The 144179-nt window shown below is 39.9% G+C and overlaps 1 protein-coding gene across 2 annotated transcripts; it reads left to right on the top strand.

Moving 5' to 3' along the window:
* The first annotated feature begins 92199 nt into the window (after positions 1 to 92199).
* On the top strand, positions 92200 to 132167 carry LOC124794651. 2 transcript variants are annotated; one of them, XM_047258187.1, is made up of 4 exons: positions 92200 to 92341; positions 92688 to 92849; positions 92938 to 93150; positions 130911 to 132165. In XM_047258187.1, the coding sequence occupies exons 2-4, from the start codon at positions 92688 to 92690 to the stop codon at positions 132009 to 132011; spliced, it is 1476 nt and encodes a 491-aa protein (XP_047114143.1). In that variant the 5' UTR covers positions 92200 to 92341; the 3' UTR covers positions 132012 to 132165. The 2 variants fall into 2 exon arrangements, with proteins under 2 accessions (XP_047114143.1, XP_047114135.1); XM_047258179.1 differs by lacking the exon at positions 92200 to 92341 and adding an exon at positions 92452 to 92549 and having other exon boundaries at positions 130911 to 132167.
* Positions 132168 to 144179: the final 12012 nt, after the last annotated feature.

Below are 144179 nucleotides of genomic sequence, written 5' to 3'. Positions count from 1 at the left end.
ATATCGCTGACAACGCTCTGCGCCCTCGGCAAGAGACTCTGTGGTTGGACGGACTAGCAGTTAGCGAGTGGATAGAGAAGTGTATGGACATGTTTTTCTTAGTGGAGACTCCGTGTTGGTAGGACATGCATTGGAATGTGAGATGCAAGAAAATGCGGATGTATGTTGTTGGTAATGTTTGGGTAGTGGAATTATTACCAACTATATAAATTTTGGAACTGGATGTCACAAGAACAAGGTAAAATTTTCTAAATACGTTGTTTGCTCTTCAACAAAATCTTTCTTTCGCTAACCATATGCCTCCTAGTAGTTAGAATCTATCGTAGTTAGTGTTATGAAGATTTTCTGTGAGGTAAGTGACTCCTAAAAAAGAAATAGGGGGTTCGTGATTGAAATTAATTTAGGCACTTAACAGAGCTGGAGATAGTTTCATATTTCTTTAATTTCATATTTTTTGGGCATTTATTATTGTTAGCATTTCTTGCAATTCAGGGCCATTCTTTTGTGTTCATTATTGGAAGTCATGTTGTCACTGTATAGCTGTCAGATTGAGTTGGGCTTGTATATTATGGGTAATAAATGAATAAGTTAAGTTTCAGTTGTCTCTGTCAGGGAAAATTCTGTAGATCAGTGTTTAAATGATAAAAATAAGTAAAGACATTGTTTCAAAATGAGCTCTGTGTGGTCTCGGTTTAACTGTCTGTTCCTTCGCGTTTACTCTTTACAGTCACCAACAGGGGCCTTGGGCATCTTTAGAAGGTGATATCCAATGACTAGTTGCACGTTCGAAGTCACTGAGCTCTCCTGCTGTTACTGCTTTGCTCCTGACAACAAACCTGTGGCACATCAATGGGCACCCACACGGCACCATCCTATGGCAACCTAACCATCCAGAAATCCCAAACCCACCACATGGTTCAGATCCATTGGCGACATCTTCATTATCTAGACCAAAGTTAAAGATACCATATCTAAATTCCTGCTGAATATCAACGCCTTCTCTACCTTTTACTTCACCTGGTTCTCTTCAGCGCAATATGCCGCCTTCCTCAAAGTCGGCCACCACCTCAAGGATGGCTACATCGTTACCTGTTGTGGTGTCACCGCCAGACACCACACTTGCTAGGTGGTAGCTTTTAAATCGGCCGCGGTCCGGTAGTATACGACAGACCCGCATGCCGCCACTGTCAGTAATTGCAGACCGAGCGCCGCCACACGGCAGGTCTAGAGAGACTTACTAGCACTCGCCCCAGTTGTACAGCCGACGTAGCTAGCAACACACACTGACGAAGACTCTCTCATTTGCCAAGACGATAGTTAGCATAGCCTTCAGCTAAGTCAATTGCTACGACCTAGCAAGGCGCCATTAGCATTATATTGCATTTATCTAGAGAGAGTCTCAGTATCATCAAGAACGCTGTATACAAATGATGGATTAAAGTTAAGTATTCCAGCAGCTACGTACTTTTCTTTATAGCATTCATTACGTATCCTGTTTCAGACCTAACGCCCGCCTGCGTGAGTTAGCGCGTGCATCTTGGCCGCCTCTTTCAATTAGTGTGCGTAGTGTTGGCAAGTCTGCCGGCACTACACCTGTTTCCACATCAGTCCTACCAACCACCAACAATACCTTCACTTCAACAGCTGCCATCCATTAAACACCAAGAACATCCTTCCATGCAGCCTAGCCACCTGTGGTCATTACATCTGTAGTGACAATCAGCCATTTTCCAAACATGCTAAGGGTCTTGCTAAGGACTTCACAGACTGAAATTATCCTCCCTATCTCGTCCAGAAACAGATCATCTGTGCTTTTGTCTCCCCAGTTACATATCATCCCCCACATTTCACACTGCACATCCACAAAGGAGCACCATCTTGTGACTCAGTATGACCCAGGACTTGAGCAACTGAGTTACATTCTCCACAGCACTTTTGACTAACTCTTGTCGTATCCTGAAATAAGCATTAACTTCCCCACTAACCTTCCTACCCCGCCCATGGTGGTATTCCAGCACTGACCCAACCTTGAGATTGTCTTTTCTGTCCTTATCCCACCCCTCCTCCCAATTCCTTGCCCTATGGCCCACACCCTTACTGCTCCCGTTATATTGGTGTGTCCGCCTCGTGTGACACCTCGTGGCCCATTCCGCACTGTATAGTGGTGTCCGGATACTTTTGATGAGGTAACGTAATACGAAAACACACATTTGTATCAGATGCTCCAATACTCGCGCTGTCTCTCGCAAAGACGAAGTTGAGGCATTGAAATGTAACAGCTAGGACTTTTTCCACTTCTTTAAAGTTTTTTTGCCACCAGTTTCTCGATCACATTTGGTTAATTGAAAATCTAATAACATGTCAACAGTAATCCTAAACATAGGCAAGTATGGGCATTATAGGTAATACTGTCCTTTTGGATCTGGTATGATGAAATAAGCGTGTACAGTGTATTCCGTATGCTTCAGGCAGACACTGTAATTCTTAGCAATGTGTGAAACCATACTATTTACTTACAGTCAGTAAAAGACTGTTATGAACTTTGTCTGCGACACATACACTCCTGGAAATTGAAATAAGAACACCGTGCATTCATTGTCCCATTCCTGGGGTCAGATACATCACATGATCACACTGACAGAACCACAGGAACATAGACACAGGCAACAGAGCATGCACAATGTCGGCATTAGTACAGTGTATATCCACCTTTCGCAGCAATGCAGGCTGCTATTCTCCCATGGAGACGATCGTAGAGATGCTGGATGTAGTCCTGTGGAACGGCTTGCCATGCCATTTCCACCTGCCGCCTCAGTTGGACCAGCGTTCGTGCTGGACGTGCAGACCGCGTGAGACGACGCTTCATCCAGTCCCAAACATGCTCAATGGGGGACAGATCCGGAGATCTTGCTGGCCAGGGTAGTTGACTTACACCTTCTAGAGCACGTTGGGTGGCACGGGATACATGCGGACGTGCATTGTCCTGTTGGAACAGCAAGTTCCCTTGCCGGTCTAGGAATGGTAGAACGATGGGTTCGATGACGGTTTGGATGTACCGTGCACTATTCAGTGTCCCCTCGACGATCACCAGTGGTGTACGGCCAGTGTAGGAGATCGCTCCCCACACCATGATGCCGGGTGTTGGCCCTGTGTGCCTCGGTCGTATGCAGTCCTGATTGTGGCGCTCACCTGCACGGCGCCAAACACGCATACGACCATCATTGGCACCAAGGCAGAAGCGACTCTCATCGCTGAAGACGACACGTCTCCATACGTCCCTCCATTCACGCCTGTCGCGACGCCACTGGAGGCGGGCTGCACGATGTTGGGGCGTGAGCGGAAGACCGCCTAACGGTGTGCGGGACCGTAGCCCAGCTTCATGGAGACGGTTGCGAATGGTCCTCGCCGATACCCCAGGAGCAACAGTGTCCCTAATTTGCTGGGAAGTGGCGGTGCGGTCCCCTACGGCACTGCGTAGGATCCTACGGTCTTGGCGTGCATCCGTGCGTCGCTGCGGTCCGGTCCCAGGTCGACGGGCACGTGCACCTTCCGCCGACCACTGGCGACAACATCGATGTACTGTGGACACCTCACGCCCCACGTGTTGAGCAATTCGGCGGTACGTCCACCCGGCCTCCCGCATGCCCACTATACACCCTCGCTCAAAGTCCGTCAACTGCACATACGGTTCACGTCCACGCTGTCGCGGCATGCTACCAGTGTTAAAGACTGCGATGGAGCTCCGTATGCCACGGCAAACTGGCTGACACTGACGGCGGCGGTGCACAAATGCTGCGCAGCTAGCGCCATTCGACGGCCAACACCGCGGTTCCTGGTGTGTCCGCTGTGCCGTGCGTGTGATCATTGCTTGTACAGCCCTCTCACAGTGTCCGGAGCAAGTATGGTGGGTCTGACACACCGGTGTCAATGTGTTCTTTTTTCCATTTCCTGGAGTGTATTTTAAATCCGATATTATTTGTAGCTAAAGAGCCCAATTAAATCATAATACGAGTCTTTCTATGTACTTCCAAAGCATTCGCCTCTGTGCGTAAAATGTAATCACTGTGTTGTTAGCAAAAATGCTAGTTACAACACCTAAACAAACTACTTTAAGGAACCTCCAGAATGTTTTCCGAAAAACTGTTATTACTGAAATGAAGTATATTTCTCCTGATCTAGGGAACATGCTACGAAGAAATTATATTCGGTATTTTTCGTATAATCCATTAAAATGTAATGTGAATTGTCATATATGCATATCTATTTTCATTATGAATCAAACTGTTCTGTACCAAGATTCATTTACTGCCTAATGACATTTTACTTTATAATCCATACTATGTCATTTTCCACTCGGGTATATGTAGAATTCCAGTTGTATTTCGTTAATTTTCTGGTCTTAATAGTCACCGATATTGTAGCTAAATGTGTGTAACACCCATGCGGGCCCTCTGTTGTATGCCAGCTTTGCACGAACTTTCGACGTGGCCACTGTACCGGTCCGGTTTGTAAATACGTAACGATTCTTCAAGGCACCCACTGTACCAATTCAGCTAAATTCAACCACTGCTTGATCGATATCTGGATGACTTCAAAACGGAAATACATTACCTGAAAATACAAAAATACGTGTGGCACTAATTAATAATTAATGTGAGTAAATTACTCACTCTGGTTAGTTATTGTTATAGTCGGATTCTTTACTTTCATTTTCTACAGCAACAGCGGCAGATCGTCTTTTCGACACAGATTACTCAACCTAAGAATTTGTTCAACAGGGCCCCCCACCGCTTCACTTTTTGCAGATACTGATATTTACCTGGATAACTTCAAGAAACTTTATTTCAGCATTATATCAACGTAATTCAGTGTCGTTATAAAGCTCAGTGCATTATTTGACTTTCAAATGTTTGATCCCTGCCAGCTTCAGTTACTTTAAAGGCAGTAGGAACATTTTTTTGTGGTTACGGAAACTTTTCAGTATTCAGACGCTGTCCTTGGAAACGGCAGTGCGAAGAATACGCGGCAACAAGTGGAGACGTCAGAAGCGCTCACCAGATGGCCGCCTTTCCGCCCGCGAGTGATTTGGCTCGGTTCGGACCCCCGAGTCGGGAATTACAGTCTTTACGCAGTGGCCGGTCATCAGAATATAAGTGGCGGTCCCGGCGCCGCCAGCAAGGGGCATAAATCAGGGGATCTGTGACAGGAGGCCAGGTGGTGTTCTCCCGCAAAGCAGGCGCTGCTGCTCGCCTGTTAACACACCCGTCGAGACACAACAGCTGACCACGTCCTTCTCCTCCTCCAAACTGAACCAACGGAGCTCTCGCCTCTCTCTTCCCATATCCCAGAGACCTTTGTGTGCGTAAAGCATTCCATTTAGAGTACAATCTAAAACTTTTCCTGCTTATATACTGTTCCTTGAAATTCAGGGTGAACTCGTTGTTGTGAGTAACTTGTTGTAAGATTTTGAGGAGTCAGCATTCAACTCAGCGTTTTCAAAACCAACAGTACTTGGCGATATGTTGGTAATACTTTAATGGTTGGCCTCATTTTTTTAGGTCAGTAATCGTTAAACTGCGGTCCGCATGCGGCCCGAATCAAGTGGTTTCAGGAGGTGTGCGGCACACTCAAGTCTTACCGTCAGCTCTTACCAACTGAAATCTGGACTTGTCTGACTCGGCCACGATTTTCCAGTCGTCTAGGGTCCAACTGATATGGTCACGAGCTCAGGAGAAGTGCTGCAGGCGATGTCGTGCTGTTACCGAAGGCAATCAAGTCGGTCGTTTGCTGCCTCAGCTCATCAACGCCAAATTTCGCTACACTGTCATAACGGATAAGTTCGCCGTGCGTCCCATATTGATTACTGCGCCGCACGGGATTAGCCGAGCGGTCTCCAGCGCTGCAGTCATGTACTGTGCGGCTGGTCCCGGCGGAGGTTCGAGTCCTCCCTCGGGCATGGGTGTGTGTGTTTGTCCTTAGGATAGTTTAGGTTTCGTAGTGTGTAAGCTTAGGGACTGATGACCTTAGTAGTTAAGTCTCATAAGATTTCACACACATTTGAAAATTTTTTTGATTACTGCGATGGTATGTCACGCAGTGTTGGTTGCTGTTAGCGCTGTCCACTCTACGAAAACGCTGCTGCTCTTAGTCGTTAAGTGAAGTCCGTCGGCAACTGCGTTGTCCGTAGCGAGAGGTAATGCCTGAAATTGGTATTCTCGGTATACTCTTGACACTGTGGATCTCGGAGTATTAAATTCCCTAACGATTTCAGAAAAGGAATGTCCCATGCGTCTATCTCCAACTACAATTCCGCGTTCAAAGTATGTTAATTCCCATACTGCAGCCATAATCACGTCTGAAACCTTTTTACCTCACTCTCCTGAGTACAAATGACAGCTCCGCCAGTGCACTGCCCTTTTACATCTCGATGCTACCGCCACCTGCGTTCGACAATGTCGCCATTTCATGACTTATCACCTCGTACATCTAGCAACCTACAGCCGAATTCAAAGACATCAACTACCGTTTAGAGCTTCTTAAAAGTATGGCTTCCCTGACCAATAGCAAACAAAGAAACTTAAAGACAAAGTAATATTTTAAGATGCGGTTGATTTTAATTGACGTTCTCCAACGTCTGCCGCTTACTTCAGGGGCACAGGGGTAAGCAGCGTGGCCAGTGCCTGTTAGAGAACCTTAGAGGGGGACTGTTTTATTTGTTTGTCTTCCAGTATCAAAGACACACGGGTGTGAGCTGCAATAGTATTAATTTCAGATTGAAATTACATGGATTCGTGAATGCAGATTACACAGACGGTCGTCTTCAGATGTGGTGCATACAAGGTGATTCCGTTATGATGTTGCAGACTTCCAGGGACGATGGAGAAGAGTAACTGTATCAGTATGACGTAAGGGACCCCAGTCCGACAACGACCGAGACGAAAGCTGTAAGCAAAAATCGTTCTAATCCTTCTGACAGTGGAATACTCGTATAGGTACAGTTGTTGATAAGATTTTAGGGTATGCAACATACACAGGTGGTAGTAGGGCCAAAACAAGAAAAAATGTCCTGCAAACATGGGTTCTAAAATGTAAGAGCTATGAGCACTTGTGTTTTCCTTTTCGATAACATCTTTTCTACTGAAAGATATTTGGTTTCCATATTTTTAGAAAACGTAGTGTAGACTAAACCAAGAAAAAAATTGTACAGTAAATATGGGCTCTAAAATGCATACCCTAAGAGCTATGGGCAATAGTTTAAAAGAAGAGACGTGTATCACAGAAGCGAAGATGAACAAGTGCTCCCAGCTCTTAAGATATGCACTTTAGAGACCATGTTTGCCGAATATTTTTCCTTCTTGTACTCCCTACCACTTCCTTTGAAAGTGACTACTATACAGTCTTAGCAAATACTGTACCGGTACATGTATTCAACTATCAGAAACTTCAGAACAATTTTCGCTTATAAATTTCGGCTCTGTCCTTTCCGGATCAGCGTCCTTAACTCAGAATGATACATTTACCCTTCTGTATCATCCTTGGAAATTTGTAATATCATCACACAGTGACCCTGTATTTGCAGCAGGGAATATAAAATTAAATTAAGTGTGTCGTAATACGACATAATAAGAAGAAACTTGGCACGCAAAACATTTAGTAATAATTTGTGATTTGTATTGGATAACGAAGTCAAATATATTTACTGTTATTAATGAATTAATCATTCTCTCACACGGACCACACAACACTTCGTCAGCCCATTATACCTTGACAACTTTGAGGTCGCTGAGGGTGAAACAAAAACTATAACAGAACAATCGACACGAAGTGTTCCGAATGGTGACGACTTTTAACGATCGAAACTTGGGGCCCGGTGGCTAACTTACCACGCTGTTACCACAGCTAATCTATTGGGGGCTCATAACATAGTAATTTATGTACGTGACCAATTAAAAATAAGATCAGTACCTATGCGATCCGCGGTGCAACCCACCAATGTCAGTATTGTCTCTTTAAGAAAATTGTTTGACGACATCTGGTTTAGACAATCTCTGAGATCTCTTACAACATATTAACTCCGTATATGGAAACACAGAATGTCGTAGGGAGAAGGAGAAAGAAGGTTGTTCGTAGTTTATTAGGCGTGTTAATAGCTGCGATGGTATACTTGGACATTCGGTATTTTGAAAGCTCACTCTTCCATCCCTGTATTTACAGTTCACTAGTTGGAAATACTGCAAAATGAATATACATCTCAGCAGATAATGAGAGCGCTGCATACGTAGAACCGGCAGAATAAGTAAGGTGACGATGTCTTTAAGACGAGAGCGCACCATCCATATATTGCAAATGTTTGCGCGAAAGAAGGCAGAGTAATAACAAAACATAACGTCAAAGTGATCTCTACTCCTCCATAGAAAATCTGGTCGCTTCTGGAATCGATCAAAGACAAATTAAAGCTGTGAAAGACAGGTATGAATCTGGCGAGAGCGCCAAATCTTACAAAGGACATACGACACGCACTACTTGGGACCGCATCGTGGAACACCAGCGACATACTCGCCTCATCGAAGCCAGATAGCGCGCTGTCGCCCAACACTGTATTTTTTCCGGCTATCCGATGAAATACAATGAAAGGAACGTTTCACCTATAGTTCAAACATCTGGAACCCCACTGTCAATGAAGCAGAGAAAATCACTCTGTCTGAACCGAGACGGAGGTTTCGTTAGATATTGCATGGAATCTTGTCATAGAAAAACTCGTGTTCTTCGTAGCCTGCTTTGTTCATCCAAGCACAGCGCATGCGCTCAGACACGGCCAGTGGCAACTGGGTACACAATGCAGGCGGTAGCGCATGGCCGTGTTTAGGTTACGTGAGGAAGGGAGGAGGCAAGGGGTTCCGTCTACATTTTATAATAACACAATATTGGAAATTTGGAACTTTGTGGTAAGGTCTTATGGGACCAGACTGCTGAGGTCATCGGTCCTTAGGCTTATACACTACATAATCTAACTTAAACTAACTTACACTAAGGACGACACACACACACCCATGTCCGAGGGAGGACTCGGACCTCCGACTGGGGCAGTCGCGCGGACCGTGACAAGGCGCCTCAAACTGCGCGGCTATCCCCAAGCGGTAACACAATATTCAGGGCTTAATAAAAGCACAAAAATTTATCGATCTCAATCTAACAGTCGAACACCTTTACCAAATATTTATCCGTCGTGACAGTTTGGAAAAGTAATTTACTATCTCCTCTGGATCAAGTGGAACGCTGTGATACACAGAGAGGAGAGCAATACTGCTAAGTCTGTTTTGATCTGTACTGTTAGGTAGGTTTTTCAAGATTTAAAAGTCAAAAATGTCCTTCCTGGCGTTGCTGGATGAAAGTGGAAGGATGAACAGAATTTGCAACTGTGCTCTAATATTGGGAAAGAATTTTGAATTGATGTCTCTGACGCTACGAATGCGTTTTTCTGGCTTTGTACTTGGTTCTTCGTTAAGCCATTTTTATTTCCAGGCTGAAAATTCTCCACGGTATTCGTGTTAGTCGATTTACTGAAACCACGGAAAACGCAAATATGGATGGGCGGGTAGGGAACTGAAGCCCACTTCCGAATGCGAGTCCAGTACCTGAATAACAAATCCACCTCGTTCGGTGCGCCGGCCGTTGCGACACTGTCGAGAGTTCAGTCTCGTAAGTTGAAAGGTGGCTGTGTCATCGGTAACCTTTCACTATCGCAAAATGGATCCTCTAAAGCTGCTGTGCAGTAGACGATTATTCGCGCGACTACTGCACATATGGACATATCTTTGTTACTCTGCCTTCCTGAAGCAGACTGCCGCTATATGCACACATAGTATCGCAGAAAGAATGCTCAGTATTTAGTGATATGACAGGAAATATTAATCGAAGCAAAAAAGTATGGCAAACGTGGGCACTAAAGTGCATTCCTACAGAGCTATGAGAATTTCCTTACTGCGAAAAAGATCTCTTCCACTGCAACCTCTTTGCTTTCCATATTTTTGGAGGAAATAACATGGACCAAAACATGAAAAAATGTCCAATAAAGATGGGCTTTGAAGAGCTATGAGCACTCGTTCATCTTCGCTAAGGCATGCATTTTAGAGCCCATGTACACAAAATAATTCTTTCGCGTGTTGATCCATACTATCTAGTCACAAAATACGGAAAGCAAAGAGCTTACATTAGAAGAGATTTGTTCCACAGTATCGAAGATGCAAAAGTGCTCATACCTCTTAAGGTACTCACTTTAGAGCCCATTTTTACTAAATTTTTTGCTTCGAATGATCGTTCCTGTCATGTCCCTGAATACTGGCCATTTCTCCTTCGACACCCTGTATATACCACAGAATTCCCTTGTTAACTGCTTCGTTCTGATCTTTCGATCAGACTCGTCGTAAGGATGGTATGCATAATATTTGTTAGATATAGACTAGTTATGTTAGCCTTCACATCACACGGTTATCGACATAATTCGGTTAACACTTGTATGCCTGGTTAACTTGCCTTTCCGGTTAACTGACCACACGTTTTTCAAATACTTTTTGATCAATTTTATTAGTATGTAATGCTTTTAATTGAAAATATATCACCGGAAGTTATACGTTTTCGCATGACAGTGAGCAGAGGAAACTGTCTATCCAAATATTCGACACTTATACATCCGTTATTTCGTAACTTTTCTTTAACTTACTGCCATATTTGTGATTGTTATAGACTGCACGTCAACTAACTACTATGTGTCCTAGAATTATCTGATTTTGCTGGTACATTCAGTGGTATACGTACCTGTAATTGTCTGCTAAATGTGTTGCGAATAACGTTAGTAGTAATAAATTGAAATTCCCTCTTGATGCTGCAGTTTTATTGCTTGAACAGCGAATATATAATAAGTCATACTTTTTTCCTTTCATCGTTTCGTGAGGGATCTGTATCAACGAGAAAAATTGTCATGAAGGAATCAAATAATATGTGAAGTGGAGTCATTCTCAAATACTACACTACTGGCCATTAAAATTGCTACACCACGAAGATGACGTGCTACAGGCGTGAAATTTAACCGGCAGGATAAAGATGCTGTGATATGCAAATGATTAGCTTTTCAGAGCATTCACACAAGGCTGGCGCCGGTGGCGACACCTACAACGTGCTGACATGAGGAAAGTTTCCAACCGATTTCTCATACACAAACAGCAGTTGACCGGCGTTGCTTGGTGAAATGTTGCTGTGATGCCTCGTGTAAGTAGGGAAAATGCGTACCATCACGTTTCCGACTTTGATAGAGGTCGGATTGTAGCCTATCACGATTGCGGTTTATCGTATCGCGACATTGCTGCTGGCGTTGGTCGAGATCCAATGACTGTTAGCAGAATATGGAATCGGTGGGTTCAGGAGGGTAATATGGAACGCCGTGCTGGATCCAAACGGCCTCGTATCACTAGCAGTCGAGATGACAGGCATCTTATCCGCATGGCTGTAACGGATCGTGCAGCCACGTCTCGATCCCTGAGTCAACAGATGGCGACGTTTGCAAGACAACAACCATCTGCACGAACAGTTCGACGACGTTTGCAGCAGCATGGACTATCAGCTCGGAGACCATGGCTGTGGTTACCCTTGACGCTGCATCACAGACGGGAGCGCCTGTGATGGTGCACTCAATGACGAGCCTGGGTGTACGAATGGCAAAACGTCATTTTTTCAGATGATTCCAGTTTCTGTTTACAGCATCATGATGGTCGCATCCGTGTTTGGCAACATCACGGTGAACGTACAATGGAAGCATGTATTCGTCATCGCCATACTGGTGCATCACCCGGCGTGATGATATGGGGTGCCATTGGTTACACGTTTCGGTCACCTCTTGTTCGCATTGACGGCACTTTGAACAGTGGACGTTACATTTCAGATGTGTTACGACCCGTAGCTCTACCCTTCATTCGATCCCTGCGAAACCCTACATTTCAGCAGGTCCTGTACGGGCCTTTCTGGATCCAGAAAATGTTCGACTGCTGCCCTGGCCAGCACATTCTCCAGATATCTCACCAATTGAAAACGTCTGGTCAATGGTGACCGAGCAACTGGCTCGTCACAATACACCAGTCACTACTCTTGATGAACTGTGGTGTCGTGTTGAAGCTGCATGGGCAGCGGTACCTGTACACGCCATTTAAGCTCTGTTTGACTCAATGCCCAGGCCTCGTCACAATACGCCAGTCACTACTCTTGATGAACTGTGGTGTCGTGTTGAAGCTGCATGGGCAGCGGTACCTGTACACGCCATTTAAGCTCTGTTTGACTCAATGCCCAGGCGTATCAAGGCCGGAGGTGGTTGTTCTGGGATCTATGCACCCAAATTGCGTGAAAATGTAATCACATGTCAGTTCTAGTATAATATATTTGTCCAATGAATACCTGATTATCATTTGCATTTCATCCTGGTGTAGCAATTTTAATGGCCAAGTAGTGTATTTCAATAGTGTCTGGGCGTTACGCTGCCGATAGACATATACGTGCATAGTTTCTAACTGTAATACTGGACTTAATGTGTTAAACCTTTAACATAAGATTACAGCTGTGAATGAGTAGGTTATGTCAGCATTTCAAATTTTTAAATTCGATCAATAACTGCATAAATTTTTTTGTTGGCCCCGAAGCCATGAAATCGTCCACTGCAACTGGGGGCATGGCCCGGGTTACCCATTTAGCGACACTGATCTATATCTACATCTGAGTCTACGTAAATACTCTGCGAGTCACCATATGGTGCATGGCGGAGATATCCTCTGATACTACTAGTCATTTCCTTTCCTGTTCCACTCGCAAATGGAGCGAGGAAGAAACGGTTGTCTATATGTCTCCGTTCGAGCCCTAATTTCTCGTATCTTATCTTCACAGACCTTACGCGAAATGTGCGTTGGCAGCAGGAGAATCATTCTGCAGTCAGCTTCAGCTCCCGGTTCTCTTAAATTTTATTTTTGTTCCTCGAAGAAACAGTCGCCTTCCCTGCAGGGATTCCCATTTGACTTCCCGAAGCATCTCCGCAATACTTGGGTGCTGATCGAACCTTCCGGTAACAAATCTAGCATCTCGCCTTTGAATTGCTTCGATGGCTTCCTTCAGTTCGACCTGGTGCAGATCTCAAACACTCGAGCATTACTAAAGAATGCGTCGCACTAGCATCCTACATGCAGTCTCCTTTACAGGTGAACCACACTTTCCTAAAATGTTACGACGTGTGGAGCCAACTGCCACAGAACAAAGACGCAGATAAACGCGTTGCGCAATTTTTTGCGCCTAAACTAGCACATCAGTCAGCTTATTTTATTATAATATTTATACCTTGGTGTTCGTTAAAGCTAGTATGGGCTTCACCCTTAGTCTTGATAGTGTGTATAGTGTACGGTAGCTCTGGGCAATTTTATGACTTAGTTTTTTTAATACACTGTATTCGGGTCAACATTCCACGTATAGCTCAGCTGCAGCGTGTTCTTCCATAGAGTTCTCGTTAGTGACGAAAGATGCCATCACGTCCATCCCACTTGAGCTGGTTACAAAGCCATTTTGTTTCGAAGTGGAAAACTGGATTTGTTGATTTCTCAGAAATTTTCTGCTACTATCGACAAATCTGAAGAGCTGACAAACTGAAGGTATATAAACAAGATATATGTGCAGTCCAGTTTGTGTAAGAGTTAAATGTTAGAAAAAAATTTCTTCGGCTACTCAAAAGCAAAGAAAAGTTATTTCCGTAGATTACAATGGTAATTTTGTGACAACACACATACCTGCAGAAACAACTGCAACAATTCAACAATTGAAATTATAGGAAATAAGTCCCATTAACAACGTAAGGGACTTTTGTGAGTGATTTAGTAAAGAAGACAGCGTTTCATCTCATACCACTAAATTTGTAAGCAAGTGTTTAACAGTTTGAACTAATTACCTTGCTTAAAGGACACTGTATGAAATGTGTCATAACCTGGTTTATCTCATATGGCTCCAATGAAATCGCATAAATAACTCCGTAAAAGTTTTGATTAATTGCCTTATGCAGTTTTGTTTATTATTATTTTGTTTCAGTAAAGACAGAAGTACCATTATTTGGTTTTTAAGAATATTAGAAGAACAAATCTCACTAAAGTGGCAAACTTTGTGACAAAAGTTTGCTTAGTACTGATAAAACAAAATTCATAAAACATTAAATATGTCACAAAGGTATAACTGTATGTCGTAAAGAAACAGTAATTCACCCCATCTTTGTGGCAAATTATTTTAACTCTACTTCTCTATCTTAGATTTCATGTCACAGAGTTATTGTCCTGAAACATTATAAAATTTCGCATGTGTAAATTAAACGTCGCAGTACACATTTATATACGATTATGTTACAAAAGGTGTTGCGAATATCGTAAGTAGTAAAGAAGTAATAAATTGAAATTCCTGCTTGACGCTGCAGTTTTATTGCTTGAACAGCGAATATATAATAAACCCAGTATTACTCTAAATGAAATAATTTACAAAAAATAGTTTGGTCTTGGGGTGCCAGTGTACATGATTGAGTGGCACACACCACATGCACGTGCCAATTTTAGAGCTATTATCAGGGAACATAGAGAAATAAAGGCGGGCAGCTTGCAAAGTCTTCGTGGTGTCTCAGGGATGGAGGGAATGTGGCACTGTAACGGTGATCCGTCCTTCGGGTCTTCACCAGATTTCGCATACTCTTTTTTCTATCATCGTCAGTAACAGCACTAACACAACCCTTTTTTTTAGAAACTCAGAAGCGTCACGTACGCGATAATGTGATCGTCAAGGCTCAGTTACAACGTTTGGGAAGGAAAGATGGACAGTGAGAGTAAAACATGAAAACCTTTAAAATTAGGCTAGTGAACTCTCAAGAGCTTTTTCAGTCAATATTAGCTCACAGCATCTTCCCCGTGTAAACGACAACAGCCGCGTGGGATTAGCCGAGCGGTCTGGGGCGCTGCAGTCGTGGACTGTGCGGCTGATCCCGACGGAGGTTCGAGTCCTCCCTCGGGCATGGGTGTGTGTGTTTGTTCTTAGGATAATTTAAGTTGAGTAGTGTGTCAGCTTAGGGACTGATGACCTTAGCAGTTAAGTCCCATAAGATTTCACACACATTTGAACATTTTAAACGACAGCAAAATAACTTAACTCTGGAGGAGTTTCGGGTATGAATTCCTCTTCGTAGCAGACCAACAGTTTCCGAAGCGGCAGACTCTCAAATGAAAGAGAAGAAAAAAAGCTAGAGTATAACATCCATCGACGACGAGGGTATTAGAGGCACAGCACTAACACGGAAACGAAATTCGCCGTAATCTCTTCAAAGGAACCACACTGGCATCTGACTTGAGGAATTTAGCGAAATCACAGAAACTCTAAATCTCATGGCCGAAATGGTATATGAACCGTTGACCTTCTCAACAAGGGTTCAGGGCAGAATCGTTATCACCACACCATCTCGGTCAGTCTTTACAGGAATGAGAATGCTTCCTGGCCACAGCCCTACGACGATCACAATCCATGAATAAATATAATAGAGCAATCACCTGTGTTTTTGGATGCACAAATGTGTTCTCAGTTCACGAATGTTGATCATTTGCACATAGTCAATAAACTGGTAGACCTTTCAAAATACAAGTAACAAACCTGAAACTGTCAGACATACTGCAACTGCGAATAGGACTTGTACTCGAGTCGGGATATCTATCTTCTAGTGCAAGACTCACCTGTCAACAAAATTCAAGTCTTCGGAGCATCAAAGCCGCAACTTTACGAAAGCTGAATCTGCCATTGCTTCTACTTTCTAAACCTTCAGATGGTCTCCGCCGCACACCTTGCCGTGTTATCACGCACGTGATGATTAACAGAATGCGAAACCCATAGCGCAGAGGATTTCCCCAGAATGACTTTTTCATTGTGCAACGTCACGTGAAATACATCGTGAGCAACTGCCCAACTGCAGCTTTTGATCGAGTCGTGAGCGGATTGATCAGCGGTTAGTGCGTCCCCCATGAAAGGCACACAACATGGCCGAAGTCGCGGCCATGCAAAAATTTTTAAACTCCAAGTATTTTCAGTACAGCGAGCACACCACTGCAGAGGGCAACATTCATGGTGGCTAGAGAATCTGAATGTAACTCCTTCACCAAGAGATATATTTGTCAGTTACAAGAGCAGCTGCTGAAGCTAACCGCTTAATGCAAACGGGTAGATATCCTGAAGCAGTGTGCCGATCTATGTTTGCACTGGGCAGCCCGCTTGATTCACTAGCGGAAATTGACGCAGGAAGAAACTACTTTCCACCCTTGCCAAACACTCCTGCGAAACACACATGGCAGCTAAAAGAGATAGATAAAAGAAACAGAAATTCAAAATGGATCTCATACTTGAACGTAACACGGATATAGAAACCGCACAATCAGAATAGCCTTAAATATATTGCATGGTTCTTTCAAAACAGATAAGTATTATTTCCGTAAAGTAAACTTGTATGAGCAAATTCTGTACATGTTTCATCATTATACGCAAGCAAAAGGTACTGGATTCACGGCTCCCACATTCCCATTAAAATGTAAATATTTTAAGCGAACAGTTGGCTGGGGTTACACGTTGCAGAACAAAAGTCATGGTTACAGCAACGAGAAACTTCGCTTTATGCGACTAGAGGTATTAGTTTCTATAGTGTACACAACAGAACAAGTTTGAATGCAACCTGTGTGCAGGAAGATCATGAATGTTTTACTAGTCACTTACTTTACCCGGCAAAAAATTCTCCCTTGAATATTTCAGGTTCCGCTTCTTCGTACCGCCTACAATGCCCGTACAGGACCTTTCAAACCTTGAGTTGGTCTCGAGCTTCTTCTCCCTTCTTCCACTTAACGAAGTACATGGTGATCAGTCACAAACGTTGCGGATACAACATCAAAATAATGCTAGGCAACAGCATTCGTCGGCCCGGACGATATTGCATTGTTGGAGCGTCTTCTCAAACAGATGTTAAAACGGCTCATCTTATTTCCTCAGAGTACTCAAAATTGTTTTACTTACCATATGTTATAACCGTTCTTCTATTGTGGTCGTGCATAATAATAATACGAATAAGAAAAATGATGCAATGGGTGGCTCAAGCTATAATTTCTGTTTCTGAACAAGTATCTGTAGAATTTAAATCTCGCTTACCAGGTATCCCATTTACATACTATGTAACAAAACAATTTCTTTCCTCTAGGCACCACCGCGTCTGACACCATTAAAAATATCAGTGCCAAAAACATAATACAGGGTCGTGTTATCAAAACAGTTTTGTTTGGATTAGGAACGTAATGTGTGGGATCTGTATGATAGCGCAAATGTGCAGATTTGCTCCATCTGCTGTTTTTATTTTCTTTTATTACTGCGACACACTGCCTGGCAAGTTAATAGTCATTACTATTAGGTTACTTGTGCACTCAACATTGAATGTTTTACAGAACCTGTAGTTACAACGAGTGTACCCCAAGAAGGAAACTACGGCTCTTAATTTATGTAATTGTAAATGATATCTCTGATAAGGTTGCCATTGTTCCACATTGTTCGCTTACAGTGCTGTTGTCTACAGAGAAGTATATTCCCAGGGTGGAATTGCTAGGGTATTATGTGCTCTTGTTGTAGTGAACGACAGCAGTCATTGTATGGTGTTTAATCGTCATAAAATAGAAAAGGAAACGAACAGTTTCTAGTTACACTATTGGTGGTAACATTCTGGTGCTATCATGTCGTAATCGTAATGGAATTACACGAAGTTTGTAATCCATGGTATACAAGACGATGAAGGCTTATTATTTGTTCGGAGGCTTTTTGAAAAATGCTGTACTGCCGGTAAAAAGACTGCGTTCAAGACTCAGGTGTTCGGAAAATGAGAGTAATGTCTCAGTGCCTGTGATCCTCATCAAGTAAACCCGACGGAAGTAATTTACCAGAGTGCATATTATATACAGAGCAATGGGCTACATAAATGAAAGCACACATGAAGTACCTGGGCAACGGTAAGTACCGGCAGATCCTTCCACACACAGAGATACGACAAAACGACGTGTATTCAGAATCTAAAATGAAGAAAAGGCCCTTTTCAGAGCCGTGTTTGAGAGTCATATCTCTCAACACTGAGGGCACATCAACTGAAAAAGAAGAACCTATATCCAACACACGTAAACTTCACTCCTGCGACGTCCTGTGCCTCCAGGAGACACATAGAGGGCCATCACAACGCTGTCCAAATATTCCTGGGATGACCTTGGTGAAGGAGTGCCTTCACGACCAATATGGAAGTGCTCTATTTATTCGGCCTGGACATTCAAGTTAACACCGTTAACAACACGGAAATCATTTCTCAAAAAATGTTCAAATGTGTGTGAAATCTTACGGGACTTAACTGCTAAGGTCATCAGTCCCTAATCTTACACACTACTTAACCTAAATTATCCTAAGGACAAACACACACACCCATGCCCGAGGGAGGACTCGAACCTCCTCGGGGACCAGCCGCACAGTCCATGACTGCAGCACCTTAGATCGCTCGGCTAATCCCACGCGGCGGAAATAATTTCTGTTATCATCGGAAGCATTACCATGTCATCAATATATAAACCACCAGGGGAAAGGTTTGCTTTCAGCCGACATGTTTGTCACCCACAGCTAATAATGGGAGACTTTCACTGTCACAGTTGAGTGTGGGGCTACCAAGACACAAATAAGGACGAAGAATTACTGGAAAGCTGGACAGAACAACACAAGCTGAATCTCATCCATGATCAGAAACAGCCTGCGTCATTCAGCAGTGCAAGATGGAAGAGAGGGTATAACCCAGACCTCAAATTTGTTTCCAAAAGCCGCCCGGGGTGGCCGAGCGGTTTTAGGCGCTGCAGTCTGAAACCGTGCGACCGCTGCGGTCGCAGGTTCGAATCCTGCCTCGGGCATGGATGTGTGTGATGTCCTTAGGTTAGTTAGGTTTAAGTAGTTCTAAGTTCTAGGGGACTGATGACCTCAGAAGTTAAGTCCCATAGTGCTCAGAGCCATTTGAACCATTTTTTTTTTGTTTCCAAAACCTTGTCTGGGTCATTCAATAAATTTTTTCTTAACCCTATCCCAAAGACCCAACACAGACCAATCATGCTAAAGTTTAGACCTGTAATAAGACACTAAAAATACCCGTTAACTTCGAAAGGGCTAACTGGAAAAAATTTGCGGACACCTTAGATACGGAAATCTTAAATTTACCATCAAACATTGAAAACCACGGAAAGTTCGTTCAAGCTGCTAAAAGATCAGCAAGACTCAGCATACCCTGAGGCTGCAGAACACTCTACATTCCTGGAGTTTCCAACGGCATGAAACAAATATATAACGAATACCTGGAGCGGTGTAGCCAGAACCCTTTCAGTGAAGAAATCATAAAACTTGGGGATCAGCTGATTGAAACTAGAAGCAAAGACCGAGAAGAGTCCTGGAAACATAATATGGAGAGTCTTGACATGAAGCACAGTAGCAGAAGAGCTTGGAACCTCATAAAACGATTGTCTAGCGACCCTGCAGACCCCAAGGATCAGGTTTCCGTGACAGCTAATCAGATCGCACTTCAGCTCCTTTTGAATGGTAAACCAACCAGGAACAGCAAGATTGCCACCTCATATAAGAGGCCAAAAGTGACTGAGATACCACCTGAGCCATATTTCACTTCAACAGAATTGGAAGCTACTATCAGTTTCTTGAAACCCAAGAAGGCCGCGGGTCCCCATGGCGTCGTTAATGAATTTATACAGAACATGGGGCCCATAGCTAAGGAATGGCTCTTACAACTCTACAATTTCTGCTGGTCTAGCAAGACGGTACCTAAGCTATGGTTGAAGGCCAAGGTAGTATCTATCCCAAAGCCAGGTAAGTCAAGAGATGATGATCGTCCAATATCGTTGCATTGTTGCCTTTTCAAACTATATGAACGTCTTATCTGGAATAAAATAGGACCACAACTAGAAAGCCAAATCATTCCACAACAAGCAGGATTCAGACCTGATAAGTCTTGCACTGGCCGGGTCCTCTGCCTAACACAATGCATAGAGGACGGTTTTGAGAAGGGAGAAAAAACTGGTGTGGTGTTTGTCGACTTATCAGCAGCATACGACTCGATAAACCGCAAAATCCTCCTGGGAAAAATTTTCAAAACGACGGGAAACCTCCATCTTACTGAAGTTGTGAGATTACTGATCTCCAACAGAAGATACTATGTGGAATTTCAAGAGCAAAGAAGTCGCTGGAGGAACCAGAAGAATGGGCTCCCACAAGGTAGTGTTTTGTCCCCTCTACTTTGCAATCTGTATACAAATCACCAACCAGCTGGATCAACGACAAGAAGTTTTATCTATGCTGATGATGAAGGCATTGCTTGACAATCCAGATCAGTCAAACATATTGAGAGAAACCTAACAGATGCCTTAGAAGTACTAACTGAATATTAGAACGGGAACCAGCTCCGACCGAATCCAGCAAAGACACACACTTGTTTATTTCATCTAAACAATAAGGAAAAAACCGGGAATTACAATTGCAATGGAACTCAGTTAAACTTAAATACTGCCCAAATCCAGTTTATCGTGGAGTTACGTTGGATAGAAAATTGTCTTACAAGAAACATGTAGAAAAAACTAGAGCGAAAGTCAACAGACGGAACTGTGTAATCAGCAAACTTACCAACTCACGCTGGGGAGCAAATCCTGAAATTCTCCATGCATCATCCATGGCGTTGTGCTTTGCTCCAGCTGAATACACATTCCCCGTATGGAGAAGGTCGACACATGCCCAGAAGCTAGATGCAACACTGAGTGACTCATATCGATTAATTACAGCATGCCTGAAGACTACAAACCGTTATCTCCTTTGTATGCGTTCTGTAATAGCCCCCCCCCCCCCCCCGAGATCAGATGGCAAATTTTGGCGATGGCCGATCGAAGCAGGCAGTGCGAAGATAGAAGACAATCCCTGTATGCATGTCAGCCAGCGGTGGCAAGACTTAAATCTAAGAAAGATTTCATAAAAGTAGAACGTCCACTAAATGAAAGTCAATCTAAAACCAGAAAATCAACGTGGAAACAGAAACTGCAAAAAGGCAGCGTGAAAAGTTGGAACATTAAAGAAAAAGTTCCTGCTGGATCACAATTGGAATGAAGAATCTGGAATAGCCTAAATAGACTTAGGTGTCAAATGGGAAGATCAAAGGATAACCTGTTCAAGTGGGAATACATCGAAGGAGAGCCCTGCCAATGTGGAGGAAAACTAACGACGACACACATGTTGATCTGTCCATCCTTGCTGGCCCCATGCACTTTCCAAGACCTGTGGTTGGCCAATGACGTTGCAGTGAAGTGTGCCGAACACTGGAGAGAGATATGAGCCTTGCTATAGACTATAATGATATGTGAAAATCATGTATGTATAACTATTATTTAGTCGTAATCGTAACCTAGTATATATAGCCTATTAATTAATTGCAGATGTAGCTCAGACACGATTAAATAAATAAATAAACAGCTGCTTTAGAGCCGTGACGAGACGTTGCCATAGACACATTTACAAAAACGCGTTACAGACTCGCAAAGCATCTGTGCCGAGCCTACAGAACTGTTCAGGATCATCTCACACCGAGTCTACTGCGTAATTTCGAAGGTGTTTTCACGAATGCATGGAAATGAAATTTTTTGGTATTAAAGCAGTTCATGTTTTGTTTTCGCATCCAATAGAAAATTGGCGAAATGAATATCTGGGTAATGTCGGGTTTGTGAGCTAGTATATAATATAGAAAAGAGGCCATCTAGGTATTCTCCAACAGAACAAGGGTACATCCATATCTGAATCTACATCTACATTCCACAATTCATTGTGTAGTGCATGGTAGGTGGTATTTCCCATTGAACTGTTTATTAGGTTCCCTTCTAGCTCGATACACGTGTGGAGCGCGGAAAGAATGATTGCTTAAACGCCTCTATCCGCTCTGTAACTAATATCATTATATCTTCGAGTCCACAACGGGAGCGATATGTTACGAGCTGTAGCATATTCCTAGGTTTATCTCTTACCATAAGTTTAGGAAAATATGTAAGCAGGCTTTCACTGGATAATTTGCGTTTATTTTCGAGATTCTGCCGGTGCAATTGTTCCAGCAAATCCTTGACATCCTTCCATGGCCAAACAAATCTGTGACATATAATAAAATGAATGAAGTAAATTCTGACTCGGCTGCAACTACGCTCTGAGGCACTGAAATAATTTCAATGGCGACAAGTGAAATTTTATGGCGGATTGGGACTCGAATCCGTATTTCCCTCTTCCATGTAATGTATTCTTCTCCACTGCCGTATTATCACCTCCTCTTCTTCGCTCAAGACAGATGAGCTATTTGCTCCTTTCTCTGCAACACTTTTAGCGCTTTTCTATATTGATTCTCCTTTCTTCCTGACTCTGAAGGAACCACCACTTTGACTGTAAAAAAAAAATAATATCTGCACCACTTCAGGCGTTGGCCCCTAACTACATCTACATCTACGTGATTACTCCGCTATTCACAATAAAGTGCCTGGCAGAGGGTTCAATGAACCACTTTCAAGCTGTCTCTCTACCGTTCCACTCTCGAACGACGAGCGGGAAAAACGAGCACTTAAATTTTTCTGAACGAGCCCTGATTTCTCTTATTTTATCGTGATGATTATTTCTCCCTATGTAGGTGGGTGCCAACAGAATGTTTCCGTAATCGGAGGAGAAAACTGGTGACTGAAATTTCATGAGAAGATCCCGTCGCAACGAAAAACGCCTTTCTTTTAGTGATTGCCACTCCAATTCACGTATCATGTCTGTGTCACTATCTCCTCTATTTCGCGATAGTACAAAATGAGCCACACTTCTTTGTACTTTTTTCGATGTCCTCTGTCAGTCCCACCTGATGCGGATCCCACACCGCACAGCAATACTCCAGAATAGGGCGGACAAGCGTGGTGTAAGCAGTCCCTTTAGAAGAGCTGTTGCACTTTCTAACAAGGGAACCTCCCCATCGCACCCCCCTCAGATTTAGTTATAAGTTGGCACAGTGGATAGGCCTTGAAAAACTGAACACAGATCAATCGAAAAAACAGGAAGAAGTTGTGTGGAACTATGAAAAAAATAAGCAAAATATATCAAATGAGTAGTCCATGTTCAAGATAGGCAACATCAAGGGTAGCCAGGAGCGCCGTGGTCTCGTGGTTAGCGTAAGCAGCTGCGGAACGAGAGGTCATTGGTTCAAGTCTTACCTCGAGTGAAAAGTTTGATTTTTTATTTTACAACTATTATCTGTCCGTCCGTCCGATGCGAGGTAACTGCGCCGTAGTATGGGGACGCTACACCTAAACAAACATCGAAACTCACGACGTCAGTCGACTATAGCGCACGGAAGAGAGAGTATTCCTGCTAACGAGGCTCCCTGGCTGGCAGTTGACTGTTCGCTACTTTGGACGAGAGTGCATTAAATACGTGAGATGTATTCCTTGGGCAATATGAATCCAGCAAATATAGCTCGCGACTTCAATAACAAGGTCAATGAATATTTTCCGAAGTGTAAGGAATCGGAAAGTTCTTTAAGGGATCGAACGATTGTCGAACATTTGTATGATTATTTCCTACATTTGTTGATAAACAGTACTTGTGGTGATGACGATACCTTGCTGATTGCTGCGGGGCTGTATGTACCAGATGATGAGATTGTTGACGATACGTACGGAGAACACGAAGAGGAAATACTGCGACCTCAATCTGATGGTATTTCTTTGGGTTACATGAAGGAAGTGCTCCAATATAGGTTACTGTCCAAACCAATTAAAAGACGCTAATATAGATTATGGAATGAAGTACCAAATAAATTTAAGAAATTTAAAGGGATGGAGGAAAAAAGCACAATTAAATATTGCAAAGAAGTCGTGGAACGAGGTGGAACCCGAAGACAGAAGTTCAGTGAACTAAAAAACCATGTATACCGACAATTTATTAAAGCCAGAAATGAATTAAGTGCAGTGCATGATACAGACCTACATATTCCGGGATTGCATTACGCTAAACAAATCGGCCTGGACTGCAAAGCTTCATCTCATTGGCTTGTCACGTTCAAAAGAAAATACAAAATTACGAGCAGGAAGATTACGAAATTTGTAAGCAAGAACTACGCGAATAAACTGGAAGAACTTTTAGAGCGTTCCAAGACGTTTGTTACAGAAACTAACGTCAGATTCCAGCAGTAGCATATATTATCAACACAGATCAGTCCGGTTTTAACTATGAAATGAAATCGACCCGCACGTTATCGTTAGTTAGAGAAGGCGACACGGAATGTACTGTAGACCAGCTGCATGCCACTTCACATAGTTATACCATACAATATGCTCTGAACAAAGCAGAATTTCTTTTACCTACATTTTATTTATGTTTTCAGGAAAATAGTATATTTGGACTGCAAGTTTAGCAACAGGTGAGTAGGATACTTGCGCAAACGCCGAATGTCATTGTCAATTGCAGTGTGTCAGAAAAAATGGAGAAAAGACTAGTGAAAGACTTTAATGAACGTGTGACTGCTCCTTACGCGGACAAAGATTTTGCCTTACTCCTTGACAGCTATACAGGACAGAAGGATCAGGCATTGTACAATTTTAGTGTGGGAGTAGACGTGATTACCATTCGTCCACGTTGTACACCTCTTGTGCAACCGTTAAATGTGTTTGATTTTCGGCAAGTGAAATACTTTGTGATAAGATTCTATGATTTTGCGAAGCTGCACAGGTACACAGAGCAGTATTGTTTACGTGATCGTGTGTCAATTATCAAAGTTCAGGCACTCACACATAATCAACTTCGCACTCCAAAATTCCAGGACATGTTCAGATTTGCTTGGACATATGCAGAATTTGACGATCTACACACGGAAAAATTTGAAAACGTTAAAAAACATGTTTTGACAGAGTACAGGGAAAACTGTGCGACTGTGAAACTGTTGCATTCATTTGTTGCAGTTTATGTGACAAACTCTTATGTTTTCATCACTTTTTGGGAGTGATTATCACATCCACAAGAAAACCTAAATCGGGCAAGGTAGAAGAATCGCCAAGTGTACAAGTTAGGTGGGTCGACAACATATTCCTGTCATGTGACGCACATGCCGTCACCAGTGTCGTATAGAATATATTAGACGTGTTTTCCTGTGGAGGAATCGGTTGACCAATGACCTTGCGATCAAATGTTTTCGGTTCTCATTGGAGAGGCACGTCCTTTCGTCTACTAGTCGCACGGTTTTGCGGTGCAGTCGCAAAACACAGACACTAAACTTATTACAGTGAACAGAGACGTCAACGAGCGTAAATTTTTCACGCGAGGGAAAACTTGAACCAATGACCTCTCGTTCCGCAGCTGCTCACGCTAACCACGGGACCACGGCGCTCCTGACCTTACACTATCCTTGATGTTGCCTATCTTGCGCATGGACTACTCATTTTGTGTATTTTGCTTATTTTTTTCATAGTTCCACACAACTTCTTCCTGTTTTCTCGATTGATCTGTGTTCAGTTTTTCAAGGCCTATCCACTGTGCCAACTTATAACTAAATCTGAGGGTGCTGCGATGGGGAGGTTCCCTTGTAAGTGTTCTGCCAATGAATCGCAGTCTTTGGTTTGCTCTACCCACAACATTATCGATGGGATCGTCCCAATTTAGGTTATTTGTAATTGTAATCCCTAAGTATTTAGTTGAATTTACAGCCTTCAGATTTGTGTGACTTACCACGTAATCGAAATTTAGTGGATTTCTTTTAGTACTCATGTGAATAACTTTACACTTTTCTTTATTCAATGTCAATTGCTACTTTTCGCACCATACAAATATCTTATCTAAATCATTTTGCAATTCGTTTTGGTCATCTGATGACTTTACAAGACGGTAAATGACAGCATCATCTGCAAACAATCTAAGACGGCTACTCAGATTGTCTCCTATGTCCTTAATATAGATCAGGAACAATAGAGGGCCTGTAACACTTCCTTGGGGAACGCCGGATATTACTTCTGTTTTACTCGATGACTTTCCGTCTATTACTACGAACTGTGACCTTTCTGGCAGGAAATCACGAATCCAGTCGCATAACTGAGGCAATATTCCATAGGCACGTAGTTTGGTTAGAAGACCCTTGTAAGGAACGGTGTCCAAAGCCCTCCGGAAATCTAAAAATATGGAATCAATTTGACGTTCGCTATCGATAGCACTCATTACTTCATGAGTACAAATAGCTAGTTGTGTTTCGCAAGAACGATATTTCCTGAATCCGTGCTGACTGTGTGTCAATAAATAGTTTTCTTCGAGGTAATTCATGATGTCCGAATACAGTATATGTTCCAAAACCCTAGTGCAAATCGACGTTAGTTATATGGGCCTGTAATTCAACGGATTACGCCTACTTCCATTTTTAGTTATTGGTGTGACATGAATAATTTTCCAGTCTTTAGGTTAGGATCTTTCTGTGAGCGAACGGTTGTATACAATTGCTAAATATGGAGCTATTGTATCAGCGTACTCTGAGACGAACATGACCGGTATACATTCTGGACCGGAAGCCTTGCCTTTATTAAGTGATTTAAGCTACTTTACACCGGGGACATCTACTTCTATATTTCTCATCTTGGCATTTGTTCTTGATTGGAATTCAGTAATATTTACTTCGTCTTCTTTGGTGGAGAAGTTTCGGAAAACCGTGTTTAATAACTGCTTTAGTTTCACTGTCATCAGTGACTTCGCCGTTGTTATCACGCAGTGAGGGTATAGATTGCGTCTTTCCACTAGTGTGCTTTATGAGTGACCAGAATTTCTTTTGGTTTGCTGTCAGATTTCGAGAGTTTCGTTGTGGAAATTATTAAAAGCATCCCACAGTGAAGTAGGTGCTATATTTCAAACTTCTGTAAAACTTTGCGAGTCCTGGGGATTTTGAATTCTTTTAAATTTGGCATGCATTTTTCGCTGCTTCTACAACAGCGATCTGACCCATTTTGTGTACCATGGGGGATCAGTACCATCATTTATTGATTTATGTGGTATGTTTCTCTCAATTGTTGTCGATACTGTCTCTTTGAAATCATTTCACAACTTTTCTACGCTTACATGAAGATTGTCTGTTAAAACGGCGTTAAGCACGTTTTAATCAGCTTTTTTAAATAGATATATTTCACGTTTCTTTTTGATGGTTGTAGGTGTTACGGCATTCAGCCTAGCAGCAACTGCCTTGTGGTCGCTAATCCCTGTATTCGTCACTATTTGTCCGGGATTATTTGTTGCTAAGAGGTCAAGTATGCTTTCGCAACCATTTACGCTTTCAGCGGGCTCTTATACTAATTGTTCGAAGTAATTCTCTGAGAAAGCATTCAGTACAATTTCGGGTGACGTTTCATGCCTGCCGCCGGTTTTAAACGTATAATTTTTCCAGAATATCGGGGGTAGATTGAAGTCACCACTATAATGGTATGAGTGGGGTACCTGTTTGAAAGGAGACTTAAGTTTTCTTTGAACTGTTCAGCAACTATATCGGTAAAACGATCCAATTGATAGTTTAGTCCAATTGTCAAGTATAACCTCTACCAATACTATTTGGCAGGAACTATCTACTTCAAATTCACTACAAGGCAAACTACTTCTGACAGCAATAAATGCTCCACCACCAATTGTATTTAATCTATCTATTCTGAACACTGTTAGATCGTTTGAAAATATTTCGGCTGAACTTATTTCCGGCTTTAGCCAGCTTTCTGTACCTATAACTATTTGAGCTTCAGTGCTTTCTATTAAGGCTTGGAGCTCTGGTTCTTTCCCGACACAGCTACGACAATTTACAACTACAATACCGATCGTTTCTACAACTAACTTACTGTGTTTTAGCTGTTCTCTTTTAGATGGACGCCCTTTCTGTGGTTCCCTGAGACCCTCTAACCTAAAAAGCCTCCCAGTCCCTTCCACACAGCCCCGCTACCCATGTATCGCTTCTTGTGTGTAGTGGTCTCCTGACATATTAAGCGGAACCCGGAAACCCACCACCCGCTGGCGCAAGTCAAGGAATCTGCAGCCTACACGGTCACAGAACCCTCCACTCGGCTCTGCACCAAAGGACCACAGTCGTTTCTATCGATAATGCTGCAGATAGCGAGTTCCGCCTTAATCTCGCAAAAAAGACTGGCAGCTAGCCGCCCGAAACTAGAGACATGCCTATCCCATTAATTTTGGCTAAATCTCCTTTCGGAGGAAAGGGTTTTTTCTGTTTTTCTCTTCCAGTTTTTTTCACCTCTGCTATCCGGGCGCGACTCCGGCCCATATTCCTATCTTGTCTACTGACGTAGCGCCCCCTGTCATAGCTGCAGGATCATGAATAGTGTCTGTTCTTTCGAACATGTCCGAAAGAACAGACGTCGCACGTATTTAAACCTGTGACAGTTCGTGTTGTCCTGGTTTGAATATGTTCGATATCCATCGCTAGGCCTGTTTGGGACGGTTATTACAAATTTGAGCAATATTCTAGGTTGGATGACATGTTTTGTAAGGAATTTCGTTTGTAAACTGATTGAATTCTCATATTATGCTACCAATTAAGCTGTTCTGTTTCTCAACGTCACTAACATACTTTCGTCCGCAAAACCCAAGGCCTAAAGTTAACTTTCGCATAATGTGTCACTGCGATGGAACATGCTCGATGAACCTTACACCATGGACAAAAAGAACTGCTACAGCGAAGTGCAGAAGCCAACTGAAAGAAATATGCAATGAGACGAACAGAAACGACACTTTCATACAAACACAATAATTAAACTAAAGCCACCGCAATTCATAGTTGTTGTTGCTGTGGTCTTCAGGCCAGAGACTGGCTTGATGCAGCTCTCCGTGCTACTCTATCCTGTGCAAGCTTCTTCATCTCCAAGTAACTACTACACTCTACATCCTTCTGAATCCGCTAAGTGTATTCATCCCTTGGGCTCCCTCTGCTTTCTTTGGGATTGGAATTATTACATTCTTCTTGAAGTCTGAGCGTATTTCACCTGTCTCATACATCTTGCTCATTAGATGGTAGAGCTTTGTCAGGGCTAGCTCTCCCAAGGCTACCAGTAGTTCTGATGGAATGTTGTCTATTCCCGGGGCCTTGTTTCAACTTAGGTCTTCGTACAGTATAATATCTCCCGTTTCATCTTCACCTACGTCCTCTTCCATTTCCATAATTATCTCCTGAAAATCACAAAAGGCACGATTTGATTTTTAATGGTGGCTGTGATCACCACGGGCGGCAATGTATGCTCTGCAATGTGCTCCGATGCTGCCCACAAGGCTGGTAAGCACTTCTTGGGGTACGGCGTTCCATTCCTCCACCAATACAGTTGACACCTGATGGATGGTCGTTGGTGTATGTGGACGTGCCACAATGCGTCTCCCCAACACATCTCACACTTGCTCTATGGGATTTAAGTAACACTTTTCATTCTACATTTCTCTATTTGTGGCTCTATGCTTTGTTTTACATCTTTCATGTAATACACTCTGGTTTTTAGAAGCTTCTTTATAATCGCATGACGTGCATAGTACTACTAGGCACATAAGCGAATACAAGAATATACGGTAGGGATCACGGGGCGTATGCACAGTAACAAGACCCACTCCTGACGTTAGATTGCAGCCCACAGTTACTACACTACTGGCCATTAAAATTGCTTCACCTTGAAGAAATGCAGATGATAAACGGGTATTCATTGGACAAATATATTATACTAGAACTGACATGTGATTACATTTACACGCAATTTGGGTGCATAGATCCTGAGAAACCAGTACCCAGAACAACCACCTCTGGCCGTAATAACGGCTTTGATACGCCTGGGGATTGAGTCAAACAGAGGTTGGATGGCGTGTACAGGTACAGCTGCCCATGCTGCTTCAACACGATGCCACGGTTCATCAAGAGTAGTGACTGGCGTATTGTGACGAGCCAGTTGCTCGACCACCATTGACCAGACGTTTTCAATTGGTGAGAGATCTGGAGAATGTGCTGGCCAGGGCAGCAGTCGAACATTTTCTGTATCCAGAAAGGCCCATACAGGACCTGCAACACGCGGCAGTGCATTATCCTGCTGAAATGTAGAGTTTTCGCAGGGATCGAATGAAGGGTAGAGCCACGGGTCGTAACACTTCTGAAATGTAACGTCCACTGTTCAAAGTGCCGTCAATGCGAACAAGAGGTGACCGAGACGTGTAACCAATAGCACCCCATATCATCAAGCCAGGTGATACGCCAGTATGGCGATGACGAATACACGCTTCCAATGTGCGTTCACCGCGATGTCGCCAGACACGGATACGACCATCATGATGCTTTAAACAGAACCTGGATTCATCCGAAAAAATGACATTTTGCCATTCGTGCACCCAGGTTCGCTCCTGTCTGTGATGCAGCGTCAAGGGTAACCACAGCCATGGTCTCCGAGCTGATAGTCTATGGTGCTGCAAACGTCGTCGAACTGTTCGTGCAGATGGTTGTTGTCTTGCAAACGTCCCCATCTGGTGACTCACGGCTAGAGACGTGGCTGCACGATCCGTTACAGCCATGCGGATAAGATGCCTGTCATCTCGACTGCTTGTGATTCGAGGCCGTTGGGATCCAGCACGGCGTTCCGTATTACCCTCCTGAACCCACCGATTCCATATTCTGCTAACAGTCGTTGGATCTCAAAAACGCGAGCAGCAATGTCGCGATACGATAAACCGCAATCGCGATAGGCTACAATCCGACCTTTATCAACGTCGAAAACGTGATGGTACGCATTTCTCCTCCTTACACGAGGCATCACAACAACCTTTCTCCAGGCAACGCCGGTCAACTGCTGTTTGTGTGTGAGAAATCGGTTGGAAACTTTCCTCATGTCTGCACGTTGTATGTGTCGCCACCGGCGCTAACCTTGTGTGAATACTCTGGAAAGCTAATCATTTGCATATCACAGCATCTTCTTGCTGTCGGTTAAATTTCGCGTCTGTAGCACGTCATCTTTGTGATGTAGCAATTTTAATGGCCAGTAGTGTATAACGTATTGTGTTGTAATTTCGTTTACGACTGAAATCAATGTTGTTAACGGTAGCGTCAAATTTTGTTAAAGTTTTGAAATTAAAAGTTATGATTTGCTGTGCGATCGACGGTTGTACCAACCACAGCATACAACTAACATGGGAAACTCCCCATCCCACCCCCTTCAGATTTAGTGGAGAAATGGTCCAGTCCCTCAAAAACTGAACCCATTCAAGTACGAAAACAGGAAGAAGGTATACTAAACTGGCTAAAAAGAAGTAAAATAAAAACACTGAACGGTCTTAAGGTCAAGATGTGCAACATCGAGTGAGTGTTCGGGAGCACGACCTCTTGGTTATGTGGTCACAGTGTTAGACTACAAAGCAGGACACCTCTGTTCAAATCTCTCTCATGCCTTTCTTTTTTTTTTTCCACAAAATTATGAACTTTCCGTATGGCCTTTGACGCGTCTGTTCTTATGTAGTCTGGCAATTGTCGTTCTGTACATTGGTTGTAGAATATGAGTCATGTGGTAAGAATATATTACAGTCGCTAGTAAATGTGATAAATAATGAAATGAAGTTAGACGCCGCATAGACCTCTCACAGAAAGGAAAACAACAAATAAACAATCAAAATATCCACGGGTCTACTGCCGGTCTACAGTGTCCAACGGGCACAATATTTCGGCGATCATACATGTCACCATAATCAGGTGAACTGACGGACTGAGCTCCTGTGAACGTGCCGGCATGGAGATCCGTACGCTATGGCTGCTCAGAGGGAACTGGGTTCGGTCGCGGCGGTGGCCGATTTAAATACCCTCCGCCCGCGGCGCGCTCCCTCCGCCGTCCGCGCAGTGGAACAGATTGCGACGGCGTCTGAGATGACGTCGGTGTGGTGGCTCTGTCCGCCGTGGTTGTCACAACTATACGTTTGCTCGATTTACTCTTGATTAACTCAATCGCTGGTTCAAAAATGGTTAAAATGTCTCTGAGCACTATGCGACTTAACTTCTGAGGTCATCAGTCGCCTAGAACTTAGAACTAATTAAACCTAACTAACCTAAGGACATCACACACATCCATGCCCGAGGCAGGATTTGAACCTGCGACCGTAGCGGTCACGCGGTTCCGGACTGAAGCGCCTAGAACCGCACGGCCACACTGACCGGCAATCGCTGGTTCCCAGGCCTTGCTAAGATTATAGCCACAGTCACGGTTTATGAGGTCGGCATTGGCGCGAATTTCGATGGGCCTCTCTAACAACGCTGTCCCAGTATCTCGACGTCTGTGCCAGAATCCTCGTGCGTTCATACTCTAGGGTGATTTTCCGACAAACAATGTTCAGCAGTCGCCGACTTGCTCGGATACATCAGTCGAGTGTGCCTCTGGTGTTCACGGCATCGTCTGACCAATATACGACTTGCCACATTGACATGGAATCTGGTACACGCCGGCCTTCCCCAAACCGAGGTCATCTTTGGCGCTAATATTAAATCTTGTAAGCGTACATATTCGTTTTCGGTTGAAAATGCTCGCGTCTGCTCAGCACGTTTTACTGATTTGGATTACGAAAGGAATTTTAAAAGTGAACTGTTGAGTACCGGTATTCCTACGAAACGCAAGTTGAAAACAGATGCAGTTCCAACTCTGAATCTGCCTCTGGTGCTTATTTAAGCTTAGCAATGAGCCTAATTATGAGAGAAATATAAGGTCATAAAAACGAAGCAAGAAGTAGAAGATATTTTACAGGTAAGTATATTACCAACTGACGAAGAAATTACTACTAGACAAAACATTAACGATGAAAGTAAACACTGCATGCGACAATGCACGCTTACGTCAACAGTTAAAAATCATGGAAGTAGAAGTAAAAGACCTTCGCCGAAAGAATGCAGGTTGACAGGATCTCGATGAAGCGCTGAGTTAACATGAAACTAAAACATGTTCAAAAAGTGATTCAGATCTCTTTTTCTGGTTATTAACAATGAGTGATTATGAAAGGGCGGTGTACTAAGTGGCCATCTGAAGATACAGCGAAGGCGGCGACTTTACGTGCCTGTCTTATAAAACGTTAGCTTTTGTCAGAGAGGTGTTGAAATATCCTATTCCTAGCGAAGTCGCTATTAAGAAGAAGACTCAAGTAATTTAGCGTTTCACCGAGTTTTATTGTTTAAGCTTCAGTGTTTTGAACACTCAAAATCATTAACGAAATTAGCAAAAGACGCAGTTCGGAGACTGTAATGTCACAATTTAATATGAACAATTTTATTACTGAAATGACTGTTTGACACTTGGCGATGTATGCAGGAATCAAAGACGCTGTAATCTTACAGAGAAATACGAACTACTGTTGGTAGTAGTAACCGTTGTTCTTCTGACTATTATTCCCGTTAAGATTATCATGAAACTACTACAGCTCTATAGATGTATTGTACTGTATCAGAAGAAATAAAAGAGCTCATCTCAACTGATTAACGAGTGAGACTCGGAACTAATTATTCTTCTACAATCGCATTCACATGTGTGTCTAGAGTGTTCCAGATATTTACATTGACGTGCACTGGGGGAGACGCTGCTGACGTGGCGAACGAAGCTGCAGTCAGATGCAATTAAATACCGTGATTAACTCTGAAAGAGTGCTTCGGTGTGGGGTGGCGGAGGGGTGAAGTGGACTGCGGTAGTCGTCGTGGGGTTGTGGACCACTGCGGCTGCGGCGGGGACGGAGCCACTCCGTCGTTTCTAGGCCCCCGGTTAACATACAATAAGTCTACAATTCAATGCAATACAGTACAAGTACCGTTATCAGCACTTTACCAAGATCGCGTTCTCAACATACTACGCAAACAACGAGTTTAGTTAAGAGTACATCGCTTGAAGATCAGCAGTACAAACAAAAATCTCGTCCCTACAGTATTCCAACACAACATAAAACACCAAAACAAATATAATAACAAGGCCTTACACTATCATTTTACCGACCAGAGAAAAAAAAAGTATAAGTAATATAAAGCTTAATACCAAGAGCAGTAACAATAACAAGTATACACTATAACCTGGGAAACTCGATTACATTCATAGCTGCAAATGAGTTATACATGTGTGCTGCATGTGCCTACAACATGCAATGCAGTGCGATGTGGAGAGAGGGTTCACTGTTACGTCACAGCTCACAGCCCGCCTGCACATAATCTCTATCGTGGCTACATATCTATCCATTGCTTGATGAAGTAGTCTTTTTACTTGAGCCACAGTTCCTATACATACTCTTGTTCTGAGCAGAATGTTTCAAATTCCGCATCGAGATATGGCATTACAACGTAATTCCTGAAAACAGGCAACAGCAAACGGCAGACATGTGTCATAGGAATCTGGTACAGCGTGAAGTGTAGTAAATGGTATCTGCCACTGGAACTTTCACAATACTGTGACAACATGCAGTCCGATCTGATGGTACGCAGGTAATTAGGGATAACACTCACTTCTTCACTGTCAGCCAGTCGACCATACATTATCGTTTTATTCAATTCAGCTGCCGAGGCGCGCGCCTGTCGGGGAGCATTCAATGGAGTCCAAACGAGCGGCATCGACACTGCATTGTCAGCGGCAGTAATTAGCGCAGGTGGTAGGTAGCCAGGCACCCGCGAGGCTGGGCAAAAAACTCAGGGGATCCAGCACCACAGCCGATACGATCAAAGCCGCTGCTGTCGCTCGAACATAGGCCTTCTCTGTACTATCGATACTAAGGGCTGTCAGTGGTACGAAAGTTAGTGTCCAGACACTCATGGACAGCGCAAGAACTGAAACTGATATAAGCAAAGCAAAGGCTAAAATGCTGAGATTATTTCCAAATATTCCTTCACAGTACAAAATCCATAAGCAATGGCCCAGTTTAAATGTCACTCTACGGCAAATATGAGTCATAAATAGTGTTAGTTACGTTGAAGAACAGATAAACTCGGTAAAAATTTAGTGTAACTCCAGAACCCGGATGGATATTTTTTTTTCTTTTTGCAAATATTTTTGCCAGAAGCCTATTGAATGCCCATAAAGACTGTGTGGTTGGGTGGTCCACTTTTCTACTCATAACATACTACAGATGCCACAAAAAGAAAAAAGAACCACGCAAAACTTTGCCCAGTTGTCCGTGGATAGCACAGATTACATTCTACTACAAGAAGCATAGCGGACGTGATCCTCATAGCTACCGGCCACTATTCTGACATCCATCTAGTGCAGAATCTTGTAACATGTTCTGAACTTAAACATAACGTGAAAAGTAACTCTAGCTTTTCTCAAATGACATCCAGAAAGCCATGAATCATGCTAATCAAGAATATTTATTCATCATAAATCATTTCACAACGATATGGGTTTCGTCAATTTGGTAGAAGATAAAGTATACTGGGTGAGTCGCGTAAGACGTAACACCCCCTTTATTCCGGGGGCGATTGCACGTATCAGCATGCGGTTTTCGGCGAATCATAGCGGACTATGGGGCACATACGTTGCTACATGCACAATAATCACAACGTTTATATTGACAGAGATAATGAGGCAAGTACATGTTTTTTTAATGGGACGCTGTACTTTTTTTACCATCATACGAACGCTCTGGAAAAGACGCGTATAGTGATGTAACGCATGTTGCTACTGTGATTCAAACTTTGCTTAAAAGAGGGCGGATGAGAATTTACCTACGTAGCGTAGGCTGTGCATGCTGCATAGAGCACGGCAACTCGGCCTGCGGGTCGGGCGAGGCGTGTTTACAGTCTGCCGCCGCTTCCGACCGCCACGACCTTCAATCGTACAATATTTGCCAGCGTCTTTTAGGGGAAGTTTGAATCACAATAGCAACATGCGATACATCACTATAGGCGTCTTTTCCAGAGCGTTCGAATGATGGTAAAAAAAAGTATAGCGTCCCATTTAAAAAACATGTACTTGCCTCATTATCTCGGTCAATATAAACATTGTGATTATTGTGCATGTACCAAAGCATGTGCCCCATAGTCGGCTATAATTCGCCGAACACCGTTTGTCGATACGTGCAATCGCCCCCGGAATAATGGTGGTGTTACGTCTTAGCGACTCACCCTGTATACAATGCACAGTAGTACAATATGTAACATTAAATATTAGTTCTACAAAGTTAATGCAGTACATAATAATACAATTAAAAGTAACAGTTTTTAAAAGTTAATACAATAATCTGGTAAATCTAAGTATTCTTTAATATTATTAAAAGGGTGATCTGTTAACCAGTTGTACAACTTATGTTTAAAACTAATTATATCCATGATCCGAGCAAAGACTGGTAACTTATTGAAAAGTCTGAGTGGGTTTACTTTGTGAGAATTTCCAATTTCCAGTCATTGCTTACCTATGCCTAGGTATGTCTAACTTGGACTTAGCCCTAATGTTGTAGTCATGAACTGCCCCCCCCCCCCCCGGCAACAAGTTCTGTCATATTATTTTTAATGTGAATTCCTGCAATATATATATATATATATATATATATATATATATATATATATATACACACAACATTAAGTATTTTGAGCCTGGTGAAGAGTGGGCGACAATATTCCAAATGACCTGTCATACAAATTAAACCCAAAACTTTCTTTTGCATTTTAAAATGTTATCGACATGGGGAGAATATCCCCATAAAATAAGGCCATATGATATATGCTATTGGAAAAGTCCAAAGTATGTCATCCGAGGTTAATCCGTACTTACCATGTCCCTTAGTTTCAAAAAGAGATACGATACCGAGATATCTTTTTGCAGACATGATTGATATGTTCTCTCCAATTAAGTTTGGAGTCAATGTGAATACCTAGAAGTTTTACAGATTTAGTTTCTACATTTTTTGTCATGCCTAGTATGAGCTGTTGTGTTTTATCGGGATTACATAAGATTTTATTAGCAATAAACCAGTCCAAAGCTATGTCAAGAGATTCTTTTGATATGTGATTGAGTTCAGAGATGTTCCGATGAGCGGTGAACAGTGTAGTATCATCTGTGTAACATATGACAGGATGTGGTATGTTGTAAGGCAAGTCATTGATTACAATAATGACAAAGAAGGGTACGAGGATAGATCCTTTGGGACTCCTGTCTCTATCTCGAGCAAGGAAGAATGCATATCCCTGACTGAAATGAAATTGTTTCCTGTCGTTCAAGTAAGAAGTGATGATGGCTAAAGTGTTCTCTTGCAACCAATAGTATACCAATTTCTTTAGCAGGATGTCAACAGGAATGCAATCAAATGCCTTGCTTAAGTCACATAATACAAGTGATACTTTGTTTTTGTTCTCAATAGCAGATAATGTTCGATCAATGATTTCTAAAACAGCAGCAATTGTGTTTTTCCCTTGTGAAATCCAAAGTGAAAGTTACAAAGTAAGCCATGATCTTCAAAGTAGGCATTTAGCTGGTTGTGCATTAGTGCCTCATGTATTTTTGACAATATAGGCACAATTGAAATTGATCGATAGCTTTCAGGCAGTCTTTTATTCCCCTTTTTATAAAATGGGATGACTAGATATATTGAGTGTATTAGAAAAAACTCCAAAGTCTAAGCGTTTATTGAAAATACTGGAAAATGGTGAGCATATTAAGTGTGTTTTTTTAATAATGTAATCAGGCGGCGGGGTCAGGGATTTTCTCTGCCTCGTGATGAATGGGTGTTGTGTGATGTCCTTAGGTTAGTTAGGTTTAAGTAGTTCTAAGTTCTAGGGAACTTATGACCATAGATGTTGAGTCCCGTAGTGCTCAGAGCCATTAATCAGGCGGATACAATAATTCTGAACTTCGTAGAAGCGTTTGACTCAATCCCACAAACGCATTTAATTAGAAAGCAAGATCGTGTCCGATATCACATGGACTTTGTACGAACTGAGGTTTTCTCAGTAGTGTTGGGCCACGACTTCCCTGTAGGCGATGGCATTCTTCTGCGTCAATCAGCTGGACGACGCCACAGAGAAAGAAGCGTCAGTCAGCTATAACGAGAGGCGCCACGGAAGAACATCCACCTACAACAACTTTCTGGAAGCAATGAGGAGACAAACCTCGAGGAGGACTAGGAAAGATTTCTGGGACCCTAACAGCCATCTCCCAATCTCTACTGCCAGGGTTGCATAGCCATGTAGGCTTGCATTTCATAAGCTGATATCTTAGCTGTCGGCGAGTTCAACTCATGCCACAGTTCCTCATTCTTTATTATATTATAGACTGTTGCATTTCCAAATGTATTCCTGACCTAGTCTGTAACATCTTGTCTAATGGCACATTCTTAGAGGATGTTATCCAGGGTGCCGATTGCTCTAAATTCACAGGTGTCTCTCATGCGATGTCATATTTCTGATAAGTAGCTGGGATACGGACCATTTCCCGACAGGCAGTGTATAGCCCCCTTGCTCGGATGGAATTATGTCATTCTTGTTTTTACTTTTACGTTAGGAAGGAACTAGCAGGTTCCCCTCCCCTTTTCTGCCCTGTTCCAGATATCTTGCCATTGCCTCTTTTTGCTTATCCGATACGGCTCTTGTGTGCAATATCTGTTTCACCTTGTCATATTGCGCGTTTTAGCCAATATTGTACACCTCTATTACTTACTGCAAAGGTACTACCACAAGCAGCCATTCTCACTCTACGCACCTGTCGAGTGCAGGAGCACTCTCCTCTTAGTACGCCTTATAGCCTGTACTGTCCTTACCTTTCTGACTCTGTGAGCCCAAATGCTCGACCCATAGCGCACAATAGTGATTAAGATTACGTTGTGGTACGTTCTTACTGCACACAGTGGCAGCTGAAAACTTCTTTGGCCAATTGTTGCTATTTTATTTAATATTTAAAGCCTCTCTGGAGATTATTTCCACACGTGTATCAAAATTTTGCTTTTCATTGATTTTAATTCCAAGATACCTCTGTACCTCTTTTCTTGTCAGGGGTTGGTCATTTATTCTGATTGTGGGATTTCTCATTCTTTAAAACGTCTCTTGTGCCAATCCCTCGTTAGTTTATTTTCTATATCCCAGTTGCGTAGTCTTTCAAGACTTACCCTACTTTTTTCCTCTAAGTTAACCCTTGTGTTAGCAGGTATTATAATTAGCAGATGGTCTGCGTAGGCGACGCAGCCTCTAGTGTTGTTTATACGCTGAAGCTAGTTCAGTAACGATTTTCCACTTTTACATAACCTAGGTTTAATGACACTGCTGTATTTTGTAAGATCTGTCCGAGCTCGTGGCCAGTTTAGTAAACATCACGCTTTATCTGCGTCGACTGAAACCTATCGGGTAGCAGGTAGCTCGCCTCAGACTCAGATGGGGAATAAAACTTTTTGACAAAATGGAGCCAAGATACAATTCATGATCCTAACAAATGAGGCCACGGTGCTGTCCTTACAGAAAGCGATAATAATGAGGATGGAGGAGGTTCACCTAACCATCGAAAAGTAAAGAGTGATCCAAAGTACCCCTGTTTTACTATAAGTACAACTTCAATCGAAACATTGTTTGATATTAGCGTAACATTAACTAGATACAGTGCTCCCACTTTGCATATGAAAGACGTAATTACTCTGATAAAGGGTACTGGAATTCTAAATTGAAAGTTTAACCATTAAGATAATCTGGCATGTAGTCAGAGAATCTGACATATCTGTGTATATGTATAGAAATTTTATGAAAGAAATGACAAGAAGGTCTGATGATAGACAGCTTCTAATGAAGCAGGTGGATTGTGCAGTATCTACATTTATAAGTGCATAAACAAACATGAGCATATTGTAGTGTAATGATGAAACAAAGAAACTGAAGTGTGCCCAAAAATATGTCTAGCAAACAGCTGATCTCTGATTTGGGAAAGAGTAGTTACTGTCTGAATGTGGATGGTAAGCATGCAAGTACACAAACAGATGGTCTGATTTATATAAGTCTGATTTATATAAGTCACAATACACCCTCAGATTAAATATTTCCACGTATCAGTTGTTTCAGACATCATTTTAAGGGGACAAAGACAATGTGTCATATTAGACACTAGAAAAATATAATCAGTGATATTGATTGCCAGTTACTATTTTTATTGCAAATGACTCAGGCCTGTTAATTTCAACAGTATTGTGACCTGAAGTAATAACAAATCAGCAAGATAAATTAATCAGTGATTAAGAAATTCATTGGAATCCATATGTCATTATTCATGGAAAACCATAAATATTTAAAAGTCATTAGTGTGTTCAACTTAATTAACAAGTTAGTAACATTTGGCTGTTAAACAGGATTTTCATTTAAATACTATGCCACAAGGCTTCAAAAACACATAATAAAAGCAACTACTGGTTTAAGCTATTGTTGATAAAGTTCCTTGTCTCCATCAACAAATATCTGATCTGGTAAAATGTTCAATTTTTGATATGAGCACTGTAGTGTAAGATACAACAGATCCTAAAATTAATTATATTTCACATCTATGATGCTTGAATTCTTCTTTCCTAATCTGCAAAAATGCATCACTGACTCAAAAAAGTGCAAGTTTTATGTCGAATTGTGTAGAAACCGTGATTGTGAACTCTAAAGTACCCCATTGCTGTTTTCCTGCCTGTGACATGCTGAACAGGCAAGCAAACTCCATATGGAGAACATGTATGAATCATGTTCTTAGTAAATAGTTAAAAATCAATGTTTCAATATTAGTATAATATGAGAACATGTATAAAGCTACTATCCATAAATATTGAAAAACCAATGTTTGTCTATGTAATATAATTAACAAATTAGTAATATTATGTGATTCTCGAGGATGAGTTTTATTTTGAATATTATTATGCAAAACTTCAAAAAAGGGGAATAAAATCAACAACCGTTCAGATGTTGCCATCACCAACGGATGGCGAAGTTCATTGCCTTAGACAAGATCAAGCTGAATGCTACTTTGTATTACATAGTTGCTGAATCAGACAATTCATTCGGAGTGATGACCTTCATCACATCACTGCCGTAATACTATTCATTTTCTTTATCTTTCAGATGGGTATAAAATATAAAGGGAAGACAGGCAAACTAAATGGACTGTAGAAGGCAATGTTGACTAATCATCATTGATCATTGTCCACAATTCATCAACCACCCACATCATTGACCAATCCAATGATCATTGATCAGTAACCATCACTGACCAATCTGGCAATCATGACTGGCCACTGATCATCATTATTGTTGACCACTGACCATTGTTGTCAAATATAGTGATCATCATTGACCACTAACTACTATCATTGACCAATGAACACACTGACCTGTCTAGTGATCATCATTGACCACTGTCAATCATTAGCAATTGACTATCATTGACCACTGACCGCCACTGGCCAATCCAGTGATCATCATTGCCCACTTATCATGAAGTAGTTTATTGGGTATGAGTTATGGGTTATGAGTGCTGACTTTTGGGTTTCAGGTTATAGGTCATGGGTTATGGAGCTTAACATTTAAGTAGTGTCAATAATCAAGCTTGTGTATTTTAGTAAGTAGTACAAACAATACTGTAGAGATATGTTACTATACTTGCATATTATAATAAGCATGTAAGGTGTGTTTTGTATGTGCATATGTATGTGTGTGTTTTCACATGATGTGTTTTTATTAGATTTGGTCTTACTTAATAAATGGTTGTAGGAACTACAGTCTATAAACTATTAAAGAGCCTTGACATGATAGTTTTCTTTGGTAAACGTTGCACTTTTGTTTGCCCGTTTGTTATCTTCATAACCTATAACACGCTTGAGTCATTTGCAATAAAAACAATAACTGTCAATCAGTGCCATCGATTATATTTCTCTAGTGTATAACATAATTCATTGTCTGTTTCCTCCTAAAATGGTGTCTGACAACAGCTGCTAAATGGAAATATTTAATTTGAGTGTGTATTGTGATTTACATCAAGAGTAGGCCTAATTATTTACATCCTTCCAATAAATCAGACCATCTGTTTGTGCACTGGCCTGCTTTGTCTAGTATTTTAGCTGACATGTGTTTTCTACAGTTATAAGCCTGGTCATATCAGTTTAAAACACTAATCCTTTGGGCCTAACTTATAATATCAACTATTAGTTTATCATGTTATCTGTAACTATTTAGTGATTCAAACAGAATTTTAGCACTCAATTTAAAGTTGACAATTAGGTTTTAAGCTTTAGTTAGACAGATATGTCTGTATGTGGAAAACAACATACCGATACTTGACACAGACATTGTATTTTCTGCATTGCTGACATATTTATGCAGACATATTAGACCTGAAAAGAACATTGTGACACTTGAAAGCGTCGTAGATTTGGAAAACAATTTGATTCTCTGTTGTGTCTGAAACCAAGTGTGGTATCAGCTCGACCCATGATCATCTCCAGTTGTTAGTCATGCAAGTTTAAAGGAGCAGTTGGTTTTATTTTGCATTTCTTAAATTTTGTGGGATAGTATTAAAAATATAACTCATTTTCAGAAACCACATCAAGATATTAATAAGTGAACATCTAAAATTTAATTTCCAGTTTTTATAGCGATTATTCAAGGAGGCCAATGAAACTTACGTAATCTAAAGGTGCTTTGTCGTAGATGTGCACAAAAAAACTCACATGTGTATGTAGCTATTAAAAGAGGTAAAAAGAAGTGGTCATACACACATTAGAAAAGTTTTCCTCCGTCTCTCACACTGTGACCTGGCAAACTGATCGAGTACTATACTAGAAACGATACACAAAAGTAACAACGATTTTGAGTATGACAGGTGCCTTGTTTGAAGTGACACACATGTATTGGGCAGCTACAATGCCACAATTTCTAGATTGTTTATGTTGGCAGCAGTGGAAAACTAAACATAATTGTAATGAAGCTCTTGGGAGCAAAAGGCAGTAAATAAAATTGTTTATTGGCATCTTTTTTGTTTTCATTTGTGTAAGGGAAACTGGAACTAACTTCATGCTCATTTGTCCACTTTACCATACGATTTGAACTAAGTTAGTAATTTTCAGTTGCTTCATTTTGAGTAGCTGTGTTTCTGTTATACAGAAACTATTCGTTTTAAGCTATGCCTTGAATAGCACTAATGGGTTGGACTGAAAGATGAAGAACTATGGAGACACAATTTTTGCATAGTCAAATCAGTAGAAATAATGTGTATGTTGATAATGATAATTATATTGTTGTTTTGAAAGACACATTGAAATCAGCAATGAACGTAATTCCAAATCATCTTGAGAGTTATAGTCGTGGTTTAATGAATTGACAGTGCAGATTCTATAGTGCAAACATTTTGCATTTGATGTTACTTTATGTGATACAACAGTTATTTTTAACACAAGATTTATATTTCTACACACTGTATTAGGGATTTACTTCAAGTGCTGGGACAATCCAAGAGAAATCAGATAATTACTTTAATAATATTTCTAGCTACAAGCTCTGAGGCTAAAATTTCAGATAGAGATTTATGTTTCATGTGGAATGTATCACTTAAATGTACATGGAATATTTTTGCATAGATCCAATTAATCATATGAAAAAAATTTGAGTTTCTTTACTTTATAAGCATACTTTGTCGTATTTCTACCACAGGCAATACTAGTATTAATAATTTATTAATTATGTTGCATATTCAGAAGTTGTTTTTCAAACAATGGAAAATCCAGGATGGAATATGACAATGTTATGAGAAGGAAAGTTGCTACTCAGCATATAGAAGAGATGCCATCACAGATAGGCACAACAAAAAGACTCTCACAATTAAAGCTTTTGGGGATGAGCCTTCCTCAACAATAGATACACACACACACACACACACACACACACACACACAAACACACTTATGCAAACGCAAGTCACATGCCTGGACAGCAGTCATGTGTGTGTGTGTGTGTGTGTGTGTGTGTGTGTGTTTGTGTGTGTGTGTGTGTGTGTGTGTGTGTGTGTGTGTGTGTGTGTGTGTGAGGTCCTCATAAGAATATTGTGGATTTTACCAGGTTAGCCATTAGTTGATGAAGACAAGTGTACAGCTCTCATACGAAAGGGAAGTGAAACTGTGTAAAAAAACCATAACAAGAATATTTATGATATGTATATGTGTACAGTGTGTTATGCATGAGTAAAATTATGTGATATTTGTAGCATGAGAGATGCTTTTGCGCGAAAATGATTATCATTGCTGTATGATGTAGCAGAGAATAAAGCATGTACTGCTGTTACGTTAATTGCAGAAAAACAATTAGTTATTATTATCTGATATCTCCATACTATTCATATTGTTAATAGCAACATTAAAAAACATCACTCTGCTGTTAGTAGCTGCCTCTGTGATCGGTCAAATGTATAATTAGTAAAGATTGCTGTAGAATAGAAGGTGTGTAAGAGTTGCCAGTATATTAATATGTGAATTAAAAATATGTGTTGAAATTATTTAATGTATATTGATAACATTCCACGTCAAATAATCCAGCCATTTTCAGAATTTATCTCTCTTTTCAGCAACAGAAGAAACACTGTTGGCTAGCTGCAGTTTCCACCATTAGGCAGTACATTTGGAATTATTTCAGCTACATGAAAGACACACAACTTGGAGTAATTTAAACGTTTTTATCTTCCAGTACTGTAGCAGATGAGAGTATTATCTTTTCAATTTTTTTCAGTTGACTGATTAAAATAGTACAGATAGGCCTTGTCCTGAACTTACATAGGAGCAAGGAATCGTGCCTGGAGAATTTGGAGATGTTTCTCAGTTATAAGCATGTACATAAGGAAACTAGATTAGTAACATCAGACTTTATTATTTTGATCTTATTTAATCAGAGTAACAACAATTATTCATTTACAGTTATAGTAGAAGCTTTATATTCCTCTTCAATGTGTATAATTTGTACAGCACATAAAAAATAATCTCCCTCTACAAAGGAAAGACTTTCTTTTCATTTCAAGAATTAAATCTCATACAGAAGAGATAATACTAATATTCATTTTAATTAAGTTTAAAAATTATTTTTCAAATAAACCAAAAATTAAATATATCCAGAAACAGGAGAGACAATACAAACTGTCACAAAATAAAATGGAGTAGGAGTAATTGTTTTTCATGAAAGTAATGTAATTTATAAATTTATGTTTGTGTGTATATATGTGTATTTCATGTATTAACTGTGAATTAATTTTTCTTTTACATGTATCCTCTGAGGGTTAGTGTAGTAAGGAAAAGTTTCTTAAATAAGAACTCTGAGAAGACCGGCATAAATATATTGTGAAATAAATAATAAGCGAACATAGGAAAACAAATTGTAACAAAAAAAGTAAGGACCACAGTGCACAACTCATGTTTTCACATGGAATTTTGGAAATGAGAGTACACTGGATTACTTGTGACGCACAATAAGTTTGTAAAATATTTCATTATGTGAATGCAAGAGCCTTCCTGTATTTTGTGTATTGTCACAGTGTGTTTCATGTTCAATTTTACGTCGAGTGCAATGACTGGATAGGAGTGTAATAGTCTATAAATCGGTATGGTGAAACTTTGTAGAAAGGTGCAATCAGCAGCTAGCTCAGGTATATTTTTGCAACGGAATATTCACAATGTAGTGACGAAAATGCACTAGCCACTGCTTTGGAATATGTACCCCTGGATGCAGGAGCCTTGAGTATAGTAGAAAGACATGTACCTGACAGCCAGAAAATGGGAAGTGCTGCTCAGATAGCACCCACTACAGTGGAAGTAGATTCACATGTTGACGGTGTAGAGAAGGTACCTATCTAGAATGAAATTTTCACTCTACAGCGGAGTGTGCGCTGATATGAAACTTCCTGGCAGATTAAAACTGTGTGCCAGACCGAGACTCGAACTCGGGACCTTTGCCTTTCACGGGCAAGTGCTCTACCAACTGAGCTACCCAAGCACGACTCACGCCCCGTCCTCACAGCTTTACTTCTGCCAGTACCTCGTCTCCTACCTTGCCCGCGAAAGCCAAAGGTCCCGAGTTCGAGTCTCGGTCCGGCACACAGTTTTAATCTGCCAGGAAGTTTCAGGTACCTATCTGTTTACCTATTCCTGATCCTTTTGAGGAATTTTTCCATAAACTAGAAGCACACGATAAAGAAAGAGTTAGTCAATTAGAACAAAAGTTTATTACATGTGATAAAGAACGAGATAGTTGTGCTGGCGTATGCTAGTGCCAGGACACCATATAGCATAGAGGTTACGAGAGATCGATCGAGGCCAATGAGAAGTCTCGCTACAAAAGTGTCGCCAACGCCCTCTCAGCCGCCAGTATTTAGGTCCGCCGCCAAGGACTGGAGGGCCAGTTTAGCCAGTTCGTTCGAGCCATGGAGTTCCAGACTTAGCCTCTAACACAGAAACATACAGCACGTAGTAACCTTATAGTGAAAGTAGCGGACTTCTGCTTCAACAACATTGAGGCTACATGGACTATACAGAAGAGAGCTTGTACAACAGCAAATAGATACTTAAAGTGAAGTAGCTCTTTGTTCATGAATAAATAATGCAGTTATTAATTGCACGCAATTTGTGTTATAGAACGAGAATACCAGCCACCAACCAACATCACCTCTTTGATTCCCACGGTACAGCTCTAGAGAGACAGCGAGACGACATAAAAGCGGCTATTAGGATACAACAGTGGCGACGATAATCCATCAATGAAGACAATGAAGAAGGAATTTGCTTGTTTGTCTTGTGTTTCAGATTTCAGGGGTTTCTGATTGAAAATTTGTTGTTCTGTACTTGCATGTATTCCATGAGGGGAGACGCAGAACCAATCAAATTTCTCTTTTCAGAGAACGTGTTTGTATAAGCCATGACTAACACAAGCTTTTCAGTTTCAGAAACAACAAATTGCTGGGTTGCTGATGACGGTACAACAACTTCCGGCTGCACAAGCAACGGAAACCGCACAACAGACCGACCGACATGCCCAAGTGCCGCAGTCCAGCATACCTACGAGGGTAACGCCAAAAGTAAGGTTCAAATGGTTCAAATGGCTCTGAGCACTATGCGACTTAACTTCTGAGCTCATCAGTCCCCTAGAACTTAGAACTACTTAAACCTAACTAACCTAAGGACATCACACACATCCATGCCCCAGACAGGATTCGAACCTGCGACCGTAGCGGGCGCGGTTCCAGACTGCAGCGCCCAGAACCGCTCGGCCACTCTGGCCGGCCCAAAAGTAAGGTCTCCTATTTTTTTTTATAAGTACATATACCAGTTTATTTCTACAATGGTTTACATCAGTTTACAGCTTGAACATTTAGCTATTTTTCGACATAATCATCACTTCTGTCGATGCATTTTTGTAGACGCTGTGCCAGTTTTTGTATGCCCTTGTCATACCAGCCCGCCGCCATGCTGTTCAGAAAGTTATGAACCTCTTCTTTCACCTCGTCGTCGGAGCTGAATCGCTTTCCGGCCAAATGTTCTTTTAACTTAGGGAACAGGTGATAGTCACTGGGCGCCAAGTCAGGACTGTAGCGTGGGTGGGTGATTATGTTCCACTGAAACTGTTGCAGGAGAGCAACGGTTTGCCGAGCGATTTGTTGACGAACGCTGTCATTGAGAATGTGTACGCCCTTGCTCAACATTCCTCTTCTCCGGATCTGAATTGCCCGTTTGAGTTTTTTCAGAGACTCGCAGTACCTGTCAGCGTTAATTGTGATCCTAGAATTCAGCTCCGACAACGGGGTAAAAGAAGAGGTTCATAACTTTTTAAACAGCATAGCAGCGAGCTGGTATCACATGGGCATTCAAAAACCGCCGCAGTGTCTACAAAAATGCATCGATAGAAATGGTGGTTACGTCAAAAAATAGCATAATGTTCAAGCTGTAAACTGATGCAAAACATTGTAGAAACAAACAGGTCTAGTACTTATAAAAATATAGCAGACCTTACTTTTGGGATTACCCTCGTACTTTCGGCAATTTATGGACACGGAAGAGAAATGACACGAATACCTGACACAGTCCCAAGCTCATTGTGCAGTTCATTGCCTTCGAGGTACTGTGAAGCTACAATACTTTCTTTCGATTGCGCCGTCCCCAGTGTTCAAGTTAATACAAAAACTATTTCCAAATGCGTCTCCCAACAAACTCCGTTATCACGAAGTAATGCCTGCATTAACCAAGTACTACGATCAGTAAGTTCAATTAGCTGCAGCCCGATATTAGCTTTTTCGTTTGCAGGAAGAGCAGGGATAGACGTACCGTCAGTGGCATACAGAATTAACGGGCATGACTAGGAAGTGCAAATTTAAATGTAGTTGTAGCAACTTTTACAGTGACCTCATGATTCGAGTCGCTATAACGTTCGATGTCCCCAATGGTAGAATACGGGAACAGTGTCTAAAGTAAACTGATCCTTCACTTCCTCAAATTTTGCAAATCTTAGATCAATATCATTCGGGTGTCATAGCGGCTGAAGTTTGAAAAGACCGTGATTTGTCTGGTCGAGTCGCCCCTTGCTCGGGGCCGCCCCAAGCAGCCGCAATAGCGAGAGCGTACACAGCCGCACGGACCGCACGTAATCACATAAAGAAATCTGTGAATATAGTGAAGTGTTGCCCCTGCCATAAAAGACAGGATTGCGCATCACGTAACGCAAAGAGTTACACGTGCGAAAAAAGGGCCATGTCCAAGCAGTTTGTTTGCAATGGAAAAAAAAAAACGCCAGTGTTACCCGCTCCCAGAGAAAACAGGCTAGTGCACTTAGCAGTGAACGTTGTTTTCCAAAGCTACAAGTTCTGACAAAAGTAAGATTAAGGTTGTGCCTCCTTCCCGCCCTAGTACTGTGCAACGACGTTCTAATAAACTATTTATTTCATTACGCATTGCTGGCTGTCGTGTGAACTTCCAGTTCGACAGAGGTGCTTCAATAACCTTGGATAATCGTGTCACGTACGAACATTTAGGCTCACCACGCCTTTATAGACTACTGGCCATTAAAATTGCTACACCAAGAAGAAATGATAAACGGGTATTCATTGGATATTATACCAGAACTGACATGTGATTACATTTTCGCTGGCCGTTGTGGCCGAGCGGTTCTAGGCGTTTCAGTCTGGAACCGTGCGACCGCTGCTGTCGCAGGTTCGAATCCTGCCTCGGGCATGGACGTGTGTGATATCCTTAGGTTAGTTAGGTTTAAGTAGTTCTAAGTTCTAGGGGACTGATGACCTCAGCATTTAAGTCCCATACTGCTCAGAGCCAACCATTTTGATTACATTTCCACGCAGTTTGGGTGCATATATCCTGAGAAATCAGTACCCATAACAACCACCTCTGGCCGTAATAACGGCCTTGATACGCCTGGGCATTGCCATTGGATGGCGTGTACAGGAACAGCTGCCCATGCAGCTTCAACACGATACCACAGTTCGTCAAGAGTAGTGACTGGCGTATTGTGACGAGCCAGTTGCTGGGCCACCATTGAGCAGACGGTTTCAATTGGTGAGAGATCTGTAGAACGTGCTGGCCAGGGCAGCAGTCGAACATTTTCTGTATCCAGAAAGGCCCATACAGGACCTGCAACATGCGGTCGTGCATTATCCTGCCGAAATGTAGAGTTTCGCAGGGATCGAATGAAGGGTAGAGCCACGGGTCGTAACACATCTGAAATGTAACGTCAACTGTTCAAAGTGCCGTCAATGCGAACAAGAGGTGACCGAGACGTGTAACCAATGGCACCCCATACCATCACGCCGGGTGATACGCCAGTATGGCGATGACGAATACACGCTTCCAATGTGCGTTCACCGCGATGTCGCCAAACACGGATGCGACCAACATGATGCTGTAAACAGAACCTGGATTCATCCGAAAAAATGACGTTTTGCCATTCATGCACCCAGGTTCGTCGTTGAGTACACCTTCGCAGGCGCTCCTGTTTGTGATGCAGCGTCAAGGATAACCGCAGCCGTGGTCTCCGAGCTGATACTCCATGCTGCTGCAAACGTCGTTGAACTGTTCGTGCAGATGGTTGTTGTCTTGCAAACGTCCCCATCTGTTGACTCAGGGATCGAGACGTGGCTGCACGATCCGTTACAGCCATGCGGATAAGATGCCTGTCTTCTCGACTGCTAGTGATACGAGGCCGTTGGGATCCAGCACGGCGTTCCGTATTACCCTCCTGAACCCACCGATTTCATATTCTGCTAACAGTCACTGGATCTCGACCAACGCGAGCAGTAATGTCGCGATACGATATACCGCAATCGCGGTAGGCTACAATCCGACCTTTATCGAAGTCGGAAACGTGATGGTACGCATTTCTCCTCCTTACACGATGCATCACAACAACGTTTCACCAGGCAACGCCGGTCAACTGCTGTTTGTGTATGAGAAATGGGTTGGAAACTTTCCCCATGTCAATACGTTGTAGGTGTCGCCTCCGGCGCCAGCCTTGTGTGAATGCTGTCAAAAGTTAATCATTTGCATATCACATCATCTTCTTCCTGTCGGTCAAATTTCGCGTCTGTAGCACGTCATCTTCGTGGTGTAGAAATTTTAATGACCAGTAGGGTACAGATTTCACACTAGGACAGTGAATTTAAGGGTGTTGAAATTAAGGGACAGTGAGAACATTTTCGGTTTAGATGCCTTTGATTTGTTTGGCCTTAGCATCCAAGACAACATAGTTTCCATATTGACTTGTGATCTAATACACAGTGTCGCTAGCTTACTCAAATAATTTCCTGAACTATTTTCGGAAGCCATGGGAAAAGCTAATAACTTTGTAGTGCATGTTACATTGAAACACAATGCACAGCCTAACTTTTTTCGGGCTCGCCCCGTTCCAATTGCATTAAGAGACAAAGTAGCCAGTGAACTGAAAGAATTGCAAGATAATGATGTAATTACTCCCATTTAAGCTAGTAAGTGGGTCAGTTTTGTTGCCTAAGCCTTCTGGTCGCATTCGCTTTTGTGTTGACTTAAAGTCTACAGTCAACTCACAGATAGTAGCTGACATCCGTTACCTCGTCCGGAGGAACTCGTGGATAGGCATTACTTCTCGAAGATAGATCTGTGCGATGCCTAAGTGCAAATTCCATTGGATGAAGAATCTCAAAAAGTGTTTGTTGTAAATACACACGTAAGACTTTTTAAGTATTTGCGTTTGTCTTTCGGCAGTGCTTTCGCACCCGCCATTTTTTCAACGTTACTTGGAACAGCTGACTGCAAAAGTGCAATTTTGTTCAATCTACTTTGACGACATTGCCGTCTCAGGTTGTACTCCAGAGGAACTCATTGCCAATTTTCCTGCCCTTTTTCGAGTGTTGTCAGAATATGGACTCAAGTGTCGTCTCAAAAAGTATGACTTTGCTCAAACTGAACTACTGTATTTAGGTCTTGTGATAAACAGTCAGGATGTGCACCCCCTCCAATCCGATTTACTCTCAGTCCGTCAGTTGACCGTTCCTCATACCGAGTACAGCTCAGATCGCGGCTCCATTGCATCGCTTGCGTCGCAAAAATGTGCCATTTGCATGATCTCGCTTAGTGACAGATGTTTCGTGCATTGTGACCCTGCCAAGTCAGTACTTTTGCAAGTTGACGCTTCTTCCTACAGAATCAGCGCTGTGCTATTATACAGAAATGGTGCACAAGACAGACCTATTGGTTTTTCCTCAATGTTGTTACCTCAAACACAGTGCAATTATTCTTCAATTGAAAAAGCTCTTGCTATTGTGTACGGTGTGACAAAATTCCATCACCATTTGTACGGTTGCAAGTTCTACACACATAAAAAAAAAGTTTTGCATCACCACGATTCCGAGAGTTACGGAACCGGTCCAGAAAATGGGAATAGAGATTGACATAAACATCATTTCCGCCCTTTCTTTTTTGCTCATGAAAACCACACATGGCGTGTTGTACCACCATACAGCGAGACCTTCAGAGGTGGTGGTCCAGACTGCTGTACACACCGGTACCTCTAATACCCAGTAGCACGTCCTCTTGCACTGACGCATGCCTGTATTCGTCATGGCATACTATCCACAAGTTCATCAAGGTACAGTTGGTCCAGATTGTCCAACTCCTCAATGGCGATTGGCCGTAGATCCCTCAGAGTAGTTGGGGGGTAGCATTGTCCATAAACGGCCCTTTTCAATCTATCCCAGGCTTGTACGACAGTGTTCATGTCTGGACAACATGCTGACCACTCTAGTCTAGCGATGTCGTTATCCTGAAGGAATTAATTAACAAGATGTGCATGATGGGGGGGGTGGGGGGGGGGGACAGTTTTAGTTTTGTGAGCGCAATGGCATTTGTCATCTAACAAGTGCTCCGTTTCACCCACAGTCCAACAGAGAAGCAGAATGCTTCATACACACTTCCAAGCAACAGAAGATGGCCAAGCTTCGCACCACCCACTCACAGGAACAGGCACTACGACTCCTTCTCGCCTCCTATCGCTCCCACCCACAAGACAGACCATCACTGGCGAAGCATCTGCATGGCCGGCACCACCAGACGCTGCTATACCTATCGCAGCATCTGGCGCCACCGTGGTCAGCACACATTGCTTTGCGCCATGCAATCTTGTTCTTATCAGGGTTTATGGCAACCATGGGCGCTGGGAAAGGGTCGAAATCCAGGAGCTCATTGGCTCATATATGTACTTAATTGTAGGTCACAATGATTTTCAGTGCCGCCATCAGGACCAAATTCGCTCATGTCATTTGCCCCGTGAATCTGCTGCTTTTCTTTCCCCAAGATTCACAGCTTCACAGGACCACAGAGCCTTCGCAGCTGGCTGCTGGTTCCTCCAAGGCACCCCAGAAGGAGCACATGGACGATGCACACTCACCCCCGTCGTCCCCACTCGCCAACCTCATGGACCCGGACCCACCACCGCCGTCACCGTCGACCGACATCACCCCAGCACACTCCCTCTGGCCTGGACGTGTGCCATGGCAGCAGGTTTCCAGAGGATGTTTCTGTTGCTTCGCAAGTCTGATGACGGAGTAGGGTCGGGAGTCCGTGGTTGTCCAGTCACAGCTGCCGGCCTGTCACAACATCCACCATCCTGCCTCCCTCCCGACTGTCTTTTGCAGCCTCATTACAAGACAACGATGCGGCATTTCGGTGGGGACAAATGTGCTGGCGTACGCTGGCGCCAGCACACCATGCAGCATAGAGATTATGAGAGATCGATGGAGGCGAGTGGCACGACTCGCTACAAACACGCCGCCAACGCCGTCTCAGCCACCAGTATTTAGGATCGTCGCCGCAGGCTGGAAAGTCCGTTTAGCCAGTTAGCTCGAGTCAGTAAGCCGTGGAGTTCCAGCATGTCACTGAGATGGAGCTGCAGACTTAGCCTCTGGCACAGAGACAGGCAACACATAGTAAATTGTACTGATCATAGCGGACTTAAACAGCATTGAGGCTACATGGAGAGGAGAGGTTTTACCACAGTAAATGGAAACTTTAAGTTAAGGAGCTCTTTGTTTATGAATAAAGACCCCTGTTGTTAACTGTGTGCAGTTTGTGTTATAGAACCATGATACCGCCCACGAATCAACATCCTCTCCTTGTTGCCCATGGTACAGCTCTACTAAGACGTCGAGACGCCATAAAAGCGGCTAAGAGAATACAACAATCGTCAATTAGAGTAAAAATTAGCTGAATGTGACAAAGCTTTTGAAAATAAAATTAGAATTGACAAAAATACAGAAAATGAAGAAAGCATGTGAGGGTATACCAGATGTGGTTCATAAAATAGCCAATGAATGCAGACATTGCAATCTTCAGGTGCTGTGATGAAAGACGAAGTGCAGTGCATATCTAGTGGCTCAGAGATACTTGCTGATCAGGTAAAAAAGGTGGAGGAAGAAATGGATCAACAGTTCGAAAATGAAGATACTGAAATAGCTGTATATGTTGACACTCTGGTAAAGAATGCTATACAGAAAGTCGACAGTGAAACAGTCTGCAGGAATAATAAAAATACTGATTCTATGATCAGTGAAATACATCAGATCGGAGGTAAATTGGAGACTGAGTTACCGTGTTGGCAGACAGATGTCACCAAATGCGTCTGAGTTGGAAAAGGAATTAGGAAGCAGTAGACATACAGAAGATACTTACATTCCAAGGACTAATTACTTTGCAGATGCAGATCGCGTTCCAGGCGTATCTGAGCATTCACCTGCATTCAGTAGTGGGAACACTAGCCCAATACCCCATTTCGCGCAATTTTGTGTATAATCTACCATGCATAGACAAAATCTTACATGGATTAGGCAAAGCGAAGTACTTTTCAACACTCAGCTTAACAAACGGAAACAATCAGGTGCCCCTAGGTGAAAACGAGAGAGAAAAAACAGCCTTCAGTATGTCATATGGGCACCATGAATACAAACGAACACCAGTTGGGTTAAAAACAGCTCCTAGTAAGTTTCAAAAATTAATGATCTCCATATTGAAATGGTTACATATTTGAATGAGGTATTGGAGATAAAGTTAGTGAACTGCTTATAGATGTTGACTCTGACGTTATTGGTATACTGGAGCACCACTTAATAATTAGACAATTCAGAGGCGTTCTTTATCAGGATACAGATTAGCTGGCTGTTTTTCAAGGAGTTCCTTGCTGAGTGGGAGAGTGGCCACTTGTATAGAAAACAGTATTTCATTTGAGTCCATGGACCTATCACATAACAACACTGAACAGGTATTTGAAAGCTGTGCAGAGGCAGTTGAATTTAATGAAACTAAACTTCTAACTGTTGTTATTTATAGGTCCCCTAACACCAGCTTCAGAGCATTTCTGCTCAAGCTAGAGACCATTCTTTGTCCAGTTTATAGAAAATGCCAAAAATTAGTTATATGCAGTGACTTTAATATTAATTTCGTGTATGATTGTGCAAGAAAAAGGATGTTGGAAGACCTCCCAATTTCATACAATCTGATGCAAACTGTGCTTTTTTTCAACCAAGGTACAAGAGAACAGTAGCGCAGCCACAGACAATATTTTTTTCATCCTTCATTACTCGATAGACATTATTAATAATAATATTAATAGTTTGCTTCTGCATGTGAGGATGAGAATACAGATCAGATAATCAATAATATTTCAAAGTATTAAGATTAAACGATATTATTTCCTCACACATTGTCTGGTATGTGAACAATGAAATTGGTGGCTGAGGTCACGTGTTTGCTAAGTATTTTCTGCATTACTGTGTGAAATATCGGATTTCTTGCAGTAAAATTGCTGTGAAGATTGACTTATGGTTCTCTTATGTTAGGACTTTATAAGTTTCCATCGGGTTGCACGCAAACCTCTGCCATGTCGCAGCCACTTACATCATTGCTACACAACTAAAATGAAAAGAAGTCATAGAGATCAATACGATATATATTCAAAATATCACACAAATACATAAATTATGAATAGACACTTACATATAAACAATAATTCTTGCTTCACAGTATATTAATATAAATGAATATGTCGATGCCCCTCTTTAAATCTGCCTGTGTTCAGTATGTAACAAAATGTCTGGAGTTCTGGAGCAATGACAAGATGTGTTCGTACAGAAACAGGTTATCTCACCACTCTTAGTAGGGCGAGAAGAGAAAGAGCTGAAGTACAATATTAAAGCATTTACTGTTTCTTCACCGCAGCTACATGTTGTTTATCGATAGCGCTTCATATGCTGTCTTTGACAGCGCAAAAAAATTGTATTATCGCTCTCGTGTGCAGATCACCCTTTAAATTGCCCCCTAAATTGTGAGACTGAGGCACTAAATCTGCAGGCGAGCAATTTATTGAATGAAATTTACCGTCAATCGTCATTCCTGTGAGATAGACATGGTAAAATGTACAAAATGAGGTTTGTTTACATGTGAAACATCACATGGAAGACATAGAAAAATGTAAATAAATATCGCAAAAAATGAGAAAATCCATAAAATTGTCTTGTATCTAAGTCATTGTGATCATTTTATATCAATAAGAAATAAAAATATTTGCCTTCACTTGGTATAGAGCCTAAGTCGTTTGGCATACCAGTCAACCACTCTACTGTCTTTTTAAAATTATTATTCCACAAAAACAGTAACCAAAATAGCTAGCTTACAATGAAATGACATAAATAAGGTGACAGGTAATTGCAGTCATAAATTACAGCATTCACTGAATGAGGAATGATATCCAGTCTTTAGCAGCAGCACACATTTAATGTCTTCACTTTCACCTTGAACTGGTGGCAGTTCAGCATGCACATTTTCTTTTTCTGCAGCCTGAGGCTCCTCATCATCATTTCCCAGACCCAAATTAATCATTCAGTAAATCCTTGATGTGTGTTCCTAAGTATCTTCCAGGGTAAATTACATTGACAGAAGAGCAATCACGAACAGCAAGTCCTTCACTGTCTTGTTATTTTTTGTCAGTTTCGGCCTACTAAACACATCCTTATGGAGTTCAAGATCTTCCTTTATAACAGACACCAGATGCTTGCTGTCGTATTCCTGTATCTGCTGTACTACTGATTCATTTTTCATTTGTGACTTGCAGGTGAGGCTAGGGCTGGGAAAGCGCTGCAGAAGCAGTGAGGCCTCTCTGCGACATAGCTAGTGCTTTGTGGCCCAACCCATCCCCTCTTCACGAGGAATCCATGTGTTGCTAACCTATATCCATTCTATTGAAGACAGTTCCGAGCATGTCACCATATTTATTACTTTGATTCTGATACTTAAGTGTTTTCTCGAAGTTATTTTCCATATACATCTTGTGTTCAATATGTTCATCACTCCCAGTCTTACACTAAAATGTAGACTTTCACGGCCGGAAAATCATATCCTTACTACGAGAGCGCATTCAGCAGACCCGACGGGACTTGGTAGGGACAAACTGTAAGTTAATGTCTCTCGATATTACTATCAGTAATAAACTGTGCAGTTGTGACTGGGATAAAATTGATAGACTACCTCATGATACCATGGGGAAGTGTATGTTGACAACGTCTAGTAGACAGAAGAAGAAGTTTGATAAATTGCTACCTAATCAGACTGTTCGGCATTTAGACGTTTCCTGGACCGTTATCAATTTATCCAAACGTTCGTTATCTGACGATGAGACACCTGTGCTTGCCAAGGGAGGAAATTTTGCTGTTAGTCCGCGTTTTGTGCCTACGGAAGAAATTATAGCCAGTGTAGAAGCAGGAATTCGCAGTGTGGATTCTGTAACAGCTGAAGAAATCCGTATAGAAACAGTGAGAATATTAGCCAATGCAAAACCGCCGAAGAGCAATATAACTGTGGGTGAGAGAAGAGCTTTAAAACTCCTGAATGACGACGATAGTATTTTGATTCTCCCAGCTGACAAAGGAAGCGCAACGGTGGTTATGGATGTGGCCGACTATCAGAGTAAAATTACTGATCTACTGGATCCGCAAGCATATAGGAAGCTGGACAAGGACCCCACTAACAACGTTCTCAGAACTATGTCGCGGTTAATAAAAAAAGTCCTCCATTGAAGAGAATGTACAGAAATGTCTCTGTAATTCGGTTGCGCTACTACCGAGGCTTTATGTATTGCCCAAAATTCATAAAGAAAATGTGCCGTTAAGACCGATACTAAGTGCCATTGATTGGCCCACCTACTCGTTGGCCAAGTTTTTGATTACGCTGTTAAAACCACATGTGGGCCGTTCGGGCTCATATATAAAGAATTCGACACATTTCATCAGCAGATTGAGTGGCATAGTGGTCCAGCCGGAGGACATATTGGTCAGCTTCGATGTGGTATCGCTGTTTACCATGGTTCCACTTAATGATGTATTGGAAGAGCTGGATCGAATTTTTCCTGCCGATATTGCAGAACTGTTTAAGTGTTGTTTGACGACCACATACTTCAAGTGGAATGAACAGTTTTATGAGCAAACGGATGGCGTGGCTATCGGAAGCCCCTTAAGTCCCGCAATTGCAAACTTCTTTATGGAGAAATTCGAAGAATAGGCCTTAGGTACTGCCAGCAAAAAACCAAATGTATGGTTCATAAACGTGGATGACACGTTTGTGCTGTGGAGACATGGCAGGGAGCAACTAAGCCGGTTCCACGAACATCTGAATAGTATAAACTCGAGAATTCAGTTTACAATGGAGGAGGAGGTAGACGGCAAACTACATTTCCTCGATGTGCTTGTTTTTAGAAACGAAAATGGTAGTTTGGGCCACTCAGTATACCGCTAACCCACGCAAACGGACCGTTATTTGCACCGGGATTCGAACCACTACCAACAACAGAAGCGGAGTGTTATCAAGACGTTAGCGGACAGAGCTAGAAATATTTGTGAACCTGAGTTGCTCGACGCTGAGATGGAACATCTCCAAAATGCACTAATGAAGAACGGATATTTGTCCGCCAAAATAAAACGTGCGTTGAGGCAGCCACGCAGAAATCATACTGACGTACAGGCTACTGCAAAATCTAAGGCTTTCCTGCCGTTTGTTAAAAATGTAACGGAAAGAATAGGGAGGATCCTGACGAAGCGGAATATTACCGTAATTTACACGCCCACCAGGAAGATACAGGAATACCTTAAGCCTGCCAAGGACGCTCGCAAACCATTGGAAAAACTGGAGTGTATAGGATCCCATGCAGCTGTGGAGATGTTTATGTGGTTACCACTAAAAGAACTGTTTCTAAACGTTTGGAAGAGCACAAGGGCAATTGTAGAAGAGGAGAAACGGAACGATCAGCTGTTGTGGAGCATGCTTTCCAGCCAGGGAACCACAATATTCGTTTCGAGGAGACGCAAGTACTAGCGGCCACAAGCGGATATTACGAAAGGCTGTATAGGGAGGCAATCGAAATCGCTAAACACCCTAACAATTTCAGTCGAAAGGAGGAGGGCGTGAAGTTAAACGGCATATGGATGCCGGTGTTAAAGAAGATGTGTACCACCCGTCCACTACTGGGTGATGGCAACGGCGATCGACGGCAACGGACAGCGGCCAATTGCACTGACGTTTCCAAAACACGTGACGTCACGCCGCGGCGCGGGAGCACGCGGACACGGAATTTAGCGACAGTCAGTAGCGAGCCAGTGAGTGTGTTGGACCTTCCATCGAGCTACGGACGCCCTTGAAGATGTCTCCCGCAGTCGGAGACGAAACGTTGGGAATTGACACAGAATTCATCAACCGACCACAGCATAACAGCCTGGATAATTATAATGGACATCCCAGTCTTGTTAAAAATGTAACTTGTTTATTTCCCCATTAACCAAATCACAGAGTTATTTTTTGCCTGAGGGTAGTAACTTTCTTCTGGTCTGAAGGAAATGTTATTCAGTACATTGTTTGCTGAAGTACTTGTTATTTGAGCAGTTTTCTCCCTGGTCCACCTCCAGTTGATAATCTGATATCCACATGTGTACTGATGAGGCAACTATCAACTGAGCTATTACGGTTCACATTAAATGGAGTTTCATGAACAAGCATATGTATTACAAGGTTGCATTACATGTGAAATCTAATATATGAAAAACGAAAATATTTACAAATTGAGTGGAACTAAATATTAAAAATGAAAGGATCAGAGATCACAGTTCATTTGTGCAATTCTTTACATGTTTCTCTTTCTTATGAACGTTTGTTTCCATCAAAATATGCACAGTTCAATGTGAAGACCCATAGTCGTGTTCACAAATATTACAGTTTTCGACATAAGAAATGATAGGTCAGTTTTGTTAAAAAAATTAATCACTAATATATTCTTTGCTTATTTTGTCGTGGATTTGCACTACTAGAGCGTATTTTCACATGTATATTAGCACACATAGCTTAAAACCACTTGCACTTTTAGCAGATGATTGAATACTTTTGGGAGCAAGATTGGCCCTGAAGTGAGTGGATGGGAATTTCCATATATCTGCTGATATGGAAGGTGTGGATGTATAAAGGAGTCTCCATGGCAGCACTACTGATGACCATGTCCTTCTTCACGTGGTATCTAAGTAAAGGCCTGACATGGTATAGTGTACCTTTTGTCCAGCTGCTTCCTCCTCTGATGTACGATTCTCCAGGTTACCTTGATGTATACAACGTCGTTTTACAATGATTTTATGCATAATAGTTTATTGATTTGATTCACTTGCAGTGATATATAAATTTAGTGCAAAATGATCCAAGAGAGACAGCACATGCTGTGTTTTCATTATAAATATTAAGTTTTTTTGCAGTGGCAGAGAAAAATTGCATAAATAGAAAAACATTCATAAACACAAAATATTCATATTGTCCACTAGTTCAGCTGCATTAGCCACATTAATCAAATTCTGATAGCTAGTTATGCTCAGATACATTCTTCATGTCATAGACATGAATTTGCATAGCAATGACAGGATAATAACATAGATTTACAAATACACAACATAAATATATGGATACAAGAATAGAAGAAATAAAAGAGCATACAATGTTATAAAATGTTACAAAAGTAAAGAATATTACTTAAATATAAACGTTTTCATTACTGCCACAAGCAGTGTTTATTTATGTTTCCTTTCATGAGGCTATAGTTTATATTAACAAAATAGTTACATATTGATACCTTTGTCCCCTACTTCATTCCATGTAATATTTTGCTTTCTGGAAATAAAAGGATTTGTGATATTTAAATGGATTAAATCAGGGAGATGCACCGGCCTGAAAAATTCAATGGCTGGTTAGACACAATGTCAAATTTAACATCTACATTCAGTTCCAAGTGCACATTTACAAAATGAAAACATGAAATATCTCAATGAAAAACAGTAGCATATCACAAACTTCAATGACTCTATTATGAAGAGTGTTGTGAAAATGAGTGCCTACTTGGACTGTGTTGTTTTTGTACTGTGGTTTGTGTCTAACGTAATTTGTGAATATTTGTAAGGTTGTACAGGTGGCTATCAGTCTCTCGCTAAGTCTAAATGTGCTTTATCTCTCTTTCTTCTCTCAGTCTCATAATCTGTGGTTATGCTAGGCGTGGTGCATGATGTACTGAGCATTTTGGTAGATGTATCCACTTCTTTCTTCTATTTCTGCTGCAGATGTTCTCAGTTGCTGCTGAAATGTTAAAAACCCTTAAAACTAAGGTTAGCAGTATGTTTCTCTTCTTCTTTTGATCGTCTTCAAGCACTTACCTGCTTGCTGGTAGCTGCTTTACTGTTTAGCATAAAATACTTTAAGATCTTTATGAGGGTGTAAGGCTAAAGTTCTGTTGGTTCTCGGATTGTGTAACAAATAAACTCCTGGATGAGATGTATCATTCATTGTATATGGACCTTGAAACATAGGATGCCACTTGGCATTTATTCTCAAAAGTACTACTAGCAAACATAAAAGTGGTATACTTCTTGGAGTCAGGTGTGAGAGGTACCTGCCAAAACGAATTTGTCAAGTGAAGAAAAGTACATTGCACAAAAATCGTTGTAGGTGTTCCTCTAAAATCTCCAGTTGTGTTCTGACTCGTAATGTTATCTGGTTAATAGCTCTGGCATCAAGTACAAGATGTATGTTTCCATTAGGTTTTCTCACTATGTGTAACGGACTAGAATAGGGTCTAGTCGATGGCTCTGTAATTCTCCATGTTAGCATTTGCTTTAACTCGTTCCAAACTACAGATCGTAGAGATATAGGTATGTTATAAGACTTATCCAAACATATTTGGTGTATGTGTAAGTTTTGATCACACTGGGTCCTTCTGTGAATATATTCATATTTTTCACTAGAATATCCTTTAGCTGTGACTTTTCCTCTTCATCGATCGCTTTACATTCTGAAAGCTTAGAATTAATTTGTGTTAATTCATCTCCCCATTCATACTCTGTCATGATGTAGATGTAGTTGTGCAGTGCTGATCAGTCTCATGTATCATCTGTAATTTGTATCCAGTGCAGTGTTTGTCATGTTCAGGTGTTCTCGTGTCTAATTTCACTCAGGTCTCACAGTCTTCACTTAAAAATTATATATACCTTTGGAGAAATCTATAGTGAAGTCCCTCTAACACAAAAAATGTATACCTAAAATATAATTTGTAGATAAGTGTGGAACGACAAGGAATGGCCATTGTGTAGTTCCATTACCTATGGCCAACTTCACAAACACTTGTTTACTTACCCTCGACTTATTATCTAATGCAGTGGGTATCTGACAGTTCTGAACAGGAAATTTTGCAACTTTGCTCACATCATTCATCTTTACATAGAAGTTCTGTGGTACTACACTGACTGCAGCACCTGCTTCAATGACAGTAGTAGTGGGTAATCCTCCTACTGTACCTGTAGTGGATGATAGCACAATTTGTTTCTTCTTGGATCGACACTGTGAGTTATCACTCATTAGCTCATCAGCCAAGTTTCCTTGTTCGTTGTATCTCAAGAACACTATGTGCGATGTATGTGATGTGAATCTGATCTTATTACTGGGTGGTGTGTTAGTCTTTGGTGTGTCAAATAGTAATTGTGTGTCGAAGCTGCCCCCCCAAATATTCCTCAGTCACAGTAATGACTGCATCTAATTAAACTTTTGGGGTGTTAAATTCTTTTTGTCAATATTAGCTGGAGGTGGCATTTCGCTTTGCATTTCAGTTATATTTACCTGTCAGTACTGGCGTCGCTGTTCTCTGGGTTGATTTTGGTGTTGCTGTTTTATATGAGATGGTGTTGGCATGTTGTTTTGTTTGCAAAACTGTTCTGCTGTATTGCCTGTGGTTCGTGATTTCCTGTTTGAAAAGTGAAATGAGCATATGGTATCGTTGGCTATGAGGCAGGGAAGTTTGGCGGCCAAGTGCAAGTCTTATTTCAGTCGACGCCACATTGGGCGACTTGTGCACCGGTGTTGAGGATGAAATGATGATGAGGACCACACAACACCCAGTCCACAACCGGAGAAAATCTCCAACCTGACCAGGAATCGAACCCATGCCCGCTTGCACAGGATGTAAGCATGTTACCACCCAGCTAAGGAGGCAGACACCTGTTTGAAGATTGTCCATTACAGAAGTCGTTAGCGTTTTGTCTGTATTGGTTATGATTTGCCGATTTGGATTTGAGTTTACAGGTTATTTCACGAGATGTGACTGATTCGTCGAGGATGTGAATCAGTTGAGATCTTTCTCAAAGTATCGTCTCAGGTTTCCGTTTTTTGGGTTGAAGTGCTCAGGTTCCATTACTTGTTTCCTAATGCGCTCCTGCACAGCCTCTGACCAACATCTATTCAGGAACGCATTTTCGAATTGCTCATATGTGTTACATTTGTCACTCCTTGTATACACAGACGGCAGATTCGCTCTGAATGTAATCAATGATGTGGGAAATTGTCTTTCTATCGCTCCAAGAGCGAGGAAAGGCGTTTTTGAATATTTTGAGGATTATCACAGAATGTACGGCATTCTTTCCTGGAATAAAGGCTTGAAACTTTGTGTGTTTAAACAGGCTTCCTTCTTCCTTATAGGCATTGGCTCTACTGCGATCTGAGAATGTGTAGTGTTCTTGTGGGTGTAGTGAATATATGTCTTCTGAGCAGTAATTGTAATTGTATTCTGGTGTTATGTGTCAGTTCATGTCACTGTTCATATTTGCTGCTCCTGTGTGCTGTGATTCATGACAATAAAATTGTTCACTACCAAATCTTGTGTTTTCGTGTATCAGACTGTTGTGTAGGTGAAAGATTGTATGTGTGTGTCTGTTCAGATGTGGTATATTGTATTGTGTGGTCGATCACCTGTTCTCACATATAATCAATCACTGCGTCTTGCACTATGGCTGGTAATTTCTCATTCAAAAATGTATAGAAATTTTTATTTTTCTGTGCTGTCCAAGTCCGAAATTGTTCATTGTAGTTTGCGAATTTTGTGTCAGTTTCTTTCTGTACAGTGTCATGTATAAGTGAGTGCACCCCATTGAATCAACATTCAACATCCTGCACTCTGGTGAGTATTTCTTCATTTGTACAAGTATCAGTCTTAATCTGAGCAACCGTATTTTCACAGAGTGTGACTAGGTCTTTTATCTGATGTTTGACTGCACTGATACAGTCCGATCATGCTGCAAAGTAAGCTCTGAGAATGTCTCCAATAAGTCGTTAACTTGCATTGTCGAACGAGTGTTCATGTTGTCAAGTAATTGCGTCAGTCTTTCTTTGGTCTTTGTTAGATGGTTTGCATTCTCTTTCACAGAGAAATGTTTCGTCATTCTTTGTCCGTTTTTCATTTAGGATAAAAATTCCTTTCATGATTGTGTTCAATATCGCAATAAAATTTGTGTTAGACAATGTCGCTGCCCCTACTGTGTTATTAGCTGATTGGTGCAAACCCAAATTTGGTTCTGAATTTGATCTCTCAGAAGTTGATGGAAAGGAAATGAAATTATTTTCTGTCAGAATCTCATTTTGTATTTGGTTATTCATGGTGTTGTCACACATGTCAGTATTGGTGTATGTGTATCAATATTCACATTATCTAATTGTTGTTACATGTTGGATAGTTTTCTGGTTTTGACCATAATGAAAAATGCGAAAGAAAATAACTAAATTCGTAAGTGTGAAAAACAAGTGTATAATTCCTATAATAAAGTCACTGATCCTGTTAATAAGAATAAATGAAAGCAAATCTTTGCAGCAAAATTTCAATCTTGTTGGCTTATCGCATGTTATATGCAATGAAATGGAATACAGACATTTTATGTATTGAAAAGAACCTGTTGTTTAAGCTGATAACTATTGTCGTACTTTCGATACACTTGGGCATTGTCAGGAAATGAAATAAAATGAAATGAATCTGAATTTGGAACGAATTTAACACTGAATTTAAAGATAGATTGTGCACACTGTAAATTAAATGCAAATGCGAATATGCTGTGTCTTACTGTAATCTGGAATTTGGATCCATAGATTGCAGTTTTGGCCAGGTCTTGATTGTTTTCCAAATAATGTTTGGTAATTGTTCCTCCAGTTGGTGAACATTGTCGTGGAAAAGACAACAGTTGGTATAATACATAATAACAAGCTCCTAACATGCAGTCGCCAATATAAATAACATAAATAACAATATTAATAACTTGCTTCTGCATGTGAGGATAAGAATATAGATCAGATAATCAATAACATTGAAAGTAATAAGATTGAACAATATTATTTCCTCACACATTGTCCAGCATGTGAACCATGGCGTTGGTGGCTGAGGTCATATGCTTGCTAAGTATTTTTTGCATTGCTGTGTGAAATATCGCACTTTTTGCAGTAAAATTGCCTCTATAATTTTCCATCAGATTGCATAAAAACCATTATCTTGCAAGGTGGCTTTTCTGTAAAGTATACCACAAGGTGAAGTCTCTGGGACCCCTATGAGTGAACTGAGATTTACGGCATAAATGGTTTGAGATTTTTAATTTATTCTATACAACATTTATTTTTACAATTATTTAATCATTGTTTACATGCTTCTAGTTCATTTTATTGCACTAAACAAATCCTTCTGTGTCTCACTATTAGAGTACTGAATTTTACATTCTGAAAAATTATACAATCTCTGTAGCAGATATATTTTCAAATAAAACTATATTCCAGAGTTTAAATTTGCACATAAAATTTCTGCCCAGTAGGTACAAAACGAAAGTTTGTCAGACTGACATTAATTGCTGAGACCTACATTTTTTCTTATCATCAGTCAGAACACATTCGATTTTAACATAAACTTGAAGTACTCCATTGAAAAGACAGACAAATCCCTATCACAACTTTCCTAAAGCTCTTCCTCTGAATGATTCTCTCGTTCGCTAGCAGAACTGTGATCACTGGCTAATGTAAAATCGTCGTCTTTTTCGTTTATTTCTAAATCTGTATCACTTACATCTTCCTCCATAGTCAGACTAACAATTTCATAAAACTTGGAAAACTTAAAAATGACACATTTTTGCCAACACATTTTGAGCTATACAGTACTGTACTGAAGAAAACAGGTACGTATTTTGTGAGGTGCCATCTAGGAGACTCCAACACATATCAATAGGATGTGTCAACAATAAGCACAGAAGGTGATAATGCAACAGACAAGAAAACATCTATGCTTGGCAATTTAAGGAGGGTAGTGGTAGTATAGAAGCATTCCACCACAACTGACGAGTTCGGAAACTTTCGAGTGGTCTGAGAGACCATACCTCTTGAATTAAGGGTTAAAACTACTAAATTGAAAATAAGACATAGAAATTAATAAGAGACATATTCGTGAAATCACATAAATACATGAATTATGAAGAGACACTTACATATAAATAATAATTGTTGGTTGGCAGTATATTAATGTAAATGAGTACATTGATGTGCCTCTTTAAATCTGCCTATGTTCAGTATATAACAAAATGTCTGGAGTTAGGGAGCAATAATAAAATGCATCTGTAGAGAAAGAGATTATCTCACCACTCTTGGTAGCATGAGAGGAGAAAAATCTATAATACAATACTAAAACATTTGCTGTTTTTTCACCGCAGCTACATATTGTTAATCAACAGCGCTTCATATCCTGTATTTGACAGTGTGAAAAAATTATGTTATCGCTTTTGCATCCAGATGAGCCCTTAAAACAATTCAATTAGTAAAAGGGTGAACGGCATTTCAGATTATGATGCAAAAATTTTGACACTAAAAGGTTTTTGTAGTCTAACAAATATTATATATAATTACAAACTAGATAGAAAAGCTAATCCATTGGCAATAGAGAGTTTTTCAAACCTCGTTGAGGAACAAGAGTGGCAGGATGTTTATAGTGCTGATAACATGAATGACAATTACAGTGCTTTCCTTAACACATTTCTCATGCTTTTTGAAAGTTGCTTTCCTTTAGGACGTTTTAAGCAGGGTACTAGCAGTAAAAGGCAGCCTGGGTGGCTGACTAGTGGGATAAGGATAACATATAGAAGAAAATGGGAATTGTATCAAAATGTTAGAAGTAGTCACAACTGAGCTACAGTAGCCCATTACAGACGGTATTGTGAGGTACTTAAAAATGTTATTAGGAATGCGAAGAGTATGTGGTAAACATGTAGAAAGACCAATTCACAGGATAAAATTAAAACCTTATGGTCAGTCATGAAGGAAGTGTCTGATCAGCAGGACAAGGTCAGAGATATAAAGTCAGTTCATAGTAAAAATACTTATGTTAGTGACAAGTCAGTGTATAACAACACTTTCTGAGCATTGCTGGTGAATTAAATAAAGACTTAGACTCTACAGGGAATCACATAACTCTCTTGGAAAATGCCTTTCCAAGGCTGACGTCTGAAATACTCCTCTGCAATACTGACAATGGGCAGATTGAGTAAATAATTAAATCACAGGAAACTAAGGACTGTCATCGATATATACTAAAATGTTGTGCCGCACATATTAGCCCTGTACTTAGCCATATTTGTAATTTTTCCTTTAAGAATGGTCAGTTTCCTTAATGATTAAAGTACACAGTAGTAAAGTCACTTTTTAAAAGAGACAAAGGGATAATATAGACAATTTTAGACCTATATCTATTCCATCAGTGTTTGATAAATTTATTCAGAAGGCTGTGTGAAAGGATAATCGATCAGTTTATTTCACATAATATGGTATCAATTGTACAGTTTGGTTTTAGAAGTGGTACAACTACTGAAAGTGCTATGTAATCTTTTCTCTGTAAGGTACTGGATGGATTAAACAAAAGGTTTCGTATGCTAGGCTTCTTTTTTTATTTAACTAACGCTTTTGATTGTGTTGATCGCAAAATATTGCTCCAGAAGTTGGGCCATTATGGAATACAGGAAGCAGCTCACAACTGGTTCGTCTCTTACTTTAATAACAGACAGTAAAACGTCATTCTACACTGTGTTGAGAATGGCTATGATGTGGGGTCTGAGTGGCACACAGTTAAATAGGGGGGAGGGGGGAACAGGGATCAGCGCTGAGGCAACAACACCTGTTCCTTATTCACATAAATGATTAACACTCTAGTATTACAGGTGATTCTAAAATATGTGCTGTTGACATAAGCTTGATTGCAAAGAAAGTTGTGTGCAGTGTTGGCACTGTTTCAAATAGTGCAGATCTTGACGTAAGTTCATGGCCTGTAGAAAATAAACTAACGCTAAATCACAGTAAGACTCAGTTTTTACAGATTCTAACACACAATTCAACAATACTCGACATTTCAATTTCACAGCATGGGCATATGATTAGAGAAAATGAACAGTTCGAATATCTAGGTGTTCAGATAGGTAGTAAACTGTCATGGGAAGCCCACATTCAGGATCTTATTCAAAGACTTAATGCCATCATTTTTACTATATGAACAACATCTGAAGTCACTGATAGTTTGACATGAAAATTAGTTGCTTTGCTTATTTTCGTTTGCTTATGATCTACGTTATTGTATTTTGGGGTAACTCTTCCCATTCTCAAAGGATGTTTCCGGTTCAGATACAAGAGGTTTGGGCAACATGTGGTGTAAGTTCGCTACCCTCTTGTCGAGTGGGTATTCTGACATTGGCCTCTCAATATATATATTCCTTATATCGTTTCTTGTTAACGATATCAGCTGATTCCCAAGAATCAGCAACTTTCATCTAGTTAATACTAGGCAGAAATCCAATCTGCATTTGGACTGCTCTTCCTTGACTCTTAAGAAGAAAAGTGTGCATCCATTTTCAATAAGCCATCTCAAGAATACAAAAATCTTAGCAGTAATCCACGTGCTTTCAAATCGAAACTGAAGAGTTTCTTCATTGGTCACTCCTATTCTGTCGAGGAGTTCCTTGAAAAATTAATCTGACTCCTGTATTATATTGTTGATTGCATTTACATAAACTTTTGGCTTTCCTTTTTTGGGTACATAAACATTTTATTTTGTCTGTTATTACTTTTATGTTGTTATTTCATGTACTGACACGTTTCATGACTTTGGAGATTTGGACCCATGGAACTATACATATAAAATAAAAAATAAAACGCAGGTGATGGCTCTTCTAGTAAACAAGATGGAGAGCATGACATGTGCGAAACAAGTTTTTTCGCCAGAGAGGACAGAGTGATCCAACAACACACGGCTGAGTGGAATCTAGAAGCTAAGCTGGTTGCCAAGGATAAGTTAGCCATGTTAAAACAGTACCATAATTTAACAATAGGAGGCTGCCAGTGAATAGGCCACACTTATAAGAGAATCAAAATATTTTACATGTAGGAAGTTATGAAAGTTGACATTGCAGATTACATTCGTTGTTGCAAAATTTGTCATAAAAATAAGCTGACAGGAAGCCGTACAAAGATGCCCTTAACAACCATACCACAACTCGTTTTTGAGAGGTATAATACAGACATTGTTAGCCCAGTGAATCAGATGCAACAAGGCAATTAATCGATTTAACTTCCTAAGAATCACTAAAGAAATTTGTTGTAGCTGAACCTACTTAGAAGCGAGATGTAGATAAAATAGCAATTTGTAAAAAGATACTATTAAAATTTGGAATACCCTCAATATTGGCAAGTGATATGGGGAGTAATGTTGTTTGTGATACAATGAAAAGGGTATGCAAATTAATATATATTGATACAATTCAGAGCACAGCTTATTGCCCTCAGATGAATGAATCACTTGAAAAAGCTCCTAGAAACCGTATAGAAATATTCGGACAATATGTAAATCTTGCTCAAATGGACTGTCATACCTGGATCCCCTATGCCACTTTTATATACAACTCCTCCTAACTTGACAGGATAAATCACCCATGAATTATTCTTTGAAAGACAGTACAATATTCCCAACATTTTTCAAATAGATCCTGAAAAAGTCTTATAAATTATAATGACTATGTTACAGAGTTGAAAAAATGAATGTAATGTCTACTTCAGGACGACAGAGAACGTAATTTACAATGTAAACAAAGGAGCTGAGAACAAAATGACAAAATACAAAATCCCAAATACTTCATGGGGAAATGCTCACGAAAATGACCAAAAGTTTGAAAAACGTATTCTTGGCCTGTAGAAAAGTGCATTTCATGCTGATTTCAAAAATGTGTAGTTTATGGGCATTATCATTTTCCATTCGTTCTAAAATTGAGGTTGCATGTAATGTTGTACAGGGGCCACGCCCATCTGTCAGTTTGAAGTGCATCAGAATATGTAATGCATATTTTGTTCTTCCGTTTTTTCCATCGTTAGTTACAGATCGTTAACACAGGTGTATTCTAGAAGGCACTGACTCCCAGAACCAAAGTACAGGCATGTCTAGAAGGCTATGGTTCGAATGTAATCAAGATCTGAGAATATATGAATTTGGAATTAGATACGTGTGTGGTTTTGTAGTTATTGGGTGTTGTTTTGATTCTGTGTGTGTGTTTTATGTGCTACAAATGCAGAGAGTAAAGAAATTTAGTCCCAAACAAAAGTTTTGCGGCAACCAGTTCCAAACACAACCGAATAACACACATAAATTGCTTCAAAGTTCGCCCACAGAAACTATGTCTACAGGCAGAGCTTGTAGACGTAAACTTTCGCTTTCTGAATATAATAAGAACAACCCTAGTAGTATTGTGAGGAGGGATAACGACAGAAATGTTATTGTGAATCTAAATCTGTGAAGAGTGCTGTGAAATGTAAGTACTGCAGTTGTGAAGATAGTATTGACGTTTCTGAGGACATTTCAGCAAGGAATAGTCTTTCATGTCGGTTAGTGATTGCCTGCAACTCGTGTAAAATACACAGTGATACTATGACATTGCCAGTAACTGATAGTCGGCATTACAGTGTAAGTATTCAGCTTGCTTATGCAATGCGATATATTGGAAGGGGAAGGAGAGCTTTCCAGACTTTTTGTGCAGTAATGGATTTGCCTCAACCTCCACTGAGGTTTGACAGATACACTAAATTAATACATAATGCTTTATGCAGTGTAAGTGAACATTCAGTGAAAAGAGCAGCAGAAGTATCAGTAGGCTTGTCTGAGAATACCAGACACTGTAGCAGCACTTGATGGATCTTGGCAGAAGAGAGGTTATACTTCTCTGAATGGGTTTGTAACTGCCATATTTATTGAAGCTGGTAAGATACTCGATTATGAATGTCTAACAAAGCACTGCCAGGGTTGTTCAAGTAAATTTATTGGCAGCCATGTTCCTCAGAGCCGGACGGTCTTGCGACTTGGTCGCTCGTTTTCGGAAAAACTTAGAATTCTTGGACAGCCTACGAGGCCAGCGGTTGACACAGGGATGCTGCACGGCAGAAGTCGGCGCCTACATCATCAGGACGCTGCCTACCGACGATGTGCTGCAGATTTCAGTACTGGTACAGTATTTTGCGGCTCCGGCATTGTAGGACTTTATCAATTTTATACTGAATCCCTCAGCAGCACGCGTGCTCGCTTTGCTACAAGTCCATCTTGCTTGTTTCTCCATGTGATCCCATTTGAGCTCTCACTACTATCTGCGATATTGCTATATAGTTGGGAGGTTAATACTTGATTCATTAGGACCTCGAGTCATTATCGTCAATTGTTTGCATCACAGAGAGTAGGAGCCCCTTGTTCTCGAGCCAACTCTTATTCTCATAATATTTCAGTATACCCTGTCCTTTAACCCACTGTTTGTATCGATAATCATGTACATTTGTGTTCCGATGTATAATAAATCTCATTGTAATATTTAATCTGCATATCATTTCGAAGGTATATGCAGAATCTAATTTATTGTTGTTTATTGTGATAAAGTTATATTTTTTTGTGAGTAGATTACGGTTTTTGTTAAATTATTGTGAGTGTGCACTCCTTATTTTACCAACTAGCAGGGTCCATCATCATTTTCTTCCGTTACCATTGCGCACATAATCGATTAGGTAGTATGTAAGGATGGGGTCGAATGCATCTCCAGTTCTCATGCAAAATTCGTCTGAATTAAAGAGGTACAAACTCTTCTCCACCCTGGCACATTGCATGGTCTCTCTCACAACGCAAATGAAAGTATATGGGAGAGAATACCCAAAACTATATTTGTTGGGCTTTCAGTGTTGAGGATTGCTGTAATGGATGCAATAATAATATTCAATGGTGGTACAATTTCAAGGATCAATGTTATGAAGAAATTGAAGATGCAGATGCGAAGGAATATGGCTTCAGCTATAACTGTTATTGATAAGTGACAGGTAACCGAAACGGGGACAGCTACAGAAGCTGCTACCAAGGAGTCAAGGATAAAGGAGAGAATGAAGAGAAAGAGTATGGAGGATAAGGAAACAGGAGAACACCCGGGGTATGTAGCTTGAATGTTCTAGACCAGCACAGTGGTAAGTTAATAAACTTGTAAATCTTCTTGTAAATCTCCTAAATGACTGTTATTAAACTCACAAAAAGTGGTACAGACATTTAGAATGACCTCCTCTACCTCTCTTGCCTACTATTTCCTCAAAAATTTATAATATGATGATGATGTTGGTGATATTTGAGCTACATTTTTAAATACTTTTGCTATAGTAAGATAAATTACTTGCCTTTTTTACAGATCAGCATCAGGGAAGGAAATTGGAGACATAAGACACGTATGTGAATGCTGTACACTGACTCCATTTCCAAGCTGTGCAGTCAGTGGTTCCAAAAAAAATGATACTGCAGTGAAATAGTGTTCCGTTTTTTATACTATTATAAATATTGTTGACAGTACCAAAATGTAATAAATATATCAATGATTTTTGGGAAATACTTTGACTAATGACCCTAATTGTGTGTAGGAATTTTGAGCTATGTGTCATTTATCGATCAGTTGCAATATGAGGGTGAAGATAATGCTAAAAATGTCCCTTAAACCAGGGGCAAGGTGTTATTACATGATGAGAGTGTATATCGACAACGTTCAAAAATTAGATAGCCAGTGGCATGGACCCTAAAAGTAGTAGAAGTGAAAGGGCCTAACACTGTAGCACATGTAAAAGGACGAAAATACATGAGAGTACACCCAACTAGACCGAAAGGATTTTTCTAATTCCAGGGATAGGAGAAATGACAAACAGTGGGAACCCCCACAGCACTGCTCACTGTGAAAACAGTATTACGCGAACTTAACCCTGGGTTACAGCTCACTCACTTCAAATTTTCATCAGACTTGTACTACGATGATATGGGTAAAGATTGCATATACAGTGTGACATGGAGACTAGTAAGTTATGTCAATTTACAGGAACAAACGGAAGTATTGTCAGAATCAGCAGTAAACTACTGTCAAAAACGATTATCATTAATAAATATGAGCACAATAGATAGTACTGTAGTTCATCATGCACTAACATGGCATATAGAAAAAATGAGAAAGCACAAATTTTAATAGTACAACTGACAAGGTATGAAAGAAGTGTGAAAAGAGGAGTCTTAAATTTCGTAGATGAAGTTAGTAAAGTATTATTTGGTACTGGATGAAGGTGATGTCTTACATTTTAAAGAAATCTGTGTTTTGGAAGAACACCAGAGGGAGCTATTGTCTTTAAGCAAAGAACAAGTCAGCATAGTAAAGGCAACATTAACAAACTCTAAACATATGATAAGTTCGATCTAGAGAAATGAAAAGATATTAACCCAGGGAACCGCTCATAGCTGTTAAACTAATTATGACAAATGAACAGTTGATCCCATTATATCAATATACAACGAATTGAAGTCTGGATATGGTTTACTGATCAGTGGTATAGTAAATGCACAAAAGGATATCCTGGAATTCTAGTTGATTAATCCCATACAAGTTGTAAAGTACTTGGAATTAATCAAGGAAGATATAAAAAAAATAATTTCCAATAGCATTAACAGGGCATAGTGGTTACCAGTTATTAAAGATAATTAACCTTGATGTTTATGTGTTAAATATTCCCTTAGTGGATAGTAATTCGCTAAATTTATGTAAAGTCTGGCAATTACCATTTGAGGTAGATGTAAAAATAAATTTGTTTACATATATAGCCCATGAAAAAACTTTTCCTTTGATAGATGATGCAAAGAGACAACATGCTAAATTAAGCTATGATCAGTTGGTATATAAAAATGTAAAACAAAAGTATAGATTACGCAAACAAACATTTACATTTTATTCATATATGACCATGAAATACGTGAAGCTAGAATTTTGCAACCAATAAGAGACATACCACAAGATTGTATTCAAAAATTAAAGTCCTTAAAAGAAAGCTTATGGACCCAAATTCGTAATAATTAGTGCATATTTGTGGCTCCAAAAGACAAATGCCTCGCTATTATTTGTTCTTGTAATACACCATATGACATTATGATAAAAAGAACAGATAAATTACAATTTATAGGAAAATGTCATGGGTATGATGTGATAATATTAATACAGTCCAAACATATAGTAAGAACAAATCCATATAAGAATTATATTCTATCAGATTTGATTTTGGACATTAATTGGTGTGTTGAAGACAAAGATAAGAAAAATATAACTGTATTTATCTTAAACTTACCTGTAGATATGTAGTAAGACAGCTCAATGATCTAAAACCTGCTGGTCATAAACTGGATGCCTTGCAGAATTAAATAACATACCAATAGAGAACCACCTTTAGTGGGTTTTCAATAAATGTTTTTTTCAATTTGGGGATAATGTGGCTCCACTATACTAATATTAATTGCAACATGTAAGTATTGCGAATGTTGTAGAGATTATTTCAGCTTTTTGTTTAAACATTGATTGATAACTGTTGTGGTTAGATTTGTGCCAAGAATATTGTAGTAACTCAATACTCTGATCGAACTCTAGTAAGATACCAACCAACCCAAAGAAATGTAGAGAGTAGTGCATTAGTTATTGAAAGAGAACTAGTGCCAATACGATATGAATCAAAACGAATGATACAGTATTAACTGAAAGTACTAGATTACCAATTAAGAATGAGGGAGAGAAAATCCATTTTGTGTAATAACACGAACTAATAAAAGACGAAGATATAAAAGCCATTGTATAGACATTTAATAAAGTTTATGAGTAAAACTCAAAACTGTAAAATATTCTTGTCAATTTCTAAAAATATGAACCAGTAAGCATAGAAGCAAAGGGATGAGAAAATGTGCTACAAACTACATAAGTGTATAAAATAGTGTGTGTCAAGGGTAAAATAATAGTAATGATGCGATTAAAATGTAAATTGATAAAAAATTTTAAAATGTACAAGTATGTACAATTTAACGTATATGAAATATGGAACAAAAGGTTAAGAGGTTTGGAACATGAAGAAATTATGTAACTCTGGAGAGAGAGAGACTGCTCATGAGGAGCATAAGTGCTGTGAATGTAGTAAAAGGGGTACAGTAATGTTGCCACAAAGTTACATTACATTAACTAAAATGGGCTTAGATCCATTAGCTGTGCCATTGTGGAATGTCATGTTTCTTCCACACATGCTTAGTAGAGCTTTTGCTACATGTCAGTGTATTCAGGTATCTTAAGTCTTTATTGAATCTTCATTCATTTCTGCCTTCTCACTGATTTTCCTAGCCTACAAACCTTTCAGCTCTTCAGCTCCAAAATTTATCAGAGAACTCTGAGTGACCACTTCCTCATTCAGGTTTGCTATCAATTATCAAATTACAATCGTCCTTTTTAGTTCTTACAATATACTACAATTCCACCATACATTATTCCACTAACTGTAGTTACAGCTGACCTTTCGCTAATAGAAGTATCTAATCTGTACATTTTCCCCTTAGTAGCTAGTAGGACATCTGTATCTGCTTCATGCTTGCAGTCTAAATCCTTATGACCTTATGCTTTTTACAAGCTCCATCAAATGGAGTATGTTTATCTCATCTAACCAATGTTTCTTCTAGTTTAGAACAAACAATACAATAATTATACGAGGGCTATCCACAAAGTACATTACGTTTTGGAATTAAAAATAAATAAAGTATTGGAAATTTTTTTTATTATATACAGATGAAAACCACACTTAAATACTACTTTTCTACATAGTTGCCATTTAAATTAAGGCACTTATCGTAGCGATGGACGAGCTTGGAAATTCCTTCGTCGTAAAATTCGGCCGCTTGCGCCTTCAACCACGTGGCGACTGTCTTTTGGGACAGAAAAGGTGTGATTTTTGTGGATTTCCTGGAAAGAGGCACTACAATAAACTCACAAAGGTATTGCCAAACTCTGCACAACCTCAGAAGAGCAATGCAAAACAAGCGCAGGGGAAAGTTGGGCTCAAAGATCTTGCTGATTCACGACAACGCCCGGGCCCACACGGCAAATGCCACTCGTGAAGTTCTCGAATCTTTTAAGTGGGAGTTGTTTCCTCATCTGCCGTACAGTCCCGACCTGGCACCGAGCGACATCCACTTATTCCCAGCAATGAATAAGTGGTTGGCTATGCAGCGTTTTGATGACGACACACAGCTTCGAGAAGAGGTAACCACGTGGTTGAAGGCGCAGGCGGCCGAATTTAACGACGAAGGAATTTCCAAGCTTGTCCATTGCTACGATAAGTGCCTTAATTTAAATGGCAACTATGTAGAAAAGTAGTATTTAAGTCTGGCTTTCATCTGTATATAATAAAAAAAAATTCCAATACTTTATTTATTTTTAATTCCAAAACGTAATGTACTTTGTAGATAGCCCTCATATTGAGATATCTTTACGGCAACAAGAACATGAGTTAACAAACAATTTGCTAATCCCTTACTATGTTTCTCTGGCTTCCATTACATGATGCTTAATTATTTAAGAAACTTATGAACATGAAATATTTTTAGGTTTAATGAAACTAATAACAATACTTTCAACAATTTAAATTCTGTGTGCATTTTCACATTGACAGTTACTATTTCCAGCCATTTGTTCTCTGTGAATCATCACTAGTCTTTTTAATAATTTTCTAATGCTAACCATCCCAAAATATCAGAAGTTGATTTTATTCTTATTGCTTTTGGGGAATGGCTTCCAACAATTTATTTACGAAATATTTTTATATATTGCCTTCAATAGATTTAAATCTGTTTTACTTATTGGCAGAATATGCTGCACATAGATCAAGTAATATGCTTATATACTTCCACCAATCAAAAGTACTAAATTTTACATTGAAGTGGACTATAGTGCATCAATCTATCAATGCCTTCATAAGTTACTTCATCCATTGTTATTTTATCTCCATTGAATTCTGTCGATAAGTTACCAATATATTGAAAAATACCATCCGCTATTAATCCAAACAACACACCTGTACTGTTTAGGTATTTTCATATTTACTCACTCATATTTACATTTTTAATTTTTATTTTTTTATCTGTTGTCTTTTTACATTCAACCTGTTCTTTACAGTTCTTCATCAGATCCGGTACTTATCATTCACTTACTGTATCATCATTTTGATATATTGATTGATCTACAGAGGATGGATTTCTATTGAATGGTACAAGGTGTGTATGAGATTCTTATATAGCCTTAAACATATTTTCATCTAATCTTATAACTTTTTCGTTTAAATGCTCAGATTCCAACAAATGCAGGCTAATATTTTTTGTTTCTCATAGTCTGTTCTTGGTTATTTTTTCTGTGTATGGAAAGCTTCTTTTAGCTTTCCTTTTTTCTGCCTAACTCTCCTTGATTTTTTTACAACCTATTAATACAACTTTTAGGAAAAATATGAATAATGTTCAATATTTATGATTACCATTTAACTTTTACATTGGGATAAAACGATTATTTTCTTGTAAGTCCATTGTAACAAAAACAAATTCATCATTCCAACAATTACTACAAATTTTTTAAGAAATCAAATTTTAAATATCCATCTACAGACATATGCAAATTATGATTTAAATTCATATCATCCTGTCAAAAGATGTTCTATAAAATAATTTTTCCTCTGACTTTTTTGTAACCTAAAAAATAGAGATAGAAACAACACACTCTTTTCTGACTTCCTCTAGTAAACTACTCACTAACTGCATTGTGGTATTAAAAATGAAATCATCAAATAAAACAACTGAATTATCTTTCCATTCATCTAATGGAATAACTTCATATTTATTTTCAGTGAACATGGTTAATTTACTATACAGTTGATCTTCAAATTTATTTCACTTCTCTTAAAATTTTTGATATATAGTTTGATATAAACTTTGATAAAAACACAAAGTGATTTTTTTCTAGTTTAACCATACTAGAACTAAAACAGAGTTTTAATAATTAGAAATTTTTCCACTTCTATGGTGTACTATAATTCACTTCCAACTGAATTAGATAATAATTTAGCATGTTTTTATTTAATTTTATTTTCCTTTAGCCCAGTATTTGGTTCCTGAATTGTTTTATCCATTTACTTATTAGAAATTGTTTACATTGTAAATGAGTAGACTACTTCTCTTAATATGAGACTTAAGTTCTGAAAAAAACGATTGAATGTCCCACTAAGAAATGAATTTGAACAATTTACATGGGCTAGAATTAATTTCTCATGTCTTATTCCAACTATACATTTCAAAATTATAAACAATATTGCAATGGAGAGGCTATTGTTACCTGTGAAGTTCAATACAGTTTAAAAATCTAGAAAATGTTATTCATACAAAGAAATGTAATACGTGAATGCAGAGGTACTTCTAAATATTAGTATTATTGAGAGAGATGTTAAAATACAAGAAAGAAGTATGAAGAACCAGATCCATTAGAAATGCTTGGAGGATTCTTTACAGGTTATGAAGAAACGTTGTGTTCAATAACTTTTAATAAATATTTTATATAGTTCAACTACAGCAGATAAATAAGCAATTGAGACTGAAATTCTTGGAAAACTTGCAAATAGTATAACATAGCTTTAAGAAGTACAGAAATTTGTGTTCCAATACTAAACTAACGTCCAGAACATGTATTTGAATAGAAACCAGAAACACAAAATGTCTGTTTGTACCCTTCTTTTCCATGATTTACAAAAATATTTTACAAGATTAAGTGATAGAAATAATTTTGAATTAGATGCAACAAATTGCTATAGTTCAATATGTCTTGGCATGTCTCACTTCGGATTTGTAGAATAGAATAACCATCTTAGTGGGTTCACAGTTTGACCATCTTCCACTTCAGGATATTTGTATAAGGAGTAGTTCTAATGATATTTTCCCACAAAAGTGTCAAAATTGAATCTGCCACATACGTGTCTGAAGGCATATGATTCGTTTAATGATATCAAACAAATCACCAACTGAAAGGAGACATTGATGTGAATCCATGCAATTTTATTCTGAATTATCCGGTTTATGTCATAAATATAACTTACAGGAAGAATATTTAGCACCTTAGAAAACATCTAAGAAACTATATATTGTATTTAACGATAAGACACCCAAAAACACTTTAGGTTTTATAGTCACCTATAAGACAGAAATTTTAATTAAGCATAGGATACTTACTACACATTATAAAATGGATAAATGACTTGTTCAACTTCTTGTGAAGTACTTTGAGACAGATATATATGCTAAGCATGATATTTTTTCTGTTTTAAAATGTTAACTCTTTTTATTATTTAGATATTTTTTAAAATATCTGCTTATACACACAATGGTAACAATTTGAAATTTTGAAATTAGCGTATATTTGGCTTATAAAGAAAGGAGGCATGCATTACTTTCATCTAGCGTTTTTGGAGGTAGAATAGTTGTTCAAAAATGTAGTCAGAATTGAATTATTTCCAAAAATAAGAATGCTCTTAAAAATTAAATATTTGGTGCACCTAAACATACGCAAGTGAACTAGCATGTCAACTGAAGTCTTTCTGTGGTCAAAAGTGTTGAGCGAATTACCTTCAACTGAACTACCTTGAATTTAAATTGCGTTATCTGTGAACGGTAGTGACACACAACATCACATAATAACCTAAAAATTAAGATTTAGTTCTTCATTTTCAATTTTCTCTCAATATATATCGTATTCAATGTTGAGATGTATCCTGTTTCTGGATTAACCATATGAATGATATATCCTCCTATATTTCCTTTTGTCCCTTTTAGTAATAAATGAATTGTTCCTGAAATTTCTTAAAACAGTCTTGAAGAAGTCTTTTAAATCAGTATCATAAAATCTAAAACTTTTATAGTGCCAAAATCTGAGTGATAACTATACCAGTTATGAATAGTCATAGGTTGATACAAATATTGCTGTTCACTAGAGTGGCATGTTTGGAAAATCATTTCCATCGTCAATTATGTATAACTTATTGTTACCTTGTGCAGTTCTAGAACCTGTACTTATAACATTTTCCATGTTTCAGACAAATTAAGAGAGTGTTCTGTTAGAGGCTGTTTCTGTGTCACTCTGATATGCTGAAGGTCTGAGGCCTGAAACTGCTTGCAAATTTACATAAAGCATTTGAGTTTACTAAACTGTCTGAGCTTGAGATCAGGAAGAGGTGTCAACTTACTAATTCTGAGACTGCTGGAGCCAACTGTGGAAAGATATTTCATAGTATTTTCATTGACAAATATAAAGTTAGGGTACTTATTAAGAGTATATGTAAATGTGGTTAAAAGATGTTAAATCATATACCTGCTTTTATAACATGCAAATTTGTAAAGGATCTTGGGTCCATCCATGAAATTGAATTATCTTGATGTGTTAACTGGTCTAGTTTCCTTTTTTCATTTTACTTTGTACATATTTGGTAACATTCGTTGTGTTTTTATAAATTAGTGGATATTAGTATTATTTTTGTAGCCTGTATTTTAGTTCAGATTCATTCAGAAAATAGCTTGTTAATGTCTCAATTTTCATTTATTTTTAAACATATTTTAATATTTTTCTTCAATTTGTGATTATTTCATTCAGACATGTTTCAGTATCTTCAGGTTTTCAAAAATTGTGTGATTTTGAAGAAAAATGAGGATGTTAACACAATTCTGTAAGAAAATTAGAAAAAGTCGACAGTAGTTCAAAAGCCCAATAATAAATCTTCTTCTATCTGATTCATAATATATTGACATCTAGAAGCTTGCAGCTTTACTACCCAAATAGACTGCAGTCTGAGTTGTCAAGCGACCTATCAAAATTTGCTCCCCATAAAGTGGTCCATCAAGATGTTTACGTTTGATTTCTAACACCTACATATCTCAAATGCACACTATGTAGTAGGTTTTAACCATATATTTCATTTTTTAAAGAAATTTTACTTTTCATATGAAACATTTTTTAGCAGTTTGTAAAGTTTCTGTCGATATAAATTGGTATATCTTCCCAGTATTCACATGTCTTTGACACTGCAATTTACACAACAATTTAATTAACTTTTAATAGTTCTGATGCTGGTTTCTTTAAGGGATGCAAGAAAGATAAGGTTTCTTATCTTCTATACTAATAATACAACTGTAAAACTGTCGAGTGTGTTTGTCTGTTTGCTTGAACATGCTAATCACCAAAACTACTAAACAAATTTTCATAGGCTTTTCACGTATAACTTGACAAGTTTGGAGTAACGTATAAGCCTAATTGCATCAAAATCGGATTTCAGAAAAAAAATGTCGGAATACAATGCAACTCAGGGAAACATATTCACTCTTTGAAGAAGCTGTTTACTCTCTCATGTTTGAACTCTATCATATTTGTGAAAATGCTCTTATTGATTGATATGTGCAGGATGATAGGATATAAAGTCATGAATACAATACTTACACAATCATCAGTGTGTTTACTTCATATTTCCATGCTAATACTATTAAATGGGAAAGTAACTCTGTCTCTTACGTTTTCATAGCTAAACTTGTAAACCTGTTTTGATGAAATTTGGTATGGTGATATCTTGTACCATGAGGAAGGCATAGACCCCTTTAGAATAGTCGATACCTAAGAGTGTGAAATAGGAAATGGAACATCTGTCTTTTGCATCTGTGAACAGAAACTGTATTAAGAAGTTATTAAATCTGTTGCATAATGTCTATGTTGCTTGGTGTATAGTTACTTCAATAGCATGATTCATAGATGTTCCTCTGCTCAGCAGCAACACTGTGCATGCTGCTGAGTTGGTCATTGGGGCAGTTGTGTGGGGGAAGGGTTGACACTGCTTACTTACCCACCATCACTCATCATAACGTAGCTATTGATATACGAGTGGAGTCACAGGTCTATAATATACCTCTTGGCTCCTAGGAGAGTTAATATCAAGATATTCCAGTTTCAAAAAAAATCTTAGTATTGTGGTTGTATATTCTGTTCCTTCAACAAGTTCTGAGGCCTCAATGAATGGTCTTGTTTTATTTTCAGCACTAGTACTTCTTTTATGTATCATTAATATTCACTATTGGAAACAGCTTTTGGCCATTTCAGAGATGAACACATCAAAACTGCAAAAAACAGAGTGTACATAGAGAACTGTAACATTTTACTTACATAGTGCCTTTCAAATGACTGCTACATGACAAAATGATACATTACTCACATTTAGTGCCTTCCTACACGTCAATACTTAAAATATCACACAAGTATACATGTACATGATGCTGTCTGATATGTTCAATTTAACATGTGCTAAACCACAAAATGTGAATGCTACCTAGTTTTATAATTCAACTATCATTTATTTGGATCTATGCAAGTGAGGTGATACAACTCTGCATGTGCACTCTGATTTTGCAGTTTCACTATGTTCCATTTGATAAGGTCTGAAAGCTGACACTTCAATTGTGGATATCAAAAATAAATGGTTTCATTAATCAAACTTGACATGAAGCATTAAATTTGTCAAATAATGACCTGAAAACCCGTTGCAGTTAAAAAAACAGGGATTCTTTGTGGAACAATGCAGTGTTTGTCGTTGAAATTGTTCATCTGCAGACAATTCGCTATCTTAAAACCTAATCATACACTGCCATCTGAATTTGAACGCCACCAGTTCTTGGGTTGTCTTTGAAGATAGATTTGGAAAACTAAATTCCCTGCTTCAGCTCGGAACTCATGAGATAACAAATAGCCACTACCAGCCACACATAACCACAATTTGTTAGTAAAATTTCCTTCCATTGCTAGCAGACTGGTTTTCTATTTTGCTGTTCAGTTGATGCATAACAGGTTTATAGTTTCGTTCTGCCTGTGCTGGACTTCCAATAGTTGTGCTACTGAAGCCATCACTTCTTACTTAGAGACTTTTGGATGGAGATAAGGGGTGGGAATGATATTTGGCAGGGAGTTACACCATGATCTCCCTTCATAAGAGCTCATGATGTTTGGGAAATTTTAGAGTGTGGTTTCATTGAAAATAATCTACATCAAAAAGACCGAAAAAAAGATACAAGAGACGGTTTGTATCTTCCAGAGAGGTTTTTCAGATAAACTAGTTGAAGTATAAGGAAATGTAATGTATCTAGGAAAATGTAACAGCTGAGAGAAGCACATATGATAACCTCCTTAGCACATTCGAACTACATGTGTCCGATAGTTTTGATGTGATACCCTTGAAGAAGAAGAACGTTTTGCAGATGTAGAAGAATAAAAAGTGTAGTAGTCTAATGAAACCATTCAGAGCAGATAACAGCAAAATGAAGAGTCCTCCTGTGAGGTTGCAGTCTCGTTTGTGGGGCAGTTTAGCAGTTGCAGAAACAATTGTATTCAAGGTGCCAAGTCACAAGTTTTGTAAATCTTGTCTTAGCTAGGTCACAGAAAACCTACAGCGAATAAGCAAAGAATACTATGTGCTGATAGATGTGGGACCTGGAAACAGCCTAGTTAAAAAATAAATTACTGTGTGAAATGTAACCCAGACAAAACAGAAGCAGCTACTCCACAAAAATGTGAGTTTCACTTATGTCCAGCAGCACCACGACCAGCCCTAACAAAGGAAGACTTCAGAGATGGCCAACGGATTTGGCTCATATTTGGCAGGTCATTAGTGTACAGTCTGAAATTAAGAACTGTAAAACAGGTTCTTTTGAAGTGTGATGTGGCAGAGGGAGGAAATCACTTGATCTAACATCTGTAGAAGATGTGGTCATGGCATTGCAGGAGGGATTCAGCGGTGGTGTGTAAACATGCTCAGCACAGAGAATTGCTCAAATATTGGTTATGCCTGTGACCACAGAGTATAAAATGCTACAAAATATTCTGGATTAGTACCCATACAAAATCATCCATGTTTGGGAGTTGCTTTGTGCTGAACTGTCAGCAAGACAAACATACGTTCACTCTGGAATTTCTTGATCATATGGAAGTGTACAATAAATGGCTGTGGAACATTTTGTGAACAGGCAAAGCACATTTCCATCTCAAAGGATGTGCCAATAAGCAGAACTGCAGAATATAGGCACCGGAAAATCTGCACACACATGAACTGGTATCACTACATTTTGCAAAAGTGACTTTGTGGTGTGAGTTGGCAGCATCATTTATCATAAATCCAGAGTTTTTATAGGGAATGAATTGTGCAGGTCCTTTTACAAGTACTTCACAGGTAAATGCTATGAGAGTCTTTTGTACAACAACTTCATTCCAGCCCTTCAACTGTATGCATGTGTAGGTAGGATCACTTCTATGCCAGATGGCTCTCCTCTGCACATTGCACAGCCGGTGAAGTGACTGCTGCAGAGGCATTTAATTCGAAAATGCTAGAATTATCAGCCAACATTTCCCTACAACTGGCCATCCAGATTACCTGATCTTAATCCATGTGACTTCTGGCTGTGGGGTTATCTGAAAGATGTTGTATTCAGTGCTCCAATTGCGAATGCAGTTGAATTGCAGGCACGTACTGCAAAATGCATTCTGAGTGTGATGCCCAGGACACTCTGCTCTGTTGTGGGACATGCTATTTCCCTATTCAAAACTCTTGGCAGAAAACTGTGGACAGCATCTGAGAAGGGCCACAAGAAGACACAAATGAAAAGAGAAGAATTAACCATTCCAAAAGATAGAAGACTTGGAGGCAAAGTAGGTTAAGCCTACTAGGACTCCGCCAACCAGGGGTCGGGGGGCCCCTGTCGAAGCCCGGTTCGTTCGTTCATGGACAGCATATTGAACATGTCTTATGACAGTCTCGTGATAGTTAAAACAGATGTCATTTTGGTTTATATGCGGTTTTTGTCCACAGGATAGTTAAAAACCTGGGTAATTTTGCTTTTTAAGCGGTTTTTGGCCTCAAGATACTTAAAAAACTATTTTCACATCTGGTGTGTTTTAGACCCTGCTGTGGTGGATGGGTTTATGTCACAGTGCCACAACTGTTGACTGTCAAACATGTGCAGTGATGCACATTGAACACTACGGATGTGCAATGTGCAACTCAAAACATATAACCATTGTACTGCGATTCATCTGTTGTGTGTAATTGACCCCACTTACATTAAAACGCTTACAAAGCTATCCATTGGTTAAATCTTCATATATCTTTTTTGTTCCATAAGGTATCAGCTTGCATTAATGACATGCTGTTCAAATTTGCAGTCATTCAGAGCAATGGTTCACTTTCTACAGAGTTTTGAAATTAGAACTTTCGTTATGAACATCCTGTATATTTACAGCAAATTTTTATTTATTGATGTGAGAATATATCGCTAATATTTGTAAATATGTTCCCAGAACATTCTTAAGACAACATCAGCGTTCAATAGGCATGCCTCCATTATCTCCTGCTCCTCAACTTTTGAAGAGGATTAGTCAATGGCGCTTTATGACTGGATTATTTCAGTTGGTCTGACACTTGCAGATTTGTAATTGTTAGTTTTAGTCAAACATTATTGATCTACATTATAAATATTATTTCTGAATACCTTTCAGTTTCATTTTCTGATTTATTCATTTTGTTGAAAACTTACTAAATTTTAAAACATGAGAATACAATTTCATATCATGACTACTACAAACGATTGTACTAATGATGTCATGTACACTTTCTATATATCATGTTAATTATCTGTAAAAGTATGGAATGGAATATTATTAGCCATATAAGCTATGTCAAATTTTGTGTATTTTCTGTCACAGTTACTTCTTAGGATGTGACACATCTTCAGATTCACAGAAAGAGTTCCAAATAAAAGTGGCTGTTTTACAATGTTACATCCCATTCTTAAAAACAAATCTTCTTAAGTCCATAATGTTGTGAGAATGTGTGAATAGACTTCATAGAGGCCCCATCTGAACAGAAAGAGAGAAGATCAGTTAGCAGATCTAGTAGCATGGTGCATGCAGGGGGCCTCCATCCCAAAAAAGCAGAGCCCTGTGTTTTGGGATCAGATGACATTTTTTAGGCTAAATGCAGACAGGCAGTGTAATTCCAATTAACTATTTAGCAATAAAGGACAAAGATACATATTTCAGAGTGACTGAAAATAAAGTAAGTGACTTGTTACTTTACTCAGAAGATCTCTAAAATTGGAACTAAATTATTTTAATTTGTCTGTCTGAGAGCCACATTGGCACAGGGATAGAATATTGGCATAATTCTCTCCCACCTTCCCACCTATGCTCACTCCTTGCCTCTCTCTGTCCTCTCACATCTTTCTCTCTCTCTGTCTCTCTCTCTCTCTCTCTCTCTGTCTCTCTCTCTCTCTCTCTCTCTCTCTAGGCAGTATAAAGCCAGGAAATATTAAAGACACTAAAACATATACGAAAGTAAGCAATAGTAAAGAATGTTTTAAAAGAGCTGTAGTAGATTCAATAGATTTCTCAAAAATGAAACATCAATTGGGCAAAAGTAGCTTAATGACAATGCTGTTATATTCTGCATAACATGTTGTATAAAAGCTCAGTAGATGGTAAAAATTTGCCACACATATAGCAATCACTTTTCATCACATAAAACAGAGAGCAGATCCCCAACAAAACTGTGAACTGCCCTTTCACCAGCAAGCTAGAGGTACTACTCCAACATGTAGTGTCCCATCTAAAGGTAAATGAGAAGGCCTTAGTTTCTCTTTATTTTTAACCACATTTTCATCTTATAGCTTCAGGCAAAGATACTGAAGGTCGAGTTATTATGACTGATTTATTTCACTAACACATCTTATTCTGTCATCTTAAAAATTAAGATGGTGGCACTATTTTAAGGCATAGAAATTTGAATTACACACTGAAACAAATATAAGGCATTAGTTTCTCACCTTCCAGCAACAGAGTTTAAGAAAAATACAGAGAAAGTCTGTAGAACAGGACTCAAATTCATTAATTTATTTTACAAAAACAAACAAAAAAACTACAGTTCAGCTGTAGGTGACCTGGCTTCTGCAGATGTAGGTGCCACCACATGTGCATGTAATTCTGTTTCCAAAAAAACATGAAATCACTTAATATTAAACAAAACTATTTTTGTATAGACACTTCTAATCAAAGCATGGTCTAACTTCTTGCTATGGGGGCGCACTTCATCATGTAGCCTTATTTTACAATACTCAACGAGTACAGCTTCCTTTCAGTTGATGAATGTGATTGTCAAAGGGAGAACTTGTAACCTCCCAACAGAAAAAATATGTATAAAATGATATATATATATATATATATATATATATATATATATATATATATATATAACATTCACATTTAGTGTAAACTCCCAACAGTCTATAATACTGTAACCTCACAATAATAATGTGACAAACCTCCTAATAAAAAAATATGACTCATATATAACCTTTCAATAATTAACTGACTGTGAATCTAAACTGGTGTATTTGGATGTCAGCAGTGCTGCGCCATGGCCCTGAAAGATCATTCTGAAAAAATTGGAAATTTTTACCTCAATGAAGTCGCCGGATAACGCATATATATCTGCTCCTATAAGAAATTTTTCTGGCGCAGCACAGTGCAATGCTGGCCACTAGATTTGTCATGTATAAAAAGAAACAACTGATTTTTCTTTACAATAATCATGATGACCATGGATTGAAGAAGTCAGTAAATTCTTTAAATTCAGATGAATGATTGTCAAAAAGTTAATTTTATAAAAAAGATTATTATTAAATTATTTTTCTTAAAACATTTACATGGGACTTGATATAACAATAGTAAAAATTTATTGTAACAAATTAGATATGCACACGGCTGTTTTTACCTTATACTACATTGCTCAGGCACGACCGACCCAACCACCCGATGACAAGCTACCACCACTACTGCCCACACTGCCCCTACTGCAGCTGACACTGTTCTCTGGTCTGCGATTCTATTATAGCTTACATTTCGCAGGCAGCACATGAGCAATTCATCGAAATTACATCTGTTTGAGCGCGCTAGCAATAAATTCCTGTTTGGGCCTTGTTTATTCAACTGAAAGAACATCATTCCTTATGTCTATTGACCCATTTTGCACAAATAAACATGATCATTCGATATAACAGATAAGCCAATCCTGTTTTTTTTTTGTTTTTTTTTTTGTTCAAGATACCAGTACTAGAAATTTTAGGACATGGAGAAATTTGCCAAATGTGGCACTTCAGTCTTTTGATCAGTTTCCTAGCCAGATTCAAAGAGTATGAAACAGGATGAGGTATGTAAACATAGTCATTATTTATCACAATGATAGAGCAATTAGCATTAGTAGATGTAGCAGTCCGAATGTGTACCGAAAATTCCTTGGAAGTAGCTTCAGACTGTTGGATTGACAATGTGCTCCTCTATGACTTATCACAGCATTAAAAAACACTTCCTCCAGTACAAACGTCCTTCAAGGTGCAGATCTGCTTCTGACAGCATCATAAACAACTAAAGATAAACGTAAACTGTTGAGTGTATCTAGAAAATCTGTTCTTGTTGAGTGAACCAGATAAGTTCCCTCAGGAGATTCTTCTAACGTAAACTGGCAATCTTTTACTTTCTTTCAATACCTGCATCACTAACCAGACCTTATGGTTACAAATGGATTTCACTTCCTATAAAATTTTAACAAAACACCGTCAGAAAAGTAATGTTGCCTGCCAAACTGATATTTTGTGTTCCACTCTTGTGGAAACGTGTACTAAAAGACTAACAGTGCAACAAAAAAAAGTATTCAGCGAAGAATTGTAATTTTATTGCATTTAAACAGAACTGTCAATGCCTGATTTCAACTATGAACGAGAAAAACGGTAAGTGTCAACTCCACTCCACACAGTGCGTAATAAGAGAGACTCTGCGTTCTATCCCGCGTCACGTGACTTTGATGTTGGTTTCAATGTAACGAAGTCACTAGTAGTCATGTTAATCATGGTTTATGTGTGTATATGGCACGAGAGGTACTGTGGCTGCGCTTCTTTCAGCGATATACTTTGGCATTCTCGAAGGCAATGATAGATGTTTCTGCTGTCAAGGTATCGTTGTGACTGCAGACGAATTAAAGCAGAAGCTCTTTATACATTCTGCTGGTTCATTCATTGTAAATCTGGAACCATTGCTGCCTTTTATTTCTTTGAAAGTGACTTTCTGACAACTTCATACACATTATTTACATATCACTATGTAGTACAAATAGCACTTAAGAAGCTCCCAAAACGCTGAACAAGTGTGCTGGTTGTATGAAGTGTGTTCTAATTTGTCCAAAAAATTGCAAGTATGCTGTACTTTCTTTCTTTGAAAGTGAGAACCTGTCAAATACATACTAGTCATTTATGTAGCGACAGTACTGCGGAAAGTACTTAAGGATGAGGTCCCCTGCTAAATAAAGGCCCTGGTTGTGTGAAGAATGTTCTAATATGCACGAAAAATTACAATTCATTGCCAGGGAAGTAAACTTCTTATGCCAGGGAAGTAAACTTCTTCCTTTGCTCTTGAAAGTAACTGAAATAGCTAGAAAACACCAGCAGAATTGGCTGAGCGGTTCTTGGCGCTTCAGTCTGGAACCGCGCGGCCATTACGGTCGCAGGTTCGAATCCTGCCTCGGGAATGGATGTGTTTGATGTCCTTAAGTTAGTTAGGTTTAAGTAGTTCTAAGTTCTAGGGGACTGATGACCTCAGAATTTAAGTCCCATAGTTCTCAGAGCCACTTGAACCATTTGAACCAGCAGAATTATGCCTGCATCATTGCTACAATACATTTTGACTACATATGTACTTAATTGGAAGACGTTCTTGTTCGAAAAAGCAGTCTCATAAAGTATAGAGCTTGTAAATTTTCTTTTATATGTTATAGACAGCTGACAGTGAAACTAAGTAGCCTTTAATTTTTTTCTCACATGTGGCAGTCCTGTTTATGTTTGTTTTGTTTTGACAATGAGTGGTAGTTTGTTTTTACCAGACAATCAATATTTTTTGAATATTCACTCCCATTTCCTTGTTTAATGCTCAATTTTAAAATAATTGACAATGAAAAAAGTCACAAAAGCTGTCAGAAACATGAAGATGGATTTGAAAATTTTTCGGGATGGCAGGATGCGGACTAATAATACCTCCTCATCCCACCAATTGAGGTGGCGCAGTGGTTAGCACACTGGACTCGCATTCAGGAGGATGACGGTTCAATCCCGTCTCCAGCCATCCTGATTTAGGTTTTCCGTGATTTCCCTAAAATCGTTTCAGGCAAATGCCGGGATGGTTCCTTTGAAAGGGCACCGCCGATTTCCTTCCCCATCCTTCCCTAACCCGAGCTTGCGGTCCGTCTCTAATGACCTCGTTGTCGACGGGACGTTAAACACCACTAACCTAACCTAACCTCCTCATCCACTTTTATTGAAGTTACTCACTACACCGCAGTGGTGACAAGTTTTGTGTGACTGTGTTCTATCTCATACTTCTACTGAAACCTTTAAATGCTGATAACTCATTATTTGACATCCAATATCAATAAAGTGTATCTTTTAGAGAGATCCTCAGAGTGCTAGTATTTTGAAACAGCATTCATTTACAGGACATAAGTTATAAGTTGGTTGTAATATAAAACACACAAAATACGAGCTTGACGAAATCCAATATGGGCTCATGCAGTTGCTTCAGCCAAAATACATCTTTGGAAGTAGCACAGCAACAGTTCCTCTCGTGACGCAGATACAAATAAAGGGACGTATAATCTGTAACACTATGTTTGTAACGCAATTAAAAGGTAAAAAATTAAAAAAAACTGTAATATCAAAATTAGAATCAGAAAACAAATAGTGTAATTGTACATATCTGATAGTAAATATCAGTGTTAACTTCATCTGCAAACGATCTACTGTGGAGCCCATTAAACAGCTTCCTGGAGTTTTGTCATGCAAATACTTGTCATATTTGTTGATACAGAGTTAAGTTTCCTGTGGTTTCATGAAACAGTTCAGACTAATCTTGAGTTAACTGCTTCACTATGTTGGTGTAAATTTCTTTCCTTTTACAATTTAAGATGAGTTAGTATTAGTTTTTGGCCCTTAAGTTTGAGAATGCCACTCGCAGAAATTATTCACACTGCCACTGAGGCTGCTCTGGAGGACGATGAAGGCTCCACGAATGCTTCTGAGTAGTTGGTCTACAGATCTCTACCATGCAATAGCCCTCAGCAGTTCATGTTGCGGGAGTAAACCACGATTTCCGTATTAAACGCCCTTTATTATGTCTTTTTCGTGAACTCAACATCCCATTCAAGTAACGATGCCTCTTGTTTTTGACGGGAAATAGAATTAAGAAACCTAAAGAGTAATGCGACAGCAATATTCCCTGCCAATATAGTTTCTTACTCTTGAAACTGCATCACAAACGTATATACGTGGGATGTTTTATGCTAGGGAGCAGTTGTTATTCAGTTTTATATGAAACTGCTTGATATTTACTTTATATGTTTAATTTTTTTCTTGAAGACTTATTTGATATTTGATTACCCTGAGATTTTGTTTGTGTTCTATTCCCTCTTAATTAGCTGTTTCATTTTGTGAAACCCCTTGTATATAACGGACGATTATAGGTGGAATGCTTAACAGAACTAATAGTTATTCTTTTTCGATCTAATAATAACTTTCATTAGTTAGTCCAGTATATCCTAAACGTAAATTATAACAGAGATGTTAACCACTTACTGCTGAAAAGTAATGTCTTTGGCGAAGCGGAGTGTTTCTGCTACCTGCGACCTAAAATCGATTTAGCTTGGGAGAAAGCTGAAACAATGAAATGTGTGTCAACGAGGAGGTTAGTGACAGCTGTGTGTTTTGATGGGTGTGTTAGTGTGTGGTTTATGTCCGTCGTCCGTCTCCAGTTTAGGACTGGAGGAAGGTAAGTTATATTAATAGAAAACATCCGGCTAGGATTTGCATTACATTTAAATAAGTAACATTTATATTTAGATGAACGGCGTAAATATAGCTCCCCCTTTCGTAACTTGCCTTTAAACCGTGCTCGACTTTCCGTGTTGGTATACAGTCTTCAGTAGTAATTGTGTACACGTTTTACAATGCCATGAAAATTTCGTGAAATGGATGAGGTCTGTTGACGGTTCACGTACGCAGGCTGTTTACGTCGCTGTTCTTAGCGTTCGCCAACCACACAGTTGTTTATTTAGTGTTCAACGTGGTATATTTAAAAAAATGTTTGTTTACATGACCTCACAAATGTTTTTCAGATGAGGGAGCGTCTAGGTTCAGCTGATAGTGGGAGTAAGAAGCTGAGTCTTGCATATTTACATCAATGCAAAAGCAAGAGACAAATGGACAGGGCAAGAAATGGAGCCCGATATTTTCGAAATCCACCGCAGCCTCATATGTGTGTGCAAGATTTTATTCATGTATGTTATATTCTGTTTGTAGTGTCTGCATCCGGATATGTTTTTGATTATGTGTAAGTATTCTAATTAACTTTTTGTTTTTCATTAGGGTTCTGATCGACCATGTTATATTAATGTTATGTCTTGGGTGAAAATTGTGATGCCACATAACACAGAAGATTCTATACCTTTATATGGAGGTATGCGAATTCTTCCTGGGTCTTCCAGCCAGAGAGCACAAAAGAAGCAACCTCTCATATTTGCAGTGATGGCAAATCCTGAGATTCTTAAAATAAGTGGAAAGTCTGCAAAGAATTTATCGGTATGTAATACTTTTCAGTGATCTTACTCATTGTGTGTGTGTGTGTGTGTGTGTGTGTGTGTGTGTGTGTGTGTTTGTTTGTTTGTTTTATTTCCCTTGCCAACAAGGCTAGCTGTCTTTGGTGTTTGTTTGTTTGTGGTGGAAGTGAGATTTGTTGTTGTTGTGATTGTCCTCTTCTGATAAACTGCTGTGTGCTGAGAGAACATTTCATAGGCTGATGTCCCAAAAAGTTTTATTTGTGGTGTAAAAGTATTTGTATGGTTGAAAAGAACAGAAAGACAGGACAGAAGAGGAGTGTGAGTTATATCAAATATTTCCATCTGAATATGTCAACAAGGAATCTGACGCATATTTTTGTCTCACGTGGTCTTTAAAGTGCTATGCAGGTGTAGGATGAACAAGTTTGCTCAGTCAAGAGAATTGTTCAATTCTAGTAGTTGCCTGTGACCAGTGAAGTAACATTAATGTCCACTGTGATGTCACCTTTTGGTCAGTATTTTCACAATTTTGTTGTTAGTTGATGGAACCAGTTAATTTGAAATTAACATATCTGGTTGTGGTGAGAAACTGATCTGTAGCTTATCCCATTTGAAAAAAATCTACACTGGTATCCCATTATATTCCCCATTTTTGTGATGACATTTGTCCCATGTTTTCTACGTCTCTAGTCTAAGCCGACTAATAGTATTAAGTATTCTTTGTTATTTGGTAGCTCTCTCTTTGGGTTTAATGTTGCCACAACAGAGGAGGGGAAAAGACCAAAAGCATTTTAATCTCGCAGAATGTTTTTAAAAAATCAAAGGAGGTAGTAGGACACTGTTGCTGAATTTTGTGCCCAAACTTTATCAGCTATGGCCAATATGGTCAAGCTGCAAAAACCAAATTTGAAGTGGAGTTATTCAGTTTCCATAAATTATAACTACTGGAATCTCCACCAATGCTGTAAGTCCGGAATGAAATTTTCACTCTGTGGTGGAGTGTGCTCTGGTATGAAATTACCTGGCAGATTAAAACTGTGTGCCGGACCGAGACTCGAACTCAGGAGCCCCAAATTGGAGTCTTGGTACTGCACACAGTTTTAATCTGCCAGGAAGTTTCGATGCTATAAGTGTTTATTTAGGAGTTGACTGGTACACACATTACATATTTCCCAAGTATATTCATCCATCCATTCATTCATACATAGTGTTCTGTGAATCCTATGTTGGATAGCCTTCTAGAAAGTTTACACATGACAGAAGCTGCAATTGCTGAGTACCCCTGCACAGTATGTCAACAAGAAATTGTTACCATTGCTAATATACTCACACTGATTGGTATGTGAATTACTCCTAAATTACTCTACATATCTGTAATAAGAGAAAACAACTACCTTGAAATAAAGTCAGTACTTTTTCTCTGGTATTACTCAGCTGCTGTTTTATCTAATGCTTCAAGTAAAGCATGCAGTTCACATACAGACAGTATCAAGACCTTTTCAAAGCAAACATCAGAGTTGGAGGGTTGTTATATCCTCGAGTGCAAATATTCTGAAAAATTGTATGAGGAGTGTCTGATAAGGTATTCTCATGCTTCATTTTAGGAATATTTTTATTATTAATTTGCTGTGTTCAGTCACAGTATTTTATTTTCTTGTTTTAGATCAAAATGTTTTGGAACCACAACTCTATTGTCAAGGACTGCAAAGCCATTTATGGGTGTTACTTCTTCTTCAGTTTCATTTGAGTATAAAATGCTCTTTGTATTGTTGTAACCTTCATTCACACTAGGTGTTCAAATGACCTAACATGTTTATGGATTTCTACATGTTACCGTGTTTGACATGGAAGTGCTGCACTGATGCAGGACAACAATGCTTTGTGTCCAAATGAAACAGATGTAACACTTGGAAAAATGAAATTGTAGTCCTAGAAAATGGTGTTGTAGCTCCAAAAGTGTTGAACTAAAACAAGGGAATAAAATATTGTGACTGAATGTGGTGTATCAGTAACAAAAATGTCCATGACCAATTACTTCCAGTAATGGGCTGGCCCGAACAAAATATCTGTTATACTTATCCTTCGTTTTTCAGTATCTCATAAACTCCATCCACAGACCCATCAGTGCCGACCACCCACCATGCAGTCCTTGCTGAGGGGTCATTGGGTGCGGTGTTGAGGGTCATGGGGTTAGCATGCTGCTCTCCTGGCCATTGTTCGTCTTTGTGACCTGGAGTCACTGCTGCTCACTCAAGTAGCTTTTCAGTTAGCCTAACAAGGCTGGAGTACACCTCTTTCCAGTCCTCCCCCAAGAAAAAAATGTCTGGCAGTTACAAGACATCTAACCCGGACTCTTCACATTGCCATCATTTGCACTGACCACTCAGTTATAAGGGTGGACTTTTGAATACGTGGGTGATATTGATGTCTACCAGCAATCTGTTGTATACTTAATCACTGGAGTATAAAACTCCATTATTAACCATAGATAGGTATACATAGTCTGTATGAATATTAGTTTTACTTCTAGTGTTATGGTTGTGAATTACTGATTTCATCCTGTATCACTTTTGTCATTAACCACAAATACCATTAGGGGGTGTATGTATTGGTATGTATGCGTAAAAGATCCCTATGTTCCTGAAAAGGCCCGTAAAGGATGTTGAATTACCAACTTTACATGATACTTTCATCAAACACTTGTCTGCAATAAATACTTTTTGACCCTAGCTACATTACCCCAGAAGGTTATGCCATAGGACAGTATTGAGTGAAAGTGTGCAAAGCTTCTAGCAAATTTGTCTGCAGGTCAATGCAGTGAGATATGTTTCTAGGTGCAAAAAAGCTAGAACTTAGCTTTTTGGTTAGTTTGACCACATGCTGTTACCACCTCAGTTATCATCAATCTGGATGCCTAGTAACTTCGCACAAGCAGTCTCATCCAATATATGGCCATTGATCTCTACTTCTGGTACCTGTAAGGGTAAGCCATTTTTGGAATTGCAAAATATGAGTTTTTATTAAACTAAGGGCAAGCCAGTAGTGGATAAATCAACTGATTTTAAAAAGGGAACATGCCTCGGATCACGGAACGGATTTAAAGGAAACCGACCAAGCAATGGAAAAGGATTACGAGATGGTTTACGACTGGGCACCTTAAACGTAAGGACTCTAACTGGGAAGTTAGAAGAAATTGTAGAAATGATGGAAAGGAGGAAATTGGACATCTTGGGACTTGCTGAGACTAGGTGGAGAGGAGTTGGTGAAAAACCACTAAGTAAAGGATGTAAACTGTACTGGATAGGGAATGAGAGGGGAAGAAATGGAGTGGCAATAGTGGTCAGAGAGGGTCTGCAGGAGGAGGTGGAAGGTATCAATGATCGAATGATAAAAGCCAGAGTACGAGTGAAAGGAAAAAGCATTGAAATCATCCAAGCATATGCCCCACAGGTGGGGTGTACAAAAAAGGAGGAGGAGGAATTTGAAGATGACATGCAAAAGCAGCTAAATGGAGGTAATCAGATTATAATAGGGGACCTCAATGCACATGTTGGCACAGACAGGAAAGGATTCGAGGAGATAATGGGACCAGAGGGCTGGGGGAACCGAAATAGAGAAGGAAAATTGTTGCTGGAATTCTGCAAGAGGAATGGGCTGGCGATCGCAAATTCCTGGTACAAGAAGAGAAGTAGCCACAAAATAACTTGGTACAGTGGAGACTGGTCCCAAACTTCAGTAGTAGACTATGTACTAGTGGATAGGCAGATGATGAGCAGTCTCACGGATGTTAAGGTCATTCCATCTGAGGCCTTAGACCGTGACCATCGGCTGTTGGTAGCCACCCTGAGAGAGAAAAAAGATAGGAGGGCAACAGATATACAGGAGAAAAGGTTGAAGACATGGATGCTGAAAGAGGATGAACGGAGGACCCAGTATCAGACACTGATCAGGAAGAAGCTGCCAAAGGAAGATCAGAGAACAGTGGAAGAAGAATGGGGAGATTTTAAGAGGGCTCTAGTTGAGGCAGCTGAGACTGTGTGCGTAAGAACTAGCACAAAGAGGAGAAGTAAGGAAACCCCATGGTGGAACAACATATGTAAAGAGGCAGTACTTCGAAAGAACAAAGCCTTCAGAGAATGGTTCCAGACCCGAACAGAGGAAGCTAGGGTAAAATATAAGGAAAGCAAGAAAGCGGCACAGACCATAGTAAGGGCGGAGAAGAAGAAGTGGATGGAAAAATGGAAAAGAATGTTGGAAGAGGACAGTGAAGGGAACAAAAAAGTACTTTACACCATGGTAAGAAATAAGAGGAACGACAGAAGCGAGTGCGTGAGGATCATGGATAATAATGGAAGAGTTGTGGAGGAAATGCATGAGCTCAAAAAGATTTGGAAGGAGTACTTTGAAGATCTGTTGAATGCCGCCAAGCGGGTAACTAACAGCGATGGAGAGCCTAAGGCAGCAGACGATTATAATAGTGGGGAAATTGATGATCTAACTTGGAATGAAGTGGAAGAAGACATAAAGAGGATGAAAGGGGGCAAGGCACCAGGTTGGGACGAAGTAACAGTGGATATGATACGAGCAGCAGGAGAAGTAGGAACCCAGTGGCTATACAGAGTGCTGAGGGTGCTGTGGAAGGAGAACAGAATTCCTGAGGATTGGAAGAAAGGAATTATAGTCCCGATCTTCAAGAAAGGGGATAAAAGGAAATGTGAGAACTACAGAGGAATCACCCTACTATGCCACTGTGGAAAAATCTATGAAAAGATCCTGGAGAAGAGAATAAGAAGCAGTATTGAAAGTAGACTGCAAGAGGAGCAGTACGGTTTCAGACCGGGAAGATCAACAACGGACCTCATATTTGCGGTAAGGTAACTGCAGGAAAGGCACTATGAGTACGGGAAGGACTTAATCATGGCCTTTTTAGATATTGAGAAGGCGTATGACAGTATCTGTAGGGACAAGCTCTGGGATGTGCTGAACGCAAAAGGGATAGATGAAGAGATAACACGAAAAGTCAGAAAAATGTATGAGGGAAGTGAGAGTTGTGTGAAAGTGGGGAGGGAACATACTGCATGGTTCAAGCTGGAAAATGGGCTGAGACAGGGAAGTGCACTTTCGCCTTTATTGTTTATTATTGTTATGGATGAAATCCTACAGCAAGTATCAGATGCAATTGGAGATCATAAAATGAAAGCAGTGCTTTTTGCCGATGACCTGATGTTATGGGGAAATTGCGAGAAGGAGGTGCAAGAGCCGTTAGATGTATGGGAGGCAATGGCAGCACAATATGGAATGCATTTCTATGCAAAGAAAAGTGAAATAATTGTGACAACAAGGAAGAAGAATAGGCCAAATGTGGATATAACTTGTGGAGGGGAAAAACTACAAGTGGTAGAGAACTTCAAGTACCTGGGAAGCATGACTGAAAGTAAGGGGGGAAACGCAATGGAAATAAATGAAAGGTGCAGAAAAGCATGACAGTTCTACAAACACATTAGGGGGCTTATTTGGAGCAAGGAGGTGCCACAGAAATCCAAGGGAATTATATACCGAACCTACTTTGTCCCCATATTGGCATACGGAAGTGAGACAAGGGTAATGCACAAAAGCGACAAAAGTAGAATACAGGCTAATGAAATGAAGTTCCAGAGGAGCAGGTTGAGTGTAACAAGACGAGACAGATTGCGAAATGTGTATGTGAGGGAAAGACTAAAGGAGGAACCAGTACAGGACAGGATACAAAAATCAAGACTGCAGTGGTATGGACACATGAAGAGAATGGATGAGGGAAGAATTCCAAAGAGGATGTTTGATCTGCAACTGGAGGGGAAGAGGCCCAGAGGAAGACCAAGAGATAGATGGGTGAAGGGAGTGAAGGAATGTGTGACGAGAAGAGGAGAGAACTGGACGAAGGTGGAAGAGGGGGAATGGTGGAAAGACAGAACACGATGGAGAGGCTTGTGTTCCCGACAGACTCAGCCAGTGGCTGGAAACTGTCCAAGATGATGATGATGATGATTAGACTAAGGGTTATGCTATTAGCTGTGAACCAGTTGTAACTCTGTTATATTATTCACCTGCATGCGTGTGGTCCTTTATTGATATATACCCTACTTGTTTCATCAGCAAACGTCACATTTCGTAAAGAATCCTCCTAGGTCTCAGATAAATCATTTATATAGGTCAAGAGAAGGAGCAGGTCAAGCATAGAACCTTGCAGGATACCACATCTAATTTGTCCCCCCCCCCCCCCCTTTGAATTTAGTCTTACTCCTGTCACAGGAGAGTGCCTTTAATGTTATAAGTGTTTCACTTTGGTAGTAGAACTTCATGGCTATGCAGTCAAAGACCTTTGGAAGATTACAGAAAATGGCAACAGGGTGATTTTCCTCTTTTAGCTGCTCCAGAAAATTTGAGTTCATGAGATTAAATGTAGCTTTCTTGAAAAGGGAAGCCTGTACAGAAGCCAACTGCTCTGAAAAATGTTATTGTCAGAAAGATGGTTCAATATTCTGTAGTAAGGCATCCCTGTCATTTTTGACAATGCGGGAAGAAGGAAGATGGGTATATAATTAGATGTCAGTTGCATACCTCTACTTTTATAAACAAGTGTTACTACTGTGTGCTTCAATTGTTCAAAAATATACATCGGCTTATTTACTGTTTACAAAATTAATTCAAGGGGGCGCTACCAAATTTGGACAACATCTTTAGTCCAGAATGAGATTTTCACTCTGCAGCGAAGTGTGCGCTGATATGAAACTTCCTGGCAGATTAAAACTGTGTGCTGTACCGAGACTCAAACTCGGGACCTTTGCCTTTTGCGGGCAGTTTTAATCTGCCAGGAAGTTTCATATCAGCCCACACTCCGCTGCAGAGTGAAAATCTCATTCTGGAAACATCCCCCAGGCTGTGGCTAAGCCATGTCTCCGCAATATCCTTTCTTTCAGTAGTGCTAGTTCTGCATGTCTCGCAGGAGAGCTTCTGTAAAGTTTGGAAGGTAGGAGACGAGGTACTGGTAGAAGTAAAGCTGTGAGTACCGGACGTGAGTCGTGCTTGGGTAGCTCAGTTGGTAGAGCACTTGCCCGCGAAAGGCAAAGGTCCCGAGTTCGAGTCTCGGTCCAGCACACAGTTTTAATCTGCCTGGAAGTTTTAACATCTTTAGTATTTTTGTGAAATAATAGCCGGGAGAATTACTGCTTTTGGTGATTTTTAACACTTTCATGGTCTGTTTAAAATATGATTTGGTAGAGTTAATGTCTGATGGTGGATCATGCTGTGGCTGTCTAAATGGATCTTCCTATTGTGGACTATTTTTGTCCTTTACTTTCAACTACTGTTACAAAGAATTCCTTGAATTTGCTGGCCTATGATTTGAATCTGTTTTGGGGCTACTGTCATCAGAAAGTTGGATATAATTTGCTTTACTGAGCTTATTTGTCTCATGCCAGTAATGGTCCAAATTAGTCTTGCCCTTTTTTTGTGTATTACCTTCTTTAACAGTATAATGGTGCGTGCGTTTTAATTGGATGGTGAAAAATTTGCCATAGTGCTTGCAATTCACGTCAAAATCTTGATTAGCCTAGAGCTGGTGTTCTGCATTGAATAAAGCTGTCTCTTCTTAGAGCAAGATACTTTGATCTTGGAAGTTTGCTGCTTCTCTTCTGTAATTGTCTGTGACCCACTGTACAGGAAAACTGAATTCGTGGTACTGTAAGAATATTTTTAGGAAAGAAATTTAATTTGTTATGTACTTTGTGTCCTTGGTAACATCTTGCCATTTTGTACCCTGTAAATCCCCTCTGAAGAGTATAGCTCAAGTCTGCATTTTACAAATCTGTGAAAATTTACTTTTCAGTTGATGTGGTGCACTATAGCTACCATTTGACCGTGACTGTCAGATAAACCACGTATTATATGTTTCATAACAGACAACTGTATTGAAAAACAAATGATCAAATCTTGTTGGATTATGTTTATCAATTCTCATTTGGAATGTGATTGTGGGTATTAAACCAAATATGCTGCCATTGATCAGTACTGTCTCAGCTGAAATAATGATTCAAATCTCTGTATACAGTTGGTTCCCAGTTACTTCTATTGAGTCTTGCTGGTACTGTCTCCAGTTGCTTAATGAAGTTAAAACCATTTTATGATGAGTCCCTGTCTTGCAACAGAAGAAAAATTTTCTGGAGAAAACTGTAAAATTATGAAATGTAATTGCTGGCCATTACCCCTAGAAACGCCAATCACGGGCAAAAATTGCCCGTACATTTTTATTTTTTAAATATATCATGGCAAATATCCTGTGTTTTTGGGTCTTTTTCTATTTGTCTGTTACCTTATAATACACTGTGCTGTACATTTCTATGGTTAAATTTTTATAATTGCATTTACAAAATAGGAATTTTATGCCAAAGGGCACATTTTGCCTGGGGTTGGTACCCCATGAGACCATAATTCTTATTATCTTCCCTACAGCCACCAAGCATGGGCAAAATTTGCCCGTACGTTTTTCTTTCTTTTATTCAGTTGGCAAACTCAAACATGAGTTTTACAGTGGTTTGTTGAGTGTCTAATTGTTGAGTTTCACTTTCATTGTTGATTTTAGACTTGCCATTATTGCTATTAGCAATTTGTCACAGTAGAGCGACGCCTTTATTGTAAAGTGGATTTTGTAAGACGAGTTGAACGACGCAGAAGTTCTTGCAGAACTGTTACTCAACGACGAATTATCAGATTTAAGTGATTTTGAGTCACATCATACAGAAGCGGAGGACAATGAAGAAGAAACAAACCATGCAGGTAACACTCCAAATAAATATCTTACAAGTTCTGGCAAAGTGTATCTTTCAGAAGCTCCGAGGCATAGTAAAAGGGATTTTGGTAACATAGTCCGTGAACATCAAGGAATAACCAGTGCTGGGAAAGTTACAAGCATATGTGAATCGTTTAAAAAATTTTTCACTCCTGAATTAGTACGGAAAATACTTGACCATACAAATGAAGTAGCTGAAAGAGAAAACGTATCTCCCGTTAGCGATTCTGAAATATATACATTGATGGGAATTTTAATTCTAATGGGAGTTTACCAGGACACCAATATTTCTTTACTTGATTTATGGTCAAATTTATTGGGAAGAGCGATTTATAGAGGAGCTATGGGTAAGACCAGAGCATATCAGCTATTGAAAATTCTTCGCTTTGATGATAAAGACAGCAGATCAGAAAAATGTGTACGTGATAAATTTGCACCGCTGCGTGAAGTATTTGAAGTATTGAATGGAATATTCCCACGTACTTCAGAAGTGGACCTGACAATACAATTGATGAAATGTTGTGTCTGTCCTTTGAAAGTTTTCCTCAAAGACAAACCTGGAAAATATGGAATATTAGTCAAAATGCTTTGTAGTGCAACGGAACGATACATAATAAAAATAGAAGTGTATGCTGGAAAAGACAGTAGACCTGCCAGTGAACGAGGTCTTCTTGAGGTTGTGAAGAGACTGGTGGAGCCAATAAAGAATACAGGCTACAATGTCACAACTGACCACTTCCACACTTCTGTGGAGCTGGCGGACATTCTCTATCAAGACTACAAACTTTCATTGGTTGGGACACTCAAATCAAACAGAAAACATACCGCAGGAACTTAAGACGAAAGCAGGCAGAGAGCTGTATTCCTCCAAATTCGCATTCACAGACCCATCTTCCAAGAAGCCGCCAGTAACAATTGTTTCTTACATCACAAAGGAAAAACCAAAGAAAAATCTGTTGATGTTGTCTACACAACATCGTAATGCAGGCGTAGAAGTTGATATACCAAAAAAGAAAACACACATAAACCTGTACTATAATTCCACTAAGGAAGGAGTGGATGCCGTAGATCAAATGGTTAGGACATACTCTACAAAAAGGGGTACAAGAAGATGGCCACTGACAATGTTCTACAGCCTACTTGATATAGCTGCAGTTAACTCATACACACTGTTCAAGATGAATGTGCCTAAATGGAATGAAGGGAAACCAAACGCCAGAGAACTGTATGTCCATGAATTAAGCCACGAACTTTTGAAACCATAACATAGAAAAGTGAGCCATGGATCTGAAAGGACTCCAGTTGCCTATTATTTGCGCGATGGGAGAGATCTTAGGAAAGAAACTAGAGGTAAACAAAATTACTGCAAATGAAAAACCTACAAGGAAAGCAAGGTGCTACTTATGCTTGAAGAACGCAAGTAACCGGAAAGCTAGAGACAACATCACAAGAACCAAGTTAACATGTGGAAACTGTGGGTGCCCTCTATGTTAGACTCATTCAGGATCAACCATTTTGTGAGCAGGAGGTAAATGTCATCTGTAAGTGAAAATATTCTGTCCAAGTGAAAAGTGTTTTCTGAGAGTTTTCAATGTACAATAACATGTATTTAGAGCAAGTGTTTTCATTTCTGTTTTTGAAACTTTTTCTAATTGACAAAGCTGTATTATTCAGTTAATAGATCAAAGAGTGCATAGAAACTTTAGACAGCCTTTGTATTCAATTACAAACCTTCTTATCTTCTTTACGCAAACTTTCATTGACCAAGATTTGACCATTCTTTGTTGTTATATTCACCCTATGAGTGTTAAAAAAATTAGGCTTTCAATTATGTTGTCACTATTTCCTGTTAAACTAATATCTCAATGGAAACAGAATTACATAAAATAAATACATATTACAGCAAATTACAAGATTTACAACTTGGCAAAATTTGCCCTTGGTTGGTGCTCCGTGTAGCCTAAAATACCTTGGTGTTTTTAGGGTTACTTACCTTCAGGTGAAATATCAGTATTTTTGATAGATATGTATAGAAGTACATACACTATCCTAGTTTTTGGAGCTGAGAATTCCATCTGTGGAGAGGAGAGAGGGGTGGATCTGGAAAGGTTAAAAGGGAAGGGCAGATCACTCAGACCCCAAGGTTAGAGTGATAAAGTGACACACCTGTAGCGAGAATTGGGAGAAAAAAGTTGGAAAAGGGGGTGTCACAATAATTTTTTGCTTGCCATCATTATTGTCTCTGGAATGAAGCTTCTCAGTACTTATGTATGTGCTCTCTCTCTCTCTCTCTCTCTCTCTCTTAGTCCAAAAACTGGATAGTTATGTACAAAAATGTGTGTATCAGCAGTACTGCTGTTTCTCCTGAAGATAAGTACTTTCAAATAATTTAATAGAACTACTGTCTTACATGGTCCCTAGTCTCTTACTGTAGTACAGCACCCAGAAAACTGTTCAGTGCAATACTTATTTTAGTCTATAGTCTCAGCCTTTATTCCACATTTTGTGTATGAAAGTACTTTCTCTTTCCTCGTGTTGTGCGTACAATAACATGTTACTAACTTGTATCCAAGTAGTTGCATTAGATCAGTTACTGTGATTACCAAATGATGTTCTGTTGTGCATAGTACGTCTATAGAAATACCTTTAGATTTTTCTGTTTCTTATAGTGATGTGGAATTTTTATCTTCCAATTTTAACAAACTTCTTATGTTTTTTTATAGAAAAGTGCTAATGTATTGTGATATTTAGCCTTTGCACTGTCAGAGCTGCTTTTTTCTCTCTAATTGTTGCATCTGTGTTCATAATAGACTATTTTCCCATGTTAAAAATATCATTCTGATTGATTATAGCATTTATGGTCAATGTTCTCACAAAATATGTATTACTTTTATGTAATTAAAGCTTAAAAATCATCCAACACCAAGATTCAGGCACATGAACGAAAACACTCTGTTATTAGCTGAAGCTCTGGTTACATCTCAGACTAGGAGTAAGACAAAGCTATACATATGTTAAACAGTGCTTGCAGAAGTTATGAGGATTTTACATACTTTTTCTCCATACAGTTTGGCTATTTAGTGATGGTAAATGTAGTTAAAGTCTTAAGTAACATTAGAAAGGAACTTTGTGAACACTAATAGTGGAGACCTTGTGAAAGTTGATGCATTTATGCTCCACCCCTTTAGAGCGGTGATATGTGCTACAATGAAATTATCTTCCCTACTCCCTGCAACATCATTAAACTCACTCAAAACTAAGCAATGGTAGAACTTTTGCAAATGAGTTTGTATATTATAACTAGATTGTCAACTACCAGTCGTGAGCGCGACCCAAAAGACAATAAAATCATTCTTGGCAAATCTTAGCGCAGATTTCCCATACAGAAGAAACTCAGTTGACACGCCCATCCTAACAGGCACTCGCAGGTGTAACGGATAGTGTATCTACCTGCGGTTCAAGAGGTCACATGTTCAAATCCAGGAAGGGTCATTTACTTTTTAAAAACTTGAAACGAAATTCGAAAATTGTGTTAGCAAGAACTGATTGTAGCAGTTGTTTTGATGGTGGGCTGTGTTGCGTATAGCTTCACATTAATCTTACTCTGAGAAACGGACAACAGTGGATAAATACACTAACTCATTCACTGTTTTGGAAAGCATTGCTAGTAATGTAAATATACAACCACAGTACAATGAGGTCTAGGACAATGAGGTTTTCTATATGGAGAGAAATAAAACATGTACAGCATACAGGTAACACAAACGTAAGGGTGTGGTGTTTGTGCGTGTAAACTAACGTCATTGTTTGAAGCAGATGTAAGATGACAAAAGTTTAAAGAATATGGATTATGGATCGTAGCTGGATAGTACAAAGATAAAAGGAAACATGGTTTCTAATAAAGTAAAAAGCGTGTGGTCACTTTAACTATGTAATATCTTTTTGAATGTGACTTACGTGAACAACAATTGCAAATGTAAGTGCAAGTAAACAGCAAGGAATAAGCATTAATACTCATGTTTCCGATCATGTTTTGAAGTTTTGTACTTCTGAAGATGAGAGGACTGTAGAGTTTCTTGACAAATAAGTTAATATATTCAATCAGGTTGGACTCGAAATAGCGACCTATAGATATAATCTTATAAAATTCTTCATTTTGTGCTCTGTCACCTGAGCTACCAAATTACATGCATGATATAGCAACAATTTTCACTGAGAGTTTTATTTCCTTGTAACAGTGGGAAACCATATCTCAAAGGTAGATTGATGTTAATGCAATATATGTTTAATTAAGTTAGTGAACTTGTGCATCGACGTGGTGGCAGTTTTCCAGTACCGGCAACCATATTTTTGGAATCTTCTCAGTCTCTGGGAAACTCAAAACAATTTTTCACCAGTTTTTATATATGTATTTGTACAATGTGGTAATACACAACATTTGTGAACCAATTTCCAAAGCATAAATTCCAAAACAAGATATCACTGTAAATTAGCGTTATGACAGTAGGAACAATGAGTTAGTCAGTGACGTCACAGGCATCATGTGACTCGAATAGAGAGTTTTAGCGGACCTTCAAATTATTTAAATTCCATTTCCATTTTTATAAAAGAATACTAAAATTTAAAACAAGCATGTTAGGAGTCTAAAATGAATTCATTAATAATTTAAGACCATTTTCAGAAAACAGTCATATACCCTATTATTTGACAGATCACTCTTGTAGAAAAATTTACCCTTAAAAAGGTCCGATGAAAATGCTGCAAATCACAGGAGTTAAACTGACAGTGCCCTGCATATACTGAATCCTTTTGGAAATTAGTTGTGTACATAAACTTTTACTGGAAACATTCAGATGTAGACCATGCCATATCTGGTTGAGCCATTTAAGAGGTAACACATCACTTGTACCCATGTGTCACTGTTTCTCTCCGTTTAGCAACTCCTGAAACTGTTTTTACACATTCAACAGAACACTTCATCCCAGCACTTACCACGTCACAGAAAGAGTGACAGTCTTCACTTTTGTGTGAGGAACATTCAGAACATTGTTCCTGTTGTCACCCATAATGATATAAGTATAGTATTTTCTACTGTTCTAGAACACAGATGTTCTAGTTTTCAACAAAACAACGGAATATTAACAGTTTTATCTAAATCCCATGTAAATGCTATATTTAAAAGATATCACTTAGTTCAACATCACTTATTGTGATTTATCATATAAAACATTTTCAACGAAACATATTGGCTACAATGTCCACTGTTCATTTTTATTTGTTACATATTACTAACAACAACGTAGCACTTTTTTTTTTTCAAGCTTTTGTTTTTTACAGATTGTTGGTTTCAAATGAGGCATTACAATGAATGCATCCTCAAATGTAAATCGCATACACAGTATAGTGTAGCATTTGTTACTGTACTGCACTTTAAAGTTAAAGCAACTGGTTGAAAAGCTAAATAATACTGTAACAATATTATGAGAAAGATAGTTGTTACCATATAGCAGAGATGCTGAATCAGAGATAGGCACACCTAAAATACTTGGAAAATGAGTGAGCTTTCAGCCAACAAGGCCTTCATCAGATAGTACACACACACACACACACACACACACACACACACACACACACAACTTGCACACATGCCTGCAGCTCAGATAACTGAAACCACACTTGAACCATGAAGTTGATGTTTGTGGATCTAAGGTCAGATTTGATGTTTTATGTGCAACAACCTGACAGAGGGCACCTGCTTTTGGGAAAATTATGCTTTTGTGTCTGGTGAAAATATTGCGTTAGAGTATGGACATTGAATAATCATAGTCTTATGTATAAACTATCATTGTATCTTGTAAGAGCACAACAGCATTGTTTTCGTAGTCTACAAGAAGTGGAAGTAATAACTTTTTGAAGTGAAGATTGTTTTACTGTGTTAAATCATGCGTCAGTGGTGATATGAGGGCTGTTTCGCACAGGAAAAAAGTGTCCATTTACCAGTTTCCTTTTTTAGGAGCATTTGAATCTCTCGGAGTGTAAACAATTAAGAAGAAAGGATGAGTAGTTAGATTTGCAAAGATTAATGCACATATGGGGTAGAAATAACACAATGCAGAAATCCAAGTCTTGTTGCAACGCAAAACTCTGTAAGAGAGCTGAAGACTTCTAGAGAAAGCTGTAATGCCCAAAAGAACAGCCAAGGAGGAAATAAGGAGGATACAGCGTGGAAAAAAAAAAACTGCTGTTACGAAGTTCAGTCTGTGTCAAATAGGTATTTTGGTGTGCCACAGTCTTCGATGATGTATTTGTATGATAGAAATATGATACCTCAGAGAGGCAGAAGAAATCCACATTAGCGGGTAGCGGAATTCCATACATGACTAAACAGTTATGCTATTGTGGTGAGGTTTACACATTTATGTTGTATGACGATCATAGCTTGACATTTATACAGAAGTGAATTAACCTAATAACACAGAAGCAGTCCAAAACTAACATTACTGGTGAGAAAATTTATATAGTACATTATTTGAATTAACTGATCCCTCAGATACTGCTTCGCTGGCTCACAACCAAACTGTCACCTTTCAGTCTAACCTGGAACTCAGGCTGTACTACAGATCAGTATGCCACCACAACTAAGATTCAATGTTCCCATTCATTGACTTCTCCAACCCGCAACCAAATTGCCATCTTCCATCCTAACCTGTACCTCGTGTTACACTACAAATTGATTTGTCACTACAACCTGCATTCCAAAAATAGCTTAGACACAAATAAAATGTTTTCAGTTTTCTATTCTCTTATTTGCAAATGTGTGTTTGACATCAAACGCCACAACATCGTAAAGCAATAGGAGGAAGCCAACATCCAATATTGGCAGGTTCAGTTGAATCCATTATTTTAGTCTAAGTATAATCAATTTTCAGACCAGTCAGTTTCCAAATAATTTCTTTCCAGTGCAGGTTAATGGCTATATGCACTATGGGCTGACAGCTTTGTTTGCTTTGTTCCATTAATATGTGTTTCTTCTTCTGTTCCCTGTTCAACTTCTTTTAGGACTGCCCGAGGTAGTTTTTGTGCAAAGTCACCTTGCCAGATTTCTATTTCGATATCGAATTTTCCATTGTTCTAAGTAAGTGTAATAATAGCTGCAGTATTGCTGTACATGTTCTTCAATATACAAATCCAGTTCAAATCAAAGACTTATGTTTCATTGTCTATTTGTATAAAGTTTCTCTTAATTGACTCGGATTGGGAATTTATACTCAGTTCGTAGTTCTGTAGATATGTACACAATTTACAAATGATCCATTTGTAATGCCAGCCTGTTTGCATAGTTAAAATTAAATGCTTTTGTGTGAGGATAACCAAAATTTCAGTGAACGAGTTTATGAGTAGAAAGCTGACTACACTGGAGATATTTTTGTTTCCTTGTGGATGTCCATGTGCCATTATTAGGCACATTTCTCATTTTACTTATTTTTTAAGGTGGATAAATAACATCTCTCTTCTTGTCATGAAAAGAACAGTTGATATAAATTTCTAAAGAAAACAAGCTAGAAATTGCATAATTTTTTTCCCAGGTTTGTTAATGTTTTCAGCTTGAGGGACAGATGTTGTTGAAGAACAGGCCGTTTGTAATCTGTGCAACAAATCATGTTCAAGGAAGGACTTCATTATTTGGAATGAACAGACTAGTTTTTTTTTTCCTGACCAAAAAAGTTACAGATGTTTTCGCCACTGTGAGAGAGACTCAAGACCTTAAAGATATATGAATTAGTACTTGGGTATCAAGCCTAGAATGGCCATGTGAGAACAATATATCCCATTACTATCCTTTGTTGTTCCTCGCATTGCTCTTTTCTCTAAATAATATACGAGGCACATTCAGAAAGTAAATGTACAAACTTTTTTTTTTTAGAAAAAAGTTTATTTGAAAAGAAATTACAGTGCACTGTTGATGCACCTGTTGACTATCTTTGCACATAATGGACATCGTGTTCAGTCCATGTGGTGAGCCATGGCACAAGCTTCTCTATGTCTCTCTTAAAGAACTCTCCTGCCAACTCCTTCTCCTACTTCACAACCTCTCTCCGTACCTGCTCATTGGTTGAACATTTAATTCCACTCATGTGTGCCTTCAAGGAGGTGGAAAGATTATAATCTGAAGGGCCATGGGAATATGAGAGGGATGGGGGATTCGAAACTTCCCACCCAGGTGAGTCCAAGGTGGCCTTGGTGGCAGAGGCTGTGTGAGAACGGGCATTGTTGTGCAACAGGTGCTCTGTTCTTGTTGGCATTCCACTCCTTTTGTTTCGAATGCTCCTTATGAGTTTTTGTGCGTCTCATAATATTGTTGTGCATTGATGAACTGCCCCTGAGGCATAAATTTGACCAGAGTGATGCCTTTTTGGTCCAAACCACTGAGGCAAGACTCTTTGCCCGAAATTTTTTTTTTTTTTTTTATGTTTTGGCAGTTTGGGAATTGGTGTCACACTACTGTGATAACTGTCTTGTTTCAGACATTAAATGAGCCTCCCACATTTCATCTCCAGTCAAAATAGAACTCAGGAAATTCTCGCTTTCCGATTCATCACTCAAAATTCTTGCAGGCACTATTGACCCGATTTGTCTTGTGCTATTCTGTCAGCTGTTTTGGGACTGATATTGTGCACCGTTTCTGGTATCCCAGCATTTCTATTAGTGTCTCGTACAAAAGAGCTCTGCAGAGTTGTGGAAACATACAGAAATTTCATTGACTATCAGTCAGTGGTCTTCAGATCAATTTCTTCCATTTTTTGAACCAAATCATCACTCAGAATGGAAGGTCTCTTCCACAATTCTGTTCATCATGAACATTTGTTCTGCCTCCTCTAAACTCACTACACCACATAAACGCACTTATTCTGTTCATAACACCTTGACCATAAACTGTTGTGACTCACACAAGAAATTTTGTAGACGTTATTGCTTTTGTGAGTAAGATGCAGATCATGGCATGTTGCTCGCACTTGATGGGCTTTCTTATCAGCATCTTCAATGTAATGACACTACAACGTGAGTTTATGTACTGCCCATTATGGTTGTAGTACACTTACTTTCTGAACGTTTCTCGTGGTTACAGTATCAGGAGCCTGAACTCGCTTCAATGATATAAGTAAGTAGGTTTTCATGGCCAGTGTCAATTCCATTAAAATCCTTCCAAGTTTACTTTTGCTTCTGAATCCACAAATAATCTCCCATAAAACTCCTCTCTCTGTTCAATGACACAAAAGTATTATTTTGGGTGATCAGTGAAACTAACATGTCACTGATTAAGGCAGTCCCCCCTGCGGGTTCGGGGGTAAGAATAGGCCCGCGGTATTCCTGCCTGTTGTAAGAGGCGACTAGAAGGAGTCTCAAAAGTTTCAGCCTTATGTGATGGTCCCCTCTCAGGTTTGACCTCCATCTTTCTAAATTCTTCCGAAGAGCGAGCCAATTGGGGAAGGGCGCCTTACATGGTGCACTGTATCCGCCGTGCATTGAGATCTTTAGCTGGCTTTCTCGTCGTTGCAATGCTGTCCCGCTCGTTTTCCATCTCTTGGGCAAGGATACATCCCTGGGTGTGATTACCATGCTGCACTGTGCAGTGTTGCTTTTAGCTGCGACGGCGACCTTGGACATTTTTGCGCCTAAGATCCAGCACGGTAGCCAGTCCATTGTGGTGGGGCTGCCATGTACCCTGTTGGTTGTAGCTCCCTGACAATAAAGGGATTGCTCTGCTGATGCCTGCACCGTTAACTCCACACGTATGCCAAGGAGTAGATGCCTATCTCCCTGGGGCATCGGGACTCCCGGCAATGGCCATCCTGCCAGGTGGCCCTTGCTGAGGTTGGGTGGCGCCCATGGGGAGGGCCCTTGGTCGGAGTAGGTGGAATCAGGGCGGATGACCCGCAATGAAGCGTGGTAAATCATCTCTTGCTGGTGGCCAGCTGCCAGCAGTCTCTAAGCGTTCTTGGGCTCAATTTAACGCTCAGAAATACGATCCAAAAACGTTCCCCTCCCTGGCCACACCGTGGGAGGAGTGTAAGTCTCAGAATGGCAGTGACAGTTATTCGCCCCGGTTCCTAGTTTGTACGAGATCTGATGGGGAGTCTTTCATGCCCACAAAGCCTCAGTTCTTTGCAGAGCATTTAGGGGACAAGTTTGGGGAGGTGGAGGGCTTGTCCAAAATGCGCTCTGGGTCAGTTTTGATAAAAACGGCATCCTCTGCCCAGTCATGCAGGTTACTTGCTTGTGACAAGTTGGGGGATGTTAACGTTACCATCACACCACATAAGAGTTTAAATATGGTCCAGGGTATTATTTTCCATAGGGACCTACTTTTGCAGTCTGATGATGAGCCGCGCGCCAACTTAGATTGTCGAGGTGTTCATTTCGTCCGGCACGTTCGTTGGGGTCCGAGGGGTAATCAGGTTGCTACCAGTGCCTTCATCTTGGCCTTCGAGGGTGATACATTACTGGAAAAGGTCAAGGTGATGGTCTGCCGTTGTGACGTCAAGCCCTATATCCCCCCCCCCCCCGACCGAGCGAGGTGGCGCAGTGGTTAGACACTGGACTCGCATTCGGGAGGACGACGGTTCAATCCCGCGTCCAGCCATCCTGATTTAGGTTTTCCGTGATTTCCCTAAATCAGTCCAGGCAACTGCCGGGATGGTTCCTCTGAAAGGGCACGGCCGACTTCCTTCCCCATTCTTCCCTAATCCGATGAGACCGATGACCGCGCAGTCTGGTCTCCTTCCCCAAACCAACCAACCAACCCTCCCCCAATGCGGTGCTTTAAGTGCTGGAAGTTCGGCCATATGTCTTCCCGCTGTACTTCCAGCCCCACCTGTTGAGATTGCGGACGCCCATCACATCGCAATACTCCATGTGCCCCACCTCCCATTTGTGTCAACTGTGGAGAGCATCATTCACCTTGCTCGCAAGACTGCAGGATCTTGCAGAAAGAGCACAAAATCATGGGATATAAGACCCTGGACCGACTGACCTATACTGAGGCTAAGAGGAAATATGAATGACTACATCCTGTGCGAATGACTTCCTCCTATGCCGCTGCAACGACAACTGTGTTAGCACCATCTTTTCCGCGACTTCCAGTCGGATCGCCGAACCGTACAACACCCGCCCTCTTGCCTGTAGGGGGCACCATCCCCCCTGTTGCTCATGCGCCACCTACCTTGGGAGCAACACCCCTCCCACATGTCGGGGACATCCGTCCCCGCTTCTAAGCAGGAGAAACATCCCACTTCTTCGGCTTCTCTCACTCGCAAGGTGTCCCTTGGGTCCCTCCTTTCCCTGGTTTCCACAAGCGGGAAGGGTGACGCCCGACAGTGCCATGAGGGCTCACAACCAGCTGGTCTTAGGGCTTCGCGATCCTCCTCCGTCCCGGAGTCTGAATCAGTGAAGCTGTCCCAGCCAGTGAAACCCAAGGAGCAGTGTGAGAAATCCAAGCGGAAGACCTCTAAGGCCAAGGGACTTGCGGTGGCACCCACCCCACCGCAACCTTCGAGCTCTGCGTCTGAGGATGAGGTGGAGATCCAGGCATCTGCTGAGCACCTTGATCTCGCTGGTCCCTCAGACACCATGGATAGCACTTGCACAGGGGCTCAATCGGTGGCAGCAGGTGACGCAGCGGCGTAATCTGCCTCCCCAGTCTCTTGACGCCTTCTCAGCCATGGACAATACCATCCTCCAGTGGAACTGCAGCTGTTTCTTCCACCATCTAGCTGAGCTCCGACAACTGCTCAGCCTTCACCGTTTCCTCTGTATTGCTCTTCAAGAAACTTGGTTTCCGGCAATGCGAACCCCCGCCCTCCGTGGCTATCGGGGTTATTATGGGAACCGGGCAGCTTATGAAAGGGTATCTCGTGGTGTCTGCATCTATGTCCTTCACTCCCTTCACAGCGAGTCCCTCTGCAAACACCTTTAGAGGCTGTCGCTGTTTGGGTGTGGATGCCACAGGCTGTTACTGTCTGCAGTCTTTATCTTCCACCGGATGGTGATGTCCCGCAGCATGTCCTAGCTGCGCTGATAGCCCAACTGCTGCCATCTTTCCTGTTAATTTGCGACTTCAACACCCATAACCCTCTGTGGGGTGGGTCAGTGGCAACAGGTCAAGGCGCCACTGTTGAGAATGTATTGACACAGCTCAACCTTTCCATTTTAAATGATGGTGCCTTCACACATTTCAGTGTGGCGCATGGCACATACTCCGCCATCGTCCTTTCGATCTGCAGCCCTAGCCTCTTACCATCTGTCCAATGGAGTGTGTATGACGACCTGTGAGGTAGTGACCATTTTCCGATCTTTCTGTCACTGCCACAGCGTCACTCTTATGGGCGCCCTTGTAGATGGACTATGAATAAGGCTGACTGGGACGTGTTCTCCTCCACTGCCGCCATTGAACCTCTTTCTAATGAAGCCATTGATGTGGTGGTTCACTCGGTCACCGGCATCGTTACTGCAGCAGAATCGGCCATTCCCCGTTCTTCTGGGTTCCCTTGGCGGAGGACTGTGCCTTGGTGGTCGCCTGTGATCGCCGAGGCGATTAACGATCGCAGGTGGGCTCTCCAGCATCACAAGCGGCATCCCTCATTAGAAAACCTCATCGCCTTTAAACGGCTCGATGCACGGGCCCGCTGCATCATTCACCAACAGAAGCAGGTGTGCTGGGAACGGTATGTCTCCGCCATTGGCCTCCATATCTCTCCATCGCAGGTTTGGGCCAAGATTAGGCGCCTCTATGGCTATCAGACCCCTGTCAGCATCCCTGCCCTCTCAGTGAATGGAGCAGTTGTACTGACTCCAACATAATTGCAAACCACTTGACAGACCATTTTGCTCTCAGTTCTGCTTCTGTGAATTACCCACTGGCCTTCGCTCCATTAAAGAGCGGTTGGAACGTTGGAGCCCTTCCTTTCACACCCGCCATCCTGAATCTACAATGTTCCATTCAGTGAGTGGGAATTAGACAGTGCTTGCCTTGATACAGCTCCCGGGCCAGATCGCATCCACTGTCAGATGCTGAAACATCTCCTACTGGACTGCCAGCTATGCCTCCTCGACCTTTACAACCGTATCTGGGTCGAGGGTGAGTTTCTGTCGCAATGGCGGAAAAGCATTGTTATCCCCGTTTTGAAACCTGGCAAGAACCCATTGGAGTTGGACAGCTACCGCCCCATTAGCCTCAACAATGTTCTTTGCAAGTTGCTCGAACGCATGGTGAGCCAGCGCTTGAGTTGGGTACTCTAGTCTTGGGGCCTTCTGGCTCCGTCTCAGTATGGGTTCTGTAAAGGCTGCTCTGCCGCCGACAACCTGGTGAGCCCGGAGTCAGCCATCCGTACGGCCTTTGCCCGCCGTCAGCACCTCGTCACTGTCTTTTTTGACATGCAGAAGGCGTATGATACGACATGGCACCATCACATCCTCTCTACGCATCATGGTTGGGGTCTTCGGGGTCCGCTGACGATTTTCATACGGAATTTTCTGTCATGTCGTACCTTCCGCTTGCAAGTCGCGGCCTCCCATAGTTCCCCCCGAGTTCAGGAGAATGGGGCACCTCAGGGGTCTGTCTTAAGTGTCTGCCTGTTTTTAATTTCAATTAATGGGCTCATTGCGACGGTGGGAACGTCTGTCTCAGCTTCCTTGTATACTGACAACTTCTGCCTCTACTATAGCTCCATTGGCATTGCAGCTGCTGAACGTCAGTTGCAGGACGCTATCCATAAGGTGCAGTCATGGGCCGTAGTGCATGGCTTCCAGTTTTCGCCTGCCAAGACCTGCGTTCTGCATTTCTGCCGGTGACGCACGGTTCACCCTGAGCCACGGCTTTATCTTGCCGGCGAACTTCTTGCTGTGGTGAAGACACATCAGGTTTTGGGTGTGGTTTTTGATGCCCGGTTGACTTGGCTCCCACATATTCGGCAGCTTAAACAGATGTGTTGGTGGCACTTTACTGCTCTGTGATGCTTGAGACACACCAGCTGTGGCACCGACCGATCTACCCTCTTATGGCTCTACCAGGTGTTAATCCAGTCCCGTCTGGATTATGGGAGCCTGGCTTATGGTTCAGCATCCCCTTCTGCATTGCAGGTGCTGGACCCAATCTTTCACAGCGGGATCCGACTTGCCACTGGAGCTTTCCGGACCAGCCCTGTGAACAGCATACTTGTGGAGGCAGGTGTCCATACACTGTGGTTACAGCGCCAACATTTACTGGCCACTTATGCTACACATGTTTGTAGCTTGCCCGGGCATGCTAATTATCGTCTCCTGTTTCCTGAGTCGGTTGTCCATCTCCCAGAATGTCGGGCCCAGTCAGGTTATACGATCACGGTCCGCGTCAGAGAGCTTCTCTCCGGGCTTTGGGTTTTCCCTCTTCCACCTCCTTTCTGGGCCCCCCTGTGTACACCCCATGGTGTGTGCCCCGCCCTTGCCTTTGGCTCGAATTGGCACAGGGCCCGAAGGACTCAGTACCACCGGAGGCCTTTCGCCGCCGCTTTCTTTCCATCCTTGTGACATATCGGGTCTCTGGCATTGGTTAAACTGATGGTTCGATGGTTGCTGGTCGTGTCGGTTATGCTCTCACTCTAGGGGACCATTACGATCAATGCTCATTGCCGGCTGGCTGCAGTGTTTTCACTGCTGAGCTGGTCGCCATCTTTCGTGCCCTAGAGTATATCCGCTCCTGCTCAGGTGAGTCCTTTGTTATCTGTAGTGACTCCCTGAGCAGTTTACGAGCTATCGACCAGTGCTTCCCTCGCTCTCGTCTGGTGATGGCTGTCCAGGAGTCCCTCCATACTCTTGCCTGTTGCGGCCGCTCTGTGGTCTTTGTGTGGACCCCTGGTCATGTTGGTATCCCGGGCAATGAACATGTTGACCGCCTGACCCAACAGGCCACCAGTGAACCATCTCTGGACATTGGCTTCCCGGAGACTGATTTGTGAGCAGTCTTACGCCGCGAAGTTTTCGTGCTTTGGGACGCTGAATGGTGTGATCTGACCACATCCAATAAACTCCGTGCTATCAAGGAGACGATGACTGTGTGGCGGTCATTCATGCGAGCCACTCGCAGGGACTCTGCTGTCCTTTGTTGGCTCCACATTGGCCACACCCTGCTCACACACAAATATTTACTGAGCCGTGAGGACCCGCCTCTACGTTGCTGCGGGGCGGCTTTGACGGTGTTCCACATTTTGTTGGCCTGTCCCCTTTTAGCTGTGCTCAGGCAGACATTTGTGCTGCCTGATACGCTCCCTGCCCTTTTAACAGATGACACTGCCATGTCAGGCTTAGTTTTGCGTTTTATTCGGGCAGGGGGCTTTTATCACTTAATTGAAGTGTTTGTCTTTTTTTGTGTTGAGTCTGGCCTTTGGTGTACGGTTTTAGACTGAGTTTTTAATGTGTTTCTCGGTGGTTGGCTTTTCCTTTTTTGTCTCTATGATCGGCCAACCACTGTCACACTCTGTGTGATCTTAATTCATTTTGTCTGGTCTCTGCCTAAGTCTTTCTTGTCCTGTGTTGTCTGTCATCTTTTCCATTGTTCGTTTTTTATTCTGTGTGGGTGTTTGCAATTTTGGAAAAAGGGACCGATGACTGTAGCAGTCTGGTCCCTTCAATCCCACAAACCAACCAACCATTTAAGGCAGTAGGAATATGGAAAATGTGGAGAAAACTTGCACAAAAAGAGAAAGGTGACTGGAAGAACAAAGGACTGTAAGGACTCAAGATGCGGTAAATATGAATGATCACTACGGTTGTTCCTGTTTTATTAGCTAAGTTAAGCGAAAATTAATACCGTTTTGAAGAAACACTCTTGGCTCACACACTTTGATACAGTAGCTTTCTGATAGGTTTGATGCAGCCTGCCATGAATTTCTCTGTTGTCCCATGCTCTTCGTCTTGGTTATTTGTTGGATGTATCCCAATCTCTGTCTTCCCCTGCAGTTCGTACCCTCTACAGGTCCCTCTATTACAATTATTTCACCTAATTTACTGTGTCCTTCTGTATGTCACATCTCAATTATTGTGAATTTATTCTTTTCCGAATTTCCCACAGTCTTTGACTGATTTCCACTCAATGCTGTGCTTCAAATGTATATTCTCAGAAATTTCGTTGTAATATTAAGGCCAGTGTTTGATGCAAGCAGATTTCTCTTGACCAGGAATGCCCTCTTTATCTGTACTAGTCTGCTTTTTACTTTTTTCTTTACTTTGTATGTCGTTTTATTTAGCTTCCAATGTAGCAGAATTCTAAAGCTTCGCCTGCCTCATGGTCACTAATTCTGATGTCAGATTCGTTGGAAAACCCACTTCTACCACTCCTTATTAGTTTCATATTCCTTCAGTTTACTCTCAATCAATAGTCTGTGCTCTTTAGACTGATCATTCCGTTCAGTGGATCCTGCAGTTTATCCCCACTTTGACTAAAGATAATAATGTCTGCAGTGACTCTTATCACTGATAGCCTTTCACCTCTTTCTTTTATTTCCATCATTGCTTCTTTGATGTGTAGATGGGATAGTGGGACAGAAATTCCTATCATATGCCCTTTTTAATGTGAGCATTTTGTTCTTGATCTTCCATTCTTATGGTGTCCTCTTGGTTTTGTGCATACAATGTATGAACGGTATTATTGTGTATGTGAATGTAAGCCTTTAACCTATCATCATAAATTTACAGTAATATATTCAGACACATTCAGATAGCAGTGAAGTTGGTATTACAATTAGACTCTGCAACAAAGTAAAGTAATAATCATTCTTCCTTTTAAAGACTCACGATTTAAAAAAATGTTATTTGTCAAATCAGCATTTGTATAAGTTCTCGTACACATCCTAAGAAGCAAGAAGGCATTTGCTTGTTATGAGAGGCGTAACTATAACTTTTGACACATTTCCCAAAGAAGAAACAGATAGCTAGTTAGATACTTGTGTACTTTAAGATTTTCACAGTGTGTGCTATGCTCTAATAACAAATGAGAATATGATGGGATAAAGTATCTAAAACAGCCATTTTCAAAGCAAAAATTGTGAAATGTTATTTTAAGACAAGGAAGTTTACCTGTCAAAATATCAGTGGTTTTTGACATACTTCTGGGCTTCAGCTGAAAGCCAGTATGGTGCCTCACAACTTTGCACCGAAGGGAGATGGTGAGCATGTGGTGTAGGTGGCGTTCTGCCAGCTAATTGGTTAACATTCAAATGCACATTAAGAATAAGCTCATTACAAGTGTTTGCTTTTTTAATGAAAGTGACAAAATTGTGCGATAATGGTGTTAGCTGATTTTCATGTCCAGACTATTACTGGTTCTCTGAATTATGAGTGGTAACCCACTCCTTATCCTTGCTCCTGTTCAATTATACCATTATTTGTTTTAGGTGCAAACAAGGCTCAATGGGGAGATGTTCTAATAAATAATCAAAAGTTTCCAGCAACACTATCTGCTTCATAAATTTCTGCTCAGTGTTCTTCCTGTAATTACTCTCCTAACTCTGATCAAGTCATTGTTTATGACTCAGCAATAAAATAGTTTTTTTCTTTGATCTTTGTTTTTAACATTTGTCCATTATGGTCCCGAAGCTGCACTCGACAACTCTGTGTGATTGCCAGTCTTTGGTAAAGCCTCCACAAACAGTGATTCTAGTTAATTCTGCATATCCATATTAAAATTATTTATAGCGGCTTTATGAAGCCTGATATACTCCCTGCTGGTGGCATGTAGATTTTCAGTACAACAAGCTTGTGTGTTTCCTACCCACTGTTGTGGCATAGCATTCAATGATTTGTTCAATATATCATTTGTTAACCAGAAAGGCCTGGAACTTAACAACATTTTTTGCATATAAGCCACTATGCTTTTCTTCTTATTGATTTTGCTGAGCTATTATATGAACTTATATTCATGAAGGTGAATCAGATCTGCACTGGAAATCTGTTGCAAATTCCGTCTATCCTTTCATTTGTGTGTAGTATGAAAACAAAGGAAAGGCAACCACTCAGCTATAGTGGATCAATGCATGGACCACAGTAATGCATAACATGAAACTGCATTCACACTAGCTTTCGAGTGCTAGCTCTTTTTCCAGCAATAGTACACACAATTTACATGTTGTTCCATACAAGAAACTCCATTATTGTTACATATTTCATTTGTTTGAATGGATATATTTAGTTCTTCCATTTTGTTTATGAAACTTCTGTTGTTTCAATTATTTTTTTCATGTCCTTGATTTTACCCAAGCTGCTGTATTTTGTTGGTCTAGTAGCTGTGTCAACTGCAGCTATATTTTGGGTGAACTTGCTATAAAAAGACTAGTGAACACATTGGAAACCAGTGGGATGTGATGGACTGGCTGCTAGTGGTAGTTAGCTTTGTAAGTAGTCTCTCATGAGAATCACTCAGATGCAAACCATGCCATGTATGATGTAACTGTGAAAGAGGTGATGCATCAGTCAGGACTATGTCAGGTGTCAGAACTCACCTTTATCAGAACCAACCAGATTATAGCTGAGCAGGTTCGTAGCAAACAGTTCCAGTCATAATGTAACGAAAACTCATATTATGTGATTTTGTGTAAGGAAACATGACCTGCTAGCACCAGAAATATTAATGGTCAAATAGAAAATGAAACATCACATGTAAAATACCTTATGATCCAACTGAATAACAGGGTAAGATGGAATCAACACAAAAATAAATTAATCAAGAAGCCATGTTCAGAATGTTTACCTCTTAGATGTATCTCTCATTGGGCTGTGTTATTTTGTATACTTTCACTTCTTGTTACCATATGGAATTTTCTTCTGGGAAAGTGCACCAAAGGTAATTAAAGTATTTATTCGCAGGGGCAGGCGGTAAGAATATTGTGTAAAATATATAAATAAATGTCTTCCAGAGGCTTTTTTTTTTTAAAAAAAAGGATCTTAGAATTCTTACACAGTCCTTTTACTCCTTAATGGTTGTTGTTACTGACAGTAAAAATCAGTTTCAGGTGAACAATGATTTTCCAGTTGCAGTACCATGCAAACAAATAAGTTCCATGTAGCCTCTGCCTCTTTGTCTAAGATTCAGAGTGGAATTTGTACTTGGTGCAAGGCGTTCAGCAATCCATCTAAATTGCATGTAGAATCTTAGTCTCCTTTCAGCATAATTCAAGAGGGTTTTTTCTGTATGTCTTGCCAGAACCATTTTAAATTAATTACTCTATGGTAGCAGCAGCAATCAGTGTATTTTGAACAGTCTGGGTAGTGTTGAATTGGTTCAAAATTGTGGTGACCGGAGTAATGTACGCTATGCTCTTCACATGTACCTGCAAAAATATACCTACGAGTAGTAAATCAACTGGTTGAGTTATAAAGTATTCCATGTTTGGCAGCAGCAGCAATTTTAATATAAAAAACCTGTGAAGTTTTGTTCCCTTACTGTATGAGCTGATTGTGCATCAGATACTGTCCTCAATACCTACTTTCTGTACTTGGTGTCTTCTGTTGAGGTATTTCATTAAAACAAGGGCGAAGTGATAAGGAAAATGTCATTATTTGACTCAACATTGTAAAAATAAACAGATTCAGTGTGTACTGACGGGGCAGAGCCTACTAGCAGTACAGTGAGGCAAATCATATTTGCAAATCCTTTGTAGACTGACACATATCCCCATTTCCCCGCTACTGGATGTATACTATGAGGGCGAGGCAAATGAAAACAAGACAGGTAGAAAAAAGTAAATAAATGGTTAATTATTTCAAAAGTAATTGCCAAAACTGTCAATACATTTAACCCAGTGTGAGGTAAGACAGTCAGTACCTTCAGGGAAAAATGTTGGCAGTTGCCTACTCTGACAGTCACATCCCCACAGTTCAAATAATCAAAATGATGAAATTCAAGTTCCAGCAATAACACTTGTTTGTCTGAACTACCAGACATATAAATGCAAATCATTAAACATTGGGAAATGGTGCTCTAGAATAACTGTTCCAAAGCTGGTTTCTTGCATAAAAAAAAAATAAAAACAAAGATGAGGTGACTTACCGAACAAAAGCGCTGGCAGGTCGATAGACACACAAACAAACACAAACATACATACAAAATTCAAGCTTTCGCAACAAACTGTTGCCTCATCAGGAAAGAGGGAAGGAGAGGGGAAGACGAAAGGAAGTGGGTTTTAAGGGAGAGGGTAAGGAGTCATCCCAATCCCGGGAGCGGAAAGACTTACCTTAGGGGGAAAAAAGGACAGGTATACACTCGCACACACGCACATATCCATCCACACATACAGACACAAGCAGACATATTTAAAGACAAAGAGTTTGGGCAGAGATGTCAGTCGAGGCAGAAGTGTAGAGGCAAAGAAGTTGTTGAAAGACAGGTGAGGTATGAGTGGCGGCAACTTGAAATTAGCGGAGATTGAGGCCTGGCGGATGACGAGAAGAGAGGATATACTGAAGGGCAAGTTCCCATCTCCGGAGTTCGGATAGGTTGGTGTTGGTGGGAAGTATTCAGATAACCCGGACGGTGTAACACTGTGCCAAGATGTGCTGGCTTTGCACCAAGGCATGTTTAGCCACAGGGTGATCCTCATTACCAACAAACACTGTCTGCCTGTGTCCATTCATGCGAATGGACAGTTTGTTGCTGGTCATTCCCACATAGAATGCATCACAGTGTAGGCAGGTCAGTTGGTAAATCACGTGGGTGCTTTCACACGTGGCTCTGCCTCTGATCGTGTACACCTTCCGGGTTACAGGACTGGAGTAGGTGGTGGTGGGAGGGTGCATGGGACAGGTTTTGCATCGGGGGCGGTTACAAGGATAGGAGCCAGAGGGTAGGGAAGGTGGTTTGGGGATTTCATAGGGATGAACTAACAGGTTACGAAGGTTAGGTGGACGGCGGAAAGACACTCTTGGCGGAGTGGGGAGGATTTCATGAAGGATGGATCTCATTTCAGGGATCCATCCTTCATGAAATCCTCCCCACTCCGCCAAGAGTGTCTTTCCGCCGTCCACCTAACCTTCGTAACCTGTTAGTTCATCCCTATGAAATCCCCAAACCACCTTCCCTACCCTCTGGCTCCTATCCTTGTAACCGCCCCCGATGCAAAACCTGTCCCATGCACCCTCCCACCACCACCTACTCCAGTCCTGTAACCCGGAAGGTGTACACGATCAGAGGCAGAGCCACGTGTGAAAGCACCCACGTGATTTACCAACTGACCTGCCTACACTGTGATGCATTCTATGTGGGAATGACCAGCAACAAACTGTCCATTCGCATGAATGGACACAGGCAGACAGTGTTTGTTGGTAATGAGGATCACCCTGTGGCTAAACATGCCTTGGTGCACAGCCAGCACATCTTGGCACAGTGTTACACCGTCCGGGTTATCTGGATACTTCCCACCAACACCAACCTATCCGAACTCCGGAGATGGGAACTTGCCCTTCAGTATATCCTCTCTTCTCGTCATCCGCCAGGCCTCAATCTCCGCTAATTTCAAGTTGCCGCCACTCATACCTCACCTGTCTTTCAACAACTTCTTTGCCTCTACACTTCTGCCTCGACTGACATCTCTGCCCAAACTCTTTGTCTTTAAATATGTCTGCTTGTGTCTGTATGTGTGGATGGATATGTGCGTGTGTGCGAGTGTATACCTGTCCTTCTTTCCCCCTAAGGTAAGTCTTTCCGCTCCCGGGATTGGGATGACTCCTTACCCTCTCCCTTAAAACCCACTTCCTTTCGTCTTCCCCTCTCCTTCCCTCTTTCCTGATGAGGCAACAGTTTGTTGCGAAAGCTTGAATTTTGTATGTATGTTTGTGTTTGTGTGTCTATCGACCTGCCAGCGCTTTTGTTCGGTAAGTCACCTCATCTTTGTTTTTATATATAATTTTTCCCACGTGGAATGTTTCCTTCCATTATATATATATATATATTACATAAAAACATGTTCCAGTCCATCCTTACCACCAAGGTTCTCTCCCGTGACTCTATCACAGTTTTCTATGTGAAACTAAACAGAGACATCACTGCCCATTGAAGCAAAGAACCAGTGATGTTTTTTCCCCAGTGAGCCTGACTTCATATTTACCAAGAAAATGTGTAAGGTGTAAACAAATTTTAAAGAAGGATCTTAAACATAACTTTATAAAGAAGTTTTGTGATTGAATAAGGCTAAATACATAAATACTTGCCAGATAATGATGAAAGAAACAGTTGGAATATTACAGGACAATTAATATTCTTACAAGTCAGAAGATGAAAGAAATGGTTTTGCAAATTAACACAGAAAAAATATAAAAAGAAGGAAGGAATTTCAAATAAATGTCTTCAGACAACATATTGATCTCAAAAACTTCCTTCAATAACAAACGATATGCAGCTTTTGAAGAAACATCTAGTGGAAAAAAGGATGGAACCAGGGAGTTCATCAAACAGAAAATGTATCATCTGGTATTGAACAGAAGTATCAGTAATACAAATTTGTTATACTACAGGACCATGATTGTACTTGGGACGAACCTCTTCATCTGAAGCAAATCAATGGCCACAAATGTCTTTCTTCAGGGCTCCAAAAATATGGAAATCGAGAGATATTGGGACTATATGGAGGATGTGTAAGAGCGTCCAAGTGAAACTTCTGCAGCATAGTCGAAACAACAGGTATGCCAGCTCCTGGAAAGTCTTTGACTGCAAGGGCCCACTGCTCATTGACTTTCTGGAACATGGTGTCACAATTAACACACAGCAGTATATGGACACTTCACAAAAATTGAAGTGTGCTGTCAAAGCAAAATGCCCAGGAACGTTGACACATGGCATCATTTTGTGCAGGATACTACCTGCCCACTTGTTACCTAGGTTGATTCTGCTACATCGTAGAAGTTTTGCAGGGAAGCCCTGAAACATATTTCATACAGTTCCCATCTCTTACCATGTGATTTTCATTTTTTAGGAGCCTGGAGAAAGATATGGGTGGTCATCAATCTTCTTCAGATGGAGAAACACACACTTGTGTACAACAACGGTTCTGTAGGCAAGTGTGAACATTATTCCAGGAAGCCCTTGACCATTTTGTCTCATTGCTGGATAAATGTGTTAACAGTTATGGTGATTACTTTCAAAATAATAAACATGTTATGTACTTTTTCCATCTGACTCTTTTTCATTTGACTACCTTGGTGCCAATTGCAGCTAAAAAATAGCGATCCCACAGAGAAAAGCAGAGAGTAACTGGAACTATTGTAAATAAATCTAGTCATATCAGTATGGTGAAAACCTTTCAAGACCTATTGGCTTTCACTTTATTTCCTGTAGAACATTATCCCTTAGTGTGTAGTTCATTTTCTGTAAGTATACAGATTTTTTATGATGTGCCACTATTAGAGCACGCTATTTAACAACAACTCTTTCATGTTCTGAACAGAAACAATCTTCCATTTCAGGTAGAAATCAGATTACCAATAAGAATTTTTGGTTTGATTGTGGATTTCTTAATGCAACATTAAGAGTGTGAAATTCCATAATGTTAAGATGTTTGGTAAATTTTAGTTTCCTTTATTCTGGAAAAATTGTATAATGAATATGATCATTGATCATCCACACTGCCTGACAAAAAGGTGCAAAACCCACCCTAAGGACTGTGTTCAGTAGCACCAGGTTACAATATGTGCATATGAGGGACTGTAATGCTAGCAATTCATTAGTTACAATCATCAGTGTGTGCCATATGTTTTGACTCTTACGGACAGTAACTTTGCTGTGTTTACAGGTGAACAGTGTTTGCAACATTAATTCTAGGGTACAACCATGTCACACTGATGTGTAATTACTCCTGTTGAACAGATTTAGCTGTTTGAACAGGGTCGCATTGTGAACCTGCAGGAAGCTGGAAGGATATATTGATGAATTGCTGCTCTTGTTGAACACAATGTATCCATGGTGTGGCACTGCTTTCAACAGTAGTTTATGGAACACTGCCACACCTATAGACCAGGTTCTGGATGTCTGTGTAGTATAGACACACATTGTGTGAGTCACAGTGGCCAACCAAATATCACCCAGGGATGAAATCTGGCCACATGTTGCACCTAACTGTGTTGTCAGAGATCACCCGGAACTGTCTGCTTGCAACAGGATTAAGATCATCTGTGCCCTGGACACGTTACCACTGTCACCAGAGCAATGCCCAGCATGGATAAACTCTGGTGCCATGCAAGACTTGACTGGAGGGAGGAATGATGCTCTGTTGTCTTCAGCGATGGGAACAGGTTCTGTCTGTGAGTGAATGAGGAACATACATGTGTATGACTTGGACATTGTGAACTGCCTACCGGAGCACATTCACACAAGACACAGAGGTACCATCCCAGCCTTCATGTTGTGATGAGGCATCAGTTACAACATACAATTACATTTTGTGTTTCTGCAGGGTAAAGTAACCAATGCCTGCTAGATTGCACAGGCTGTTATTCACATGCTACTGCCATTTCTTTGAAGGAAGGATGGTCTGCTTTTTTTAGCATGAAATGCACAACCACATACAGCTGCTGTGTCACAATGTGCTCTTCGTGGTGTACAACAACTGCCTTGATCATCAAGCTTATAAGATATCTCGTGTCAGTTGAACATGTATGGGATAGGATAATGCGGGAACTTAATAGTTCTCCAGTGCCTGCAGAAACAATTGTCACATTGCAACAAAAGGTGCAAGCTGCTTTGGACAGTGTATCACCTATTGTTGCCTCCAGAGGGGTTACATTGTGTATTGACCCAACTGTTTGAACTCACTTTAGTGTGACATATTTCAATTGGTCTGAATGTATCGTATTTGTTGTTGTCGTCTTCAATTCGAAGACTGGTTTGATGCAGCTCTCCATGCTACTCTATCCTGTGTGAGCCTCATCACCTCCGAATAACTACTGCAACTTACATCCTTCCAAATCTGCTTATTGCATTATCTCTTGGTCTCCCTCTACAATTTTTACCCCACACACTTCTCCCCAGTACCAAGGTAGTGATACTGGAATGTGTCCTTGTCAGCTGATCCCTTCTTCTAGTTAGGTTGTGCCACAAATTTCTTTTGTCGTCAGTTCTATTCAGTACCTCCTTATTAGTTAACATGATCTACCCACCTAACCTTCACCATCCTCCTGTAACACCAAATTTCAAAAGTTTGTTTCTCTTTTTGTCTAAACTATTTATCATCCATACAAATGCTTTCAGATAAGATCTAACACAAATCTGTATTCAGTGTTAACAAGTTTGTTTTCTTCAGAAACAATTTCATGCCATTGCCGGTCTACATTTTATATCCTCTCTACTTTGGTCATCATCTGTTATTCTGCTGCCCAAATAACAAAACTTGTCTGCTATTTTAAGTGTCCCGTTTTCTACTCTTAATTGCCTCGGCATTGCCTGATTTAAATCGAGTTTTCATTGTTTTTGTTTATGTTCATTTTATGTCCTCCTCTAAAACACTGTCTATTCTGTTCAACTGCTCTTCCAAGTCCTCTGCTGTCTTTGACAGAATCACAGTCATCAGCTACCCTCAATTTTTTATTTCTCCTCCCTGAACTTTAATACCTACTCCAAATATTTCTTTGGTTTCCTTTACTGCTTGCACACTGTAGAGACTGAATAACGTCAGGGATAAGCTACAACTCTGTTTCATTCCATTCTCAACCACTGCTTCCGTTTCATGGTCCTCGGCTATTATAACTGCTGTCTAGCTACTGCACAAGTTGTAAATAGCCTTTTACCCCCTGTATTTACCCCAACTACCTTCAGAACTTCAAAGAGAGTATTCCAGAACTTCAAAGAGAGTATTCCAGTCAACATTGTCAAAAGCTTTCTCTAAGTCCACAAATGCTATAAACATAGGTTTGCCTTTCCTTAACCTACTTTCTAAGGTAAGTTGTGTTCCAACATTTCTCTGGAATCCAAACGGATCTTCCATGAGGTTGGCTTCTACCAGTTTTTCCAGTCTTCTATAAAGGCTTCTACCAGTTTTTCCAGTCTTCTATAAAGAATTCCTGTTAGTGTTTTGCTACCTGTCAGCACCAGCTTTCCTTGGAATCGGAATTATTACATTCTTCTTAAAGTCTGAGGGTATTTTGCCTCTCTAATACATCATGGAAGAACTTGTCATGGCAGGTTCTCCCAAGGCTGTCAGTTGTTCTGACACAATGTTGTCTACTCCAGGGGCCTTATTTCAACTTATGTCTTTCAGAGCACTGTCAAATTTTTGCAGTATCATATCTCCCATATCATCACCATCTACATCCTCTTCCATTTCTATAATATTGCCTTCAAGTACATCTCCCTCATATAGACCCTCTATATACTCCTCCCAACTTTCAGCTTTTGCTTCTTTGCTTAGGACTGGTTTTCCATTCAAGCTCTTGATATTCATACGTCCGAGTCTCTTTTCTCGAAAGACCTCTTTAATTTTCTTGCTTGTAGTATCTGTCTTTTTCCTCTTGTTACATGCTTCTGAATTCTTGTATTTACCCTCTAGCCATTTCTGCTTAGCCACTTTGAGCTTCCTGTCAGTCTCATTTTTTAGATATTTGCATTCTTTTTTGCTAGCTTCATTTGCTGCATTTTTATGTTTTCTTCTTTCGTCAATTAAATCCTATACCTCCTGTGTTACTCTAGGATTTCTGTTTGGCCTTGTCTTTTTCCGATTTGGGCCTCTGCTGTCTTCACTATGTTATCTCTCAAAGCTATCCATTTGTCTTCTACTGTATTCCTATCTCCTGTCCTAGTTAACTGTTGCCTAATGCTCCCTCTGAAACTCTTAACAACCTCTGGTTTCTTTCAACCCATCTCCATAATTTCCTACAGTTTCTTTAGCTGTAATCTAACATTCACAACCAATAAATTGTGGTTAGAAGTAACATGTGCACTGGAAACATCTTCCAATTTAAAACTTTGTTCTGAAATCCCTGTCTTACCATTACATAACCAAATGTGAAACCTTCTGGTGTTCGCTTTGATTAAATAATGCTCTGTGCAAAATTCTACCAGGTAGCTTCCTCTTTTCTTCCTTTCCCCAGTCCATATTCACCTACAATTTTTTCCTTCACTTCCCTTTCCTTCTCTCGATTTTCAGTCCTAAATCACAAATAAATTTTTGTCTCCCTTAACTGTCTGAATAATTTCTCTTACCTCATCAAACTTTTTTTTTCAATCTCTTCTTCATCTGTGGAGCTAGTTGGCATATAAACTTGTACTACTGTGGTGGGTGTTGGCCTTGTGTATGTCTTGGATACAATAATGTGTCCATTATTCTGTTAATAGTAGCTTACTCACATTACTTATAACTCTGTATGCACGTGCTGTTCCTCCTGCCACCATACTTCTCTAAACACATCAGATGAATTCGCAATTATGAATAATGACTACAATCAGCTGTAGAATGGAATAACGACAATGAAAATTTGTGCCAGACTGGGACTCGAACCCTGATTTCCTGCTTATTGTGAACGGTTGCCTTACCATTGTCATTCCATTCTACAGCTGATGGTAGTCATTATTTGCAATTGCGAATTCATATGATGGGTTTAGTAATGGCTGTGGTTGCTGCAGTGAATCGTCATCAAAATAACACCGGCTTTGCAGTATCATATTTATCTGCCAGTACCGGGCATGCAACTTTCAAACACAATTGATCAGTATGGGAATATACATAATGGATGAGTGTGTACAGATTGTAGACGTATGGTTGATGACATAAGGAAATTTGGGTCTGGCCATGAGTCGTGCATGGATAGCCAAATGGTAAGGCAACTGCTCACAATAAGTGGGAAATCTGGGTTTGAGTCCCAGTCTGGCACAAATTTTCATTGTCGTCATTCCATTCTACAGCTGATTGTAGTCATTATTCGCAATTGCGAATTCATCTGATGTGTTTAGTAACAGCTGTGGTCGCCGCAGTGCATCGTCATCAGAAAAACACTGGAACTGCAGTATCATATACTTCACTAATTCCCACTATATCTAATTTCAACATATTCATTTCCATTTTTAAATTTTCTAACTTATTTGTGCGATTAAAGGATATAACATTCCGCACTCCAATCTGCAGACCAATTTCTTTCTCCTGATTCGACATCCTCCTCAATAGTCCCCACCCGGAGATCCGAATGTGGGACTATTTTACCTCCAGAATATTTTACTGAACAGGATGCAATCTTCATGCCATTGGGAAAAATTACGATTGTAGTTTCACCTGGAATTCAGTTGTTCACAGTACCAGCACAGCAAGATTGTTTTGGTTGATGTTACAAGGCCAGATCAGTCAATCATCCAGACTGTTGCCCCTGCAACAACTGTAAAGGCTGCTGCCCTTGTTCAGAAACCTTACATATACTCCTACTACCTGTCACCTCACTTGTCAGTAAAATGACCTTCTTCTTGAGGGTGTTGCATTTCTTTTTACTGACAGTGTACAGTCATATTTCTATTTTTCTAAATAATATTAGTGGAGTACTTTCATGTGATTTAATTGCAGTACTTATGCGTAAATTAATTTCTTACTATTAAGACTTAAGCATCAGTGCTATGCAGCGTTACATACAAAATATCATCATGCAATAAAATTACTAAATCTGTGAAGTAAACATTTTTAGTGGTTCACTAGTTCACGAGCCTTTCCTTGATGAAGACTCTCATTGTTTGAAAACATTATACGTAGATATTTAAAACAATTTTAAAGTATCATTTATTTTCAGTCTGTGTTGCACTTTTTTATTTTAAATATCAGTACAGTTGCTGTCCTCTCATGAAGAATATGTTTGTTATCGTACGAGTGAGAAACCCTGCTCTTTGTGATGAATAATATGTGCTTGCATTATTCTGTGCCTGTGTATAATAGAAAGTTGTCAATTTTGAATTAATTTATTAATTTGTTCAACAGGATCGTGATGGTCTCATTGAAGTAATGCTGGATTTTGTCGAGGCTATGAATCCAGACATTAGGTTCAAACGGCAGTTCTCTGTACTGAAGGACAGAGATCTGACAGGAGAACTGAAAGACATTTGGCTGGCAGTACATATGATGAGAGAGCGGGAGAGAATGGAAGGTGTGAAAGGACGTGATGTTGTAGGACCTGAGGGTGAATGGTTGCAGGTTGCATACGAGACAGAAGTGACATTAACTGAAGATAACCCAGGTGCAACCACAGAACCAGCTGTACATTCTCGAGAGAATCCCACAAGAGATACTCTTGCAGCTGAACAAGTTTCCAACGAAGAATGGTTGTATGTTTCTCGTGAAACTGAATGTGCAGGTGGAAGACATTTGGAGGCTGCATCATCAACATATGGGAACAAGTCTAGACACAGAGATGCTGACAAAAATATTAGCAACTCTCCACCACCCAAAGTAAAACAAATAGAGAATTGTCATACTGGAATGAATGAAAAATTGACTGACTGTTTCTCAGGTGTTGATGCCACACGGCAGGTGCCCAACAGTTCAAGAACTACTGTGTGTAACTCATCCGAATCTCAGGGCTCGCACCATACATCGAATGTTGTTCCTCAGAATACACATCAGGGCTTAAGCAATAAGAAATCTGAGTTTGAAGCATCAGCGGCTAATGCTCACAGTTACAAACCTAATGAATCTCCAGCAAATGTAATTCACCTTGATCATGATTATAATTTAGTTAAGCCTTTTAAAGTGGATGATCGTAATGAGAAAAGATCTTGTAAGAATGGGCAGAAGCGTGATCATCTGGTGCATGAAAAAAAGAAAAGTTCAACAGAGAAGGTGCCACAATCTGAGCGTGGTGATTCAGATAAACATAAAATATGTGCAAAAACTGCAGATGGAAGTGCTAGTCACCATACACAGTCAGATACTACTGAGAAGTTGTGTTCAGGGAACCCCACAGACTGTAGTTCTGTTATTAAATCTAAAATTTCAAAACATGAATCACCTACAAACACAGAAAGAAATGAACATTCAAAAGAGAATTTGTGTACGGGTACAGTGACTGTTTCAGTTCCATAGTTGAAATTAAGACAGGAAGTTTCATAGTTGGCAGTATGATACAATTGCCTTTTTTTAATCAGTATTTGTGCTTTAGAAGAATATCACCAGACAAATATGAAACCTACGTGTTGTTAGAGCTGTGCTTTTTGTAATTATGTATATAAAATTTTAAATTTATATGTATTTGGTTTTGAAATAATGTTTACAGGTGGGTGGTAACATGTTTATAAGCTTTCTAATTAGTCAAAGTGCTGATCTACACCTGTTGTTGGTATTTCAGTGTCTATGACAGCCTATGACAGCATTTATTCATTAATACTACTCAGAAGATAAAATAGGAATAATCCATGCTGAATCCTACCTTCCAGTTTTAATGACAATTAAGTTCATGTTAGTGGAAAAGTAGATCATCTAGCAGTTAGTGTGTCAACATTATTTACACCACCACATTCACAATACCAGCAGATGAAGGTATGATATTGTAGCTGTTACTAGCTCTTAAGTGTAATGTTGCACTGTCATTTGTATGTTGTTCACTTATAAATTTCATCAAGGAGGAATTATATTATCAAATGTGCTTGGTTCCGATATAAATGATGAACTTTGTCATCAAATGTGTGATAAATCACTCTGATGGCAGGTTACGTAGAACAGGTTTGTGCAGCAACATGATTTGTATTCTGTGAACAGAAACCTGATACTGACAGTGAATTGTGCTTGTTTCATAGAGAATTGTTAATACAGGCTGCATTAGAGGGAAGACTGTGTAACTGTTTGTTTATTGACTTAAGCTTAGCTGGAGACATTTTGTTGCTACAGTGGTAATAAAAATTCAGTTATGTTATTCATTCTGGTAATACAGAAGACAGTCCCATTTTTGGGAAAAGATGGCCATCTTGACTCTCACAAATTAATTTTTGCTGTCATTAAGGGAGATTTTATTAACTTGAACAGAGCATAGGATGAATGGCTATTATTCAAGATGTTATATTATTTGAGCATTTTTGTTGTGTTTCCAGGGCTTTAAAATTGATCAGTAGTTGGTTTTCATGAAAATAGGTAATGGTGCTTCATATTTGTGGCTGTTGTAAGATTAGGCGTTGATGCCCCATTGATGTGTGATAATTGAGGATGGAGAAATTTGAGGGGCAAGGGTGAATTGATCTCGGTACACCGATTACATGAAAAGAAATAGTTTATGATGTACTCCAGTTGGTCATGTGATCTGAAACTGATGATTATAATTTGTCTGATATTGAAAAAAACTAATATTGTTACTTTAGATGATAACATGTTGACTAATGGGAATATAAAATCTTTGAGCCACAGATACTGTCCGAACACCAGTCCACTTTATTCTCTCTTTGGTAAGATATAACATGAAGATTCCCTCTCTAACAGTAGGTAAAATATATAACTTGATAACCATAGTCTAAAACTTGTGGGTGCTTCTTGTCATGACGCATCAGATGTGGCATAATGCTGTGGCATATTCTCTCACATGTAAACACTGTATTCCTATTTGGAAAGTTTAGATATTTGTGTGCAGTTAAAATAGATGTTAGTGTCACAATACATTCAGGTTTCTGAAACACTGAGAAGTAATAGAGGTGTGAATCTTTTTACCCACTGTGAGGTGTACATACACTATGTGGGCAGACTGTGACAAGTTAAAACGAGAGGAATAGAGAGTAGCTACATTAAGTTGGAAGCTGAAGTGAGACCATGATGTGGTTAAGTGCTTCAGTTGGTAAGAGCACTACTTGTGATACACACACATCAGGGTTAAGATTTATGTAGGATGCTGTTTTTAACTGCTCACATTCTGTATGTGGCTTAGCAGTTTGGACGTTAAGGGTATTACTTAGATTTCCTGTATGTTGAAATTGATGGCTATGCAGAGATTTCACCATGTTTAGTTTATGAAGAAAGTAAAATCAAAGATGTGCTTGGATGTACCTTAGCATGTGTAAGAGAGGTACACAACTGCTCATTGAGAGTTGTTTGACTGTCTCTGGCATCTCTGAGTCTTTAATGTAGCGTACTGAAATAAAGTTAGTATTAACTTGATTTTTCATCACAGGATTAATATGCACAAAAACTACAGTTTTATGCAGAGTTCAAAATATTTTAATGTTGTGTTCTGCATTATGTTACAGAGTTTGTAAAAGCATTGTAGGATGTGAGGGTCCTGTTTCCACAAATATTTGGCAAAAGCTGAAGCTGTGCTGAACTAAGTAATCCAGAGACGTACTTTTTATAGGATGTGCTTTTTAAATTGCCACACATAAGTGAGCCTTACAAAACAATTCAGTGCATCAGCTTATCACTGGCTACTCTCCATTTCCCCCAAACTCCTTAGGGGGTCTTCCTTTATTGGCCTGGGGCTGTCAACTGCAGGAGAGTCTGTGGTGAAGTCACTCCACTATATCCATTTTTCTCAAGCTGCTGGATGTGGAAATGGGCAGTCTGTGGCAAACTGAAGCTTTTTGTAGGTATGTGAAGTTCATTAGGGTGACCCAATTGGAAGAGTCTTGTGCAGGTTCAAGATTAATTTGAATACACAGTTGTAACTTGTCATATATGGCCTATTCAAAATTTCCACTACCAAGAGTAAAATAATTCCATCAGCCTTAATTTCATCATTAAAGGTATACAGGCACAGTTGTTTTTTCCTAAATTCTTGGAAGTGTACAAAATAATAACATGTTTAGTTGCCACCATTAGCAATTCATTACTGTGTATGTGTTTTGATTGCACCCAGCTAAATTTAAATCTTATGTAGATTGTTATTTCATACATTCTTAATTACTGGAGAGAGTGGCAAATTAGTGCAGACTTATGACCCCAGGCAATTGTTAAACTGAGTTAAGAGTAAATGTCACAAGAAAATGTTAGGAACTGAAATAGTATTACTATCCAGTTGAAACCAATGGAAAACTTCAGGTGCCTCAGTCAATACTAGTACTGAGCTGTGTACAATTACAATCTTTACAGAGATGACATGAGTGAAATAGTGTATCTGTGCTGACTGTTCTCAACTACTAGTCCTCCCCTATACCCTCCCCTTATACCAGCACACCTCACAAGCACATGTATTTGGCATTTCAGGTTATTGTCAAAGGAAGTCTTAGAATCTGAGTGTTAGATGAATTGCTTTTAGACCACTTTTGTTCAGTAATTGGGGCAATTATTTTTTATGAGACATCTTCGTGTGAAGAGGGATGATTATGTTATGGGAATTTGTTCAGTTTCTGCATCCAATATAGTCCTTGAATTGATAAGAACTATTATTGTTGAACTGTTTTATTAACATTTATGGAAAGATTTTGTTGTTACTATATTGCTTAATATTTGTATGGTAGATTATGAATTTGTCCTGTTGCTACTGTGTCTGTTTTCTTTTAATAACTCATATTTTTGGTTCCCTTCAAAATATCCGTTATTTTTTTATGATGGTTGCTCTTACCTCCTCCCCCCCCCCCCCCCCCCCCAACTGCCACCATAAACACCTTCAAAGTGTATCCTCCTCGTAATTTACTAAGAAGCTAATGTATTATAGTAATTGACCACATAGTGTGGTTCATATTAAGAGCAAACTTTTTTTTGCCCTCTTATTTCACAGCATCCAAGAGTATGAACATCATTATTATTTGTAATAATAATTTTGAGTTCTTTAAACGTTACTGCTGTTAGATGTTGCTTACACTCTACATTTCCATTCTCATTGCATCCTTCTTCCAAATATCAACATTGCTAATACTAAAAATAAATCTTATTGTGACTACGAAATGATATAATGATATCCTGTTACATCCCACATTAGCCCTGCTGCCATTTACAAGTTCTGAGTATGCCAATACATGTTCAGTCACTATCCAGTTTTGTAACAAGCATATATACTTTGTGCTGATGCTCATCATGCTGCACCTACAATAAGGAAGAAAACATTCTCTGTTTTGCCTGCCCCTTCACTCACTATTCTCATTTATCATTTAAAGCTTATCGGTTTTCATCTGTGATCTTGGACATGACTCCCCCTCCCACAATGGAAAGATATCATCTGCAGCCAGATCACCTCTACTTTTAATGATTTTTTTATTTATTTTAAATTTTGTATACTAGGTTTTAGTATTTCCCTTCTGTTTCATCCTTTCTTTTAGGATTGGGACTAGTCACAATGGATTTATCAGTATAGTAGTGTTGTTTATAGTAATGAAAATTTTGCTCTTCAGCAAAAAGTTCTGAAATCAACTCTCCTTCAGATACTGATGAGTGTATGTTCAAGTCATTTTTGTATCATTCATTTCCAATATCTTATGAGAGAAGAGGTTTGTATTATTTACAGATAGAGCCATTTCTCACGTATTGTGGGACAGTAACCCACTGTGAAGAAGAATAAGAAATTACTGAAAGACTACATTAAATAGAAGTAACAGTAGATTTCTGTTGGATTTCATTTCTTTGTTCCCTTGAATGAGTAGTTAGTAGTTTTATAAGTAGATAAATGAGTGTGTATAATGTTAACTTTCTGGATTTTCTGAACAACCCCCACTGCACGATATGTTGAAGTGATTCAGGTGTGTCACTTTGTTTGATTCCACAGTATTGAATATCTCCAATATGTTATCAGTTGGCTGACTTGTGTTCAAGGAGTATAACTAGGTTTGCACATTCACACTGTCGTCAATCTGTGAGTTTTCTCCATAGTGGAGAGTTCTTATGTTACATTAAATATGTTGTGGCGTAACAAGACAGCCATGCCACTCGGAAGTAGCCGAAAGGCACGCGTTAAACTCACGCAGGCTAGAGATAGGTCTGAAACAGGATACGTAATGAATGCTATAAAGAAAAGTACGTAGCTGCTGGAATACTTAACTTTAATCCATCCTTGTTGTACATCGCTATTGACGATACAAGTGAGGCTCTATAGATACTAATGGCGCCTTGCTAGGTCGTAGCCATTGACTTAGCTGAAGGCTATTCTAACTATCTGCTCTGCAAATGAGCGAGGCCTCGTCAGTGTGCATCACTAGCTAGGTCATCCGTACAACTGGGGCGAGTGCTAGTAAGTCTCTCGAGACCTGCCGTGTGATGGCGCTCGGTCTGCGATCACTGACAGTGGCGACACGCGGGTCCGACATGTACTAATGGACCGCGGCTGATTTAAAGCTACCACCTAGCAAGTGTGGTGTCTGGCGGTGACGCCACAAAATATATGTCAATAACCATAATGTGTTGTGGTGATTACACTTGTAGGCAGCAGTTTCAGTCCTCTGATCATCTTACCTTCTCTTTTGAAGTCAAACAGTGTCTAGACCTAAATTCGATGTGAATACTGTTCATCTTAATGTAACCAGTTTTTCTTCAGGAGCTTATTATTTGACTTATTCATCAGTTGATATGTTTGGAGCCAGAAAAGCATGAATATTTTTACTTTGCACTAGCAAAAACTGTTGTATGCTGTGAAGTTTTATTTACCTATGTGTTAAGCATTGAAGTGGCTTTTTAGGAAGCAGCCCTATTTACTGTATCCCATGTAGGGGGAATCTGAATGGAGCCATTTCTTCCTATAAGGTCCTAAAGGCAATGTGTATGCCCAATTTGTATTGATGTATAATGAGCAGAGGTGTAACAAATGGTGACAATAACAGAACATACATCGGAACTATTCGAGTTGACATCTCATTTTTTAAGATAATACATAAAGAATCTAGTAATGCTGGACATTTAATAAAGTGTGAAACAATAGGTAGAGATTAACTTATTGTAATATCTGTGTCTTGTAATATCTGTGTGCAGCCTGTGTGATATGTTTAAAGGGCATCATTTTCTGCTTATGGCTGTAAAAGTTTTTATTATGGTATTACTGTTTCAGCATTATGGCATTGTCATGTATCCATAAAGTGTGAAATGATGTCTTTTAAATAGGTAGAAAGCTAGTAGACGCATGCTATTGTAGAATAAATTAAAAATATTTTTCCTCTCGTCATTAATATAGTTATTCCTCTCCTGAAAGATTTGTTTATGCACCCACACAGTACTTTATACTTTCATTTTCAAATCTTGTTGTTCATCGTTTCCAGTTCGTAATTTCAAATCTTTATCCAGCTCAATAACAGTTTCATTTGAAATGTGATACAATGTGACAATTTAGACATCTTTCCACATTGGTTATAAGTTTGGATTGTTTTACAGCTGAGTGATATGTAAAATATCTAAGTGAATGGGATCTTTGTTTATTGCATTGTATCATACCCTGGAAAATAAACATAAATAAGTTACTTTTTAAATTAGAGATAAGTCTCCAAAATGTTTACTTGACACAACTAGATGTTAATGTTTGTTAAAATCTCAAATGTTTGAAGTGTCTTAAAGTCACAAGAGTTTAGAAGTGTGTCTAGACAATGTGAAATTGCTGGAGGAATATTTTGCAGTTCTCATTTGAGTTTGAGGAATAATTTTCTGATAGGTACAAAAAAAATTGCCTTTTTAAACTTCTCTTACTCAATTACGACAGCATAAAACATGATTTTTGTTGCTGATTGGGAATTTAAACACTTTTGTGGATTCTGGGAAGCTCTTGTATGATTACTTAAGATAGCTTTTCATCATCTCATTAATTGAGTGTTAATATGTTTGGATTCATCAACATTAAAATAACAAAGAGATTTTGAATGGCAGTGTGCTTGATACAGTTTGATCAGCTTCAGAGATTTATGCTAGTTGTGCAAATTATTGGAAACTGTTTGCAAAAAACCATTATTTCCACAACTTAAATGATGTCATTTTGAATTTTTGTGAAGCCAGTCCCACCAACAAAAGGCAATTATAACACAATACTGGCCAATCTTAAAGCTAATATATAGTTCAAGATAATTGTTTTCATATTAGCTGATCACCTGCAGTCATTATTAGAGTAAGTTGTAGTATTAAGTTATACATCTTAGAATTGCTGAATGTGTTAGCCTTCTTATAAATGGACATAGTCTTGTGAATGTTAAATAGCTTTGAAGGAGTAATGTAGCACTCAGTAGATCTGTCTCGCTGTTACCGTATTAGAATTTTCTGTGCAGAAATGATGATGATGCCATTTGATATACTCTGATCTCAGTGTGAAGTAACAACTTGTATATTTACTTTACTAGCTATGAGTAAGTTCAGTGAACAAAACAGGCCTTATGTTAGTTTCCACTGTTTTGCTTTCCTAAGGGGGAGCTAGGTACTTGCCAGATAAACAGTTATTGACTTTAAGAACATTTGAAAGTTTCTATAAGATGATGTATAATGTTTCAGTGAAAATGTGACACGTGTTTACGTTGAAGATATAGTAATTGGATTTCTCATGGTTTTTTATGACCTTCGTACGAATTTTTGCGTTGTAATAATTTTACTTGACATGTGTTGTAACAGAGTTCTATAAACCAACAACTGTGCTATAACTATTGGATTTTTTAAAAAAAATATGTATATAATACTCAGTATTTGTAAGTTCTATATTTTTGAATTTTTTTCATGTTAGACTAGTATGCTGTATTGCATTGGAGTTGCAATGTGATTGGGCAATAACGTCCTGTGCTTGTTTCGGAAACATAATTCGTTGCATGCACTGCAGAATTTTTTTAAGGCTAGTGATCCACAGTGACATGGTAGATGCAAATTTACAATTTGTAATGATCTCACAAATTCATATGATTTGGTGAATAAAAATATTAAACTTTTGTATTAATTAAATTGAGTAGTAAAACTCCTTCCTATTTATGTACTGTAGAACATGTGATATTATTGTAATCATTTTGCTTTGCATATGTCGTGTTATTTTTAATGAGATCATTGTTTTATTTTTGTTGAAAAATAATTGAACGTGCAATATGTTAGACTAGTGTTGATATTGCTTTTCTTAAACCATTTGTTGAAACATTAACAGTTTACACTTAATTTTCTTTGTTTTATAAGAAACAAATCTTTTATTGTTCACATCTGATAAGGCGCTATGTGAAAGATTTAATAGTGCTTACATGTTAAACTGATGTTCCATCCCATTAGTGCCTAGCTTGGGAGATCTCTTAGGTGATTGACATCAAATCATAATATTTTTATCACCTCCTTCATTTGTCAGCTGAAGTGGGATTCCATTGTGCTGTACATTTTGTGTCCTTAACATTTGCTGGCTTGCCTTTGTGTAACATCAATACTGCCATAATGATTTAAAATAAGACTCTTGCTCAAACTAATTGTGAGAGTCACTTTTTTTTGTAGGTACCAATATATGTTGACTGGAAATTAACAAATTGCAGGGGTGGTTCACAGATTTCTGGCAACTGTCTCTTCAGCTACACTACATCCATTGTTTCAAATTAATATAGTTCAAAGGTCTTCAGGTTTCAGTTGTGTGTTGTACTGAACATTTGAGAGAATATCTGTATTATTTAATTTATTTTGCAGTATTCCACCTTTCTAACATAGCATTATTTTCTTGTGCCTTTGCCAACTATTGTATTTGCACTTACTTTCTCAGTTGCTCATTTTTCTATAACTAATTGTCTTATGGTAATTCATGCAGCTTCTGACTGTTCAGATTTTTAGATCACTCTGTCATTCCTAACTTGTTCTGTTCAAAATGTCATGTTTGACCTGAAGTTCTGAGTGACTATCCAACTATTCTCTTTTGTCATTGTAAAGGCACTTTCCTCCAATGCTTTTTCTCTTTTTAAACAGTCAAATCCACCTCAGGATTTAAAGATCATGAATTTATAAGCAGCTTTTTATTTGTTGGTCTACTGTCTGGTATGAAAACTTCATTCTGTGATATCTCTTGAAATGTGTTTCTGTATTTACCTTTTCATAGTTTTTTGTCATTCGATTTTTATCTTGCTCAACATTGTAGTCACATAAACATTCCAACACACACACACACACACACACACACACACACACACACACACACACACACACACACAGAGTTTTGTATTTTTTTCCCCTTGTTCATAACCAATAGCTCTTAAGAAAGAAAATTCATTTTCTACTCTTTTGTTCTCTGTAGGTGAATTGTATTTATTAGCTGCTTAACCCATTTTTGTCTCATGGAAAGCTTATATTCAAAATTGAAATAAATGCAGTAAACCCTTTTAATTTTCTTAAACTGTGTACTAGTTCTTTTTCTACATCCCCAAAAAAATGAAAAGCAGCAGTAACATGATATTTCATACTGTAATGGAAGATGTATATACATGGTGGTGAGCCCAAAAAACAAACACAATTTGGAAAATTGGTGCCAGTGTGTTTCTGTGTTCACTTCAGTTTTACCTTTACCAACTTTTTATTCGTAATTGTGTGTGTTATTGGTGCCCATTAGCTTCTTTTGCACACTTCATTGGTACAAATTTGCATGGGCATGTTGGGAGGGCAATGTGTGAACATGGTGCTATCTTCATTCAGGAAGTCATGATATTCTCCTCTACTGGTCATGTTGAAACTTGTCTTCCCCCCCCCCCCCCCCCCCCTTCTCTGGTGTCGGCGAACATTAGACAATTCTGATAAATTGGCTACAGGAGTAATGGATGACCTGTGCATTGTCAGTAAAACATTTATGAGTGTAAGGGCTTGTGTTCATTCGTTTGAAGACTTCACTTGCAGTGTGGAGTAATCTGGGAACTTGAGATTGTTTGTTTTAGGGTTTGAATATTTGCATTCTTTCTTAGTACACAGTGTTCTTATTCTCACTGTTTTATGTTAATTTCCTGCTTTACATTGAATACACTGAAATTTCAACTACACTGGTGTTCTTTCATGATTTTGTGTGCGGCACTGATGGGGCCTGAGCTATTGCAGCCCATTCTTCTTTCCCTGGCTCATTTCCTTCACCCCGCCTTCTCTCCCTATTCTCACTCCTTTCCCATTGCCCCCTCCTTCCCCTCTCTTGGTATTCTGATTTATATCAACCTGGCTATCTGCCTGATCCACCTGGTTCCCTGTATTGCTTACAATTTTGTTCCTTCTGCCTGTTCTTTCATCCTTATTGACATTTAGGTCCTTGCTTGAGGTGTGACCTCCACTTCTAAATGTTCTGTTTTTAGTGTGAGCCTTTTGGGGAAGAACTCCCTCCCTAGCATTTACTGCATGGATTCTTCTCACCCCTTCTTTCCCCTTTCCCTTCCCCATTTTAGCCCCTTCCTCCCTACTAGGTCACAGCATGTGCAGCCAGACCATGTTGTGGGGCTGTTATGTACCCATCTAGCTGAGGCCCCTGACAACACAGGGATCACATTACTGATATCTGAGCTGTTCCCTTCCCATTTATGCCAAGGAGTGATTGCTTGTCTTCTTGGAGCATCCGAATTCCCGGCAACAGCAGCTGTGCCAGGCAGCTCTTGCTGTGGCTGGGTGGTTCCCATGGGGGGAGCCCCTGATTGGAGTGGGTGGTATCAGGGCAGATGCTTGGTGCACGGAGCGTATCAAGCTGCAAAAATCTGGCCATTCACAAGTGACCGTCTCTTTAAATGGTGAAGGATCATGGAATGCTACTTCGTGTGACCTGGCAGCCTTCCCTTCACTGGCTGCACCATGGAAGGAGAGCCAGGCTTGCTGTCTTGGTATGAAACACTTTCCCCGTTACCTTGCCTGTTCTAGGATGGATGGGGACACATTCACCGCCACAAAGCCATTGTTTTTTGTGGAGAGTTTTGAGGAAAAATTTGGTGGAGTTTCTTAGTAAGATGCAGTTGGGCTCTCTGTTGGTCAAAGCTTCTTCTGCCATCCAGTGTGCAACTCTTCATGTTTGTGATCATCTTGGCAATGTCCCAATATCTGTTACTCCTCAGCAGTTTCCGAATATGGTCCAGGGAGTGATTTTTCATAGGGACCTCATCCTGCAAACTGATGAGGAACTCCGGGCTTTCCTGGAGCGACACAGCATTCATTTTGTTTGATGTGTGCACAAGGACAACCACACCAACACCGGCACTTCCATTCTGTCTTTCAAGGGGGATACCCTTCAGAGAAGGTCAAGGTTATGTGCTGTAGATGCGGCGTGAAGCTGTACTTCCCTCCACCTATGCGGTGCTTGCATTTTGGGCACGTCTTCCCACTGTATGGCAGACCCTTTGTGTGGTGACTGTGGCCACCCACTCCATGAGGGAAACCCCTGTGTTCCGCTGCTTGTGTGTGTCAATTGCGCTGACCGCCACTCCCCTTTTGCTTGCCGGATTGCACGGCTTAAAAGAGAGAAAAGATGATACAAGAATACAAGTCCCTGGATTGCCTGTTTTATGCTGAGGCTCACCAAAAGTATGAGAGACTACATCCAGTCTCACTATCTTCAATTTTTGTCTCTGTTACGCTCTTTCCCCCTCCTACCTCCTCCTTACCCCAGATGTGTCCCCCTCCTCCTCCCCTGCAGTTCCCACGATCTCCCGTCCGGGAGCAGCTCCCCCTCCCCACTCGAGGAATTGCCCCATTCTTCAGCACCTGCCGATGATAGGGCAGAGGGTTCATCAAACCACCTTCACAATTCTTCACAATATTGATGGTTACCTCACCCGCTTCAATGCCACTCAGGCAATTTTACTGCTATTGATCTCACGATCTCCTCCCCTGCTCTTGTGGCTTCCTTACATTGGTCATCTCATGATAACCTTTATGACAATGACCAGTTTCTGGTGATTCTATTGTTCTCCTGCTGCCATCAGGCAGACAGGCCCCATTGGGCATTCTGCAGCGTCAATTGGCCTTATATATGTCTGTTGTGCACTTCAACACCTCCCTCTTGAATTGCATTGATGTGGCCATGCAAGGCGTCTCTGCCACTACTCTGCATGCTGCTGGCACTACTGGCCCCATATCCGCAGGTCCCCCTCATCGTTGACTGGTACCGTAGCAGACCAAGGATGTAGCAATCACTGTCCAGGATCAGTGATGGGCACTGCAGCGCTTTAAATGACACCCTACACAGACCAACCTCCTTGCTTTTAAGCGTCTCTGTGCTAAAGCTCGTTACCTTATTAAGCAGAATAAAAAGGAAGGCTGGATGTGCAATGTTTCCTCCCTGGGGATGTATGCCTGTTTATGATTGTTTCGGTCCAAGCTCCGTAGCCTTCTGGGCCGCCTGTGACAATCCACTGTCCAGTGTCTTAACCTCCAAGGTGCTCTGTGCGCTGATCCATTGGTGCTTGCAGAACACCTTGTGAC

This window comes from Schistocerca piceifrons, chromosome 1, assembly GCF_021461385.2.
Source record: "Schistocerca piceifrons isolate TAMUIC-IGC-003096 chromosome 1, iqSchPice1.1, whole genome shotgun sequence".
In the NCBI taxonomy this organism is placed as follows: Eukaryota; Metazoa; Arthropoda; class Insecta; order Orthoptera; family Acrididae; genus Schistocerca; species Schistocerca piceifrons.
The sequence above is the reverse complement of the archived record's forward strand: the minus strand, read 5'-3'. Positions and strand labels throughout refer to the sequence as shown.

Bases quoted from the DNA above. Each gene is read 5' to 3' on its own strand.
- LOC124794651 (XM_047258179.1), top strand. The intron at 92,850-92,937 runs GTATGTTATATT...GTTTTTCATTAG, and splicing joins GTGTGCAAGATTTTATTCAT to GGTTCTGATCGACCATGTTA. The intron at 93,151-130,910 runs GTATGTAATACT...TTTGTTCAACAG, and splicing joins AGTCTGCAAAGAATTTATCG to GATCGTGATGGTCTCATTGA.